The 144,179-nt window shown below is 43.3% G+C and overlaps 1 protein-coding gene across 1 annotated transcript; it reads left to right on the top strand.

The window, feature by feature from the left end:
- Positions 1-15,808: 15,808 nt before the first annotated feature.
- LOC120848735 (Down syndrome cell adhesion molecule homolog) lies at positions 15,809-114,186 on the top strand. Its single transcript, XM_042286469.1, has 17 exons — positions 15,809-15,824; positions 16,314-16,478; positions 27,449-27,613; positions 35,904-36,197; positions 48,798-49,073; positions 66,132-66,539; positions 68,031-68,189; positions 68,856-69,143; positions 77,003-77,179; positions 78,243-78,390; positions 93,787-93,935; positions 97,351-97,482; positions 97,969-98,136; positions 98,860-98,930; positions 101,102-101,339; positions 104,097-104,195; positions 113,843-114,186. Exons 1-17 carry the CDS (start codon positions 15,809-15,811, stop codon positions 114,184-114,186), a joined length of 3,297 nt encoding a protein of 1,098 aa, XP_042142403.1.
- The last annotated feature ends 29,993 nt before the right edge of the window (positions 114,187-144,179 follow it).

Here is a 144,179-nt window from a genome sequence, read left to right on the forward strand (position 1 = left end):
TTCCTCAACAGCATAGGTTGATTTGTTTTTCTTAATGTCTTGACTACTTTCGCCAAGAACATGTTTTTTTCTCTTCTGAAAATTAGAAAATAACTTTGGTGCGACCCAGACCGAAAGTGAAATGTGGATTGCTTCAAATACTTCCACCATCTTGAATTGGCGTAGCGTGATGCCAAGCGCGTCATCACCTCATCCTGCCTTGTCAGCGCAACATCGTGGCAAGCAAATTAGCTACGTGAAGGAAATATCCAGGGTTATCTGAGAACGTAAATAATTAAGATAAAGAGTTCGGAGATAAAAAAAAATGCTTTCTTTCTATTAAACCACGTAGCGTTTTACAAGAAAAAAATGATGGCAGCTTTGCAAAGCCCTATGTATCCGGAGCCGAATGGCACAAGGGGCAGCTGCATGATTGATAGAAGCTTTGCATATACGACTTTGTTAACATCAGCTAGCTCGACATAAACACAGGCAGTTCGTAGCCTTGTTCGCTCCCCAATGCCTCAGAAAATGTATATTGAATTAACAGCAACAAAAGGCTAAAATCCTGTGTCATGTGATTCAGTGGTCGAGCAAAAAACTCAAAGCTACGATGGAATGTGCGAGCAAATTCGGCCTACGTGCTAAAATAGTTTATTTATAATTTTTTTTTACTTATACTGCGGCTTTCAAATGACAGCCTTAGCAGGTCGGGTACAAAAAAAGCGCTCGTTCTTTAAAAGTTTTAAAAGACGAGGCGTATTAACAGCGCGAAAAATCTAGGATTTATTATTCTTTTAATGAATATATTATTCAGCTAAAGTCAAATATGTAAAACCTACATTATTTTTAACAGCAGTAATGTCGCAAAGAGTTGCATAACCGAACAGTTTGGTTTGCCTAAATTATTTATTAAAAGTAAACCCCGCGGGCTCAAATAAAGGCATTGCACAAATAAAAAAAAATTAAAAAAAACGCCGAAGATCTCACTAAACGAGAGAACAAAATGCAACGAGGCTGACAACGTAAATTAATGTGCATTATTCCAATTTTGTATGGTGAACTTTGCCACATGTTTGCACGCCAAGAATGTTTTAATTAACAATGTCAAAATTTTAACTTTGCACGCAGCTCGAGACCTTGCTTTTACTTTTATGACGCAACTATTCATACGCGGATGACTGAGTAATTTATTGGGAAACTCATGATGATGACGATGAACGTCTTTTGCAATCTGATTTAAATGACATTACTTTTTTTTTTGCGAGAAAAGAAATGGCGTTTGGAACTGAATTTTAACAAACGCAAACTAATGCACGCTTCACAGCAAGACGCACGCCCTTCACTATGTACACTGACCGACATTCCACTTGAATCTGTAAAGTCATACCTTTATCTAGGTGTTACTATACCACAGACTTTAAACCTGGAAACCTCATATTCATATAGTCATCGCCAACGCTAACCGTATATTAGGATACCTACAACGGAACTTTACAACGGCCCCAATTAACTCGAAACTTCTTTATAACACTCTTGTACGGTGTAAATCAGAACACGCAGCCTCCGTCTGGGATCCTAACCATGGCGTTTTACATGAAGGTTTCGAAGTAGTTCATAATATTGCCGTTTGTTCCATTCTGTCTAAATATAATCGAACAGCCATGAGTCACATCATGAATAAAGTCTAGTTTGTTGTTATCCTGTTTGTGATTGCGTAGAAAGTTTTTTGGAGAAGTGTTTGAATTTGGCCTAGTTGGAGAACATGTTTAGGGGCTAAAAGCGCTAAAAAACGAAAGTCGAGTAGAAGAGACACACACAACAGAGCGCTATTTACATCTCGGCTTTTTTTACATTTCCCGTTTCATAAACTGTATTAGTATCTGTCGTTACGAGACCATTTCTTAACATTGCCTATTTATTACTCTTCAAATGAAGGCCATCAAAATAAAGTTAGATTAACACGTTACGAAACCAACACCTTTTTTATAATTTATCCTTCATACATCAAACGAAGAGAACCATCGTCCAGTAGATATCCCAACTATACCCGATTATTTTATTTTTCGCTAATGTCTGTTTGCATATCTGTATGATGGGCAGACATGAGTCATTTGCGTTTTTTTATATGTTCGTAGCAAATGTTGCTTTTAGCTTTTGCCAATCAGAGTTATTTTATGTTTGTGCTCCTCGACGTATTTCTTTCTGTTTGCTTTACCTCTCCACAGCTTCGGCGCTTGACTGTATGCACAACAAATAAATAAATAAATAATTTTGTTTCCCGGTTAAAAGTTCCCCACACAACGTCACCAAAAACACAGAAACAATTAGGAGACAGACCGAAAAAAGAAAGCACTGACATTCGACGGCTTATCTCTTGCTATGAATGTTTTTTTTTTGTTTTTCACGTTGCTTGTTTTCCGTGATGGAAGGGCCTTTGTTACCAATCATATTGTTAGTGAAAAAAAACGATAACAATTAATTCCTTTTTTTATCTTCTTAGCACAACTTGTTTAAACGCTGAATGTCTTAAGATGTTGAACTTTAAGCGTTCACTGCGTTTTATACCCCTCTCAGACGGCGTTTTAAAAGTGATTTTCACTAAGCTATTTTATAAAATCGGCCAGTCAGCTCGCTATGTTGAGTGTGTACATGCCCTAGGGGGTGCGCTGGTTCGCCGATTTTGTAAAAGAGCTTGTTCTGCGGAACTTTCAAATGCCCGTCTGACAGGGGTATTAGAGGGTAAACCGGATAGTTGTGTTATTTCATACAATGATCGTAAATAAAATATGCAGTCTTTATTACAAAACATTACGGCTAGGAAAGATTGCAAAACAGGAGAAGACACTGGACCAAGCGCTGTAAAAGAACGGAAAGTTGGGAAATTGGAAAGTGTTGACGTTTACAATGAACAAATTTGTACAACTTTTACGTCATTAAAACTTTATTTGGTGGACTGGATGTATTAAAATAAGGAATATATATATATACTGTACTGATTTTGTTCTTCACCCCGCACAGCAAATTACCAGTGAGAGCTTTCTGTAGCCCAAGCAAGAAGCTTAAACCAGGTATTCTACTTGACGCAATAATCACAAAATGTTCAACCAGGGAGTCTGATTATTTCTTGTTATTACAATACAGTGTCAATTTGCACTGCTTTGCTCCTGAAAAAGGAAGGTACTCGTTAAGATACATACATAAGCGTACAATAACAATCAAGAGCTATATGCCTCAGCAGTAGAAAACAAGAAGCCTCCTTCCTGTTTGTCCGTGTGTCCTTTATATTGTATACCCTGAGACTGACTCCCTTACCCTAATTGGGGACATAATTAGTATAATCTTAATACCACTAATAAGAAAGTGATAGGATGAAAAATGTAAAGTTCGTACTGCCACTAGGATCATCAGACCTGTTGTATTTTCACGCTCCTACTTGTATCATGACATCATGGCTTCATATTCGGCGTACTTTGATAAGTGAATGGGGGTTTCTTTTGAGCCTCTGATATTCAACATTGAAAATGTAATCATCAGAGTCACACGTGAAACTTGCTCAAATTGAGACACAGTGTTTACACTCTTGTAACTCACATCATTTGGAGAGTTTATTCACCTGTGTTTTGGATCATCAAAACAATCTATCCTTCTTAAGTAACACCTTTCCAAGTGAAACTAAATTTCCAATCAAAGTGATGTTTAAAATCATTTAATTTATTTCGGGTATCCATAAAGCGTATACGCTTCATTCGCACGCAGTCAACACGCATATTTCGCCCATGGCATGCAACCATATGAAACCAACATGCTTCGCAGTTAGAAGTCACGCTCCGCAGTTCCGCTTTTTTGTTACTTGTCGAGACGTCGCTGTGCCAAAAGGGCTATAATATATTTGTTAATAAATCAATGCTCTCGGTGATAATCCTGGCTTCTGTTTGGTGTCCAGTGCAAAAAACACCTTCCTTCTGGTGACTTTTTAAAAGTTTCTATACTAGGCGGTTTTCGTTTTGGGATCAAGTTCCAGTTCGAAGCGCTGCCTCCACCACTCAAACCATTTCGCGACTCAATCTCAAAACCCGCAAACCTTGGAATGTGTAAAATCTCCATTATGTTGTTGAACCCACTATAATTAGTATGTGTTTCCTGGGCATGCGTCAAATCGCAATGAGCTTCTTGAAGTGTGGAGGAAATCGTACTATGTGGAGTCGTAACACAATGCGGACCTAATCTCATAGGCCGTGTTCCAAAATTTACTCATCTTACTCCAGAGTAAGGGTTTTGTGCCCATGGCGTTCTAAAACCTACCCGCGTCCAGCGTTTTTCAATCTGTGCTGTCACGGGATACGATCCGCCGGAGTAACTCGGATCCATTTGTGTAAGATTTGGAACACAGCCATAGTGTTTTAGCGGGGTTTATCTTCAAAAAATCCTCTGTTCTAGATTGCTCGTATAACTCGTTTACACATTTTTTTATTTCTTCTTGTTGCATAAAGCATACTTCTAAACCGTTGTGCGAACTTTTTGAAGCCAGTTGAGTTTCAATTCAGAAAGAAACAAATATGTTAAATATACGTAAGCATGTAATCACATTTTTTTTTAATTTTCTCGCAAGTGCCGCAAGTATGGGCTATGAATATATTTCCAGTTTTAACAAATATGTATTAAGAATTAAAAAAATATCTCTCCACTTCATAGCTTGGTGAACTTCAACCTTTACAGAAGCAAAAATATCTCTCCACTTTATTACACGGTGGACTTCAATTTTTACAGAGAAACTAGTACAAAAACGAGAGAACAATTTGTATTCACCATTCTACCAACATTCGAGAAGTGTATTAGCCTAATCAAAATATGCAAATCGTCGTTTCATCTACTTCATCGAGCAAAGAGTTTTTCTGGGACGAATGTTCATTTAAAGCACCTAAGTAGCTCTTAAGCCCCCTGCATTGGGGAGCAAGATTGACGTACTACATATTCAAAGTAAGTTACAGAATTCGGAAGCAATCAGCTTAACACCACGGCTACGATTACCCAGACAAAAAAAATGTTAAACAGAAAATTTGAGAACATTTGAAAAGGCCGCAAAGGCTTTAGCTCTGAACCTGAGCTGAGACAGGATAATCCGTATTATAGATTGCGGATAAGTTATGCAAAGAGGACACCCTGTCACATAGATCCTTCACCTAGTTTTAGTAGTTTTTACCCCAAACTATACATGGCATTTTTATTCTATGCTGTTCAACTCCGTAATGAAAGTCTGCGGAATTATTCCCCGTATGAAGGGGAGGGTACGAGTAGTGATTTATTTGAAACGTTTTTTGTTTGTTCTTTAACGGCTCTCTGTTTCCACTATGAAGCGAGGAAACAATTTCTCGGGACACTGAGGTGTAGGTTTGGAAATTGAAGATTATCGTTGGGACCCCTTATAATTAGATAATGCTTTTTCCCGCAAAACTTTCGAACTTTGTTCAAACAGAAAGAAGCCGTCTTTGCAAACTGCCACTCATAGGATGAAATTTCAATCTGCGGCAAATTAAATGCCATTCCTCAGATTCACTCGCGCAAATAAACCCGCAACCTTTTCACGATCGATTTTTTTTCTCTTAACTTTCAATTTTATTTTAAATTATCACGTTTCGAAGTCGTTCGTTCATAAAAATGAAGACTCTGAAAAAGCGAAAAAATAAAGTCGCTCAAGATAAGAAATAAACAGATTGTGGTTGGATAATACAAAAACATACAGACAATAATAAATGCGTCGCCCAAAGTATTTTATCGGGATTAAAGAGAGCGCCTCTCAAACCCACTCTGGGCTCCACAAATTTTCTATACATACTTCGTTATTCAAAGGTATGTTTAAGTCAAGTTTGTTCTGCTTGCGTTTGAATTATAAAATTTTTGATTGCAAGGATTATCTAAAATTTTCTTCTTTCTGAAGATGCCACGGCAAAAAAGATTACGTTTTACCGTCACTACTAAGCCAAGTAAAACGTTGATCACCGTAGACGGGATAAAGACATCGAGGCTGCCTAGAGAAGGAAGAACATTGTTAGTTCCCTTCATTAACGTCGATTATTTTAATAATGTTACAATCAGCGACCCTAAAACAAAGTTATTTTTAAAAAGTGGACTCGTGGGAGATTCACGGCGCTTTCAAGATCTGTGGCTTTATCATTAACAATCTATTATAATGGACGCATCGATGTCGTGTTGTGTCCAGCATGTCAGTCTATCCTTTATAGTTAAGCAATATTTTGTCTGTTTTTGTAATACACAAGTTAAGTGCTTAGATTAACGTGAGATTTTTTTCAATTTACTGCCAAATATATAATGTGAGTAAGGACTTGGACAAACCTAGGCTGGATGTTAAATACTGCGCCGCCAATGATGCTGTTTTATCAAACTTAATCGAGTTTGTGCCTCGTTTGATGAAAATGAGTACAACGCTAACGTCACAAAAACTAGGTGACACCCACATTATGCCAAATATTTATTTTTCGCATAGTGCAGTGTGTCTGTGTTAAGATTTTGTTTACCCACAAGAAGATAAAATGTTAAATAAAAAAAAACGTTTTGCCATTGTGTGAAATTAAAACCGAAAACTTGGTATAAAAAGGCGCTCCTTAATACCAATCTATGTTCAAGAGACGTTGAGTAAGCGAAGGAATTGACGCGAGTGGGTTTGCCGAGAACGTGCTTCTGGCAATCGCGTGTGAGCTTCATACCCTTTGCAAGGGTTAAAAGACATTAGGACTTATTAATGCATATGTTTCTCTTACGTGCTAAGACTTTCTCCTGCCCCCAAATTCCGGCATGAGGTCGTGGTGCATACGCTAACTGGGGGAGGTCAACTAAACGAAAAAAGAGCAGAAATGGAACCGCAGCACGCAATAAGGAGATCAAAATGATTTTTAATTTGAATGGTGTATTTAGGTAGAGCCAGTATACTATTTTACTGTTTATTTATTTATCTGACTTGTGCTTTCTGTGCAGAAATAGTTGAGGCCCTTATAATAATATTAATAATATTGGTTTATTTTCCAGTGCCACAAACAACCTAGTAATCTACTGTGTGGTGCACAAACATGGTTGAATTATTATACACATAAGACAAAATACAAATTGTCAAAGACGAACTAAAAACAAACACAAGAAAAAAAACTAGGGGTAGGTCTGATTTCGCCTGCTTAAGGCAATTGCATCCATTCGCGTAATTGTTGCATAAAATCCTGATGTGCACTAAAAATATCAAAGTTATTCTGATGTGCATTATTACAATAAATTTGAACCCTCAAAAGAGGTGACGTGGGTGATGTACAGGAGGGGTAAAACGATTATTTGTTCCTAATGATTCGGGGTGGAACATGGAAGGAAATAGACTGCAATAAGTCCGTCGACTTTACCTCACCATGTACAGCTTTGTATGAAAACATAAAATCTCGGTACTGTCGTCTCACAGTCAGTTTGTGCAATAGAAACCTGCGAAGCACTGATCCGTAGTGGCAGAAACACTCCCTTCCAATATACTTATCGTAGACAATTCTAATCATCTGATTCTGTACATTTTCAATCGGGATAGCTTGCGAAATAGTCAGTGAATTCCAAACCACAGAGCACAATTCTAACCGTGGTCTAACCAAAGACTTACACAAATGCAATAAACATGAAGGGGCAGACAATTGGCGACATAAACGTGAAATCATACCTAATACTCTTAGCGCTGCATTTACGGTTGTGACAACATGATTATTAAAGGAAAGTTCGCTGTCAAGAGAGACGCTAAAATTTCTGATAAGCGATACGGGGGGAATTGGGACGCCACCAACAGTCTACGTAAAGGAAATTCTCTCGCGCTTTCTAGATAGCCCAATATATCTAGTTTTTTTTTTGTGGGTTCAGTGACAAACAGTTTTCGGCACACCATGTAAAAGCAGAATCTACATAATCTTGAAGAATGGAACAATCAGACACTGACTCGACACTTATGAACAGCTTAACGTCATCAGCGAAAGGAAGAATTTTGGCATCCTCAACGCAAGAAACAATGTCATTTATAAACAAAAGAAATAACATGGGTCCCAGAATTGAGCCCTGCGGCACACCGGAACTCGAAATAAACTCATCGGAGTAGCTAACGGGAACACGAACCGAATTCCGGCGATGACCGAGATAGTTTGAAAATGAGGCGCAGAGGTATGGGCTGAAGCCACGTAGGGCAAGCTTGTGTAACATTAATGTGTGATTAACCCGGTCGAAGGCTTTCGACGTGTCGAAGAAAATCACGTCAAACTGACCTCTTCCGGAAACCACTGGAGCGCAGTAACTCGAAAATGAGCATAAATTTGATTCTACGGATCTACCCTTCAAAAAACCATGCTGGAATTCCGATATTTTTCTGTTTAAGTTAAAGTAAATCCGCTTATGGACTACTTTTTGGAAACCCTTCGCGCAGCCGCATAACAACGAAACAGGACGGTAATTGTTAACTAAAGTAGAATCACCGGCTTTAAGGACAGGAACTACTACCGAGTATTTTCAGAGCTCCGGAAACTTAGCCTGAGTTAGAGACAAGTTAAAAATATGCTTCAACACAGCAACAAAAAGAAAGGAGGAACCTTTAATAATAAAACTAGGTATGCCATCAATGCCGGTGGATTATTTAGGTTTAAGTTTACTTATGGCTTCTAAAATGTCGTCATCGTCAACTGGTACAAACACATACAATTTCGTAAAAAAGCACACAAAACAAGAGATCACATATAAAAAATGACCGCACCTCCACGTGGTGAATGATGTTGATTGGGGCGAAGCTCTGGTGGTGCTGATGATACTGATTTTGTTCATAGGTAGTGCTGAGGGTGCTGATTTTTTTTATTGCTCATAGGTAGTGCTTAATTCCGGGTTGCGTTTTGACTTCATTATTACTGCTTTATGATCGGTGAAATGCAGAGCCAGTGGTTCTTCTAGCGGATCAGCTTGGATCCGCTAGAAGCTGTGGGAACGCATCTCCATCGCTTAAGTCAACGGTCCATGCCAGAAAGAGAATGTGGGGTATGGAACGTGGTTATATACGCATTTGAGCATTTGACCGCAGCGCCCTCTAGTCTGGAAACGTTGAGCCAATGCATGCAAAGTTTAACGCGATTATATACGCATTTGACCGCAGCGCCCTCTTCTGTAGAGACGTTGAGCAGCTATATGCAACGTTTTATCCAGCTCTTGAGTTACTACCATATCTCAGAGCCCCCTACTCGTCCCACAGCCGTGGCCGAGTGGTTAAGGCGATGGACTAGAAATCCATTGGGGTCTCCCCGCACAGGTTCGAATCCTGTTGACTGCGCAAACATTTTTTCTTTTTATGGGAGCACGGACGCCGGACAGACGGAGGGACGGACGAACGGACAAGGCTAGACCCTAAGGAGCTTCGCCCCTGAAACAGAACTCTGGTGTTTATTAAATGTGCATTCTTAGTGCATTTTTGAAACCCCCCTGGCCCCAGAAAATCTCATCCACCGGTCTCAGTGCAGCGTTTGACCATAAATTGCTGAGAATTTGTAAAAGTGGGTAAATGTACGGATTTCTTACCCGTAGAACATGTTGGGGTCACGACAGCTCACGCATTGACGTAGAACGTGCTGTGGTGACGACAATTCTCAGCTTTGTTTTTATGTCCCATAAAATTAAAGCAGGAAACGAAATCTAGGGAAACGTATTTCGCTATGTATCGTTTTATGGAAAAGTGCATTATTTCTAAAACGCCGGCTAGCTTCCAGTGTTTTTGAAGTTTAGCCTAAGAAAACCTTAACTCGTAGATAAAAAAACAAAAACAAGAGCAGGTGGCCCTAATAACTGTTGTACATAATCCATGCGAACTTTCTCTGCTCACGCTCTCAGCCCTCAGAGCTGGTTACTCTCAGACAGTTCCAGACAACTGAGCCAAACTTCAGATTTGGACGCATAATAGACGGATTATCAGCAAAAACAAACCTAAAAGTCACTAGCGTAAAACTAATGAAAGAGGACACCTATTTATTAAAACCAAATAACTAATTAGCATAGGCTCCTCATTTACGTACGCAATATTCTTACCGCAATGGGTGATTGTCTTGTTTGTAAAAAATATTAAGCGCACGTTCGTTCCGTGATAAAGCGATAAAAAGTGTTTCTTAGCGTGTAGACGTAATTTATGATGATCACACCATGAAAAGATAGCAAATACGTTCTCCTGCAGCAGCTCCCTCAATAATCAAGCTATTTGATCTGTTTAAACAAATTACTATCATCAGCAATCTGAAGCGATTTTGAATCGTTTAAGCAACGAGAGACATCATTGGTAAAAATGTGAAACAGCATGAGTCCTAAATAGAACCCTGAGGAATGGCAGACGATAATACGGTTGATCTCGGTAACACACCGTTAACGCGAACATTGTTATTGCGCCCAGATAGGTGCAACTGAAACCACGAACGAAGCGGCAAACAAGCCCTGTATTGCGTTAGTTTCATGCACAAATACGTCGTGGCGCACAAGGTCAAAGGATTTGCTCAAGTAAAAAAAGATGGCAGAAACACTATCACTTGTCGCTGTCACTCCTACATGTATCCGACTGTGTATCTATAATGTGAGAAAACGAGGAACACTTGGTGTATAGGGGGTATTCATTGGACGCCATACTTGAGGGCAATGCTTAGAGCCGATACTAAGCTCGCAAAAATAGTCTGCTCTGACCGGCAAACTTGAGATCGCGCAATGCACGCCGGAAAAAAACTGTGGAAGCTTGCCATCATCACGTGTTTAGCAGTCGCGCACAAAGCTATGACCGCTAGTTAACACTCACTATAATACGCCTCACCTCGCCTTGCGTGCAAGCTTCCAGCTTACCTTTCTTTTAATTCAAAACTCTTACGGTTATAACTTATGAAGAACGTCCCTACAGTTGAGTGCAATTCACTTTCTCATTTCTACTCGAGTAATGTTTCGGAGTTATTCTTCCATAGCTGACCACAATATTTCTCATATTTAAATTCATATTTTTTTATAGCGGTTTGACTGAATTTCAAGCGAGCGTGTTTGCGAAAGTATATCTTCGAAATACCTGAAGGCTTTCGCTGCTGTCTAGAATGGCGAGTTATCGAATTGAATGAACGCACTGTCTGTAATCGTAAAGAAGCGAAGGAATCACCCAATTCGATTACCAAAGAGCCTATTACGAGCGTGAATGTGGGTATAATCAGTCACTGCACTAAGTAACGACCCAGTATATTTTGATGTCTTCGCAAAGAAAAGAAATTCAAGGAGAGAAAAAGGAAGAGGGGGAGAAAGAGTTCAAAAAAAAGATTCTATCATGCAAAGAAAAGAAAAAAGAAAGTTAGCCTACAAACAAAAATAAGCGAATGCATCCTCTTTGAAAGCCGAAATCTCGGATCATTTCACCGAGGAGCAACCAGACCCCATCTTTCTTTTTTTGTTCATCACTTTCTGCGTGGTGGAACGCGAATTTACCTTCTTTTATGTGAACCTGAAAGCGGTTCGAAGCTGACAGGCTCAAAGACACACCAGACACAGGATATCGACCGAGCAAATGTCAGGGGACAAAGTGGAGTGTCAGGAAAACGAAATTAGGCGCATTGGGAAAATAAAAGCCGAATAAAAAAAGGGATAAAATGTCCGACTGTTTTTGGTCCCCTTTATATGGTTTCGGAAACTAGGGACAGCACAGGCTTTAGAAAAGTGACACCGCTATTTGTCTCGGAAGAAGAGTAACAGCCGCTTTCAATGAAATGGCGCTCAGCACGAGTTGGAAGGCCCTGACACCGAGATTAAACATTTCGAGCCTTCCGCCCCATTGAACGACGAGAAACACCGAAGCGGCCAAGGCCGAAAGACAATGAAAAAAAAAAAAAGAAAAGGAAACACGAGGAATGTTGGCCGTCAGCGAGACGTCTTCCCCATATTGCACTTGTGCCGATTCGGCATCTACCTTTGTCCCAAAATGCTGAAAAATGACTTTTCGACAAGCTTTTTCTTTTTTTTTTAAGTAATGATTACGTTAATTTTAATAAAACTAAATATATAAGCGAGAAGGTCTGTGACAATCCGTAGCGTATTGTCTGATTTTATTGAAACCACACAAAAAAAAAAAAAAACAGTTTTCGCGTGTGCATCGAAATCGACATGCTCACTACAAAAGCAGTTATTGTAAATTGTTTGCATTCTGCAACAGAAGCTGAGATATCCACGGAAGGGGGCAGCGAACAATACATTTATTTAAATGTGGTTGTTTCGTCAAATTGTCTTTTTTTTATATATAATTCAAATAATTATAAACAAATCGCCAAGGTTAGGCTTATGTTTGCGCTTGTCTTTTTAAGCTCAGGCGGCTAGAAGCGAATGTATATGTAGGATTCTGAATATAATGAACACTGATTGTTCGGCCGTACAAACAAAAAGTAGAAGTCGAGTTAAAGTCATTTGCATCGGTGTAGTTTTACACTTAGTATGCAACTAAATACTGTACAAAAAAAGAAATAGATTATAACTCCTGCAAACCTAAGTCATTCGTTCAACAAGACTGAAATATAACTTAATGATTCCCCATGCAAAGTGGACACGGAGTTACACAGTTCAGGGAAGTATAGCTTTATGAGCTTAGCCATTTGTTTCTGCATTATTTTACGCTTTGAGCACGCAAAGCCCCTTGAGCTAAGAACTCTAATAACTTCTTACTTTTAAGTGCTTCTCACCCCGTATGAATGACGATAACGCTTGGCGTATGCAGCACGTGACGCATCACGAACACGTCACTGGCGTGTTTTTTTTTTTTTTTTTTTGTGGATTTTCCCAAAAAAATGACTGTCATCAAAAGTACTGGTATTATTGAACACTAAAACGATCAAATAATAAGGTAAAAACAAGTGTTCGTCAAGTACAGTAATTGTGTTGTGTTTATGTATACACATTGGGGAGGGGGTGGCAGATAGTGAGCTATAGTGGGTTTTCGGTATCATCGCTGTAGAAGAAATATTTTGCCCTCATGGTACCACCGCTGGCCTCGGACCCTTAAGCTGTATCACTCAGTACTGATACTCAACCACACGTCGGTAAGACGCTCATTCAGATCTAACTGGTCAGGGGTGAGGATTGAATTCAGAACAGGGGCGGATCCAAGGGGGGGGGGGGGGGGGCACGGGGGCGGCCGCCGCGATGCAGGGCGCCTTAGTCAAGGCGAGCGAGGGAGCTCGCGGTGAAGCGGGCGAAGGAGACGGTAGACGGCGTAGGTACTCATAGGTGTCTGCAATCCCCCCCCCCCCCCCCCCCCGCAAACAAAGTCCACCCCCCTCCCGCCTTCCCGGACTGCAGTTTGACATGGGTGGACCTCCCCCCCTCCCCCTCCGAAATAAAATTGACTACCGGCCTGCCAGGTGGTAGAAGGCTCGGTACTCAAAGACGATGGTTCAAAATAGGGTAGGTCTCGCCCTAGCAGGCACACTTGTACTCTAAACTTGGAGAACGACTCCGTCACTTCAACCAACACCGAAGTACGCGGCAGCGGTTTCAGAGCACGGCTTGGAGCCAATAAGCCGGAGCAGCGGTGCACATCTAGGGGCCGTCGGCGGAGTGTGGTTCTGCGGTGGCTAAAGCCAGAGGAGCAACCAGGGTACGGTTCGTGCTACTTTAGTGTTCCCCAAAAATATTTTCCCGCCCCCCCCCCTCCCCCCCTCCTTCCCTTTAAACGGAGTTCTGGATCCGCCCCTGACTCAGAATCCCTGTGTTCTGCATCGCGAGCTTTCACTACACGCGCCCCGTGCTGCGGTGCGCTAACGCACTCGACCACCGATCTGATGTACCATTGCCTCCTATACACTGACGAAGCCTGGCAGATCGCCCGAGAAGCGGCCGCCGAAATGGAAAAGTGGAGCGGCAGACAACGGGTGAGAGGAGAGCCACGTGACTGGCGCCCCGCTGCGGCGAGCCGCCGAAACACACTTCTCCCGAGCAAAAAAGTGTTTTTCGGGTCCTCGCCGCTGCAGAATCTGTGCGCTGACGTCCAGGTCTCCCTAGAAATGGCTTTTTGATGCTCTGTGCTACCAGATCCACGCGCTCCGAATATGCGACCGGGCACTCTATGGCTCCGTCGTCGAGCTGCCCGGCTTTCTTAGTATAGAGGAGGCTATGGCTGTACGCTGTATAAACAAAAGGTACGGTAGCAGGGTGGTAAGTTTGGCCTGATGGTGATTTTCGACCATGATGAAAAACCGTGCTCAAAGGGACAGGACAAAATGTAGGAAACAATCAACATGTTGAAAAACAGCGCGTTTTTGTCCCTGTTCCTTCCTGTTGTCCTGTCGCTTTGAGCGCCGTTTCTCAGCATGCGAAATGTTTACGAACAAAAGTGCTTTTACCGGGTTTGCGCTAATTGTTCCGCGCAGTGTACTGCAGGAGAATCATGCGGAAGTCAATGCACAAAGATTCGGCGAGAGTCTCATGAAACGACACCACGACATTTTTAGATATTTTTGTTTGTCTTTAAGAAAGAGAAGGCACGTGGCCAATTGCCTTCTGGAATAGCAGCTGAAGCCCGAAATCCAGCTTAAGTCCGTCGCCCCGTCGTGACCCACGCGGTCACGCACCACCCCTCGAGGTATCGCGTGCGACCCACTTAGTTCATGGCGTCGCACGAAACAAAGTTGTGGCGAGCCGAATCGAACGCCCGACATACTAAAGACGGGTAGTTGACTGATAGCGGACCATGTTCTGGTCTCTCTTTAGCCGTCGGCGTGGACCCATAAATAGTGTGGACACCTAGACGTCAATAACGGTTCGAGTGCGGAAGCGGGATGGTCACGCAGGCTTTCTTCTATAAGTAGGTTTTAGTGTGTGGTGTGCCAGCGATCGAAGCATAGACGACCCGACTAGACTTTTTGTATTTTGAGCCGTCCGTTTGAAACGCTTTGTTTTGAAGACATCTGACGAGACGCGTAGGAGTTTTCGCCGAGTTAAAATGGGATTGCGTTACTGGGGCTCGTTCAGTCGTTCCTGTTAACTGACGACTTAGATTGTTCTGTCGTGAATATCGGCAGATTTGAGAGCAGTGTTTGCAATCTTCTGTTTTAAAGTAAATGACGGGGGTGAAAGCGGCGGAAGTTTCGTTCATTTTTCCCGCCTTGTGCACGAACATCCAGCCTGGATAACGCTTCGGCGTCTTGGGAGCTTCGAGTGTTCGCGTGCATTTGAAGCACGAAGGAATACAGCAACCGCGAGCCGGAGATGGGGCTTCGAAGAAAGACGCCCGGTCGTTTTAGATCTCTCAGTGAGTATAATAAAACGAGACACTTATGGTAATAACAAGAAATTATCACTTCGTATCAGTTTACTTCATGAAAGTTCCTCGAAAATGTACTTTCATCATAGTCACTTAAGTATGGTATTTTTCTTGTCGATTTTATTATTTTAACTCTAAATCCAACCTTAAGATTTTGTTTGTAGTTGGTTTTGGCGCGGGATGTGGCAGGTTACAATTTTAGTAACTTTACAAATATAAACGACGCGGATAGCTTTATTAATTATTCGTGCCGAAATGTAGAGCGTTTATCAGGTTGTTACCTAAGGGGTACGTCCATACGTGCACTCCATTCGTAGTGAGCTATAGCAGGTGCCTCTCGTTGTCAAAAAAATTGGTTCCGACGATTCATTCCAAGTAGCCAATAGACCACACCGGATGTCTGGAACGCAAATGTCTAGTTTTTACATAGGCTTCCAGTTTGTTCCGACGCTTTGATCTTACACCGGTAGGCATAGTTTTGGTTTCATCATTTTGATAACGCCGAGAATGGAGCCAACACGAGGTATGGTTTACACGTTTAGGCACAAGCCAGGGTCGTTAATATTGTTGAGGCCCAAACAGTGATGCGGGTATTGACCCACCCCCAAAGAAACAGTTTTTCTTTTATTTTCAAAACACGAAGTGCAATAAAATAATATTGTCCGTACCAAAATATTGTCCGTCCGTGCATTTTCCGCTAAATTTAGCGACGAAATTTACGTCAGATGACCTAACGTCACGTAACCCATGCACCAATTCAATATCCACCCTTCATTTAGCGGGAAAGTCGACGTCACATGGTCTGACGTCACGATACTTATGAATTAATGCAGGTTCCCCGCTAAGTGTAGCGGGAATATTAATCAAAGTATAGGTTTGTAATCACAACCAGCAAGGTTTTTTTTTTTTTACAAGATTAAGCGATAGTTTTGTAAATACTGCATTCTATGCGTTATTAGACTTACATATAAAAGACGTTGCTAAATTTTTCCTTTCACTTTCTTTCTTTCAGTGGTGCTAGAGGAGTTCGAGGCACACGTGCACGACGACTACGTGCCCCGGGGCAACACGGCGCTTTTCCGCTGCCACGTTCCCAGCACGCTGAGACAGTACCTGAGCGTCACTTCGTGGACCACCGAGGACGGACTGGTCATCGGGCGCAGGGAGACGCACTTACGTAAGTCAAGCTCATTTGCTGTACTGCTTTCCGGAGACCACACGGGAAAAAACATTCTTGGCAAATTGCTAATAGCCGATTCACACGACGGACTGATCCGCGGACGGATTGATCACGTGACGACATATCCGCGGTTCGTCCGCCTCCCAAGCGCATCCACACGAGGGAGACGACGAGCAGACGCCCGTGAGGACGGACCGAACCTGTTCGTACCCCACAGTGCCGCGAAACTCCAACATCGCACAGTAGCACGGTTGTCCAAGAGAGAAATCGACGGTTGCTACCGCGATAAAGAATCGTACGCCGCTGCTACGTACAGATCGAGAACAAAACACCGGGACAGGCTTCGCGCGAAGCGCCACTAACTTTACTAACCCAAAGCATGACAGTGACACAGGCATGATCCTGCCCGAGAAAGCTTCGGCGTAGACGCGACGAACTTCTGGGCTCGCGGAGGGGCGTTTGGAGATGCCTTCACACACTCCGCGCTCGTGCACAACACTCAAGCACACCACATCCACAAGAGAGGGCTTGCTCGGTGAAATCCTGATTGGACGTGCAAGAACTATCGCGGCGTGCTAGACTAGTTTTGACGGGAGCTTCTTGACACGGACCCGGAGGAGCACCGGAACCTGCGTCGCGTCAGCCGGAAAAAGTTTCTGGAGTTTCTCTCACGCGTGGAACCAAGAATCGTACGACAAAATGAACCAACAAACGCACAAAACGCAGCGACGCCAAGGCGACGCGCCATTTTTGTTTTGAACGCACAGAAGCAAAATACCAAGAAAACCATGTACCGTTGCCAGACTAAATGCTTTCCAAGTCAGTCTGCCGCCAAACGTCCGCGAGTGAAAAAGGCGCTCGACTTTATCAGTCCGCGCCTCCGCGGAGGAGGCGCGGATCGCAGGAATCGGTGACGTGACGGTCACGTGGTACACGGTCCGCGGACGAAAATCGCGATTTGGTCCGTCGTGTGAATCGGCTATAAACAACTGTGTTGCATACGCAAAGCGCTCTTGCACCACAAACGTTTAGCGAAACTTCGAGTTTCCAAACGCCAGACGCCTACGTTAATGTTGCCCTTCATCAGATTATTTAACACGTGCCGCTAACCTGGCTGATAAACATGGCGATGTTCCAGAGCCCTCCATACTCGCGAACTCCACTCCCCCAGCGCGCACCGGTGGTCGAGCTCCTCCTCGCCTACCTCACTCCTCATCGACTACTCCTATGGTCACATGACCTCCCCGTTAACCAGCCAGCGTCGAGCGCCTCACCACTCCTCTCTCTCTCACGCGTCAACCAATCAGTGTCAAGCCTCGCGGCCACGCTTTTGTCTGGGCTTCACGAAATGCCAGACACCTAGCCAAAGAACGTTTTACGTTAAAAGTAGGGTGTGTACTTTCCGGTGTTTATTTGTGAGAAAAATCGGCGGATGTTTTTCGGTGTTTATTTATTTTCGAAACACCGGTGTATTTCGGTGGAACGTCTCACGACGAGGCTAAAATCGGTGATTATCGGTGGAAAAAAATGCGATTGATCACAGACAGAGAGTTCTAATTTTATTCACATATTTCATACACTTCTCGAGAAAGCATATATTTCTCACACTTGGTTATTATAGTGGTTGCAAGCATACTTCGAGAGGCTTGCATCCGTCATGGCAGCACGTTCCTTGCGGTTCACAACTCGCAATTTTGAAAACACACGCTCCACATTTTCGCTGGACATAGGAAATCCCAAAATGTCCAGTCAGGCTTGGGACAGTAGTGGCCAGTCAGGTAAATGAAGTTTCCAAAATAACACTGGATCAACGGTGCTAGTCACAGCATACTGGCGGTAACAAAGAAACTCTGATTCTAGGTCACTCAGCTAGCTCTCGTCTCGGAGGACCAGCCGATAGATACTTTCATAAGGCACAAATCCCTCTGGCAGCTCCAGCCTCCACGCTTATGCACGAATTAACAATGGGCAAGCGGAACCAGAACGACGATTCATCCATGAAATCTGTAGCGTAGTCATTCTGAGCTTTCCGCTTACTTCCCATCCTGGTGGCCTTCTATTCCGCGTGACGACGAAGGGAAGCAAGTCTCACGTTGAGAAAACCCGCAGACGCGGGACGGACGCGCCTTCTCAAACACGTCTACAAATTTTCTTACAGAACGGGTCTTTTATATACAGCCGAAAAACTCCCCCGCCAACAAAACCCTCTTTCTGTTTCCCCAAAAGCCCATGGAAACTAAACAGATAACAAGGAACGCATCTCAGTTCTGAAAGGTCGGTAGCCCTTTACGACACGGATGTTGGTAGTGTCTTCCAGGAACCACGGCAACCCCTGAATACATGGCTTGCACCGACATTACTTGGCCAGACACAATGGGGAAAAGGCACGTGAGAGCGTACCCTACGCTGCGTTAATTTTTCCACAAAAGGGGGCCATGGGCGACACAGTGGGGGAAAAGCGTGTGAGAGCTCAGCTTTCACTGCGTTAACTAGACGCTTTTCACCCCCAGAAAGGAGGGCGGACTGACGCCACGTGCAAGCCATGTATAGACATTGGAAGAATGCTGGATCCACGAGATAACAAGTTTGACGAACCTCTACGGAGAAAGGGTTTCGCTAGGTCGGAAACTTGCAACGACCGGTGTTTTTCGGTTTTAACCGGGGCGAAAATATCCAACCACCGGTGTTTTTCGGTTTTAACCGATTTTGTATTTTTGTCACCGACAGATGTTTATCGGTGTTTTTCGGTTAAAACCGGAAAATACACACCCTAGTTAAAAGTCACGAATATAGTGGGGTTAGAGCTTAAGGAACGCAGAGTGCAGAGAGCCCCGTTCGTCTTATTTCTCTTTCTCTTTCGTTACTTGCACTAAATACCGTCTAAACGAGACAAACTTTGTGCCGTCATAATTCTAAGCCTCGTTCACATTCCCGTAAATATGTATCTATGCAGCATGTACACTAGCACTTTGATCCCACTTTAAACAGTTCGCAAAGTTCAGTCTCTCAGCGTGTTATGCTAAAATTTTATACAAAGGGGCGGCTCGGTGGCACACGCATGGAGTTAAAGTATCAACGGATGAGCTTAACTTGTTTGAAAGAAGAAAAAAAGTGAAAAACCTGTTTTGGGCTATCTGCCGTGACATTTGCTGACGACGTCATGACCGGGCTCGACTAGTTAAATCTGCCACCGACAAGTGTCGGAAGCGTCGAGGCCCTGGCGCCGAGATTAGCAGACGATCTTCGGAAACTTTTCACTACGCCGGTGCGCGTCTCTGCTGGCGCGCTCGACGTTTCCGACATTTGTTGGTGGCAGATTTAACCACCGTTAGTAGATCAACTCAGTTATGGAACTTCCCATAGAGGATGTACATTGAAGGGGGTCCACAACCGTGTTCGATTTTTGTTTTTTTTTGCAGTGAGGTGGCGCTGGCGGCGCATTATTCCACACGTTTTTGTCTGCTACTGCTCCGCGGCTGCAACTGCTTGCGAGTTCCGACCCCACTCCTCTCAAAATTCAGCATGGTTTCCGGTTGGTTCTTGCCCTTTCGCCAGTAAAAAAATACAATTTGAGCATGATAAGCGGTAGGACTGTTCTGGCATACGCTTTGTTTTATTTCAAGATGATGCCGCATTAGCTGTACCGAAGTCGTGAATCGCTTGAAAAAAACTCGAATTCATCGGCGTCACTAGAATCCGGTGACTACAATCAAAGCGAGTTTCTGCCGTAGTTATAGATGTGCAGACTTACCAGAGTAATGCGATCACGCGACATTTGTTTAATGGCGCGAGCCGATACACGAATTCAGGTTCCCCGCGCTAAATTTAGCAGGGAAAATGATGTCCCAGATCATTATGTCACGTGACCAACACATTCAATTTAGTTTACCCACTGAATTGAGCGAGGAAATTGACACGTGACCTTCCGCGACTCCTTCAGTTATGTGCAGCTAATTGATTTATTAGACACCAACATAGCTGATTCTGTTTTCAGTTCGACGCTTAGTCTCCTGTGTTTGGCTCGACGTTACATAGGGGCTGAAGGCGTATCTTAAACGCGGTGCGTTGAACCACCACAAGGAACAACAATCGATAAATATATGGAGATGTAAAATGTCTGTCCTAAACACTGCTCCACGTTTGGTCATGAGGGTGGTGTCAACATTCACCATGACGCTCTAATCCGATCGGCTCCGATATACTGATCCCCTGCTTAGAAGGGAGCTTCCTCTCGGGGTAATAACAGATTAACCCCGAGACAACGTTTTTGGACATAACGCTGTTGTGTATAAAACTCCAAAATCCGTTTGGCGACCACAGGACTGAAGCGAAGCTTACCACAGGAGAGGAAGAGAAAGTGAAGGCCATTTATTACTGCGCCCGTGCACATCTTCTTAAAAGCTCCACTCTATGAATTTTTGTAAACAAGTAATTCAATTTTGATCACAATGCAAATGATGACACTATCGGCGATAAAAACTTCAAGAAACCTGCTATTATGATTTTCGCTGGCTTTAGACAAAACTGAGCAAGGTTTACTGAAACCAGAGTCTGTTAATTTGTGTACGTGGTTATAACTTATCTTGTTGACAATAATATTTTTTCAAGCAGCAAAACATATATATTAAAACGCACTTTGTTTTTAAAGGAGGTTATATTTCTCTGCAGTTTAATTCTTTTTTTAATAAACCTAAACTCAAAATTGGAATAAAGGGCCACGGTATGCAAGCGAGCATATATTTAAGTTTGTCTGCCAGAAGTTCGGATACCTTGTGTGGAAAACTAGCGGCGGTGCACTTGACCTACGAAATATTGTTTGCCTATTTTCGTCATTTTTATTCATTTTCTCTCCCGAGCCTTTCAACACAGATTGAGCATCACTCCTAACGGAATTTGGCGCACATTTTAAGGTGGTGCCAATTAATACCTGTTACGAGTTGCAGCCATATATACCCAGACGTTTTCGTAGTAACTGATAATGATTTTACTCCCATGAAGCCGATTTTGGAAGAAATATAGCTTTTAATATAAGATGACAATTAAAAAATGGTAACGCTATGCAAGCAAGCACTCTTTATCTACACATTTCAAAAAATGAACTAATTCTGTCAAGCGTTGAACTCTGCATGTCCATTTTTACTACCAAACCTTCGGTACGCTCGAAACCGGTCAAATCCTCGAGTCCGTATACGACCGCAGCGCCGCCGCGTACATCGGCACCTTTCTACGATTCCCGCTCGTCGGTGCCTGATCCCAATACACCTTTCTAGTATGCGCCGCCTTTTTCCATCACTTGGTGGCGGGTATGTCGACGGGTCATTTCTTGTTTCCGTACTTTATAAACTGCACTTGTTTCTTTTCTGATCTAAAATACTGAACAAAAACTACTTTTATACATTACTGAAACAGTTCGCGCCACTTATAATTTGTATTTCGACTAAATAGAAGATTTTAGCGGCTCTGACCAGTAGTAAGCCCAGGACCAAAGACTTCACATTTCGCGCGCTTTCGGCATCGTGGGTCGCCCCCATACGTGAAGGAGGTTTCCACGTCGTCCGGTTAAAATATGACGCACTGATATTTAGTTACTCTCTCCGTGCCGGCTGGCTTGCCCGAACCCCAAGAGATGCGAAAACCGCAAAAAAGATAGACGCTTAAACATTATCATCACAGGACCCCTTTAAGTAAGTCATCCGAATAATACCTAAAAATTCTGTTTCGTCCGCTGACAAGCAAATAAACATAAAATATTTAGCAAAAAATATATACATATATATATTTTTATATTTATTTTCAAAGTCATTTAGGGAAGCTCTCCTTTAAACGTCTTTAGAAGACATCAAACAGCCGTGTGAGGGAGTGAAGACACATATATGTGTTCTTCACTCCCTTCCCCGCTAAATTTAGTTGGGAAGTTGGAATCGTCTGATTTGATGTTACACTGGTGTCGTGGTGTCACCTGTTGTGATTAAGTTACGTGAAATCACGTAACGATAATTTGTACGATACATTTAACGGGCAAATTTCCGATGAATTTCCTCACCAAATTTAGTGGGGACGTTGAAGGACGTAAACCCGACGTCACTGAACGCGGTTTTCTGACGTGACGACACGGAGCTTTGTCCCGTTCTCCGGGGACACCTTGACGTCACATGACGTCAATTTTCCCGCTACATTTGGCGGGAAAATGCAAGGAGAGAAGGACAGACGGACGGACGGACAATTTTCTGGAATTGGGTGTTTCGCTAAAAGCACTCCACGCTTTAATCTCAAATTACAGTCGCGAAGAATATAAAAAGCTCGTTCGACGATGCGGTTTCAGGTATCTGTGCGGAATACGCTGGGGTCAGAGTCAGACCTACGTTGCTTTCCACGAGGGAATGAATGAACATTCGTGTTTCGCACCACGGCATAAACTGCCATAGCTAAGGGGTCGTTCGTTTTGCTGAAGACTGCTCCTAACCCCACAATGGCAACATGTAGAATCCGTGGTTTCGGCGCTTGAAATAGCGGAGTTAAGCGGAAGCCTTGCCGCGGTTCCTCAATGAGTGGGCTTGAGGGTTGCTCTCAAATCTCGTGAAAGCCGACAGCCAGCAGCGCCTTCCGGCCACTCAAGGAGAAGCGCTCGTTGCGCGCCAGCGTGGGCGGCTCAGGCCGACGTCGTGTTGACTTCATCTTCACTTTGGGTCGTTAGAGACCTGACAGGTCGATCGCGCGCGTCACGTCTCAGCTTAATAGGTCCTGGGCGTGCCGCAGTCTTTGACCGCAGTTCCAAGGACCCTTGAAGCTCTGCGAGGCCAAAAACGACTCAACACTTTTTTTTTCTTCATTACACTGCACGCAAACCTCTTTATGATACTTAGCAACCTATGTAATTTCTAAACATGCCAACACGTGCCACATTTTTTATCGATCGATCTAACCATGCCGTATCTCTTAGCAAGAAGAAATTATATATTTTAGAGTATAGGAACGTCAGCGCTTGAAAATGGAATACATTGTGATTTAAGAACTTAGTTTTAAACTGAACAAAAATTGTACTAAGATTGGGGTACTTCCGTTAGCATAAATGTCATACCGCAGTGTAACTTGATATTTCTATAAAATGGCACATAGCATTTCTACGTTGTGGATGGTCCACTTTACTCGTCCAGGCATTTAGTCCTTTATCTTCAAAGGATGTAATGAAAGATTGTCAAGGATGAAGCCGAAGGGACGATGAAAAATGAACTGAAAATAAAATTTTTTTCAGCGAACTTGTGCCAGAAACAAAAGGAAGAATAAACGGAGAGAAAGAAAGGAGCAGAAAGAAGCGAGACACCCAAAGATGTTCCAAAGTAAACATTTTGGGGGTCTTGTACGCAGTCCACCTCCGACCGTCAAGCGATAAGTCACGGAGGCCACGAACGTCGGACGTGCCCGGCAGGCACGAACCTCACACTACCAGCGACTACCTGGAGTCGGTGTATCGCTGACGTCAACCTGTTACGTTGGCCCTATTATATCGAACATTTGCGAGATTATTCGTGACATCATCAGGAATGAGCTCAAGAAGCTGCTTCCTACTGCCGAACGCCCGGCTTCGGTCTCCTTAGGCCAGGTCGTTCGAGACGAAGTGCATCAGGCCTTCCAGCCGCGGGCTCCCGTCGACGTGCCAGCCTATGACGAAACCCGACCATCAGGATGGGAGAGCAATGCCGCGTGCATGACCGAGAAGAAACGCTTCTTCGTACATCTAGAAGATTCGTGCTTACTCTTACCCCGAGTGCAAGAGTTAAAAAGTCCAGAGTGGCCTTGACTTGTCAACCTCGCCCTAGCTCAATCCAGAACTGTCTAGGTTGAATGTTCCAAAGACGGAGTGTAGGAAATAAGGAGCTTAGCGCGGTCTTGTCGATTCATTATTTCATTCACTCTCGCGCTAGCCAGCTGTTACGCCGACGTACCGTTTCTCGCTGCTGTCGCCGTCGACGTTCTCTGCTCCCTTTTCGACATTTGTTCTTCCTCTTGTTTTTAGCACATGTTCGCCGATTAAACCTTCATTTTCAGTTGTAATGCAGCGTGCATGACTGAGAAGGAACGCTTCTTTGTACATCTACAAGATTTGTGCTTATTCTTGCCCCACATCTTTAGCAGAAATGTCACGAATGAAGGCGAAAAGAAGACGAATAATGAACTGAAAAACGTTTCATCGGCGAACTAGTGCTAGAAACAAAAAGAAGAACAAACTTCGAGAAAGAAGCAGCGAGCGTCGACGGCGACAGCAGCGAGCGACATTGCGTCGTCGTGACAGCTGGTCGGCGCGAGAGTGAATGCATCAGTGAATCCGCAAGACCGTTCTCAGCTCCTTAGCTGCTACACTCGGTCTCTTGAATATTCGACCTAGAAAGTTTTGGAGCGATCTAGGGCGAGGCTGACTATGCAAAGTCATTCTGGCTTACTTATCTTTTACGCTCGGAGTAAGAATAAACACGAATCTTTTAAATCTACAAAGATATTTTCCTTCTCGGTCATGTACTAGGCAATATATAGTCAGATGTAATTAGGATCAATTCACTCTACATATTCTATTTGTTAAGGTGCACTTAACCCAATTTAGTAGATATTAATAAAAGTTGCGCACATCTGCGTTACAATTTTTTGAGTAAGATCAAGAAGCACCCTGGATTCATTGTTACAAATCTATATGTGCTAGTGACCCTCCCTCACATAGTTTAAAAAAAAATTAAACAGCTGTTTTGAGGCTTACCTAAACTTCAGTTTTAAGTCGTCTTACTGCTACTATGCGAGACTACATAAACTTGTGGAGGCCTCAAAACATTTGTCCGGTTTGCCTTTTTCTTACACAATATGGCAGAGGATCACGCATGACACTTTATTTGTGAAAATAAATAAAAGACGCCTCTTGCTCTTATTTAACGCTTAGTTTCAAATTTCTTGCCGATCGTTTCGTTACTACGGGTCGACCAGTTACTTTAATCAACAGTTTTAAGGCGGCAGAGTCTTCTTTCCCTATCCTTTACAGAAGAGGGGCGAGGAGCGATATTGAAAATGCCTACCGCTATGGAGACTAATGGTGATGAGGACCGTACAAAACGAGCAGTCAGAACACAAAAAGAAAAGTTTCAAAAGCTACTCGGCACACGTGTCCAGCTATAGTCAATGACAACTCAAGAAACGCGAGGCATCACGAGTTCCCATCTTATCATCTCTTCGTACCCTGTGAGGTTATTGTATTACTTAATATAAACGCCGAAAAAAAAATCACGAAGCGAGAAGCGTGAAGGTGTGTCGGCGACTATGCATGTTTTCATTCGAAATTTCAAATATTGAGACAATATCAGCCGCACGGTAAGAGAATTTCGTCGATATTTGTTGACTTTGTGCGTTCCATCATGCGAATTCCCTGAAGCTGACAGCGGCGTTGATGCATGCACGTCACGTCTTATAACGGAAAGAAAAAGGCTACAGCGACCGCAGCAACTCGCAATAATCTTTAAAAAAAACACACAAAAAAAAAAGAAAAAAAAAAACGAGCCAACGGAATAGTAAGACGTGTGAGAACATCCGGTGTGGGATCTCAAATCTGATTTCGATGAGCCGCGGAAGCACACGTCTGGGGAGCGGCAGCGGATCGGGCATATTTCAGATGCAGGCCCAGTGTTCGGTTGGAAATTAAATTTCCGAAGGCGGGAACTTCGGCTCGCTCTATGAAGGAGGCGCCTGAATCGGCAAATAAAAATGAAGGATGTGGACAAACACGAGGGACGAGTGCGGCCGCGGTGGAGCTTGGGAAATTGAATCGGAGTTTAAAGGGTATGCAAAACACCGAAGAGTTAGATTGACTTTTGTAGGAAGGAGACTCATTTTACGTCTTTTAGAATTCGGAAATCAAATTGCGTCGTTTTAGCCGTTTGATTGGGTTTTGATGGTTTTCGTTTTGCAATCAACCGTGAAGGAATAAAAACTGCGCCTGTTAGTCTATTCCTTCTGCGTTTTCAGTTGCGTAGATGTTGATCAATTATTGATTTATTGAACGAAGGGTTCGATGAACTAGAAAACGCGATTTCAATCTGTTTTGTGGATTTTTTAATATAGAGTACTTGTTATAATTTTTATTTATACATGCCAGCCGAAATTTTAGGATTCATTTTATGTTTTAGTTATAAACACTTGTAACTTGGTAGTTCTTCGCTTCTGCTTTTATTTTTCATAGTTATACTGAATATCAACATTTACATATGTACTCTCCTAAAACTTCTTCAAAAACTTTTTATGTTTTATTTAATTATTTTTGAACTTCTCCTTCTTACTCTTACATTCAGTTTAATTTTATAACAATGATAGAAATGCATGTGAAGAGATTCCCTGGATAACTCAAATTTTAAGAGTTTCCCAAGTTGAATCTACACTAGGGTAAAAGCGCGTGATGAAGATATATGTTTGTCATAATGAAAGTTTACTATTATCTTATATATAGGAGTACGAGACAAAAAAACTCAGGTATCTTGATTAAACTGGGTCTTTCTGATCTCGGCATGAAACGACTGAACTCGGTAATAACTACGAGAAAAATAGTCGTCTACATGGTATGGGATCAATGGAAAATTTGGTGCACCATAACAAAACATGAACATTAGAAACATATGTGATAGTTTTTATGAGGGTTATAGAACTCTAGGTATACTTTTCTTTCTAAACGCTTTTAATTCTACCGTAAGAAAACATCGTCACCTAAAGCAAATTGGAATCGGTTTATGTTCTAATCACTAGTTTGTTTTATGGGCAAAAATAACCGAGGGCCTTCGAAAATAGTCCCCAGCAAAGCACTGGGGACTATTTTCGATCACCTGGGGATTTTTTTACGTGAAACAAAAACCAGCTCGGTTACACAACGCCTCCACAAAAATAGGCCTCAGTTGGAGAAAACAAGTTTTTACATTTAATACCTCGTTTTTTCTCGTTTGCAGCCACGGAAACGAGTACCAAGTACCGCGTGACCTCGGACGGAGACCTATGCGTGTTCGGTGTGACCGGCGCCTCGGACACCAGGCACCGGTTCCGCTGCCACGTCAAGCATCGGCTCACCGGTGACGTGCGACCCAGCGTCAGCGCCGGCAGTCTCTTCATCACCGGTAAGGAAGCAACAACATACAGACGTTCTTGGCCTGCATTTTTTATTTACAAAAGTTCAAAAAAAGACGGGTGTGTGGTTTCTTAGGTTTACGCTTATCGGCTAATACTGCAGTATCCTTGTCTCCGAATAGGGAATAAGGTCCACGCCACGGCCTGCGCGAGTCAAGCTGTGAGCGACGAAAGTTTCCGTACCGGAGTCGACGCCTTTGAGATTCACCTTAGCCGGACGCTTTGAGCCTCGTCTCGAGAGACATGGGACCGAGGGGGCGACCAAGCGGGTGTCTCCACGTCAGAGCGAAGCGATAAACGGCGTCGGGGAGCCATCGTCTCGAAGGGAAGCCTCACTTCCTTCCTGATCGGGCACCGGTTTTTGGAGCAGCCTTGTCGTCGTGCCAGGGTGCTTCCTCGGAGGCCATCGACGTCTTGTCAGCGTGAAGCAGTCGGCTGGAAAACCCCCTACAGCGGAAATAGCTGCCGGGAACGAAGGACCGTTGCGCGCTGTTCAGGATAAGGGCTTCAGGTCCTGTCCGCATTCGAAGACTCTTTTTGTTTGTTTTTGTTATGTGCACTTGAAAGAGGAACAAAGAGTCCGGTGTCGGTGCGCTTTGATGTCGCTGCGAGTTCGAGGAAAATCGAATGGGAGGTACGATGACATTTCGCGTTGTAGCGGTTTGAATGCGAGCAGTTCTGTATTTTCTAGTGGTTGCAAGTTGAAAAACTGGTAAAAATAGAATTGTAAAAATCTTAAAAAAAAAAAAAAACTTTTACACTAAATTTGCCTTGAAGGTCGACCTACAAAAACGCCTGCTGTCAGAGAAAAAAAAACCCCAAAAACTTGTTCTCTGTTTTTGTTTTTCCCTTCTCTCGCAATTTTCTCTCTCTCTTCCCCGCACGAAAAAGAAGAGTCTCCTTTCTTGGATGAAAACAAAGGAGTGAGGAAACGTTTTTCTTATTCTAGCTGCTCATTCTTCTTTAAAGAAAAGCTGAAGTGTTTAGAAATATATAGAAAAAAAAACGCTCTAGCCTCGTTAACTAGCCGCAGTCCTCGCAGTGCACAACCTAGGGATCCCTGTTTCAATCCCCATCCCTGCCCGTTTCGTCCTGAATGAGCATCGTCCCTGCCTGCGGTCGTGTATCACTACGGCGAGGTGCACGTTAAAATACCCCAGTATAAGGGTTTGTACTGCACTGGCTAAACGTCTCATCTACAGCTGGGAGACAAATTGGTCTTTGAGGCACACGAAGTTCTGGGCAGTATAAACATTCGGCCATAATTTTTAGCCCCCAGTCATCCCGAACATCATATTCGTGTGGCCATTTTACGAGCGGATTAACCGGAAAAGCGCCTTGAAAGTAGTGCTGAAGCCACGGCCCTCCGAGGCAGATTTAAAGGAAAGAAAGGAAGAAGCCCGTCAGTAGATGTCACGAAAGGACCTGCTGTAGGACCCCGCCGCTGCTGACCAAAGCGGCTGGCCGCACTTGCCTTGTTAGCTGCTCCTACTGACTTTTTGGAGCCGTCGCCTCTCTGCTCTGCATAGCGCTTGCTTTTATCCGTCAACCGATCGTGCCGCTGACTCAATCGCCCACCCTGTTGATTGTTTTCTTGTTTGTTCAGGGGTTTGCGGAATTTTCGTGGCACCGAATCAACTGTCTCGGGCCATCGCACGATGCCGTAATTCCGTGCTCGAACAGCGTTCGCCGCAATTCCTCCCGTAACATACCGTCCTTTTCACTCCGACACCGAGATGTCAGAGAGGTGGGTTTGGCTATGCATATGGACAAGTTGGGCCCAACAAGTAGACGCTTTTGGTACGAAACGCGTTCCGGACGGTGCTTAGGAAAACATGTCCGTACGGGTCTGAAGAAGACTCGCCTGAACCCGACGTTCTGCTGACCTCCTTTGTCAGGAAGTTACGAAGGCAGTCCAGCGCATTAAAAGGCACACGCAAAGAGGGGACGAAACTAGGTAGTAATTATAAGTCGAACGTCCTAAAAAAAGATTTTGCGTCATTAGTTCTGTGCCATGTACTGGAAAAGCCGCGATCATATACCCACCATGCTCTGGCTTCAATTGATTACTTTGTGTTAACCTCCTGATATTAGTGTTTTCATTCTTCTTATATCACTAAAGGGTCGATATTTGCCGGGCCGATCTAGCTACCTAAGATTGTTTTTCTTTTTTAGCCTACTCCTCTAACAAGTTACTTGGGAGTGGGAGACTTATGTGGTAATAACTGCTTTGGCAATTTATCACGCGAATTCCACGGTGCAACGTGTTCTACCCTGGACTTTTTGTCTTTTTTTTGTAGCTGTTGATATTTGTTTGAGGGCGCATAAGTTTTTAAACGTAAAGACATATTTTGTTATATTTTACTTTCATATTCCCTATTTTCTTCCGGATTGCTTCTGTAAATACAAAAGTGTGTAGAGTTTTGTTTTCAATTCGTTTTTTTTTTTTAGAATCTACGCAGTGTTTTTCGTAATAGGTTTGTCCAGAGTCATACAATATTACGTGAAGATTGCCCAGTTCCCGTAATTGTCTGCAAAAGTACTCGCTTTGTGGTACCCTCATATGTCCTGGGATGGTTCTTTGTGCCTCAGAAATGCAATCGGACGGACGATAATGCACGATGGTAATGCAATGCAGCCCACTAATCTTGCGACAAGTATGTGATCGTAGAGGCCCACGAAGCTCTCACGAATTCGACTTGAAATATTGAACCATCAGACACACAATCCCCTTTTTTTTCAAGCTGTAATTTCGTGCTCCCCCCCCCCCCCCCCCCTCATTTGTGGCAAACAAATACAGCGTAGCGAAGGGTACAACTATTACAAAGATGGCCCTTCTGCTCAGGCATTAGCGAAGTCTATGTTGCTGGGGAAGCCAACGTTGAAGTTTAAACCCGCAAGGGCATCGCGGTGGCAGAAAGTCCACCCTGTCTTATCACCCATTTCATGTCAGGGGAAGCCTTCCCGTCGCCCTTGGAGGGGCATTTTAACCCACACCCAGAATTCGTTACACTATCCCTACAAACCACTTGGTCCTTGGTGAGCAATGCAGTCTGCACGGTTACGTGTCCAGCAGTTGCCAAGCACGAAGCGTGTCGAATTCCTGGCCTTTGACGACCGTTTTGGGGAGAGTGACGCGAATACGGCCTCGCGCGTCCCGTCAACAGCGCTTCGTTTATGGTCAGCCTTTCTCGTTACAATAAGTAGCAGTCAGTACGTTCCTACGCGTATGAAGACGGCTATGTTACGTGGTTATCCTTTGGAGCAAGCAGGTCCAAGGGCGGAAATGTGTACCTTGTCTCATCGAGGGCCTACGGCCCCGGACATACGGCCTTTCAGGACCCACAGAAAGGTCTCCAATAATCAAAAGCCGAACCCGATATACAGGTGCAGAAGTTTTTCAAAGATGGAAAGTCTCAGGTTTTCTTATAATGATGTGGAAGTTTTGGTCGTCCAACTACGTCCGCAGGAGACGGAGCAAGCGAGAATCGAGATGCTCCTCTCATGACGTAGTGGCGCGTCACGCGTAACTAGCCAATGGGTGCCGCTGCGGCGATCGCTTCCATGTTCTTCGCCTTTTTTTTTTTTTTTTTTTGCACGTTGAGTAATTATTTGGGGTAAAATGGTTGTGATCATTGAACTCAACAGGCACAAACAGGTTCGAATGAACCATTAAATTATTTTCATTTTCAAAATTCTCTTTAGCTTCCCTTTAGGACAACCTCAGCGGTGCGGGTGTAGTGAAGCTGTAAAGTTGAAGAAATAATAACAAAATTACGCATTTCGAAAACAGAAATAGGAAGGCAGAAAGTTTATATTCTTCCAAACCTGTTACAATAACGCGTACAAATTGTAAGCACCATTATATATGAGTAGCAACAATTTATTTACAATTAAGCACATAGTTTCTAGAAACATCTCTCACAAAATAAGAACCAGATATATGAGCCTTAAAAGTTATCACGCTATTTTTATATTGAAGTTTTGACGCAGCGGACGAAGTCAAGAACTCACAAAGGACAATGAGAATACCAGTAAAATTGTAATATTTGTTTAAAGAAATATAATATGACTTGTCAATATCACAAGCTCTAAAGCTCGTAGCATGTTATCTCTACGAAATATTCAACTATATCATATAATCATTCCAACTTCAACAAATGTAACGGCCTCAAGATTTCCAACTTTTAATTGGGATTTCTTCGAAGCTTCTGCCAGCCGTCAAGCCGGAATTATTTTAAGATAAGAACATAAATATGTTTTAACTACGCAGAATAAATACAATAGAAAAGCGATGATCGAAACCTTCCGCACAACATTCTACATTAGTCATGACAGGGATAGTATAAAAGCACATAAACGTAAGGTATATAAAAATTGGAAAGACTGGGTGAGCTATCAACTAGCTTAATGAGACAATAGGCTTAACCGAATTAGGCAGCTTAAAACAAAAAACAGAGTTATGGCAGCCAGTCAGCTCAGCTACGAGGAAACCCTTTACTATTGCTTTTTTTGCAATGCACGGTCGACTCAGTTGTTTAATTCATATGGGCCTCTGAAGATTTCCCGCATGTTCGTCTCACAGAAGAACATGCTAAGAAAAAATCAGGGATGTCTATTGGGAATTGCGATGAATAATGAAGCTCAGATACAGAATGAAAAAAAAACAAATAAATTAACATAGCAAATGTGTTCGCCTTGCATTACTATATCTATCAGAGAAAACACAGTGTGTACTTATAACTTTATTGTCGTACCTTCCTTGGAGATCACACTGATTGCATCTCCGGGTGCTCTGATGCAATGTATGCGCGAGGGTATTTTGCTGTCGTTCGTAGAATATATATCTCTTCCGCAATTAAATTATGAACTTCGCCCATGATTGTCTATGATGATTGCTACACATTTGGTGTACAGAGGTACATAGCCATGAGGCTGAGCGGATTATAAATATGTGCAAAAATTGTGGACCGTTTGGAGGAATTTTTAGTCTGATTATAAAATAGGGTCACACTTCTCGATGCTATAACAAGCAATTGGATTGTGAATACTTTGCGGAAACGTTATTACGCGTTCTAGAACAATTTATCCAGGTGTGCTCTCCATGCTTCGGACAGGCTCAAATGCCGAGACACTAAAACTAATGCTCAGTATAAGTTCTAAATCGATATCTTTGATGCTTCTTTTATTTCTGCGTTCAGTGTTCCTCCACAGCTCATTGCAATGCAAGCCCCACGAAGGAATTTTTGGCCCACAATATCGTAGTCAATAGACCCTTACCAAAAGTTCATCTAGCAACATTGGCGGTCAACATGGCTTGGTTAGGCTAGGTGGCGCAAGGTACCGCCCATTACGAAAGGTATAGCCATTAATATCGAACATCCATCCATCCATTGTTCACAAAGCGCGTGATTGGATCCGAGTGCTTGCCGAACGCCTCGTGTCCCATAGATGCTCAGTATATTTGAGCCGGCAATGGCGGACAGTCGCTGGAGTGGAATTTTGAAAAGGGTCTATTGAGCACCGCTAATCACAAACTACAAAAAACGAAATTTGTTAAGTAAGAGTCTCAATTCCCTATTTAATGATATAAAGAGATATTTCATCTGTTATAATATAAATACTTTTAGAATCTCAGCATGACGCAGCGTTCTCGGTTTCAGAATATAACTCCTTCCGGCCACTACTTCTCCAAATATGACAAAGAAAAAAAAAACGCTTGGCAATAACAAGCCATTACGCAGCCTACAGACTTTTGCTTTGAAGTCATATTTGTTAATTTGAATGGCAGCAAATTTTGACTGATGGCGCACTCTTTTGTAAGGTCCTAAAATAAATCTTTATATCATAAAAAGTCATCAAAACTTTAAGAAGGTATGGTTTGCTTTTAGCGAGGGCACGCTGACACAGATAAAATATTTAGACAAGATTAAATTTTACTGAGCCACTTTTTGGAACGCACTTAGTTAAATGTAATCAGATTACAGCCGTCGTAGACGAAAAGTGTTTTATCTGGATTTCAGTCGTCACTTATCTTCTCTGCTAACCGAGTTTGCCGAAAAACGGGCGAGAAGGTACTTTTACCTGATTAAGTTACGAGCTCACTTCGCATGAAGGAGAATTTCTAGCGCTTAAGTCAGAATCTTGTTCAACAACATCCCCCCCTTCTCCTCCAACTCGTTTTGTTTAAAAATCAGAAATAGTAGTTTTAATCAAGCGATTGTAGCGAGACGGTCGTTTTTGTTATGTTTTGTGCCGGTGTTTAAGATGAATTTTAAATCATCCTATGTAGAGTGGGCGACTAAAAAAAGTCGATAAGCTTTTTAAAGCCTCCGTTTCTTCCAATACGAACATTAACTCAGTAAATGTATAAAGAAAAAAATACCGGAATATGTTTCGTGTGTAGATTCAGAAAGCCCCCAGAGAGTATAAAGTAGGTCTTGAAGGAAGATTTGTGTTCAGTGCAGATGGCCGGCTCTCAAAATGAAGTTACAGTAGTCTGCCTGAAACTATCCTGCTAATCTACAATTCTAGCTCAATTACTTGTGCAAAATTGAGCAGGTGACATTAAATTTGTTTGTACCCACAGCATGTGGATCACGTCTAGAGAGATCTGCGTGCGTAAACCAGTGGAGGACAGATTGATCAATGTCTAGATTGCAAGAAGGTCTGCACTTTGACATATACCATTACCTCACATATGATACATGTTATAATTACGTACGACGTTACTGGCTGCCTTATATATTCCCAAAACAAACAAGTTGTTGCAGGAATATATTTAGTCACACTACTGCGAAAAAGCGCACATTTCGTTTCATGGCCAACAGAATTGTGAACATCGTATGTTCTGATTAAGAACATCGTACAAACATCGTACAAACATCGTACCAACATCGTACAAATGTCGTACATAGTGTTCTAGAGGACTCGCGAATGCTTATGCCCTTGGAACTTTTATGCTTCCTTCTTGCCCACAAAAATATTCTGAATTCTTCCTTAGCGGTATCTTACGCGGATTGAAACAAGGAAAATAAGTTTATTTGTACTTTATACTTTAGCTTAGTAACCAAATAATATGGAATTAACGATACCTATGACTCGATTTTTGGTGAGTTAACATCTCGGTGAGCACAAACTGAAGTTGCTATTCACAAAAAACCCGCTCCTCTTTCATGTAGTATTTCACAAAGACCAATATGCAGCTCTCGCTTTTGTTGGGTTGTTCCCGTGCATAAAATGGACTCTATACTGGGCGACAACTTTTCTTGGCAATGCAGTGGAAGGTACAGGCCCGCGTCCCCTCTCCCATTTTGAGTGTGCGCGGGCTCTCCTCCTCTCTCCGGCAATGGGGGAGGAGGAGAGCCCACGCACACTGAAAATGGGAGAGGGGACGCGGGCCTGTACCTTCCACTGCATTGCCAAGAAAAGTTGTCGCCGAGTATTGTCACAGACACCTCATGAAACGTGAGTCACTGGTTACTATGTGTACGTTTCTTGCTTTGTGACTCGTTTTTTACCTGGTTTTTATTGAATAGTACCGTAATATCAGTGTCTGTAGGACTCTAATAGATTACTAGGGACTCGTCACGCCGTGTGCTTCTTAAGCTGGCAGTGACCACAACATTTCACAGCATTTGTACTTCGGTGCACTCTTTTTACTTCGTGTCGCAATGTAGTCCCCGACAACTTAACAACCGCACACCGTGGCTTAGTGTGTTCACACGTTTTTCTCCGCAATGCTTTTTTTTCTTTTTTTCTTTTATTTTTTTTTAAAGAGGGGGGGGGGGTCCGGTATGGTATGATGGGCCCTCCGGTACCAACTGCGCATGTGCGAGATTTCTGCGGTGGTAGCATAAACGCAGTTCGTACCGCAGGGCCCATCGTAGCGCATCAGCTGTGCGAAAACGGTTCCCTAAGAAACTCTACCGGCTGCGAAGCCACGATACGTTACTGGGATATCGCCGCGTCCCACGTTTCCTGAGCCACACGGTCAGCCAGCTCGTATATTATACAAAGAACACTGTCGGCAGACATGATGGCAGTCTCTGGACACGTCTCAGGAATGCCCTAAACGTGTTTTCTTCACACATGGGTACGATTCCAACATGTCTGCGCAGACAGTTGATTGTACGACGAGTGTGAGAGAACCGTCATACGAGGAGGAAATACGACTCGGAAGGCGTCTGGAGACTTTTTTTTTGTATGTTGTAATAGGAATGTGGCCGCCCGCGACTCGAAGCTTTCAGTCACACGTAATCGTTAAACCATTCGTTTCAGAACCGAGCGGGAAGTCGGCGCCGAGGATCCTGAAGGCGCAGGCGAGCGTGGAAACGTCTCCGGGTGAAGACGCCGAAGTGCCGTGCCTGGCGAGAGGTCATCCTCCGCCCTCGACGCGCTGGTTCCGCCGATCGTCGCGAGGCCTGACGCCCGTCGCCTCCCGACCGGGCACCGTGCACCTGCCGGGTCTGCTGGTACTCCGTTCGGCCGTCGAGTCGGACCAGGGACGCTACACCTGCCTCGCCAACAACAGCGTCGGGGAAGACCGCATGGACACCGAACTGCTAGTCAGGCGTAAGTTGGGCCTGTCCTTTTATTAATTTGTTTCGTCTATACTTGGTTTTATCATAACTTTGAGCGCAGTCGATGTGGCCAGTTATGGGGCCCATCAAGCAGCGTCAAACGCTCCATGTCACGCGCTGTCCTTCATCTTTCTGTGCGCGCGCTCTTATGCGCTAGACTACTCAAGCGCCGTGAATTGGATAATTGAATATGGACACCCTTGAAATATATCCCAGTGAAAGATATATTATCGGCGAAAAAATAAACTGATCTTGTTTTTTTTGTGGTTGACAAGCTATATTTTTTCTTTAGGAACAAATCCAAGGTGTTACTATTAAATAACGAAACTGCTAGAAAAGGTGTCAATTTATTATTAAATTCTCAACATGTAGTAGTTATTCCAATCAACACACCCCCTTTCTTATACAGGGTGTTTTTTTTAAGCTTAACAGAATTTAAAAAAAAAAAATGAAAACTAGTATAATGCGGTTTGCGCAGGTGAGTGATGCTGCCTGGGGGACATAGTATAGGGGGATAATTGTAACGATCAGTGAAAATATTATTTGAAATTTGTTCATTAACTTTTTATTTAATGAAAATAGACAAATAGTTTCCAGTAGAAACTTGCTCAGCGTCATCGAAAACCACTAAAGCAGTAATTTTCAGACAGACTTTGGACGCGTGAGAAGCGTAGCAGTGCACTAAAGTTACCACTCGTGGAGGAGGTACAGGGCTGTAGCTAGAGTAGAGACGGAAAAATTGCGCGGGCGCCTTACCGGAACCGCTAGCCTTGTACCTGCTTTCTACTTTCTCATTCTTTCCTTTTTACTTCTTAGCGACGCGTGAGTTTTCTAGTGCATCGATTTCCTTTTGGTTTCTGTATCGTACTGAAAAATCCACTCTCTTAACATGTGATGATATTTTCCAGTAACACTCGCTTACATGACATCGCTATTATTTATTAAAACAAAAAACTTGAAGCGATGAAGTTTTGACATTATAGCAGGTACAGCCCATATATATATAAAAAACGCTCAAAGTCAAAAGTAAAAACAATAGGACACTTGAATATACAGCAGGGGCAGTCAATAAAGAAAATATATAAGCGTTGAACATAAATAACAACACTAAAAGTCCGGCCACTTCCCGAGATAAAAGGTCCTACGCCGCCATGAATACAAACAAACTCGGGTAAGAAGCTCTTTTCAGTAATTGTGCGTAAAAAAAAAGTTTCTTATAATCTCTCTGACAAAAATATTATCTTATCTTTCTTTAATATAGTAATATGCACGATTTCAAACATATTTAGGTCAATTTATATAGTTCCTGTTGCCAATCTCTCTCAGATCACTAAACATGGCGAGTAATAACCTCGGTCAAAAATATTTGCGTCTGAAAAATAAAGGTTCCCAACCAAGTAAACGTTTAGTCACTGTTACGCTATTGTTTCTATTACATTTTCCTGTTACAAACCTCGCGGCACGGTTTTAAAGTTTTTTCAACTTATCTACAAGGTACTTATGATGCGGATCCTACAAAAAACAGGCATATTTAGTGAAGGTCTTACCAAACAGCAATAGCCAGTCTCCTTCAGTTTCTGTAGAGCCCCGCATAAATTTCGAATCAGAAAATTTAAAGCCCGGCTTGTTTGTTTTGAAGTTTGATTTACATGAGCATTAAAAAAAGGGTGATTGACAAAGTAATGCGAGGAACATTTAACATCAGTGTTATTACTTAATTTCTGACCATTAATAAGTATGATTTGACAGGGTTTCGCTCACTCCCAAATATGACTTGCACGCCCTTTTCCAAATTTAAGCCCTACTCTCTAAAGTTGCACCTGTCCGATATTTCATCTAGGCTCGACTATAAAAAGCTGATTCACCAACACTGCCTACCCTGCTGTGCAAAACACAATTGTTCGCAAACAGCCCTGTGGAGGAATTGATGGTCAAAGATAGCTCACTAATAAATACAAAAATAAAAGACGTCCCCGCACCGGCCCCCGTGACACGCCAGAAGTAATATCAACAAAATTTGAGCCTGCATTATATATGAGAACACACTGCTTTCTTTCAAAAAAGGAGTTAGCAATTCAACGATATATGTTTTTATTAAGGTTAAGGGAGCTCAGTTTGTGTAGCAGCAAGGTGTGCTTAACTCCATCAAATGTTTTGCGCAAATAAAGGAAGATGACGTGCGTCTCTACTCTCCCGTCGAACGTTCAAACCAAGTAATTATAAAGCTTTATTAGCTGTGTGGAGCATCAATGGCTCCTTCTAAAACCATGTTCAGCAGATTAAATATATTTATTCGGATTGAAATGTCTCACAACGTTGGTATAATCTACATGCTATAAAATTTTGCTACATAGGCAGCTTAGTGAGATGGGGTAATGTTTCTCTACATTTTGTTTTGATCCGTCCTTATGGATTGCCGTAACACGCGACATATTCCATGACCGAGTACCCTTCGTTCTTATAATTTACAAAAATAATTTCTAAATAGCGGGAGACTACAAACGCGCACAACCGCAGAACTTTGGTTGCCAAACCATTCGGACCTGCAGCCTTTGTAACAGTAAGCTCATCTAAGCAATTCTTTATTCCTTCTACACGGATGAAGACGGGAGGCATATAATTAACAATCTTTTCATTCGGAGCTTCGTAAGACTGAGCTCTGACGCTAGAGGCACAAAGCGACTGGAAGAACGTGTTAAAACAGTTCGATATTTTGTAACTTCCTTCAATTACTTCTTTAAGATATACCATATTTGGAACTTCCATGTTCTCTTTACGTGTATTTCTGAGGTATTTTCAAAATGCTTTGCTACAAAGTCGAATGCCATTAGGAAACATATCAAAATACTCGCGCTTCGGAGAAAAAACAGCTTTCTTGTAGGTTACATTTAGTTTATCGAGCCCTGCAGCTACCGATATGGATGGGTGTTGTTTATAATTTTGATAGCCGCGTTTGCGCTTTTTTCTCACTGTTTTTACGGAAGCTGCCATCCAGGCCTTAATATTCATTGCTTTTGCACGTATTATTTTAAAGAAAAAACATATTTTTTTTTCCTTTATTTTAACAAGCGACTTCTAAAAAAAAAAACGTCCCATGTAGAGTTTATGCCGTTTTCTAGAACGAAAAGCTCGATATTCTCGAAAGATTCAGACAGTCCTTTCCTTACAGCTTCGATATTGCCATTTACATACATATACATTTTTCTTTCATTATCCTGTCATCTTAGAGGTTAAAATCACCGGCCAGAAATATCTTCACGACAGAAAAGAGAAAAACAACATTATCTAAATCCTGAATGGTCGCCACACCGGTTCTATCTTTTCTTTCTTCGTTTCTTTTTTTTGTTTTTTGCTTTGTGACAATTTATGCTTAAAACAGCACGCTTTTCGCTTTTTAGGAAGTACCCTTTCAGAGTTGACAGTTCGCGTGTCCACTACGTCTTTTTTTATTTCTTTTATCGCGATTTCGTTTTTTATCGCTAGCTACCAGTTGGCTATCAGAGCAAATAAATGACGTCAGAATGTTTCTACGTAGTCACGTACACAGAGACTTTGAGTACGGACAATCTCCTATTTCTGCACGGCAATTTTTTATCATTCCACTCGTATGTGTCACCATTTGTCCCCAAAAATTCATACATTTTTCTTTAGCGTCCAATTTATTTTTTTCGCCATTGCATTGTTTTTGGCGCGGTTTTCCTTTGCGCAATGTCTAATGAGTAATCATTTAACCCTAAAAATATTGTTCGCTTAAGTGTTATACAACTTCTAAACACGTCGCTCTTTTCAATTTAATCGTAGTATTTTATAATACCTGGCCCAGTTTTTTTTTTTTTTTTTGCTTTAAGTTTATGTTTACGTTACGTTCGACAAATTGTACATCGACGCCCAGGCGATCACGAAAAACTTTATGTATCACTTTTTTTAAAATTATTTCGTCAGACTTTATCTTTCTTGTTCCGGAATGCCAAATACAATAATGTTTTTCCTACGGCTCTTATCTCGCAGGACAACGAACTTTTCCAGCTAAGAACAGGTGACTCGATGAATAGCCTTAATGACATCCTGGAGTGGTACAACAACTCCTGCATTTGACCCTGCTTATTTGTAATGATCTGAAACTGCATTAACATGGTCTCGATGCGCTCACTTAGTTGATCGCGCTTTTCTTAATCGATACTATATCGGTGAAAATGCTCTCCTGTGCATCGATAACCTTTTGAATCGGGGCTTTTGTTCTCGTTTGGATTTCTGTGATCTCGCTTCACGACCTTAGGTAGAAACCGGCTTTGATTTTTTCTCATCAACCTTACGTCGGGCACGATAAGCTCTTGAGAATATGGCTGTTCTTGAACCAGGTATAGAGTTGTCGCCTGTGGCAGAGTTTTTTTTTTTGTTTTGTTTTTTGTCAATATCACCGCAGAATAGCAGGAAAAGTTTACGAAATTTTGACATCAAACGACACAGCGCATTGGGGCTCGTTTCAAAAACAATGCACGCTTCAAGATTTTGAAAACAATTGCACCATATCTGTGAACTCACCTGTTGGATGACAAAGAGCGGTGGCAAGTCCGATGATGTGGCCGTGGTGGTTTAGCTGAGCCCTCTGAAGGCTCGGCGTATTATCACTGTACACTTCCAAGAACAGTTACAAACACTCACTTTCTGGTCTCTTCAGTCTCACAAGAAATTTGACGTTGATTCGCGGCTTGATTTTAATATTAGCCATATCCTCTCCCTTTTTCACGGATTGTCTCGTCTCGCTCGTCCCGGCAGGTCTCGTCAGCTGACGGCTTGTCTGTTTTAAACCGGTTTGTGCTGTCTGCTTCCCAACACTTTAACGTTACTCACCTTGAATGCACTTCCAGCTGCTCGAAACATACGCCCACAACGCGTCCACTCCCGTTAATTAATAGCCCCCCCTCGTAGTGGTAGTGCACATGATCTATTTTTTTTTTATTTGAGGAACACAAGGCCTAGGTGGACGTTAGTTCATAAAGAAATTTTGTCTTATTTTTTAATTTTTTGATCCAGGTTACGTCGTATTTTCCAAGTTTAAATCCAATTCTCAGCTGTAGCGTCACATAACCATGGTTTACGCTTTCCGGCTTGCGTAAATGGTGAAACGTTTTGGTTTAATATTTTCTTAGATTTGTTGGCTTGAATTTTTGTTTTTATTATACATATATATATATAATGTTGTCACCTATTACTAGCTTACTGGAGAATTATTATATGGTAAAGAAATGCACCAGATGGAACATACACAAGTAGCTCACCAGCTTGTTCTTAAAAATTTATCCGTGCCGTTAGAAAGATTTTTATATAATCGGTGTGATTTTTTCTATGCCTTGAAAGTGAAAACCCTGTAAAACATGGTCCACGTGTCGCGTTTTTGCAGCTGATCATCATAATTATAATGACGAAAAATTAATCACCTAAAAAACTCAGTGCCAGTCGCCGTTTTGAAAAGCTACAGTTTTGGCCCCCAAGGCCCTTAATACTCAACAATTCTTAGCGAGAGGCTGACTACCACTCCGAGACATTCATAAGTTTATTTTGAAAAGCATTCTTACCAACTTTGACTCGTTTGTTGCTGTTTTTACTTGGTAAATACCGGCTGTTTGAGAAAAGAAAAAGAATCACTACAGCGATTACCTCACCTCATAAAGATGCATTGCTGTTTTCTTCGTCTCAACACAAATCTGGCGCTAGCAGTTGGGACCAGATGCCAAAGTTTCGGCGCTCCACAACTCCGTTAACGCTGTAAACGCGTCTGCGCCCCTCTTTGTCTTCTGGATAGTTTGAATGGAAACTCAGTTGGCGGAATGTCCAGAATCGGTCCCGTGAAAAACCGCCAGGCTTTTCTGTAGAAGCATCGCCACTGAACGTCGCGACGCGCTCGCCTAAATCACTTGACTACTCCATAACTCAGTAGAATATGTGTTTTTTTTTGTTTGTTTTTTTTTGTACAATCTAAGTTTTTTAGATGAGAAAAACGTATAAAGTTTTTTTTGGCTTGTTTTGGTTGGTCAAATTTCAATCGATTAATCGATTAGCAAATTGATCGCAATTAAAGCAGTAATCGATTAATCGAAAAGTTCATACATTAATCACCCAATCCTAATTAGAAATTATTAACAAAAAAATGTGGTGAACCCCCGCCCCCCTTTTCTTCTTTTCTCTTCAAACATTTGTGACAATCGCTTCTGACTTTTGATGTACACAGGAGTTATTTATCGAAGTTTGAAACAAGGATCGCCAGCGCTACAGTTGCGCAAAGACTGAGCGTACGGTAATTCGTAATTTGTCTTTTGCGGTGAAACAACAAGAAAAAAAAAAAAACAGCTTCATTTTGTTGCGTTTGTTTCTTCACTTTGTCTTCGTCGTTTGAGCTGTTTTTATTATGCATCACGTTTACCAACTTGCCTAACTCTGTACTACATGAGTGAGAAAGGTAGGCATTTTTTTTCTCCCAAACATCTAGTACTTTAGGCCTCGAAGCTAAAATCATTCCACTGATCGTTGCAGAATCCATAATAACTCAAAGGGACTTCAGAAAAAAGAAAAAAAGAAATAGTGACACAATGTAAAAAAAAGAAAGAAAAAGATATAATATTAGAAAAGTGACAAGAAAAAAATAAGTAATTAGACGACACGATGTCTAACTTTTATGATCGCGAGTTTAATTTAGGTTATGCAAAATCAATGCCTCAAACGTGTATGATCAGTATTTGCATTGTTACGGAACACCGAAGCATCCCAGGACACCTCATGTTGGGGCAGTGAACTAATGGTCGAAACAAAAATACAGGTGCGTTGAGTACCGGCTCACTTTTAGGTGCACGCCGAAAGATACCTCTCATAAAACGCCGATCCAATCGCAAATGAAACTCGAATCAAGCCCTATTTTATGACGAGGCCCAACACAATGTGGTCGTAAAAATGTGGACGTCTGCGACCAAAGCCTCACTCGGCGCAGACAAATGAGCTTTGTAGAGAACGTAATCTCAACATTCTTCCCAATAAAACGCGCAGCGCGAAGACACCTGATAAAAAAAAAAAGAGAGACAACAGGCTTAAATAGCCATCCACAGAAACAAAATACAGCGCGATCCGTAAAACTTTTCCTCGAGACTGTCCTGCTTCTAGAGCTTGTTTCAAAACACGCCAAAAATATAACAACAAAGCAGAACGTTCTTCTTTTTTCTTTTAGGAAGAGGGGAGGGGGGGGGGGGAAGGCGACTTTCTAATTATCCTTTTGGGAACCATTAATCTACGTGCCACCCACTGGAGATTTAAAACAGGCTCTGCCGTAGCGTTTGGCGCGCTTGTCACCACAAGCGAGTCGTTTGTTACGCCGACCATTTCGAACCGTTTCCGGCGTTCCGATAAATGTTATCCCGGCTATCCCGGTCCAGCTTCCAGAGACGCTTCGGTGACGGCACCGTAAAATCGAGTGACTGAAATGAGACGCGTTTTGTTTTTTTCTATATTTCACTGGATACCTGTTTCCTTTTTTCTTTTTCTTTTCTTCTTCTTAAAACGGCAATTGATTGATTCAACTCTTTTTTTTTTTTGCTTATGGATGCATGTATGCTCTGCGTACACCCTGTTTGCAGGGGGTAGGTTTGCGAAATGGCGAAGGAACGGCGCCCATGCTATGCTGGAAGTCGGGTGGCATGCTTGTTGACTATCCACGGGAAAAATTAAATAATAAAAAAGGCATTTGTCGAAAAGAAAACAACAAGAATATGAAACAGGTTTTAAGCATTAATCTTTAGATATTTTTTTGTTTATTCTCAGATTCTGACTTTTATTTTACAATGAAGAAACAGAGCAACGGCTTTCTTTCGCTTGCGCTTCGTGTTTCGCACTTTAGTCTTCAGGGTATATAATACCAACTAGCCACGGCACGTACTTTTTTACATACAATATCAAGTTTACAACCCGATGAACCTGAGAGAGGCAAGTTTATAATATACATTCCTGCTTGGTTCTATCCCGACGCGATTGAATCGCGTGACTGGAATAGGCGTATTTTATCTTCATCGCGTATACAAACACAGTTTCACAAATCAAATTAAGAAACAATACAAAGATTAAAATTAAGACACAGGAAAGGGGTGCCGACACTTTCAGGGTATGTTTCACTTTGTGCGTTTTGGCCGCAGCCTTGTGTAACTGATCGTCAGGATTTAAAGAGACGCCGGTGGAGTATTTATGCTCGCCGATGTTTTTATTTTAACATGAACTATAAGAGCCAAACTAGCCAGAACATAATTTGCGGATCGAAATTCGTTTTCGTTCAGCCCAAAAGCTGCCGGTCGAGAATTGGCCGGTTTCAGTCGTGCTAACTGTATTTTTCAAGGTCACATGGCGTTCAAACATTGTGCACAAGGTATACTCAAAATTAAGGGTCATCTATGGCACAGATTGAATATTAAGAAAAAGTATATGAACCACATTCTTGTGGCCTCCAAAAAAGCTGCAAATACGATGATAAAAAAATGTACAAATCACAGGAAGTACATATACGCCTCATTTTTATAATGACGTACCGCGGGCTGGGCCACGCGATGACAGCACACGAAAGACTAACGCTGCGACGGACGTGGGGCCGCTACTTCGGAACTGTCGTTCGTCGGATGTAGTTCCGTGACTTCCGGCCATGAGCTTCTGTGCTCGTGTTTCGGTTTCAGTATCAAGCAGTTGCGTTTTGCGGGTTTATTAAAAATATACGTGACTATGTAGCAAGCCATTCATTGTATAGTGTCCTAACATTAAATTAAAACACTAGAAAAAAACTGGGGGGGGGGGGGGTGGTGTCAGTGTCCTTTCAAGTCATCGTCTACAATATACACATCGCTGGTTTATGGACATTCAGTCGGTCTCTCACGAGATCGAAACGAAAGGCAACACAAAACTCGATGGTGATTTTGAATTATCTGTTCGAACAGATTCGTGTCTCACGGAACTTGTGTTATTGATAATTGTAAACTTCCACTATATGGTACTTCGCTCGAGACGACTTTAATGTCTTCATTGGCGCACTCTTTAAACAGTCGTATAATTTGTTTCATTGCCAAATGGCAATGTACAACTCACCTAGAATTCATTTATGCAAAAAATATTGAACAAGTGGGATAGGAAATATCAGACCTGTAACAAATGTTTTCCCCCGATCATGCGATAAACGCACGCACGCACACACACACACACACATCGCACGCACACACACGCAACGAGACGCGGGACACACAACATATCAACAATACCTAATTTTAAACTCTGCTTATAAGGAATTATCTTATCGGGAAGTTTCAAACACGTTCCCGAACCCCCGAGGCAGGGAGGAACGGTCCCGTAAATAAATAATAAAAATTTTATAAAAAAGACATTACGCGAAAAGCGGCAGCTGCACCGCAAACTAAGATGCACGCCACTGCTGAAGCCCAGAGCGGCGGTTCGGCGACGGGCGTCAAAACAACGAGGCGGTGGCGTCCTAATTAAAATCTGCCGAGCCATCTCGACGCGTTTAAGAATTAAAGAGAGCGACGACGTTAAAACGCGCGCTAAAATTTAACAAAATAAAACGCGGGGTTTTCTTTTGGGTTCGCGTAATTGCGTCGGGGCGGTGGGACGTACGGGGTCGAGTCACACAGTGCCAGCGGAAATCCTCGTAGCGACGTCGCAGTCCGCGCCTGCCCCGGAGCCACTGACGCGCTCAAGGCCGGGCGCTGGGGACTGGACGAGCGGGGCCGGACGACGCGCAAATAGGGCGAAACGAGCAAGGAAAGAGTATTTGAGCTCACGCGCGGTATGCCGCTCCCAAAGTCGGCCCTACGCCGAGGCTACACTCAGTCATGTCTCATGATAGACCAACGCCACGCGCCATCTCATTTCGCCGAGAAAGTGCGGGAGAGGAGAAGACCAGAACGCGCCAGGGACGTCAGAACTCCGCGCTCTGGTTGGAATAAATAGTGGGTAGACCTAAAGCTATAGTGCCTTTGTCTCCATTGCACTCGTCGATTGCGCTCGAGTGCGAAAGCAAACGCCGGACGCCGGCAACCCGCATTCCGAAGCGTTCGATGTGTGCAGTCGAGATAAAGGCAGCTAGCTTTAGGACCACCCCCTTATCTTTCCAACCAGAATGTGGCGTTCTGACGTAACCGCGCGTTCTCGTTCTTTCCTCTCATTCAGTTTTTCGCCCCGTAGACCTTTTTTGCCAATTTACCCACGCACTGAGGAGAAGGCTAGGAACGAAGGCAGACGCGCTGACCGTGTTCGCTTTATCTGTTTAATGTCAATGATAGCTGAAGAAGCTATCATTCGCATTGAAGGGCTGCTTCACGCAGCACTTTTTTGTTACGTTTTTCCTCCCTTACGTATAAGTCGCGGAAGCAACCGTGTCTCAAATTTCGTGTCCAGGCTATCTCCTTGAACTGGTAGCCACGCTAAATACCCTTCCGGCTCGCTTGTACTCACACCCTTCCTGTTCACTTGTAAGTAAGCTTTCTTAACGCAACGTACAAAAACGGGGCTGTGTTCTCGCTGTGCGAATCAGCCTCTGGTGGTACGTCCCGAGCACCTTACTATCGTTCCGCAGTCGGCGAGAGTCGATGAGCGTGAGCATTTTAAGCCGCGCACTGCGATCTCAAAACTTCGGGGGCTTTACAAAATTCCAAAGAAATAACAAAAACAAAAAACTAAAATAAACGATGATGAACCCGCGTTGAAAGTGCCATTTGGACGAGTTACTATTGCAGACGCCAGCGCGCGCGGCGCCTGTAACTACACTCCCAGCATGCTCCTCGCCGCTTGGGTAATCGAGCGGGAGGTCTTTTCAGCACCGTCAAGCGTATCACCTAACTATATACGTCCACTCCCGTTTCTGCGCCACTCCCGCGGACCACGTGACAGTCACAAGACCTCGCATTGGACGAGATGACTTGTAGCATCCTCAGAGATCCAGCGTGATGTTAAAGAGTGCACGGCGGATTGAACGCCAAGGCTGGGCCGCTTTCGTTGCCCGCCCTCAATTATGGTGCGCGCGGGAAAAGAGAGCTCGTTAAAAAAAAAAAAAAAAAGCGTGCCTGTCGCGTTGCTCGATGATGACGAGGGTTCGCTGCGGCCTGCACGCTAATCCGTCCAATTACGCTCCGTGCTGCGCACCTCGCGATCGTGCCAGGCCTGAAGGGGGACGAGAGACAATTGGGTCTTTTTGGACGCGCGCCGAAGAACGCGCTGCCGGCGGAATGGGGTCGCGTCGTCGCACGGGGGAATGAATGGCAGAGGGTAATCGCGCGCGCTACGCCCAAGCGTGCATTAAATATCTGAAGAAAAAAAAATAACGGGAAAGACTTAAGTTAAGAAGTAGACGCTCTGATTTTCTAGAGTCACTGAAAACTCGAGAAACACATGGCATCGCTTATCACGTTTATGCAGCCAATAGGACTGCGGCATAATCCGCCATGAATGGCCAAGAACGAATCGCGAAGCATGAAGCATAAACATGGTTGACCACGCCCTTTGTTTCTCAAGCTGACGTTGACTATATCACTCAAAAAAAATGACCGTACGTCTACTTTCCCGCACAACACCCGGAGAACCAATCACCGCAACTTATGGGGGCAGCTCAGCGAATGACGAGGCCGAAACATACGTTTAGACCAAAAAACGCAGTCTGACCTGTGACATTAAGCAATGCAAAACGTCATGCTTGCATTGCTTAATGTCACAACGCAGACTGCGTTTTTTTGGTCTAAACATATGTTTCGGCATCGTCATTCGCTGAGCTGCCTTTGTATGTTACGGGGATTGGTTCTTCGAGTGTTGTGCGGGAAAGTACACGGACGGGCTTTTTTAGAGTGTACTTAAAGAGGGAGAATATAGCGGGGTGGTGTGTTGAACGTAACATATCGAAAAGTGGATAATTTATCGAACGGGTCTGCTCAGGTGGTCGCTTAGTTTCTCTGTTTATTGTCAGCTTTGTTTTTTTTTTTTGGTCGAGCTCGTGACGAGTCCTCTCGCATATTAGAAGGTCTTTCGGCTGAGATTATAGGTCTTAATGCCGTGTCACATGTTGTCAGACCTCTAGGCGTTCTGCCTTTTCTTTGTTTAGTACTCAATGAGGAACTTGTTTTCTGAGCTGATTACCGAGACTCAGTTCAAGAGTTAGTTTGAATTTACAATTTTTTTTAATGTGTTCTAAACTGAAGTGATAGTTCCAAATTTCCTTCTACTTCTAGAATATTTGCGTTTTGTCAACTAGACTTCTAAAGAAACAGACAAAACGAGAAGAGACCAGCTGTTCATTTCAGATGCCTGTCTCATCAAGAGCCGTTTACACGTCATGCTATGATTTGAGTGTGTGTGTGTGTGGGGGGGGGGGGGGGGGGGAGGGGAGGGATAAGTTTTGGTTTTTCCCAGTCTATGTAAAAGCTAAAAACAACAACAGTGTGATGCTGAATATAAAATTACCGATCTTTGTTGAAAAAGAAAACCCACATTGCGGTCTCCTTTTTAGTTATTTTTTAATCCCGATACACTTTTTGATGAAGGTTTCTTTCTTATTTCAATTGCTCCGCAGTGAACGTAAGCGTGACGGTGTCACCCGAAGAAGCCAGAGCCGAGCTCACGAGGCCGATGACGTTCAACTGCACGGCACGCGGCTTCCGAGGCGGTGCCCTGTCCTTCTCGTGGCTGCACGACGGCTCCGTCCCTGGTGCGCCGAGGTTTCAGCTGCGGGCGGACGGACAGAGGCTACACCTGACGAGCGTCCAGCGGGAAGACGTCGGCGTCTATCAGTGCTTCGTGCGCTACGGAGACGCCACCGCCCAGGGGAGCGCCCAGCTACGGCTTCACGGTAAGCGCTTTGCCAATACTCTGGTGCCATGGACAACTTTCGCCTAATGACCTCATGAAAGTGTCACGTGGTCACCGACCGCGATCTTGGGCAGTTTCACAGTAGCGGTGGTGTACCTGGCAGATGCCTGTTCGGCTACAGGTCGCTCTCCAGGTTCGCAGCTCACGGTAGCTTCGGCAGGCAAGAGTTGGGACGGCGCGGCGTCGGCAACACTGGCGTTCGCCCGTGCTTTTCGCCGGTACTTCTACGCCCAACCGCAAGGATCGCGACGTCCAACAGCATGACTCGAGGTGTACTTTTTTTTGTGACGTCATTTGTTGTTACTCTGGGGCCACTCTCGATGCGTGGAGGAAATAGGGTGCGCAACGCGACCGGTCCGAGACGCGTTCCATGGCACCGTGCGAATACCACCGAGAAGACAAGGCCTGCGCATTGCGTCATCGTTAGTGGATCACCGAGCCGCTACAAGCGGCAGTCGCGTCCGCCTTGACGTTATCGCCTGCTAGCGCCGTGATCCTCGTGGTATTGGCTTTGGTCGATGTCAACAACGTTCCCAAAGTTAAAAAAAATGTAAATAACGAGTTCTTTTCAAAATGGGGCGTCGTACTGCTCATGCGCACTGCAACGTGCCACGCTGTTTGGGGAAGCCAACGTGGGAAGGAGAAAGGAGGGGGGAGGGGAGATTTTAATATTTATTTTGTTGTGCGTATGTTTAGACGGCAAAACGAAAACAGACAATACGGAACTGAAGAGGATGGGCGCGGTTTAGCTTCCTCTTCTTTGTCTCTGTTCTTTGCCCCCTTTTTCCTTTCTTAATCTTTGTGCTTTTTTTTTTTTTTTTGGCAAGTTGTTTTGTCTTTTGGAGGATGAACCGATTGGGGCTCACTTTGCCAGCTTGATCCCAAACTTGCTCACTTCCCTAAGTGGAGGTAACCGGGTAGTGAGCCGCAACCCGGACCATATACAACTAAGACATTATCTTTTTTTTTTTCTTTCTTCGAAAAGAAACGCCCATGTTCCCTTGCACTCTAACAAATGTCTGCACGTCTGGTTTCCCGCAAAGCTAGTTGTGGTCAAGTAGACGTGTCTAGATGGGAAAGCTAAGTATCGCCTTAGAGCATGAAAACCCTGGGACTCAAATATTGATCTCTTTAAAGCTTTTAGCAGTAGATTCCGGGTGTAGAACAGAAGCTTCATATGACGTTGGAGACGTGCTGTAGTCTCTTATTTGTTCGGGGAGTGTAGTGACATCGTTTCTTCTGCTGTCTTCCTTGCATTTAAGAAACCAAATTAGAAAAATGAACAGAAAACAAATACCGCGACAGCGAAACTATGGCCAAAGTAAACACCGTGTGGTTGATAGTATATATATGGGGAGCTCAAAGTGGGAAGGAAAAGGGGGGATATTTTAAACTATATATATAATATGAAAAAAACTGCTTCTTTGGAGGACGAAAAGTGTATAAGAGTATAAACGTAAGTCGAAGTTTCTAATGGCGTTTTATCACTTATTGGTCGTTGTTTCGGCCTTATATATATATATATATATATATATATATATATATATATATATATATATATATATGGGTGATTTCATCTCAGCTCAGGCGCAAAATTTGGGTCCAATTTTTAATTTTTTTTTTAAATACTTGTAATCGCGCAATTTTTATAATAAAAGAAGACGCAAAGGGCAAGTTCGTGGGAATTTTCGTTCTCAAGTTACGGACCTTTAAAGCGACCAAACTGGAAACTTGTTTTTCCAGCTTATCGGGGATGCCATATTTCACTCCATCCCTTTTCCTTACTTTTTACGATACATCAATGTAACTTTTTGGCAACACTCACGACATATGCTTTTTTATGCTAATTAAGCGTCTAGGTCACAACATTCTTAATGATTTTTTTTTATTTGCCAAACCGCCTCTCTGCGGCGATATTTAACGAAGTTCAGCACGCTGGGCTGTCTGACCTAATCAACATAATTTTATGATCTTTACATCACCATAAAGCTCTAATTAAGCTCTTTGATTAGTATAATTTCGATATTGTGCAATAAATATATAAAGCGCTACATGTGCCTGAAAAACGGATATTTCGAAAAACTAGCAAGTTTATAGTCGATTTTTGAAAAAAAAAAAAAACTTTTTATGTGTTTTATTTTTATTCACAGTTGGGTACTATAGCAGTCTATCTGGAACTTCCAACAGAAATTGTAATATATTGTTTGTATGGCAGCTATTAAGACTCGAATCTCGTGCTATGAGCGTTTTGAACGGGACTTCGCAAAGGCGGTCTGCTGAGCAGAATTTTGGCCTATGTTAGGTTTTCTACTTATCGTTTGCAGTTACCTCAATATCAAACCGTATTAATAATATTGGGAGTAGTGTACTTAAAAAAGTTGCTTAGAAGTCCGTATCCACAAGTGCGGGGCACCAGCGCTTACTTCTTCTCAATACGGTGGAATGCAGATTGAATTCCTATGGGGCCTTTTGCTTTCTGCTTTGAGTTTGAAATATCGAAGTTGATATGTAATTGCCATGTTTTATTATGTCAAACAGATATGCAGTGCATATACATATATATAATTTTGTATGTGACGCTTAGGAAGTGCGGTTTATTTTGTGCATGTATGAACTCTTTCGTAAAATAACGAGCATTTCGTAGCGTGTAAGGCTTCAAATGTGTTACTCATGTGTTTAAGTTCCATTTCTATTTTCAGTGATTCATGCCGAATTACTAATATATTTTCCTCTAGACTTAAGTTTGTCCGGGAGTCTAGATATTACGTATCTTCTCAGTCAATACATAGGGCCAAGCTCACACACCTTGCAAATCACGCCAATGCCCAGTAAATAAATATTGTTAGGATAAATATTGTTGCTTCACTGGCTTTTAAGCTCAGATATTGAGGTAAGTACTAACATTATATAGAAAACCTCACATAGGTCAAAATTCTGCTCAGCTGAGCATCTATGTGAAGTACCGTTAAAAACTCTGTAGCACGAGATTCCAGTCCTAATAGCGGCCATTCAAACAATATATTACAATTTTTGTTGGTGGTTCCTCACAGACTACTATATTACCTGCCTGTAAACAAAAAGTGAACGGCATGAAAGGTGTTCCTTTTTAGAAAATCGACTTCAAAATTGCAAGTCTCTCTAAATATTCGTTTTTCAGGCAATTGTTCCGCGTTACATGTTTAGCGCAAAATATACAAATTATATTTAAAAGGAAGAGCTTAATTGGAGATCTACGATGACTTAAAGATCATAAAAATATATTGATTAGGTCACACAGCACAACTTGCTGAACTTCATCAAATATTGTTGCAAAGAGGCGGTTTGACAATCAAAAAAAATATATTAAAGATATTATGACCTAGACGCGTTATTACCATAACTCGCCGTTTGCATCTTCTTTTATTAAAGGAATTTACAGGTAGTTACTGAACATTTCAAATGCGTTAAATATGAGTTAGTGTACTTTTGTGTGTCACTTGTATTACTGGGCGACAAGTGAACAAAAACCAAAATGTAAGCCTTTATAGCCGTCATATAAAAAAAAATATTACATTTCTTGCTTATTTTACTTTATAAAGCACAGCAATAGGTAGCTAGAGAAAAACAATTAGGCAAAAGAAAAGGTAGGCTTTTTAGAAAATCGACCTCCAATTCGCAAACTTTTGTAAATAGTCCTCGCTTCACAAAACAAAATACTGTCCTTTCCCTTTTACACACAACACCAAATTCGTTATCACTAAAATGAGTATATTCTAAGCTTTCTGAAACTACAAAATATATATGAGGTCACACGGAAGAGCTGGTAAACTCACAAATATCGTCCAAAAACGTCATATTGACAAATATTGACAATCAAAGAATAATTGTCATATTGACAACCAAAGAATAAGTGTGTTCACAGGTATCTATTAAAAAATAAAAGGCGCCAATTTTGAATTAGTGTATTTTTGCGAGTAAGTTGATTTACTGACAAAACAGTCAAACTAAATCAGTTTTCAAGCTCTTATAGCTGCCATACAAACAAAATTTTACATTTTCTATTTATATTACCTCATAAAGCACTGCAATAGCTAGCTAGAGAAAATAAAATCAGCAAAAAAAAAAGGTTTCTTTTCAGAAAATGGACCACCAATTTGCCAATATTACGAAATAGTCCATGCTCGAGAATACACTGCCTTTTCCCTTTTACACACAACGTTGAATTTGTTATAAATAGAAAGAGTATACTTTTAGATTACTGAAAATTCTAAATATGTTACGATATCTCAAATAGGTCACACGGAGGTGTGACCTATTTGAGATGTCAATCTTTGAAAAATATTCTCAAAGGGACACATTTCGACAATATTTAAAACAAAAGTGTAGATAAATAATCACAATCAAGTTATTGGCCATAAATCATCCCTATTCTGAGAGTGGTCCAGAAAGGTTACACTGCACTACTGATAAAGAGAAAAAAAAGTAGAAAGCAGTGAAACATGACACCCCCCACAGGCGAGAGAAAGGTCGACAGTTTGCGCCTCGGCTGCTTAAGATGTCCATAACTCGAGAACAAAAAATCGCCCGAACTTGCGGTTTGCACTCCCTGCCACCAGAAGGGTTTTCCCCAAAACATATATTTTATTGGTCAAAATTTAAAATTTGACCCCCGATCCATGCCTGAGTTGAGATGAAACCACTCATATGTGTATGACTGCACATCTGTTTGACATAAGAAAATATGACAGGTACATATGATATGCGACGTCTTTTGACATCCGGCTTTTTGAGATGTCTGTGGGGCCACGGCTTAGGTGCATTTGGTGTTTAAACCACAAAGCCGAAAGCAAAAGGCCCCAGAGCAATTCTCTAACGATCTGCATCCACCCCCCCCCCCCCCCCCCCCGTATTAAGAGGAAGTAAGCGCTGGTGCCCGCACTTGTGGATACGGACTTCTTAGTAACGTTTTTTAAATACATTACTTCAAATTTTTTTACTGTTTACGGTTGGATATTGAGGTAACTGCTAACAAAAAGTAAGAAACCTTACATAGGGCAAAAGTCTGCTCAGCAGAGCGCCTGTGCGAAGTCCCGTTCAAAACGCTCATGGCACGAGATTCGAGTCTTAGTAGCGGCCATACAAACAATATATTACAATTTCTTTTTGTAGTTCCTGATAGAATACTATATTACCTAGCTGTGAATAAAAAACGAAAAGAAATAAAAGGTGGGCTTTTTTTAGAAAATCGACTATAAACTTGCTGGTTTTTCGAAATATCCGTTTTTCATGCACATGTAGTGCATTATATGTTTACTGCACAATATTGAAAACTGTACTCAAAAAAAAGAACTTAAGTGGAGCTTTACGGTAAAGTAAAGATCATAAAGATATGTTGATTAGGTCCTACAGCACAGCTTGCTGAACTTCGTCAAATATCGTCACAGAGAGGCGGTTTGACAACTGAAAAAATACACTAAGAATGTTATGACCTAGACGCTTAATTAGCATAAAAACAGCATATGTCGAGAGTGTTCTCAAAAGGTAATATTGATGTAGCGTAAAAACTAAAGAAAGGGAATGGTGTGAAATATGGCACCCCTGATAAGCTGCAAAAGCGACAGTTTCCACCTTGGCCGCTTCAATGGTCCATAACTTGAGAACGAAAAGTAGGACGAACTTGCCGTTTGCGTCTTCTTTTACTGTAGAAATTGCCCTAATAGCATGCATTTTCTAAATTAAAAATTCGACCCAATATTTGTGCCTGAGTTGATGTGAAATCACCCACATATATAGGTATATATATGCGCTGCAACATTTTGATATAGATGGAAATTTGCACCACTGTCTTCGTTTTAAGTTCTCCAAAAGTTTGGCTTTGGATTTGACAATGTCTCATGATAACGTATTTTTCTTTAAATAATTTAATAATAGCCTAAATAAAACTGATGTTTAATGCGCTGAGAGGCCCGCACTCTCCACTCTTCTATTCGTTCCGCTATATGCTCGCTTCTGTATAATTATTTCCGTCCCCAATATTGTAGTGCCAACCGTGCGATGTATGTACCGAATAAATGAATTGTAGTCTGCTACTTTTTTGAATATATCTCTTGTTGAATTTTCAATAATAAACGTACTAGTAAAACTTCAGAAAACAATTAGGAAAATGTGATTTCTCGGAAGCTTAAGACGTTTCCATTTCTTGTTATGCAGTCGCACTGACTCTAAAAATATCACGACACATAAATCGTTTTTAATTTCTTTTTTAAGAATTAGATTCAAATAAAACCCATCTAATTAAAAAAACAACAACATGTAGCTATTGTTTTATTTTTGAAAATCCCTCTTAATCACCGCTCTCGCGATCTTCCTATTTCAGAGGCTCACTCCAAACGAAGCGTTCAGAACCGACTGAGCAGAAGATGGAATGCTCAAAACGCCTACATCAAGTCTCGAAAAGGTGAGTCTCCGTCCAATCTTGTTGCAGCCCGCGCAAAGAGAGCGAGCGAGCAACTCAAAAACTTGCTCCACCAAATCTCCCGAAAGAGGAAGGCACCCAACCCGCACAATCATTTACAAACGCAATTTTTTGCGCTCTCCTCCGGAGCAGCTCCCGAAGCGCCAAACATCGACCTGTTTACTCTAAAACCCTCTCGCCGGCCGCCTAAACCTCCTCGACTCATCGTAGCGGATTCGAGAAAAATCGCATCTATACTTCGTGTCACCCTCACTTGGCAAAGCGTGAACGCTGCGGCCCCTTCCGGCCAATGAAGACGACGGAGGCGAAGCACGTGAGAGCCCTTGCGAAAGCTCTCGGTGGGGGAGAGGGTTACCCAAGCACTTCGACACGGGAAAATGGAGAAACTCCCTTCTTACACGGACACTTGAGGAAAGGCCCGTCACTGAAGATTTGTACAAAAGCGGCATTCTTCTTTTTCGCCGCCCGTGGCTTCGACTGCGCTGCGCGCTACCAGCGAGATGAAGCCTGGTCACGTGCTTCCTCTCCTCCGACACACGGACTGGCACGCTGGGACCGTAGCCTTGGCCGTTTGCCAAGTTACTGTAAGACGGAGTACAGAAACGAAGCGCCCGCATCAAGGGTGTTTTTTAGTTGTTTTCTTTAACCACGGTCGTAGGTTTCCGGACAAGCGTCGTCGTCCCTGATTCAAAATCGAGTTTGTTTGACCTCATTAGGACTAACCGTGGATGCCTTCTCCTTTGAAAGGCCACGGTGGCTCCATGTCGTCTTCCATTACCTTTGACATGTCCCGGCGCTGCCGAGGCGCTTCGCTTTCGACCCGACCGTCTTCCCTTCCTGCCCGCTTTGGAGCTTCCTTCTCGACAGGCACCTTCCTAAGTTCTGGCGCGTTCTTATTGTCCTCCGCTTTCACGTTCCTTCTTGTTTTTGTCGGCGAGGAGCAGTATGCCCCTGCATTTCGCCCGAGCATCTCTTAAAGTGAGTAATTGATCACCCTCTTCAAACCTCCTCCCAGTGTATTTCATCACCTGACACCACGCTGCCCTGCCGTTTCCAGAATTATTGAGCGATACGTACACGGATGTTTTGGGAACTACATGCATGTCTTATTTTTATTTCCTGCCTAGCAGATATATTTTAATGGTTTACAATCTTCACCTTTCTCTTTTTTTGTCTATATATATATCTACTTATTGAAAACGCGAAGGACTACATCATGTGATTTCTTTCTGAACAAAGTGCCTATTGCTGGCGTCGCAACACCTCAAGGGACATTGACACCCCACAAATTTTGTTTTCACCTTTTGCCAGGCGATTTATTATGGTGTCGGAAGAATACCCAATTAATGTTTCACAACGGATTCACGTAAATTTTTAATAAAGCCAAAAAACGCAACTGCTGGAAACCGAAACTGAAACCCTTGCACGGAGGTCGGAGAAGTGAAGAGGAGGGAGTGAGTGGCGGAAGTCACAAAACTAAACCCAACCGTGCTCTTTTTTTTTCGCACGCAGCAGGCGAATTGCGTTGCGGGAATCGTTTGCCACGTGATTCCTTTGCAGTTATGTTTGTTCCGCTCGTTGTTCTGCGCTTCAAGGTGCGTTGTTTCGTACATTCCGGAGTTGGATATGAGATTTGAGTGCCCGTGGTGAATTCCCGTGATCGGCTCCGAAAAGAATACCCTTAAGATGTTGCGTGAAAAGCAGCCTCACATGCCCTGTCTCTAAAAAAAAAGTGGCATTGTGCGGAATAGTCTGCAGATGTTTCCGAAATATCAACAGGATCACAACCAATGGCTGGCTGCAATTCCTGTGCAACGTTTACGGGCACCTCGGAAAGCTGACGCGACCCAATTTATATTCTCTTTGCATTTTGTGGAAAGTGATTACATTGAGTTCGCAGGTGTCAAAAAGGAAATCTCTTACCATTTAGTTCAGCGACGTTTCGTCCACAATATTGGTTTTTCAGTGATAATTGTGAAAAAAGAAATGTAAATATCGCAAAATGTTTGAAAAAAACGCAGGCCCACACGGTAATCATCCCGGTTCCGCGGCGTTTGAAGCGGACGTCTTTACACTGAGCTAGAGAGGATAGACTTTCGAATGCAATAATGCAGCCGGTCAACTGTAGGTTGGAAAGTTTGCAGCCGATTTTCTTCCAGTAAAAGCACCCCCGGGTCAAAGTCGGACAGCACCACGCATTGCACAAATGCGCATCTAGTAAAAAAATTGTACGCGTGCATATTCAACTCGAAGTACCCACTTCGTGCTTGACGTTTGAGCGAGCGATGACTTCAGCCACGAGAAGGGGGCGACGGTTCGGCGACGTCTTTGTGCGAATCGGCTTGGTGGCAGGGCGTGTCGTACGTGATGAATACCAATTCTTTTGATCGGTCGAAGATTTCTCTTTCAGAGGAACACAGAATTCGCCTGTATCGCGAACGACAGTTCTTAAGTAGAGGTCGCACGCCCGTCATCCGCTGCCGTCGCCGTCCCCGCGAGTCCCAGGATACGCGAAACGACGCCATGTTGAGAATTTCGCAGGGAACGCAGAGAAGGCTTCCGGTTCTCTGTGCAACTTTTTTTTTTTTTCACTCAACCTATTTGCCACTTTTTAGAAGCCACAAAAGTGGGGGTTTCATATGTTTTCTATATTTTTGATATTGGGTGAAGGCATTCGACGACCAACGACTTTGGTTAAATTTGGTGGATATGTCTAAACCTTAGAAAACGGCCCGAGACCACAAAAAAAAAGAGTGAGCACGACTCAAACCGGCCAGTTCTTGATCGACAGTTTTCGGGCGGAAAAAAACCGAATCGCGAGTCGCAAATTCTGTTCTCGGTAGTTGGGCTCTCATATGTTACGTACAACTAACAACCTCGGCGAGCATAAGTACCCTCTCAGTGTCCCTTCAATCTTTTTACCAGCCCCGCCCTTCTCAACCCTATTTAATTCTGCTTTAGTATATCTTCTTCGTCCCTTTTTTCTGGCCTTTCCGCCGACTTACCTTACCTTCCCCTCACTTCTCCATCTCTCTACACAGCCGCCCTCTTTTAGAGCATAAAATTCGCTTTAACAGATCCCAATCATTAAGAGAACTTCGTCCGTCTGTTCGTCCAGTCATCAGTCCGTACATTTTCCTATGTAATTTAGCGGGAGAATTTGACGTAACTTGACCTATGCATCAATTATGTTTCCGCGTAAAGTTTAGTGGGGAAATGAACCTTACGGGAAGTCATGTCACGTGATTTATACACACGTTCACTTTCCCCGCTAACGTTTGCAGTGACATTGCCGTGACGTGATTTTATGTCAGAGGACATATACACAAGTTAAGTTTTCCCGCCAAATTTAGTGGAAAAAGGGACGTCACGTAACCTATTGGCGACTCCAGCGAAATCGACGCCATGTAGCGGCAACGCCGAGATGCTCAGGAGAGGAGGTTGTTTCAACTCAGAGTCTGCTATTGCTGCTTGGTTCTCGTAGGCAGCATAAAAATAAAGATCGTTTCCACTAATTCATTTTATACCTCCGCCATGTCATTCCTACGCACTGACTATAAGAAGGTTTTAACCCTTCGAAAAATTGTTTTTGCTTCCATATATAGCCTCGATTTTACGCTGCAGTCCAAGAAATGCATGGTTGTCCACGTACTGAATGACGACAATGACCTTTTTTGGTCCGCCATTTTGCCTGACCAGCGTGCCCCCTATAGTTCGCTGGAGTCGCGAATACACCACTTCAGTATCTAAAATCTTCTAATACAGAAAACTAAAACAACTGGCAGCACGTTTTTAGGTTATGGTGCTCACTAAGCAGCTCGCCTGCATAATTTAGCTTCTTACCATTTTATTTTTTCCTCTAGCGTTATAAGGGAAATTGACGAGACCAGACGACATGTGACAAATACACCGATTCACTTTCCCAGCTAAAGTTAGCGGGGTAACTGACATCGCGTGACTTAACCAGCAATCCAGTTTTCAAGTTATATTTGGTGGGGAAACAGGCGTCTCGTGTCCTAAGTACCAACCCGATCTTCTCGCTAAATCTGGCGGGAAAAGTATTGTCGATTCTTTCCCAGCCTCCCCTTACTTCATCCTCACACATCCCCGCTCTATCATGTTTGCTTCAACCCTTCTCTTCTTGTCTTTGCGACGACTGACCTGCCTTCCCCATCACTTCCCCATCTCCCTCCCCCACCTGGTCTCTTTCTTCTTTCCCTTCCCCTTCCGTCTTCCTCCAGAAAAACCTCTTCCCCCGTGTCACGCCGGGGGAAGACTCACGTCCCCGGACGCCAAACCGGAAGCCCTTCAATCCGGCCATTTCTGGCCGGACCCGAGACGCAATATCAATCTTTGGGGATAACCGGCGGCGAAGGGGGAGGGACACTGGAAGGTCCCTTTTCCTTCTCCATCCCCTCTTTCTCTCCCTCTCTCGATCGTCCCGTCTCTTCCTTTGGCCGCTCCAACTGCTCACAAAGCGGACGGGCGACCTGAAAGGCCAGCGCGCAGACTTTAGGGCTCCAGCGCTCTCGACCAGCACATTAATCACGGGCGAGCGGGCAGCGCGACACTCGCACACTTTTGGGCGATGCGGGGGGGGAAGCGAGCGAACGGTAGCCGGAGTCCTTTCGCGTGTGCGACTCTGTGTCGTCGTCGACGGCGGCTCGGCCAGCGCGTTGACGGACAACGCAACTCTTTGCTTGGCGCCCGTCCTTCCTCCTTCTTCCAGGCGCTGAGTTGTCCCCGAAGGAAGTTGTGTGGCTCGAGTGGTTCTCCCGTTCCTTAAAGGCGGCGAGCGGCGGCGGCGCCTCGTGTACTTCTCTGCGAATGCTAAAGGAGCTTTCGGATTCGAATGTTAATTCGTGCTTTCCGCTAACCGGTTAGAGAGATTTTGTCTCTGGTGTCGAGGAGCTGCCTTTGTGTAAACATTTATTTGAAACTATTGTAGTCGTTGGCAAATTCGAGGTCCCCCTGTGTACAAAATTGTTCAGCTTGTGTTCTATTACCGGACTCGGCGCGGGGCCGCTGTAGCGGGAAAAGAATTACATCAATCTATGTTTAATATGGACATCTTCGTTCCTTCCCAATCGTACATAATGTGAATAGTTCTTAATAATGAGACAAAAAATGGCCCCAAAAAAGCTTGCTTATGTAGAGGGGTGTCCATATTAATGAGGTTGATATTAGAGAGACATGGTTGTATTTACCTTAAAACAAAATGTAACAACATTAAAAAAAAAATGTTGTTTACACGTAAATTTCGACGAGGGAGATTTACCATTTCTTTAATAGCACAAAGAAATATCATTTTGTTATATAGCATAATCACACCTAAGTTGATTGAACAAACTATTTTGCACTAAGAATGTTTTTTTTTTTATTTTAGGGAGTCTAGACACAGTGATAAAAAATAAATGTCAGTTAAAAGAGCGAATTTCCTACTGGTATGAGCTCCAAAAATGAGTAGCTCTAGGGGTTTACAAAAATAGATGGCTGCAATATGCGGAATGTTTACCTAGTAGTTACGTTTAATCAGTCATTTCTTAAAAGGTATAGTTTATAAACCCCAATAAGAAAGTATGAAGGTTATCAGACGACACATGGGTAAAGTATTTTTGAGTTCAAAAATATACTTAGAAATAACTGTGATATGAACCACTGCACAAGATTTCAAGCGTTAGTGGAAACATTGCGGGTGTTGGTCCTTATTTTGCGAGGTAAATATGACGAGCACACCTCTACCGTGAAAATATATCATGCTAGCTTAGGAGAGTTATCATAGACTCATCATCGGGCAAGCGAGCTGAGAGAAAAGAAAGCGTCTATTTATTTTAGTTCTCGTCCGATCAGAGCTACCAACCTGAAAACGTGTTCGTTCTTTTGCGAATATCGCCCCTGCTTTGCATAATCTTTTCCCATCATCACCATTGTCGCTGTCATTATCGTCACATCGGGCGCTAGTCGCCCCTCATTTTCCTTGGCAGCGGCAAGTACCTCGTTATGGAAAATGGCCTGCCCAATTTTCTTTCATTCTGCCACATTGTTCACTTTGGTGCTTTGCATTGTTGGTATCTTCATACGCTTCCACTACGTTAGTATCTAAGATACAACGTGAAATATGAAACACTCAGAAGTTCGAGCAGGCGGCGAAACCTTAAACCCACGTCTCGCTCTGTTTCCTTGTCCAAGTAGCTGAAGCCCAGCATTGAAGCTCTGACATGTCCTATATTTCTTGCTTACATTTATATACAGGTCTCTCTTTGTGTAGTTATTCGTTAGTGCTTGTAGTTTGTGGGAATAGACTCTGTATTGTCTTGGCAAATACCTTTAAAAAAAAAAAAAAAACTCCCGAAGAAAAATATTAAAAAAATTATGGGGCATTTTGTTTTTACAAGAGCCTTTTAATAAATTGTTTTTGTTTTTGTTTTTCTAGTTTTTGATAAACTAACGACATTCCACGTGTTCCGTCCGACCTTCAATATGAAAATATGTGAAAACTCTAAAGGAGGCTTCGCCTCAGGAAGTGTAGTTGTGCGGCAGAGTACCCTTCACAGAGTGTACTGGGCAATCTCGGTAATGTTGCTCCGATTTGTTCTTACACCAGTTAAAGGTTTTGATATCTGACATAAAAAGGGTATTTAAAAAATAGGAGTTTTTCTTCTTTTTTGTCTGGAATGATTTTGGAAGCTATAACTTTAGCTTGTCTTGAAATATTAGTAAACCGGAATATAAAACGCCTTATTTCTGTTTCTCAAGCTCCCTCCTTAAAGGGAACCTAACAGCTCCTTGAAAAAGATAAGTTACCAGGTCAATTCTAAAGTAATCTTATCCCGTGAATCTTAATATCACGTTCGTTTTTCCCGAAGATGCAACTAAACGCGAGAAAACTCGAAAAACCTTCGACCAGTCGGTACGTTATAAAAGGACTCTCGTCCACCAAGCGCGTGTCGCTCGTGTGGGCATCGCGTGCCATTCCGAGCTTACCAGGTTGATTCCCCCGTACTAACACCAGTCGTGGCGTCTTTCTTTTATATTTATGAAAATAGCGACAGTGCGCGTGCATAGCCTTCATAGGCGCTGAAGGCGCCCGAGTGTGTATATATTCCAAAAACTCCTTTTATGGCGTAACGCTCCTGAAAGAAGGGGCTTCAGCGGTTCTTTGAAACCGATCTTCTGCAACCTCCGTGTATCAAATTAAAATATATATATAATAATAATAATAATAATTTTGATATTTGTGACCCTGGAGGCCAGATGACGGCGATTTAAGTGTTTCTACGTAAATACAAAACCGCTTCTGTTTCCCTTTAATATAAGTTCGTCTCAAAATAATTGAAGTAATGTACTTCGCCTATGCTGATCTCATTAAACCTTCTTTATCTCTGTTAGTGTCGTGATTCTTCAAAGTGTCATCAATTTCTTTACGTTTAATAAGATAGATCCACATAGAAAACAAATGTTGCCTAATAGCAACGTTGGGTTGGGCATTCGATTTCTCAAGGCAAAGCTCAAGCGGTTTTCAACTTCTTAAAACTTGACAGTCCCCGTTCATCCCCCCCCCCCCTCCCCCCGCCTTCTAAGAGAATAATGTGTGAATAGTATTATTGCATGTTGTTAGTAGTTGTAATAACAATGAAAGACGTTTACAAGTGTCTGCAATGCCGAAGTAGAGCGCAGCTTTTGAGGAGGAGGAGGGGCGGGTACGGAAGGAAGGGAAAAGCCCCTCCTCCCCATTCGTAGCCTTCCCTCCTCCTCTCCTGTTCCCCTTCCATTTAGCGGGAAATGTTTGCTGAATTTCCCGCTAAATTTAGCAGGAACGTTTTGCCGCTAAGTTTAGGGGGAAATTTTGCCGCTAAATTTAGCGGGTAATTTTTTCAGCTAAATATAGCGGGAAAATCTTGCGCTTAATTACGGGAATTTTTTTCCAATAAGTTTAGCGGGAAAATGTTTTTATAATGCAACGCGCGGTAACACCCGGTTGCATTACTCCCATAATGCAACGCGCGCGTTTACGCCGATGACGACGCCGACGCCGCTTAAGCCATAAACGGGCGCCTAAGAGCTGGGCTCTAAAATAACAGCATCACTATAGTTCTGCGCCCCGCAGTCTGCCGATTGTAAAAGAAGGCAGGCAGAAAGGAGGAGATGTAGCAAAAGTTACGGCATCGGCGTTGTCGTCAGGTGTCAGGGCCTTTCAAGTAACTCGGATATGCCAGCTCTGACGCCACGACATTTTTCACAAATAACTAGTGGCCGAACGATTCGCCACATATCCTGCGGTAATTGCTGCCCGATTAAAAAAATGTGTTTACGCTAAATCCTACACAATGTCAGAGCAATATCGAGAGTCAGGAGAGCAAAGTCTGTAGAAGCCCGATCCTGACTCAATTTTGTTTTAAAGTGTTTCATCTTTCATTTAACTTTGGGTGTTTGTAGTCATTATCAGCCGTAAAGGGACACTGACAGGGCATTTATGATCATCAAGGTTTTATTTGTACGTCACACAAGAGAGCCAAATTACTCAGAACACAATTTACGGTTTGAGATTCGTTTGATTTCCACCCGAAAACCACTCAACGAGAACTGGACGGTTTGAGTAGCGCTCACTTTCATCTCCGTGGTAACGTGTCGGGTTCTATGGTTTAGACACACACACCAAATATAATTAAAGTCGTGGGTCAATGAAGGCACACACCCAATATTAAAAATGAAAATAATAAGATACATTTTTTTCGCTCCTAAAAAAAACTGAAAACACGTTGATCGAAGAAAAAAAGTTGTACAGAGAATCGGAACCACTTTGCGCATTCTCTGCGTGATTCTCGACATGGCGTCGTATTGCGGGAGTCGTAGGCTGAACGGCTGAACGATGCGGACAAAGCGATGGCGGTGGACGACGCGCGCGGGACCTGAACTTTAGAACTGTTCTTCGCGGTACCAGCGAACCTGTCTAGCTTTGAAAGAAAAATCTTTTATAAAATAAAAAAATTAAGATTTATTTCGAAAGACACGCCCAACCACCAAGCTGATTCGCCTGAAGACGTCGTCCAGTTATCGCCCTTCTGGCCGAATACATCGCTCGTCTCACGAACACGGATCGGTAAGAGCTTGAAAAACGCGCAAACGTCAAGCACAAAGTGCCCAACTTTCGCGTTTTTTCGTGTGACGTGCGCGTTTTTCGCCTGCATCGCAGAACCAAACAACACGAAAGAAACTAAAAAAGAGAGAAAAAAAAGTGACTGGGTGTAACCACGCGAATTTCGGCAACCTCTCTCTCCACCTCCTCTACATTCCTTCCTCCTCTCCAGTACAGTTTCGGTTTCGATTTCGTGTAACTGCGTTTTTTTACTTTATTAAAAATATGCTTGACGCTGTATTCAAATATTTATTAGGGTAGTCCTCTAAGACCCTATTATATTGCCTAGCAAAATATTAAAACAAAATAAGATTCCATTAGAGCTTGGTGTTCTGACGTCACAACAACACCCGCAAAAAAAAGCAGACGAACTTCGCTCCGGATGATGTTAACGCCTTCTGCTTCCTTATTCGGTTATCGACGTACCGCCCTGCTAACGCCGCAATTTTACTGACTGCGAAAAACAGTAAAATTCACAGGATTCGCTCCGCTCTGCGTTATTCGAGCCGTGTGTTATTATTGGTATATGTCTGTATCTCGTGGGGCAACAGCGACCAAACTAAAACACTTGAATATTGCGATTACAAAAACAAATGGCAGAGACTTTTGGCTACAAAGTTATATAATGCATAAATTAAATATTTAAGGCGCGATCGTTGACATTTTTTGTGAAGAATATAAAGAACCGCGTCGGTGAGTGAGGTAGAACCTGTGTTTATATCAATTTCCCCGCTACACTTAGCAGTAAACCGACCTTGCGCATAAATCACGTGACGTCGGGTGATGTGATGTCAATTTTCTAGCTAAATTTAGTAAGAAAACTCAATCATTGTACACATCACAGGCAGGCAGGGCACTTGACTTTAAGTTTCTTGATAAAGTTAGCGAAGAAACATATTTGGTGTTTAAGTAACGTGCAGCGAATTATTTTCTCACTAAATATAGTGGGAAACTGAACTGGTCTGTCGGTCTCGAGACGTCAATTTTCCCGCTGAATTTTGGCATAAAAACTGACTTTATGCAGAGGTTATATCACGTCAGGACTCGTGATGTTAATTACCTAGACATATTTAGCGAAGAAATGCATGTCGGACGGGCGAAGGCACGAATGGGCGAATGTACGGACACTTAAAGAAAAAGTAAGTGAATAGGCGAGCTTATTGGTTTTACACATATTTGAAAAAAAAAAGAAACGGTGAAGACGGCCGAAGAAGAGGACAGACACATAACGTCTCAGTAAAGCTTAGACGTTATCCGTTTCTCCCCTCGTCCGTCGTCTCCGTCTTTTTTTTTTTTTAATTTCTGTGAATGGACAGATTTTTTAATCCCGTTAAGAATGCCCAGTATACTTTAAAACATATTTGTATTTACTAATGAAAAGTTCCCATTTACGACCGCACTTGTGAGCTGGGACACCCCGACAGACGAACCAATGCATCCGGTTCCAGAAACAGCACCCGAGCTCAAGTCCGTCTTCACCAAGAAGCTGGTGGACCTCGGCGAACGCTTTTCGCTCCGATGCGTCGCCTCGGGAAACCCTCTCCCTCGAGTCACGTGGGCCCTCGACGGCGGAGTCGTGGGCGAGAGTCACCGCGTCCACTACGGCGACTTCGTGAGCTCCGCCGGCGACGTCGTCAGCTACGTCAACGTGACGTCGTCGACCCGAGACGACGGGGGCCTGTACCGTTGCGAGGCGTCCAACGAACTTGGGAGCGCTTGGCACGACGACAGAATAGACGTTCGAGGACCTCCGCGTGTGCGGCCCATGGGCAACCTGACGGTGACGTCGGGGACAACGCTAATGTACCACTGCCCGTTCACCGGACATCCAGCACCCAAGGTGACCTGGTCACGAGGTAGGCCTACATCACTGAGTGACGGTGGGATACGTGACCACCGGCAAAAACAATGCGTGTTTCACGTATGGAGAGGGTAAAACTCCACAAAATTAACTGTAGAATTGTTGGCTTGCGTAGGATTCACGGCGTAACCAGATAAGAAAATGATTCCTGTGAGATTTGAATTAACTGAGGCTGTGCTCTGATATTTACTCCTGAATTTATCGATTAATAAATTTGAAAATACTGCAACCCCCAATCCTCAAATCGCAGTCCCTACAGGATGAGACAAAATTGACAAAGATAAAAACACACCCGTAAGGACGAATCATATTTAAAAAAACAAAAAGACAAGAATCTATGCTTATTTCTGCCAACAAACTAGACAACGTACTGTACATCTTACGCTAAAACGTACATTAAAATATATTTACATTTTATTCTTTTTTGTAATAACTAAAGCCTGAAAACGTTGTCGGCTTTTAGGAATGTCCTCAAAGATGTGTTTAGTTGAGATACTTATTTTGTCACCGGATGAGATTTAAGTGAGTGATAAATTAAAATTGAAATGAGTCTATTAAATGACATATAGAACTTGAATCGCATATGCTTTCTGCACACTCAGCGTTTTCAGTGTAAGTAAATATAGTATCTCATAGGGGCTGTCTAATTAATGGTATCTACTGAATATAAAGGTGCAGCTAAGCCTCTAATGTATCTCCCGCTTGATTTTTTTTTTTTTTTTTTTGTGAACGAATTGCAATCAAGGCTAGCATACTTTGGTATTCACCTAATTAATTTCTTAGATGCGGGTTTACACTACTGGGTGCTAGTAGTGAAAGTCGCTTTATTCAATACAATTTGTTTTCTTTCAGTAAAAGATACTTTGGCAGCCGGTGTATACATGTTTAAACGCTTCATAGTGATTACCCCATGGTAATCAATTCAGATAATTGTTTTAGTTTGAGTGTCATATATAGTGCATAAAAATTTCAGCAGGATGTATTTGTTGATCCGAGAGGCTCTCAAACAATATTACTTCGCTTGTTTTTCATTAGATCGAGAAATGCGGAGGGTCTTACTGCTTTAGCTGCAACATAAAATGCAGTTAAGCGCATGTTATGTTTTTTTATCTTACATGTTGTTTTTAATTTACCGAAAATGATGAAATGTCTCTTATTTTATATCTATTAAATTGCATTTGACGACTGGTTATATGGTATTAAATTTAAGAAAAAAAATTCTTTAAGTATGCAAAGGCAAAACAAATAAGGGAAGGGGAAAAGTTTGTCAGTTGCTGTTTTACCATTTCCCGAGCTATACGTCTCTTCAAGTATTTATGTGCGTAATGAACACATAAAAATGTTATATTTATATAAACAAGTTATTTAGTTTATAATTATGAAACATAACATTTCAAACAATGCTTTTTCAACGCGGAACTATTATAATGGTAGTAGGGCGAAATTGGCTAGGGCTTTGTTACCCTTCAAACATTCGTCTTTGTAGGAGGACGAGATCTGCCCCACAACGAACGGCAGCGTACCTTCGACAACGGGACTATTATAGTCGTCGACGTCACACGGGAAGCAGATGAAGGCGTCTACACGTGCAAGGCTACCACACCCAAGCTACAAGCTAAGGAAGACCTCCTCGTCAAGATCATCAGTGAGTGATTAAAGCACATCAAGCACAAAGTGCACACTCAAAGATCCCGCTTTAGTATCACCCGTCAACTCACTTTTGTCATAATTGGTTACATAAGGGCGGCGTCTTCTCCACCCCAGCTAAAGGGTCTGCTCCTGCTTCCTTTTGACTCGCACAGTTTTCGTTTAGACGTGTAATGGTCGTTCCTGTTAACTGTAAAAATAATTTAAACATTTCACAAGAACGTTCTCAAACACATCACCGAATTATGCAGAACATTTTAAATTCTTCGTGGAATTTATGATCCAGGTTAGTATTAATTGTATAGCCCATGGAGGGCGTGGTGAAAGATTTGAAAGTTAGTGAAATGAAAGTAGTTCAGATATAGTATTAAACGTTCGTTGATTTTTCCTTATGAATCAATGCAGGAGCGAATTCACCTTTCGATTTTTCTGGTTCATAATTAACTTTAGTCCTTGAAAGTATAAACATTTCGTAAATGTCTCTATTTTCAACCTAAAAGTACAGACATCCAGAACCCTCTCCCTCCTTCTTCCCCCGGGTAGCCTTTCATTCAGTGTAAAACTATTTAACTGAAAACACAAATGAATGAGAGCAAACCTGTTTGTTGATGTCCGCGCTGCTTAGAAATTCTCCGGACACACCTCGCTTTCACCCGTTTTGCAGAGAAGACGGTGCTGAACCCGTTCAGCTTTCCCAAGACCCTGGCCGAAGGGATGCAGGTGGTGATCACGTGCTCGGTCCGCTCGGGAGACACGCCCATCAAGATCTGGTGGCTCAAGGACGGCGTTCCCTTCAGCAAGACGCAGCTGAACATCCACGAGGCGTCCCTCGGGGACCTCGGCTCCAACCTGGTCTTCAACGAAGTGGGCCGGGCCCACAACGGGAGGTACACCTGCGTGGCGGAGAACGATGGAGGCATCACCAACCACACGGCAGAGCTGGTCGTCTTCGGTGAGGCGGGTTCCCTCTGACGTAGACTGAAGATCCGGAAAGAACACTGGGGGAAAGGAGGAGATTATAACGTGCAGGGACATCAGAGCGCGGAGCTCTGAATGGAAGGATTAGTGGGTAGTCGCAAACGTTATAATCTCCAACAAGATGGGAACGGCAGAGAAGGAGCTTCGTTTGTCCCGCCTTCAGCGCGAACTTTCTACCTTCTGCAACACTTCTCAGTCTTGTAAGCCTCGAGCTTGCACGCGCAGCCAAAGCAGGGCAGAAGGCGACGAGCGCCTCCTGGAGGCCGGGGCATCGAAAGAAACGCCCTGCGTTCTCAGCTTGTGATTGACTATGCGGAGTACAGTTGACGTCAGAATGCCGAGCTCTGATTGGCTCGGATGGAGGGATAGTGGGTAGACCTCAGTGGGTGCGTTACGTGGAGACTCCATGACTTCGACTCTAGTCACTCAGTCACTCCGTCGGACTTTCCACAAAACGGGGTTTTAGAGCACCTCCAGATGCAGTGTCGTCTTCTATGTAAAATTCCGGTTATTTTCTTTTACTTTTCCTTTTTTGGGGGAACATTGTAAGATCGACAAAGAAGAAAACAAAAGACCATAATTTGACGTTCAAGCTGCTCAAGCGTAAACTTGTGTCGTTAATGGCTGCTTATAACGAGTGGAATTGGGATTGAAGTGAATATAACTTCCCATCAAGCACGCAGGAATTCAATCTGACTATGCGTATTGCCAATAAAGGTAACGTTGTGCGTTTTATATTGCTTAGTCATTCCTTTGCGGAGAAAAACGTAAGTGAAGGAGGATCATGAAGTTGTGTACATCTAGGGCGCACCCTATCGGAATGTGGAAGCTCCGTTGTTTTCTTTAGCTAAGCGGCTTTGGAATCATTTAGTGGAACTGCCTCGGCAACAAAGAACGAACGCAATGTACGGTGAAAACGAGAACCGTTACGTCCTCAAGGTTGCGTGTGCCATGAACGCAATCAGATGAATGAAACTGAAAAACAACAACAGAAGAAACAGCTGGAGGACACCAGGAAGGGGAAGTAACAAAAAGCGTTTACAAAGGTATACGTGCATACGCGTAGCAGTTTGAACGACAATATCGGCATAAAGACGCAGAAAATTAATTTAATGCGTCACACAAGACTCCCAACAGATTTCCACTCCATCACAAGGCCGCAGGTTGATATAGATTAAATTTTCTTGCTTTTGCTATAATACATTAATCGGGAAATCCGTCAATTTATCTGATAACTTTGCTCCACGAACCAGCAGTAGCGAAATAGCTACCAAAACCAGCGCGATCCGCCCACGAGCAGTGTCCGCTTTCGATGGGACCAGGCGGAACTGCGTCACCCTTTCGGAAATAGAGCTTTCTGACTCCCCGAGCCCCAAGTCCGGGGACGGATCTACGGATTTTCACTCGAGTCACGGTCACCAAAAGTGCGTGTGGCACGTTTAGTGGAAGGTAAATCTTGAGACACGGCCTTGAAGTCATGACTCGAGTGACTCGAGTCATGACTCCGAGGCCTGTTCCAAAATTACTCGCCATTCCTCAAGGGTAAGGGTTTGGTACCTTGGCGTTCTACAACCTCATCGGGCATCCGACGTTTATAATCTGTGTTGTCACCTGACACGACACGCCGGACGGAGTAAGTCGGATCGGTTTGCATAAGATTTGGAACACAGCCTGAGTTGCTACTTAACACACCAATGCTAGCTATTTCGAGGTCTGCGCACGTTTCCGTCCTATCGGAACCAATCAGAGCTCTTCGTTCTGACGTCACCAAAACTCCAGCTCAGCAAGCAGACTTGCTCACCGCAAAGCTGTATTTGGGTCTGCTCACTGTTGAAACGCGTTCGAAAGCCGAACGCAGGCGTCTGGCGTTCGAATCCGAGAGACTTTGCGAGGAGCAGACGACGCTCTTCTTTGCTCTGAGTGGATGAAGGCTGGGGAGAGACAAAGTCTGCTAGCCTTTGCCTCGGCCCACTTATCATTTTAGTCATAGTTCGGTGGTCTGATTTCTCCCTGCCCTCTCATTTTTTTATACCTCACCGTATTTTCGGCCAGCGAAAAAAAGATTTGATAGCAACGCTACTGTTCGTCTTCAAAGAACAAATGCCAAGATTTCAAGAAATGCTGAAGTTTAATGTGGGTACTTTTTTGTGAAAGAAACTTTGTACATGCGCCCCTAGGCATCATTGGAAACACAAAAGTATAATCCTTGCAGTCATTTTTACAACAACAAATAGGCGAAACAAGATGGCAACATCACTTAATAAAGGAGCCTATTGGAAACCGTCCAGAAATAAAGAAAAAAGTCACGTAATTTTTTTTAATGCTTAAGACACACAGTTTCATTTTATATACTTTTGTGCCTTTTAACAATAAACAAAAGAGGTTAGAAAACAAGCCTTTTTGCGGTTATTTTATTGTTTCGCTGAACACCGCCAAAGTGGTAGGTTACGTATGCTTTGCCCAAGCGACACCGCCACCACCAAGCGGGTGCACTTGCGTTGTCTGCTCCTTCTAGAGTAAGTAAACGAGGGATGTCAACTGAAATGACAACGTGGAACTAGTCGTTATGGTTATGCAAAATGTGGAGCTATTGGCAAGTATCGTTGTCGCAATCTCTCACATGGTAACAAATGATTGCATCAACCTACCACATAAAAAGGCTTAAAGGTGCGCTGATGAGGTTTCTGAGATGGCATAAATATGGCGGTAATTCCGTCTGCTGTCTTTAAGCATCCTATAGATCACTAAATCATGACAATACGCGGCCGACTTTTTTTATTAAAAAAGCAACCAAAGAGTGAAACACATCGAATTCATCTCCGGCGTTAAGAGGAGGATGTTCCCAGATCAGGACGACTGTCAGCCAATAGCGAGCGAAGGATCCTCGCCTCTCCGGCCGTTGGAACCGTTGAGTGATATCTGGAATGCGCGCGGCTCGTTCCCCGTACAGCCCGAACTAGGGTTCAACCCAGTGAGCAAGCGCTCCAGAGCTGACAACCGTACACATCACATACGCAAAAACAAAACAAAAACAAAAATAACATAGTGCGTTTCTTTAGAGACGATAATTGCTGCATTATGCGTGTTCCTCCTACAAAAATAACATATTTTGCAGGCGTTTTCGAATATTTGGCTCCGTGTCTATCATGTGCGCGTTTCCGAAGTCGATCCGATGATCAAATACCTCACAATGTTCCGCGACGGAGCTACGCTCGCGATCGAAATTGCGCACATCGTTCTGGTGCTGGCGCATGCGTTCGGGAAAAGATTTAGTTTCACCGATGTAGGCGGCGGGGCACTCTGCACACGGTATCTTATAGACCACGCCTTGTTCTTTTTATTTTGGGAGGCGATCTTTCGGCCTTGGCATGAGCCGTCCTAATGTTGACACTGGCTTGTGCGCCACTTGGATTCCTTCTATTCGGAGCACGCGCGCCAGTGTCTCGCTAATCCCTTTCACATAGGGAACGCTGATGCGCGATTGTTCCCCAAACCAGACAGATTTCAGTCGAAGATGTTTACTTTCATGCAGACTTTGTAATAAAAGTGCTTGCAATCTCAACAAAATGTCGCAGTTTCATTGCTCACATGCCCGTCCTGGCAGCCGGTATAATGGTGCTCCCATCGCCTGAGATAATTCCGATCTTCAATTGCATTCTTTTAATAGTGCAATCGGTCGCGCATCGTTAGGATTTATGAATATCTAGGATGCTTACAGCTCGCATAGTGAGTTATGGCCATATTTAGGCAATTTCAGAAATCTCCTCGGGGCACTTTTAATGGAACAAAGTTATCATTGTACCCTGCTGTACCGCACCTCTCGTTTGAATAGAAAATGGAGCACATCGATGATGTCCTACTCAATTTAGTGTGATCGATCTGCGTTCCCTCTTCCTCCCGCATGGATCCGATACCGCGGAGCCGACGACGTATCGTTCGCCAGTTTGAGTACTGCGTATACGAGCGAACGCAAGCACTGTGGGTTCGCGCTAGTGTTGCGCGCTCCGCACTGCGCGTGCGCGGAGCCCGAAAAATGCGGTCTTGCATCGGTGCATCCCCACGACGCAGAGGCGCTTCGTGGAGCACGCAACGCTAAAGCAAACGCACAGCGCTCGCGTTTGTCGTTCCCGTATACAGTACTAAAACTCTATTATTTTCTGGAGGGTGGAGGAAAGGGACGCGGGCGCGAATAAGGCTTGAGGGGCGGAGGTTCCTCAACTTGCGTCACTACGTTTCTTAACTCGTCACCCAACTTCAACAAATAGCTCCCGAGTCTTACCCGCCAATCGTAGACGCTGTTTCGTAGCTATACACCAACACGCGGCGCTGACCTCACGCCGCAACGGTGGGCGCCGCCATTGGCAGGGCGCGTGTGCGGACGCTCCACTTGACGCTCATCTGGTTCCTGCGCATGCGCTGTGTCCACACTTCGTTGGGGGCTGGTTCGGAATCAGCGACGAAAGCGTATCGTCACGCCGCTCTCTCAGTCTACTTTGTGCCTTTGCCGTCGCCGGCTAAATCAATTTGGCACATGGAATGCACCGTCATATTGCTTTTTTGAGTGTATGTGGGCGTCATTGATTAGGCTGCAGACAGCGAAGATGCAAAAGAAAAGGCAAACGCCGTGACGACACACTTCTGGTACAGCTTGATTTGACTCCATCAAAGCGTCGCGTCGGCTGCACTAGAACTTGGCGGGAAGCAAAGCATAGCAGCACGTGTCTCACGGTGTCCAACCCCACCACCCTTTGTCTTTGTATGGAACGTGCAGGGGATTCTACCTCTTGATATTTGATATCTTTAATCAGTCTTCTCGTTTTGGTAACAGAAATGTAATCTCAGGTGCCCTTGAAAGTGCAGAATTTTTATTGCTTAAGATAAATAGAATTTATAGGATATGCAATGTTTATACCTAAATCGGCGTTGACATTAGGAATCGCCATATGGTTTTGCTTTTAGCTTCTGTTTAGAACGAAACACTTGTGTAACAAAAATATATTGTTTCGAGTAAATAAAAAAAAAACAGGTGCAAATGATTGTGCGTTTTCAGTGCCTCCGAAGTGGAAGATAGAGCCAAGTGACAAATCGAGCATCGTGGGGTCCAGGGTTACTTTCGACTGCCAGGCTGACGGTCACCCAGCACCGCTGATTCGTTGGAAGATCGCCTTGGGTAAGACGGCCTTAACGTACCAAATACATGCTCTTAGAAACCAACAACACAAATTTTGTTTCAGTTTTTAGATTATTGTATGGTTGCACGGACTAAATATTAGATGAAAGAACCCACCAAATTTTGGAACCTACGAATACACTTATTTTTGTGATACGTATGTACTTCGACCACCATAAATCCATTCCTTTCGATTTCATGCCTTGTGACGCATGTATGGGAAAGCTACTATTTGTTCATAATTAAGTTTCGGGCCACAAAATGTGGACGTCCATGTCCACGTTATTTTGAAAAGGGTTTGACACTCTTGTACTGAAGATTCAAATAGGCTCGCCTACGCATCTGATATAATTTTGTCTCGTTTTACAAGCTTTAGTGTGCAATATTTTTCACTCTGTATTTAGGTGCTAATGCATGCAAACGTTTGTTCAGCGAGATTTTGAACAAACTGCGTCTTTCTCAAATGCTTTCAAGAATGTAAACGTACCGCATATGAAAATCATAACATATAAATAATGAAATGAGCATTTTTGCTTAGGGTTATATCAAAATATTGGATGCAAAAATGCAAAACACTTATCAGTGCTTTAAGGAAGAACATGTTAAGAAAAGATTTGGTTCGTTTAAATCAGAAATATGTTTAAATTAGATTGTTCTGTTCTAATATATTCCGAACAACAGAAATTTATTGAGCAGAGAAATGAAGTCTTTTGTAAAAGAATAATTTTTGTAAATACCCGATACGTACAAGTAAAGAACCACAGAGGGCGGTCTTCTACACATTTAGAAATTACGCACTTTATTGGTGTGCCCCCAGATTCTAAAATTAAAATATTTGAGTGGATGACACTTGCAAGCACTTAGCAGCATATCTCTTTCCTTCGAAGAGCTTTCGGTTTTGTAGTTTTTGCACTTAACTTGTAAACTACTGACCAGAAAAATTTACAGTTTCAATGCGGCTTAAATCTAAACGTCATCGTGTAAACATAGGCGAATTATTCCGCAACTCACCGAGCGTAAAAACATCGCTCTGTGAATGTCAAAATGTTTCAATTAACTCATGTAACTAGCACCAAAAGAATCGCGTTCACATTACAATAAATAAAATATTCTCTTCTAATATCTGAATGATGGCGGCGCCACGCACGTCTGCGCTTGCGTCGTCTTAATATCTCTAAAAAGGATATAAGTTGGGAGTATTACAGATGGTGGAACTCAAAAAATAGTCAGAGTGCAGGCGAGCTGGTGTAAGTTGAACATGATTGTAAACCTGAGACTGGGGCAGAAAAGAGAACACAACAGAAGGTAGTAAAAAAGGAGGCAACGTCTCAATCGTTGCATCCTCGTTTACATCCTTTTGTTGTGTTCTCTTTTCTGCCCCAGTCTCTGGTGAAACTCGTTAGAGAAATTCAAAACCCTCTTGCAATCTGTAGGCGTTTCATTAGTGTGCATAGGACTCCCACACTGTTGCAGCGCACCTTGATTAATTGACACATATCACGCTTTGTTTGCTTCGCGGACATAGGAATTGCACTCTCGTGTGCTGTTTAATCTTGTCGAGTTCAATCAAGTCTCACGGAAGTTTAAACACGGCGTTGCTTCTATATACGTTTCATATTAGACTTTTCTTTTTCCTTTTTAAACAAAACGAAGTAGTGAAGCGGAAAATGAGATATTGGCACACCTTCAGATGGTTAGGGTACGCAACCATTTTTTTTTTTTTTTTTTTTTTTTACGTGTGGCAGTTTTGATTTGCGACATTCATAAATAAAAACAGAAATGCGGTGATTGCTAAACAAATCCGGAGCTGAATTAAAACTTAGAGTGCTGCCATTGATTCTTGGGCTTGCCTTCAGAATCGCAGTTGCACTGGTACGGCGCAATCTTTTTAAAGGATGTGCTAGTCGTGCGATTAAACGACAAAACATCAATAATATTTTGTAGTCCGAAAATTATAACAAATTGCTTGAGGGTGTTATACGCCGACTGGGATTTTATATTGAGAAATATTCGATAATTATACCAAACGATCATTTTGATTTGCATAAAGAATCAGCAACAAAGATTGCTCTGAATACACAAGCCCTTTGGCAATGCCTCATTTTAGAAGTAAAAATTAAATGCCCATAACGTCGGCGCTCTTCAAACAGTTCATCGATGTTAATAAATAAGATTTGTTTTACGGTTTATTTTTCCTTCAGGAGGTTCATAGTTAGTGCATAAAAAATACTTTTTCTTACCGCATGATTGAGTGTTAGAAACGTTAAGGTTTTGTTTTATTTCGAATTTTTTACATCAATATAAGCGTCGGATCTTAGAAATAAAATCAAAACTATGCACAAGTCACTATCACTGCTTCCTATTTTTTTATATTTTTTATTTTATTTTACCCTCCTTCGAAACACCTTTATCTCACCATGCAGTGTTTCAAACACAACAGTTTTTTTTTAGTTTGGATATGTTATTTATAATAACGATATCATCGTCGTTTCTCAGAAACAAAATCGGAACTGCGCACTAACCAGAACAATCACCGCTTTATATATTTTTGTTCATACTTTTTTTCTTCCCTGTTTCTTGTTTTTATTTTATTTTACCCTCCCTGCCTCCTGCATCACTCACTCTTTTCCCCTCTTTGTCTTCTCCTTGTCTCCACTTCTCAGGCGAGGACCCGGGCAAAACGTTCAAGTCCATAATCAGCAATTACCATATGCAGATGTTTGAGAACGGTTCGCTCATCATCAACGACGTGGAACCCAAGGACGCTGGCAAATACTTGTGCGAGGCCACCAACGGCATCGGCGTCGGACTCAGCACCGTCGTTCGCCTCTCGGTGCACGGTCAGTGGATCACTCGAATGCGGCTTTGGAGGAGATCTGCACCGCCTCTCCGAGGTTCCTCTCAGCGTGCTTGGGAAAAAGTGCTGCCGTTAAATAAAATTACAAAAAGAAAAAAAAAAGAATAATTTCAGCAACTTGCGTTGATAATATCGAAACGCAAAAAAAAAAAAAAAAGAAACGGACGAAAACGTGACAGTTACTTATCTGTGTACTTAAAGTTACTATCATACCCTCATAATGGAAGAAGGTTTGTGCAATTCTGGAATATAGAAGAAAAAAAAAAAACGTACCGTTGAACAAGAAAAAAAAAATACGATGAAATTTTATAAAGAAGGATGCTAAAATCCTCGGGTAAGTTGGCCAAACTGCTGAAAATAAAATTCAATAACTCGGGCAAAATGGTATTCGGTTACAAACGAGGATGATCCAGATCCCCGGAGCCAACCCATGAAATATTGTTAATTAAAAAAAAACAGTTGATGGTACACTTTTAGAGAAACGGAACAACAAAAGCTTCATTCGATTGCCTGATACATTGACTTATTTAGTCCACAGTACTAACAGTCAAGAAACTGGACCAATAATAATGGCGAGCCGTGAAGAAAAAAAAACTACTCGTAGTTACGTAGAACCTCAAAAATTCATGTTCTAGTTATATTCTTTTTTGATGGCTTTGTAGCTAGTTAATCCTGAGAGACAGAAGTTAGTCATATTGTGGTGAAGAAAACGTCCTTCTGGTAGTTTAACACACTGAGTGGATTGTTCCCCTCGTCCTAACTAAACAAATAAACTAAAACAGTGGTCACAGTATTTTTATTAAGTAAGAACGACGTTTCACTTTTAGGAACAGTGAAGTGAGGCTACCTTGAGTGCACAAAAGACTGAATCGTGAGCTTAATTTTTCTGATTTCCTGCTTTTCAGGTCGAATGTTATTGTATCGGCGAGGCACCGTACTTGTAGAAAATAAGGCAATACAAGTGGTTCATTTGAAAAAAGCGTTTGAGGTTCTCTAAAAGTAAAACAAATACTGGTTCCGACTTGGCTTGTTTCGCGTGTGTGCAGTGGCGGCTCATTTCAAGGTTAGTTACCAGGCCCTGCGCGTGAACAAGGGCGAGCAGGCAAGACTGGTGTGCGAAGCATTCGGAGAGAGGCCACTCGCCATGTCCTGGAAGAAGGATAACCTCATCTTGGATCACCGGTACATCTCCAGGTTCGTACGAAACTTAATTGCCGCTAGAACCATGGAAGCCCAGGGTTTCCCTGTCTAGCAAGCCGGTTGAACCTAAATGTGTGCGTTATAAACTTGTCTTTTTATCATTTTGTTTTTATGAATAAGACACGCTGATATTGCAAGTACTTTGAAATTGTTCATTAAATGTCGCTTCATAGGATTAAAAGTAATGACACTGAGACTAAGAATAAGACAGGATATACACCAACAAGCTCCAACTAATAAATATGGTTATTCTTCCTTCCTTATAATGAAGGGGTGCAAAAGACAGTGTCATTATTTATAATTATTCGCAGCTCATTTTTATCGAAGCATAAAAGATCAACTAGCCCTATCCCAAGTAACCGTGAAAAACTTTAAAACCGGTTTGTTTCCCCCCCCCCGCCCGCCCCCCCCCCCCCCCCAAAAAAAAAAAAATCAAAAAAAAATCGGGCTTTTAGTTTATTTTGTGACTGAAACAAGATTGAAATCAGCGCGTTTAAGACTACTTTTTGCACACTGTATTGTCATTACAATATTGTTATTCAGATAACGTTTTATCGGAAAAGACATGTCATGGGTTTCACGTTTTGAATAAGCAAGGTATTATTTTAGGACTATTTAGAATTACCAGTATGAGCCTCGCTTGTATTAATCATCGTTTCAAGAAACATAACATTTCTAAATATTATTTTTTAGAACGGTTACTGTGGGTGTTCTGTGAAAGACTGTCGCTGCAGAAATATCACGAGGCATCTGAAAATCTTGATGCTCTTATACTTATTTCACATGGAATTTTTGTAAAACTGCTTTATTTCACAATATTTCCACTTAACTCAGTTATTAACAGCCCATTTTGCTCCATGTTATAACCATTTTTTTTGCAAAAGTTGATTTTTTCACTGCTTTGTAAGCGATTCTTCGTAAAAACAATAGCGTCAGTGTTTACGTTTTTACCTACATCGAAGGCGAGTTATTTCGCGCACGACAATTCCTAGAGTTCTACCGCAACATTCGTGAAGTAAACAAACATTTTAATTACTCATAGTATGAATTGTAATTGTCACACATTTCCCGTTGAATGTCATTCGGCATTGGGCGCAATTATCCCACGGACGATTGATTTTCCGCATCCCCCCCCCCCCCCCCCCCCTTATTTCTCCTAAGGACAAGCGGCCTACTGTTATCTCAAATATAGCGAACTAATCGCGTCGCATCGGTACCAAAATATATCTTTCGAGAGCAGAAAGTTACTTCCGACGAAACGAATTAGGGCGGCCTACTTTCGGCCCCACTTTTTCCCCCGTCGACTCCGCTCACACACTCATCATCTCCGACCTGTAACCGGCGTACCCAGCACGACGCGGGGCCCAGTGACAGCCACATTCATCTCTCGACAAAACTTCCCAACTGTTTGAAGTAGATTCTCGCAGCGCGGCGGGATCAACATCTCTCGCGCTGCTGCGCTGACGAGATGCAAACACGCCGCGCCGCGTCGCGCGATGCCGAACGGTTCCATCGATCGGCTATTTCCGTGCGCGGATACACACGTAAAGCGGGAACCAGACTGCGGGAACCATTACGGCCGCCCGTGCCGTGTCTCTTTGCTCTGCGGTTGGGGGTTTTCAAATGGCCGGAGTTAATGCCGACTTTAATGAAGCACGCAGATCTGCGCGCGGCCGGCTAGACACGCACCGATCCAGCTGCTTTCGCACTCTCTGAGAACATGAAGCAGAGTGCGCTAAAACGCGATACATTTATGCTAATTTCATGGATTTCCCGTAGCAAGATATCTCCGTTATGAAAAAAGGGAAGAAAAAACTTAGGGACTGGGAAAACATTATTTGGATGTTATAAGAGACGAGGATATATGAAGGTATATGTTCATCGAGAAATTAAGAAACACAGTGTTGCCTGCTATGTTAATTGACACTTCTTGCTTTCGTGACCTGGGCTTGGGTGGTATTTTGGCTAATGTCAAAGTCCAGTTGGCTCAGCAGCGATAATACGATGCCCATGACTGGTCGAGCTCTGCGTTTCTTGGGCTGACTATGCTTATAGGTCAAAAGATAACTTACGTCAGAGCTCATTATATGTGCGAAGTTAAACGAACTTTCGTGAGTCGCGTGAACTGAAAGATACTAATTTGATACGTGAACTTATGTCGCGTCTTAGAAATGTTAGCTTACATTGACCTTCGAATTAGACGAGAATAGAGAAACATTCTCGTTCAAATATGAAATCGCAGTAATATTTATTTTTGATCCCAAAATAAGTGAACTTACATAGCGTGGAGCAGATAGCCAGGTGCTTGTTTGGAGGAAATTCATCAGGGATCTATGGCTACCCAAATGACCGTATCAGTATATCCTACAACCTCGCAACAATACACTTTCTCCTGAGGTTCTCCATTGGCGTCTTTTCGTTCAGTCAGAAGGAACCTTTAATGAGAAAAAAAAATGTAGGGCACCAATAAACTACTACATTGCCACGTTCAGGACAAATGCGCAGCTAATTACGTAATACCAAATTCATTATGAGTTAAATGTATGTTTATTACTGGGCTTTAAAAATGCCCTAAGAGTGCGCTAACTCCTTAGTGTATATTGTCCCGAATGACAGGAGCAGAAGTGGCGAAACTTCCGTTTCAAACTGAAAGTTTAACGGGACGAACTTGCGCCAAACAAAATTGAAAACGAGCCTCGGTACTGCAGAAAAGCGGGCGGCGATTTGGAGGCGTAACAGCGAGGGAGAGCGAGACAACCTTGACAAAGTCCCATGCAGCTCCTTACCCAGTATGAGTCGGCATATCGAAAGTTCGGCCCAGAAGGTTCGAGGGTCGAGGGTTTGGGGTGAGGATGAACAGGCACTTTCGAGAACAATAAAGTAGGACGAAATATAAAAGTTCCATTCCGAGTGAGAATAAACACGAACCTTCTATAAGTCTTGTGAAGGAACAGTGGCAAACGAACCTGGAGAAATATGTAGAAACACACACGACAGGACGCGCTGAACTAACAACTTATTTTTTAATGTTTTTTTCCGCCCCACAGAAAATGTGTCCGATATGTGCAAAGGTCGGTGCTATCGCCAAAAAGCGGTCGAAAAAGAAATGCACCAGAAAGCACGTAGTTCCGTTTGTGGCTTGTGTGTCTGCCGTGGTTTCTAAGATCCCCTTGTCGTGTGGCAATGTATACGTTGGACGGACCCACCGCTGTCTAAATGGCAGACTAAGAGAACGTTCGTATTCACTCATGATTACTGTTGGGGGGTCTACTTTTACACTGCTGGGACTGCAAATGTCTGCCTGATATGACTGAAGTCACTGTTTTGGATAAGCATAGAGACAGAGTGGCAAGGGAAATTATTGAGGCGCTCATTATCTCGGAACTTGCTGGGAGAGGCGTCAGCGAACATTCAGTGACTTTATCTGAAAAAGAAATGAAGTTCCTTCCATCAACTATGAAGGGCGTCACGTAGCAACTCATGAGGCCTATCTTGAAAAAAAAGATTATGCTGCTTGGTGTGCACGCGTGTTGTGGCTATATTGTATAATTGAGATGCTTCTTCTCTTCTCGTTTTTTGTGTATTAAAAAAAAACAGGTGTTAATCAGCGCCGTCCTGTCGTGTGTGTTTCTATACCCTTGTCCAATTTCCTTTCCGCTGTTCCTTCCATAGATGTTCACTTCAAACCAACTAGCCCAATACGTGACATTATTGCTTCTAAAAGTCTACGACAGACTGTCGCTTGCTAGGCCCCACGCGCGGCACTATCCTCCCTTTAAAAGTACATTGTTCCGATGCAACGCAAAACGAAAACAAAAACAAGTAATAAAACAAAAAAAAATGAAAGCCGTTTACAAATCCCTGTAACGCCGAATTGGAGCGCAGCTCTTGAGGAGGAGTAGGGAAGGTTACTGAGGGGGGTCACGTCACCTGCGGGTAGTCACGTGACCCCGGGGGGTCACGTGATCTCGGGGGAGCGGGGGTCACGTGACCTCGGGGGGATCACGTGACCTCGGGGGGGGGGGGGGGGGGAGTCACGTGACCTCGGGGGTCACGTGACCCCCCCCCCCCCCCCCGGTTACGCCGACGCCGGTCCGGCTGGAAACGGGCCCCTAAGAGCTGCGCTCTAAAAGCACGGTGAGATGAAATAAACATGCAGCGTCTTCCGCGCGTAGAACGGCTTCAGTTGAAAAACGACGTGGACCACTCCGGGTCGTGGCTGGCGGCGTCCTGATGGTCGTGTTCCCCGGAGAGCACCTTGTAGTTCAAGTCCCCAAGGCGGGGAAGGACCTTGTTGGGTCCGAAGTAGCATTTTCATAGTCTTTCGCTGAGGCCGCGGTGGCAAATGGGCGTCCACACCCCCACATTGTGTCCGGGCTAGAACTCCACGTCGCGACGACGAAGGTTGTACCTTCCAGTGTCGACACGCTGTTGGTCGTTTATCCGAAGGCGGGCCAGCTGGCTTACCTCTTCTTAGTCGATCGAACGTGAAGCAGGGCAGTTTGGAGTTGGCAGTAGCTCTTTAAGCTATTCCCGGACGACGTCGCCGATGATTAAGCGCAGGTTTTCAAAACCGACACCATCGACGTCAAAGTGTAGTGTTGAGGAGGGAAACAGTCGACACACCGGCGAGTCTTTGATAATGACCCGCTCTGGATGACAGCGCTCGCTCTATTTTGGTTGTCTCGGTCATAAATTCTTCAACGGTAGTCGGTGGGTTGCAAACAAGTACGCCGAAGATTTCCGCACTTCGGGCCTTTCATAAAAAAGCGCAACGTTGCTTTTTTTTTTTTTTTTTCTTTGTTGGCTTACGATTCGGCGCGTGCAGTTAGTCGTAGCACATCTGGAACGAAGCTGGTTACGCTTTGGTTTGGTGCTTGAATCCGTGTTCGAAGCAGATTATACACCCGCTGCCGCCGGTGTTGGCTCGTAAAGGTCCGCTTGAACCCGGCCACGCTGATGTCTCACGACATAAACAAAACCTCGTGATTTTCTAGCCATTGCCTCGCAGTACCCTCCAGCGAAAAGTAGAGGTTATAAAGGTACTGCTTAGCAGTTCGTCCGTTGGGGTGTGCCACGCGCTTGTACTGTTGGATCCAGTCCTTGATGTCCTCATGGATATCGACGTGGAAGAGCGTCGGTGTATGATTGTCGACGGGAATGTTAACGACGTAAGCAGCAGCGACGGGAGGTTCAGTTTGCAGGCCCCTTGCGGTCATAGCTGGTTTCGTCTTCTTTTTCTGGAGGTCCGGTAGAAATCCCAAGTCACGTTGTTTATTTTTGGTGCTGCGGCTTCCTCGGGTCTCGGTATTCTCTACGGGCGGTCTTCTTGGATCGGGGACTTGGCTTGCGCTGCGATGCCTTGGAGGGGTATGCTTCATGGGCTGCGATACCCAGCACCTCCACCAGAAGCGTCATTAATGAGAAGAGCAGAAGCAAGAGCGAGACTGAGACTGACTCGATAAGGTACCGTGCAGCTCTTTATCTGATGTGAGTCAGTATCTCGAAAATTTGGCCCAGAAGGTTCGAGTGTCGAGCGTTTGGGGTGAGAATGATCAGGCACTTTCGAGAACAAGAAAGTAGGACGAAATGATCCAAGTTCCTCGCCAAGTGAGAATAAACACGAACCTTCTGGAAGTCTGTGTCCAGGCGTTGCTTCCTCGGCCCTAAGCGTGGCAACGTAACAGTGATAAAATATCTACACCACCCGTGTATCTCGAGCATAAAACAAATTCAACTGTATTTCTTCTAAATTATTACGAACCATATTAAGCTTTCAACTCCAATTCATCTCTTGTGGACTTAAAGAAACATTGAAATTGATTTTTTTGTTTAAGGTTTTAAACTTTTTTTTTTCTCCGGTAAAAACAATTTGTGCACCATTTACGCCGTCAGGCGCAATTAGCGTGGAGGTAGCCTTGCTCTAGGCCCTGCCAGGTGCTTACAAAATTAAGCACCTTTTCTCGACTTCCATTAAGCGGAGAGATAATTGACGAGTAAAATGTTTGTTGTAAAATTGTTTCTCCGTGCAGTAATAGTATTTATATCGACAATTGTTATTATGTTTGAAGAACAAATAATGAAGATAGAATCACTATTGTTTTAGAAATATCCCGAGATTTCCTTTCCACTTTGGCTTCAAAGGATAACAGGCATGGCTGTCGGCGTTTGCGGCGTGCTGAACGAGCATAGCTGGTTGATCTCGTTTATTTTTATGGCTGAGATTCGTTCTAAGTTTACCGTGGTGTTTAGAGAAAGCTGTCCTCAACTTACCTAGTTTGCAGCAAACAAATGTCGCAAGTACGAGTCTTCAGAAGAGCTTATGCGTGTGCTCGGGTTCGTAGAAGGACTGATCTAAGCCTAGTGGCCCACGTAACTATGTTGATGAATTTGGCTTGATATGTTCTTTTGCGTGTGTTGGTGCTGAATAAAGATGTTGGTTCTCGTGAAAGCGGCCCCGCGGCTCTGTGAATTGTGCAATATTTGTGATTGCAATGATGGGTTGATACCCGAACAGATACCTACGCAGGTAAGAATTTGCGAGCCATTTGGCTGGGGGATATCGGGTGATCGGCTCGCATATCAAGTTTCTCTGTGTACCCGTCATTTCGCTGCGTAAAACAAGTAGCTCTCACGTTTTGCAGTGCACCTGGCCTATACCAAAGGCACGCGCTCACTCGCCTTGATCACGGATGCTATGCGAAAAAAATAACAGTAACACCAAAAGCTGAAATGACTGCATATTTATTTTGTTCCTTTTTTAATTCTTGATCGCTTTTTACCACATATCGAAAGAAGCTGACAGATGCTTGTATTGAACCGTGTCACGTGCATGCTTAAACGCTAGAACGCCGCTTGTATGTTCGAGTCTTCAGAGCGTTGTACCATTTTTTTAGATGGGGTGGAATAGCAGATGGACGAAGGCGAAAGCAGATAGCGACGCGGAGCGTTGATGCCCGCACCCTACAGACATCGCAGACGACGATAGACGGTGGCGAAATGGCAGACGAGGCCGGAGGTTACCGCTCGTCTGCTCGTACGACTAACCGTCGGTGTCAGACGCCAGACTAGGCGCACCGGATCTTGTGAAAGGGTGACTCTGGACTTTTTCGCGTGTTGAGCAGAGCAGCCAAGTCAATCTAGTAGCAATGGGCGGGGCCACTGCTCTGTGGGTGGGGCTCTGAGCGTGCCGCGACCTCCACCTTAATTGAGTCTAATGACGTAAATATTGAGCAAACTATTTTCATAGAAAAACTATTAAAAGCAAATGCTTGTACAATCTACGCTCTTAAATATTTTATTTTTATTTCAGTATCTTTTTAAAGGCGCACTTCGGCGATTTCTTCATGGTTACCGATTTGCCTGAAAAATTGCTGAACCTACATTCGAACATCGTTAAAATATGTCTCACAAATATTAGGTCATTATACAGTTTTTGAGAAGTCATTGAATTTACAATTTTGGTTCTCGCCGCATTTCTCATACTGAAAGTCTCTGCTAGCAAGAACGAATATATGACGCCAGCGGAAGTCAGGTGCTCACTCTCTGGACTGTAGCATTGGTACCCCGCTGATTCCAAGCAGTTTCATGGTGTCAAATAAACGCTTTGGAAGCTCGCTCCATTACCCGTGCACCTCCACCGAACAAATGCTCGACATGGTCTGTTGGTTAGACTGCTTGCTCAACTGAGAAGCGTACCTGCCACTGACGTCACGACACTGAAAAGTGCGGGTATGTTTGAATGTCTGTTTTTGCATCATTTTCATTGGCCGATTTAACAATAACCATTAGGAATTCCGCGTCATTGAATAGTATAACGGAAAGGGTAAGCGCCAGGCAGGAAAGTTATGGTCAGTTGGGGTAGCTGAAAAATCGCCACAGAACCCCTTTAAAGCTGGAATATGGTCAGCTGAACAATTACAAATTAGAAAAATCGTTAGAGGAAATACATACACACCGCTGTGTATGTATTTCCTCTAACGATTTTTCTAATTTGTAATTGTTCAGCTGACCATATTCAAGTATGTACCAACTAGCTCAAGTAAAACCTGTAGTAAACCCTTTAAAGCAATTGCCAAAAAAAAATATTATAATCGACTCCATACTTTGCTGTGTCTAAATATGCCCTTAATGCTTTGCTAAACATCGATCGCGAAAAATTGGTCACACAAATATAACGCCCACAAATCTGTCCCGATAGTCGGTTCAATTTTTTTGGCAAAATTTTAACGCGAAAGCGTTAACTGCCCCACGCAGCGAAGCCGGCGTTGTCTGCAGCAGTTGTCTGTAGCAGCGAAAAAAGGCCCCTAAATTCCCATTGGCTGCGACGCATCATGTGGCTCCATAGCAACGGCGTCATCGTTGCTAAGGGGCCAGCCGAAATGCTGGCGGCGCAGCGGGAAAGGGGGGCGGGGTAGGGGAAGGGGGGGGGGGGGGGCACTCGGGTATGCGCTGGCCTCAAGTTAGGCTTAACGTTAGGCCTAATGTTACGCTTTGAGGTCTAACGTTGTCGACCGGCACCCGCAGCTAGGACGATGATAATGATGAGAGGAAACGTGATTTGGGCACGCGCCGCGCCTAGCTTCGCACTCCCGCCGCTGACTTACCCAGCGGCGCAACAGTCACCAGCGAGCCAGGACGGTCTGCGCGCCCCACCGCCGCACTCCCTGCCGGCGCTGCGGTCGCCAAACTCGAAAACATTCCTCGCAACGCAATACCCGAAGGATTCAGTGGCATTCGACTGGATATTAATGCTTTCGCATTCACAAATGATAAGTGCTTAGGTGACCTCGGAATATTTTTTTCATAAAATATTTTAGAAAGCGACACTCAGCAGATACGTAAAGCATTGAAAAGCGAGCAGGTGTCACACAGCGTTTTTATATAATTATTTATATCTCACTGATCTATCGATCGCATGAGCAAACATGCCGACTGAAAAATGACCATGTCCGCCATTTAGGAAAATTAAGATTTCGCTTTGATATTTTGAATGAAGGAGTGATGCCCTCAAGTTTCGCCACATTTTATCTCTAATTCGGACATAGCTTCAATAAAAGAACAACTCGGACAAAAACAAACGCTGGTTCAAACCTAAATTGCAGAAGAGCGTGTTCTTTCACGGCACGACTGAAATGCACGCTCCAATATAGCCGTTGTTGCGTAAAAAATACAATGGGTAATTCCTTCCAGTCGCTGTTGCATTTGTTCCCAGTTATCACCCAGCCTGCTAAGTAGGTCTCGCAAATCGTTCCGGCTTGAAAAGCAAGTGCGACTTTGGTGTCTCAAAGCATTCTCCTATGGATATTAAAACTATTTATTTATTTTAATTTACTTACTGGAAATACAATCGAATGTGAGCCCCAAAGTTCCACTATGTAGAAGTTTAGAATGACTTCAAACATCAATTCAGCCACTTTACAAAATACTAATTCTGACTTTTCAAGACACTCGAGAAGAATGCTGTATCTCAACCAAGGTTTTTTGGTCTCATATCTCGTAAACGTCGAGTAAAAAGAGACCTACTTCTTAACTGGAATGGTTACCTCTGAATGCACCGGCGGTACAGAAAGTCAATCGTGAGGGAAGTCAGCTTCAAGTCTTCGGCGTTAGTTCAATTCTGTCCGCAAAATTAGGCATTAATTCAACCACGACAATTTTATAGCTCTGAACACTCTTTGAAAGCACCCAACAGATCTTAGTAGACAAAAAAAAAGAATTTTAAGACTGAAACACACGTGCGGAAAACTAACCGAAAAAAAAAGATCGGAATGGACAAATATGGTTTTACATTATTTTTTGTCCGAAAGCAAGCCTCAAATGGACAGTTGTGAGAGTCAAGTTGTGAATATATTTGTAATAAAAGCTGAATCGCGATTTTCGGTAAAACAATCCGCTATATCCGCTTTCAAGAGTTACATGAAACAAGTTGTGTATGTTTGATTTTCCTGCGAGTATGTGGATGAATACGAGAGACATAAAGTGCAGTGTGTTTTGAGGTCCGTTGGGTATTTCTGAGTTTTCGTAAGCTGGAGAGACAAGCTACAGATAAATTACTACCCACCGTTTCTATATGACTAAGATTCATTAAGACTTATTCAGATATAATTGCTTTTATTATATCCGTCATTCGCTTGCGTTCTTGAACTATTCATCGTCATTGGCTGTCTCCATATTCTGCCTAGAAATGACCTCACAATATATTTTTATTTATATTTATATTTTTGTTTCACCGTACGTTTGTTGATTTTTACTTTGAGCAGCACGCGGAAATGACGCCAATAATCGGTAGAGCACTCCACAGCATATGAGGAAGTCCCTTGTTAGATATCAGAACCAGGCGCGTTTTTTCAGTTACGCACCTGTCACCTAGCTGTGTTTAAAGATTTGTGTTGGTCCTTTGTCCGCCTTGTTCCCCCTTCTCCCGTGAATATTTTCGCATTTTTGTCAGTTTTTGAATTTAATTGCACCATCATCGCAGATATGATCTTCTTCGAAAATTGTGTTAGGGAAACTAAAACAATTCCTGAAACCCGCTCGCGAGATGCGAAGCAAACAACAAAAAAATGTAAACGGTTCTGGGATCAATAAAAAGAAATACACTTTGAATCAAGCAAACAAAGAGCATGATCATCCTCATAAAAAGCAGACAGACTATTTTTGGAGCAATTTTCTTTGATCATATAAATTAAGAACTTATCAGGAGAGTAATCTTATTACTTTTTGTTGTACTGATATTACTTGTAACCATCAATATCTCCCCTCCGCTTTCAATTTGCACAATTTGTTTGCACAGGTTTTCTACCAAGATATGATCGGGCCAAGTCCCCAAAGGCAGGATTGTTTTTCAAACTTGTTGGACTAAGAATATAAGTAATTTATAGTTTGCTGATCCCAATCCAACAATAAAGAGTACGAAGTACCCATTTTCAAACAAGCCGAAACATCTTTCTTTTTTAGTTTTGAAGTCACCGGGAAAGAACCCAATTCTCAATTAATCGAGTAATCTTAATGAACACTTCTTTTTAAAAGAGTAATAGTAATCTTCATGGCTTATTCCTTTTTAGTAACGCGCGCAAGTCTGGCAAAAGAACACACGCGGCAGAAGGAAGAAGCAGCTACGATTTCTGCGTGTGCGCCGCTTCTGTGCGGCTTCGTAAAACTGGAATGAGGTCTGTGTCGTTTGTTCGAGGGAAGCGCGGCTCCCTTCACCCGAGGGACGCAAAAAGTTGCAATCCGGGATCCGGCGGCGGCGGAGGCTCCGGTTCAATACGGCGGACGGTACAGAGACGCGAGCCAGCGGCACGACACGGTCCCACGAATCGACCCATTAAAGCAGAAAACTGGGTGGCTAATTAAGCGGCCAGATAGACGAACCGTTTCGGCCCGGCGCGGGCAGCTCTTCGAGTCGATTTCTGGGCTACCGATGTCCCTAGCCCCCCCCCCCCCCTCCGCCCAGATTTCGGAGCGGCAGCATCCTCCCGGTCCCTCGTGTGTAGCCGCCTAAAGTCGATTGATGTTTGCACGCCGCCGCCAACTCCCCAAGGCAGAAAACGTTCTTTTTTCTTTCTGTATGTTGCTCGTTTAGTTTTATCGACTGAGTTGGTGTTTCGGAGAACGAAGAGCAAGCAATGAACAAATTTTCGCAGAAACGTATTCTAGAGTGGAGCGTTCGTCGACATGTTTGTCGTCGTTGGTACCGACCTTCATTAAGCTGCACTTCTTGTTAGCGTAAGCAGCAAATCCACCATGGTCACTAGAAATGCGTGAAATCGGGAACCTCTTGAGGTTTATTTCATTCTCGTTTTAAAGCAGAATGTCTCATCAATATTGATATGAATCCGCTGACTGAGGTTTTCTGTGAAAGACGTGTGACTTCTGACAGTCATCAACTAACGGCACATCTACGTGAATTAACTTTGAGTGGTATCAGTGTGGTCAGTAAATACTATACATTTTACGTCTCCTCGAACCAGTCTAGTATTAAGTTTTAAGGTACGGAAAAAATAAATGTATCTGCTACATATTTACGAGAATGTTTGAAAGCTGGGAAAACTCTGCAAAATATTTTACATGGCTGACTTTAATACCGACCAATTGAGTGACCCGTCAAACGAATTACCGTTTTTGCCATTGTGTATAGAGGGCCGGGATTATGAAATTCTTAGTGGAACTAAAATTACCTTGTCACCATGGTGATATGCCATATGCTGCTTAAATAAATAAATAAATTGCCAAAAAACGCCAAAACCTTTCATAAAGTGCAAAAATATTTGCTGCCGAAATCATTTTATGGCATATGCCATATGCCTCTTCGACCGTAAAATAGTTTCTTTAAATTGTGGCAAGCCCAGCGGCGACACCAATCAAAGTTTTAAATTTCGATTCGATTTTGTATTTGCGATTTTTAATCAAGGAGGTTCTTGCCAGATTACAAAATTCTCAAGCAATATTTTGACTAAAAGGATTATCTGTTAATTAAGTGGGGCTGTAATTCTACCGGCGCTGGTTAAGGACCTTAGACTATGTAAACGCCAAAAGGTTTGTTTGAGAATATGGATTTCAGGAGTTTACAATAGACCCTTTCCGAAATTCAGTGCCATCTGGTGGTTCGTATAGGAGTTTCGCTTTTGCCCTACCAATGGCGGTAATGAACTTGTATTTCATCGGACACCGTCACTTTCGCAAGTCAAGGGCACGCGAGAAATTGTTCAATGTGAGTTCTTTCTTGACCACTTTCAGTTCGATAATGACCAAGAACTTGCAGAACAAAGGTCTAACCCACACAGATGCCTCGATAAATTTCTATCCACCAGAGGGGTTTAAAGCCGATTGTGTGCCGCCCACAAATTGACTGAATCTAAGTTAGAAATGAACGCTCACGTAGCTCTTGTGTTCCATTCCTACGTCGTGTTGTACTAACCCCCCGAATGTACAGGCGTCGCATCATCTGCTTAGGAGCATCTTGAACGTCTTCCTATATCAGTCACTAGAAGGCCGCCATTGGTAGGACACCGATGCCGTTCCACAGATGATGATAGTGATCAAAGTGGCCAGACTGAATTTCGGGAAGGGTCTATTGATACCGTGATCCGCATTTTTATACTTCATAAATAAAGCCTTAAATTTCAAGGTAATCGCAAAGGCTCTGGCGAATTCAAGTCAGGAAAATATAAACGTATGCATCTTTCGGCATTATTTACATTCTTTATGGTCCGGGCGTTAGTTAACACGGCCCAAAATAACAAAAGCATCCCTAGTTCCAAAATCGGGCTGCGCATACCACCTCGAGCCCAACAAAAGCAGGGAAGCAGACTGTAACAATAACCTCCAACAAGGTTTCAAAATAAGCTGTAAACTGTTTTCTTCACCTGGAAATTTTCACTGGCGTGGTGAAGCAAAAGTGTACGAAGTTTGATGGTAGCCCTACGGTTTTTTTATGCTCGCACATTTGCTGCGTTAATTGTAATTCAGCATTTCGTTCAGCTTATGGCGCAACAAAAATATTTTGAGTAGTTATAGGATGCAATTATATAGTTGTCGATGACTATAGCTTTAAGATGTATCGTACCACGCAATACAGAAGTCGATCGCAATATTGATGTTCAAACGACCCGACAGCGAGTTGACAATGGAGGCTTAACTCCGAGAGATTCATTATCTCAAATAGCAACTCCAAATTTTATGCGAACAAAATGTGTGTTTTGTCTTTTTTTCTTTCTGATAACAACTCATAGATAACGTAGTACTGCGGCCATAATCTCAATCCACCTAGCAAATGCCTCTTTCCTTCGTTGGCCTGACACAGACGGCTGCTCCTACTGGGCCAGTCGCGACGCAAACTACACCTTTTCCAAACTCCCACCCGTATCGCTTTCTGCCGTCGGGTCGTCGAGCGAGCTCCCCCCTTCCATTTTCTAAACACGCAACTATAATTAGCGCATCTCTCGCTACGTCGCCCCGGTAATCGGCACGAGTCAACATCGCTCGTAGCGCCTGCCGGCGCCCAGTCGAAGCCGACTCTCCCCCAAAGGGGGCGGCAGGGAGAGCGAGGGAGGCGACCGGACCGTCGTTAATTATCGGTGTGGAATACCGGAGAGCGACGTCTTTCAGGGACGCACCCTAGTCTCGCAACCAGGCTGGCAGTGCCGTCGAAGACCGCCCACGTACGCACCAATCAAGCCCGTCGTCCTCTCGCCACGTGACCTCGTTCAATTGCCGCTTCGTTTAGTGCGGAGCGTAGTCACGCGATTACGTTCTCAGAGTTGAATGGTCCGGCGAACCTGACGCACTGTTAGGAGCTTCGGGGGCGAGCGGAGTGGAGGTTGTGCGATCGCAGCCGGCGAGTTGCCGATAATCCGACGCGATTAAATACGTCCGCCACTGCTCGCCACGGGCTCTCGCGTGTACACCGCGCATTAGGGTGTGAAGGTTTGGGAAGAAGGAGGCGAGAAGAATTCCAGGTTCCGACTAATCATCGGTTGCGAGACCAGGCCGACGTTTGTGCGACGCGAAGTGCCGGAGAAAACGAATGTGTGTGTGTGTTTTGGTGGGTTCGGTAAATAGGATCTGCGCGATTGGTTTGTGGAAGGTGGGCGTTGTGTCGGCTTGAACGCCTTCGGTTAGGACTGACCGGAACTCAAGCCGTTCTGTTCGCCGGTACCTCGCAATTTCGGAATAATGGGCGAGTGTCGAGAGAATGGTGCTACGTCGAGAGGATGGTACCACCTCAGGAAGGAGATCTACTGACAGAATTATTACCCTCGGTATCTAGTTTATGAAGTGTCTCAATTTTTATCTAGAGAAAAAGATGTGATGTGTAAATACCCTCATGATTAGTTGATAGCTCACATTCCGTGCATTCAGTGGCAGTTCAATTACGTTCATTGCCGAATACACGGGGTTCTTGTCAACAAAGTGGTTTACTTAAAATTGCGCTTGGCCCGGGGCAAGAGTGAAAAAGTGAGCTTGAGTGGGCCGGCACAACAGCGATCGGCGTGGTTTGATTAAAAAATAATTACTGGTCCCGACACAGACGTCATGATAATTCCGACAATAAATAATTTCATTGATTTAATATCCCCGTTTGTCACTTAGAGTAAGCAAGCTGCGTGTGTTGGACGGTTTATTTTCTAACTTTTCTATCGCCTAATGCATTCTAACCGGGGCAAGTATTCACGTCCCTTAACAATTGTTTTTTTCAAAAGCATGAGTGTCAACTTTTTTTTTTAATAAATCTCTGTTTGTTTTGCATCATAACCAAGGAAATCCGAACGAGCAGATAAACAAAACAATAAATTAAAAGATTGTATTCTTAATCTGATATTTAGTAGTTCCTCACGTCTTCTTCCAGATCCTGTTTAACACTAAATGGCGTATGTTTTCTTGCAGCTTCACTCAAGAGGATACGCCAACGGCAGATGGCCTCACGTCTTCCCTTCGGTTCGCTGCAGCCGAGCGGAGCGACTCCGGACTGTACACCTGCCTGACCTCCAACAAGTTTGGAAAAGACGAAACGAATATCAAGCTTCTCGTTCAAGGTAGTCATCTCCGCTCACAAAAGCGCTACGGCCTGTTCAGTTTGGTGCTTCTGTTTGTTCCCCGTGTCTCAAAACATGCTATTACACCAAGAAAGAATGACTGAAGAGGGAAAACCAAAATCAAAAAGAAAAATTGGTAAATCACAAACTTTCTGCGAAAGCAAGCAAAGCGAAATGAGTACTGCATACAAATAAAGGAAGACATCGCAACGTATTCGCGGTTGTTATATCCATATCGCAGCGAAGGGAAAGAAATGTTAAGATCTGCAGCTGTTAACAAAATAACTTAATCTATTTAGCGATAACTTGTTACTTAACAACAGGCGTATTTGTGACCGTAAAAAAATATCTCGAAGGAATTATGTACTATAACGCGACTTTAGAGAGGTTATTTAGGCTTTACCCTCACGATTAGTAATCTTCGCATTTTAGCGTAATCCACGCGCTGTCGGTCGATCACACAAATGAACGCCCGTACATCGCACGCACGTAACAGTTCGCAATAAGAGGTAAGATCGAAGCTGCAAAGTGAGAGGGATACTAAACCTGAATCTGTCGATCGACCACAGGAAGGAACGCCTGTGGTCAATCGCATTGACTCCTATCCCTGATGCTGCCAAGTAAATGAGAAGGAAAACTTACGAATCAATCGATCAGAGAAATAAACGCATGTACAATGAATGTACGTAATCGACCACAATGATTGCTATGTCTGATGCTGCGAAGCGAAAGGCATAGTATACTTAAAACCATCTTAGAGGTTAGCGGTTGTAGCGACACACTGATTACACAATTTCCTTCCCAAACAACTAAACTATTCCGGGCCGCGTGTGGTAAGTAAGTGGTAAGTTGTACGGTGACGAAACTTACCTTAACAAGGGCGTAAGACAAAGTCCTCGCAGACAATGCTCGAGAAAGATGAGGGGAGCGAGGACGAGACATATGACAGGAAAGCACTTGAAGGGGCGGGTGGAAGACACGCCGCGAACATTAATGTCGGCCACACGGAGGCGAAGCAAGAGTCAAGGGCATTTGCAGTTAAGTCACGTACCAGCAGCGGCAGTCAACAGTTTTTAGTAGTTTTCGTATTGAGCGCATATATTTTTTCTTCCCGCTTGAACACGACAATAGCCGACATGTACGTCATATCTGCGCAATTTCTAAAGGTTATGGAACGCGTGTTACATAAAATGGTTAGTTAATATACAATAAAGCGCAAGAGAGACACGACGAAATAAAGAAGACAGGACCGCGCTATGTATGCCTCTTGCGCTTTCTATATTTAGTACGTTGAACCAACTAGCCCACCTTAATATTTTACTAAAATATTCATATTTCTGAATATTGGGATTTAAAAAATTACTGAGTTTAATTTATGTCATCTTTCATCACGAGGACTACGGATGTTGTAACTTAACCTTCTGTGTTCATTCAGTTACTTTGGCGATGGTTAATATCAATCACTATTTCACAATTTGCAGAAAGGCTGGGAACGACACAAACATCACTTAAGCATGCTATAAGGGCCACCGAAACGCCCAACGCATGCAACTGCCAAGGAAACATCACATCGTTGTTGTTGTTCTTTCAACCAATCCAGATAAAGTCTAATGGACTCGAACGGTCGCATTTGGCGCTGCCTGCATCGCATTGCGGTAGCCTTCGAACATGTGGCCGCCTCCTTTGAAACCGGCGCCGCCCAAGCACCCTTTCAGATCAGATTTAGAACGCCCAGTTTTCAGAGAAATCAACTAAAGACGACAGAAAGAAACGGTAACCAAGCGGCGGGCTTCTTTCGTTCCTTTTGCCCTGCACCATCTTCCGCGTCCTTCCATTCTTGTTTTTACTGCTTTTGTCACGAAAAGCAAAACCTAGACAGGAAAAACAAAAAAAGTACATCGTCTTACGCTATTTTTTGAGCAAGGAATTATTTCATGGCCCATTGCGTACCCGGCTTTCATGGCGAAACCATCGCTCAAGCAATGTTTCTTTAGGATCTGTCACTTTATTTTTTTGTTGTTGTTGTCTCCCCGAGAATTCAGAAGTTCTTCTATTGCTCCGCGTTCACTGGTGGAAGCTCTCGAGCCCCGGTGCTCATATCAAAAGCAAACAAGAATTACCCCTTCGCGATTACGCTTTTTTCCCCCTTTGTGAAGTATTATGCACAAGGTAAACATTCAACCGCGGTAAAAGCGAAGGTTGAAAAAAAAATAAAGTTATATGTTACAGAAAACAGCGTTTTGCATCAAAATATGTAGACGATATGAGTTTGAATATTGTGAGCAAAAAGATTAAATTTAGTTGGGATTATATTTTACTTTTTCTACTTTCTAGCGAGACGCGTTCGTTCTTTGTCCAGACCTGAATTACTTAGGATTAAATCCCGGAATTTCAAATCGTCTATTTCCCGATTTTCTAGATTTGCGTCGACTTGGAACGTAAATATTTAACTGTAGTTGTCAGGGTTCCATGCCTTGTTTGGTTTTGTATTCCGGTTTGAATAATATTTATTATATTCAACATGCCGCCAGCATTTAAGGTTCTAGAGAAAGGTGCGTTTGCAAGCAAGAAACAAGGAAATAGAATTGAGCTATTGGATATATTGTAACTATCGTAGAATATTTGTAGACAACGGTAATTAACACATTTATGAATTGTTGGTCATCCAGAATTATTAACCTTTGTGAGTGCCGGAAGGCGATCCCACTCTTCACTCTAAAAAAAGCCTGTGCGTCTGCTTTCCCGCACAACACTCGGAGAGTCAATCACCGCAACTTACGTAGGCAGCTCAGCGAATGACGATGGCGAAACATATGTTTAGACCAAAAAACGCAGTCTGCGCTGTGATATTAAGCAATGCGAAACGTCACGCTTGCATTGCTTAATGTCACAACCCAGACTGCGTTTTTTCATCTAAATATATGTTTCGGCATCGTCATTCGCTGAGCTGCCTCCGTAAGTTGCGGTGATTGGCTCTTTGAGTGCTGTGCGGCAAAGGAGACTCACGGGTTTTTTTAGAGTGTTTAGATGGGCGTTATTTAAACGAAATGGCTGAAAATGTATGTTATACCCGTGCCACACGGGCCATCCGAATGCCATTTTCAACGAATGACAAATGACAAATGCCAGGCTTCCATTAGGCTGCCCCGCTAATGGACAATAATATTATTATCCCTTAGTGGGGCAGCCTAATGGCAACCTGGCATGGCGAGTCCCAAGTATATAATTTCAGTGTGACCGACATTGGTACCGCTTACAACCACCTATGGCGAGATGGTTGCTATGAAACGCAAAGTGTTGTAAATCAGCACATCATACTAAAACGTGGATGTTTCAACCGGCCTTTACTCTTGAATGTAATAGAGACAAAAATGGCTGGCGATCTGTGCGTGGTTCTGTTTTCTTTTTCGAACAGAGACGCCCGATTCTCCGGATGACATCCGCGTGGTGGAAGCGTCGAGCCGCCGCATCACTCTGCGATGGAATGCGCCCTTCAATGGAAACAGCGACATCATCGGATACTTCATTCAATGGAAAGAAGTTGCTGGTAATATCAATCACTCGCTATGCTGAAACGATTATAATACGGAATGTGAGGAATAATCTTAATACGTAAAGGACGAGCGTGTTGTTAATAGTAATGAAAATGAGGAAGGGACAACAACGACAACAAGGCTATTTGGAAGTCTGTCCCTTGTCCCTTCCTCATTTTCAATCAACTTTATCATACAATTTTTATGTAATATAAAGTGGTTGGTAGCACTTATTTTTTTTTCTTTGCAGCTACTTAGTTACAAAAAAATTCTCATAAGAAAGTTTATTTCAGAAAAGACAACATACAAAAAAACAAATTAATTTTTAATTTTTTTTTTATATTGTACTGTTTTTCTTAAAGAAATGGTAACAAACTTAGCTCATCTTAATTGGGTTGTTTTGGGATGAATAGGAAGAAAGACAAAGTTGATACATCCAAATATCATGAAGATGTTCATTAGCTGAGATTTACTTGCATGTGGCCCTGGTGAAAATGCAGGTTCCTGGCAAAAGGATGCCCGGCAATTAGAAGTGAGCGCAGCAAATACTACGGCAGTACTGGACGATCTGCAGCCGATAACGTCGTACCACCTTCGTGTGCTCTCGGTGAACCAACTGGGGCGGAGCGACCCCAGTTCTATGATATCGGTCACCACAGATGAAGAAGGTGAGTTTTTAGTCAACGTAGGTCACCTAAAGTTTTGCTTTTTTTTTAAATGTTGCCTTTTTATCATGGTTTAGGCCAGACTTTCTGGCTAGATTGTGTTCCAAACCTTTATATTTTAGAATCCCGGGTGTCTGCGGGAGTGCCATTGAATGGAAGTGGGCATTATGCTGCTGCGTTTGACGATACTGGAATGGCGTAATAAAAATACGGTGACATCGCGAATATGCGTCGTTTTATAAAATCTTGAAATAGAAATTAGAATCAACGTCGTGTTCAAACCCTATTCGTTATCTGTTTTTTACTTTAAATTTTTTAGTACGTTCAAATGTAAATAGCACTGACTATGTTCGCTAGTGATTAATGACATTTGTTTTATTATGTCTGAAAAAAATGACTCAATTCATAAAATATATTAAATGAACCTTTAACAACTCAAACGTGCCTTTAAATATTATTTACTAAATATCTCGAATTACCCAATGCTTTATAAAAACATGCTTAACATACGTATAAACGAACAAAAAATGAAAAGCAAAGTTTTACATTTAGTTATGCGAATGCTATTGAGCTTTTTCTTCCGAAGGTTGGTCTCCTACTTTATAATAGGCGAATTCTAAAATTGTAGCCGAGTTTAGACGCGTATGTAAAATCTGTACGAATAGTGCATTATTATGACGACAGATATTTGAGAGGCTTCATTACTCCCGTTGCTTTTTGCTTCAGTGCCTTCCAAGCCCCCGGAGGAGCTCGTAGTGGTTCCTGTCACTTCCCAAATACTGAAGGCCTCTTGGAAAGTGAGTCAACAGAATCATAATGGTTCTAGATTTTGGTTGGAAATTCATTCATTATCCCGTTACTAAAGCCACTCTTCAGAAACGCCAAGCATAAACGATTCTAATCACGTTTCTCTCTTCGTGATCTGCGCTTCGGCGTCCTGATTGGCTGATGCCAGGATGCCATTGTAGGCAGAGCGATGACAAGATACCTGGCACTATCGCCGCCCTGAGGTTCTTAAGCTATCAGTGCATTCCTGAGTCTATGAGGATCGCAAGGTCGTCCGCTTCTCGCGCAGGAGCGGCGGTGACGTCAGAACGATGAGCTATGATTGGCTCTGATTGGAAGGATAGTGGGTAAAACCTCGGTGCTAGAGGCCTTGAGATATAGCCACTATCCTTCCAGTCAGAACAAATCAGAACTCGGCTTTGTGACGTCACCGCAACCCCTGCGCAGGAAGCAGACGAACTTGCGATCCGCATAAAGTTACTGACGGTTAAAGAAACGCAGGAACGCACGGCGTGTGCTCACTGTGTTCACACTTCTTGCTTTGCGTTTAGTTTCTCGGCGTTCTTATAGACCAATTTTGGAATTTCATTGGATGTAGGGCAGTAATAAGATGCTCGTGACATGTAACATCCTACGTATATTTGGATATAAGTGACTAAAGTTCGAAATGTACATATATATATATATATGTATATATATATATATATATATATATATATATATATATTACGAATACATTTCGTGCTAAGCAACAGTGAAAGAAAAGATGCGGTGAACATATGAATATGAAAAGAAGAGCAGTTTCACAGAGGCCTGGTCATACACTTAGGGCTCGGTCCAACATAGATTCACGCGCCATTGCCATTGAATAGTCTAGTATTTTGTTTTAAACTTTGGACGCCGTAACTTATGCCATCTGGTATTGGCTAGTATAAGCGGAAATGAATGCTCTAGAACAGAATATGACTTTTAAATAGCTTCTTAAGCCGCTTGTGAAAAGAGGAAAAAAAAATAGCTGCTCTTACTTTTTGTAAAGAGATAAACGTCTTCACGACGGCTGTTCTTTTTTTTTCGCTTTTGCAAAAACGCGCCCACAAAAGATTACATTTATGAGCAAATGCAGATGTGTACCAAAACACTGAGTTGCTGAAATATTCATCGAGGAAGAAACGTTCTTTATTTGACTTAAATAAATAATTTGCATTCACGAGAATTTTTTTTTTCTAGAGCTGCGTTTATGTTGTTTAGAATTATGTCATGTCGGTGCGTTCCTAGCGTCTGCAGCGCACAAAACACTCCAATGGCAATGTCGGTTTTTGTGCTGCGCAAAACAAAACCGAAACATTTCCCTAGAAGACTTTAACTATCAGAACCTCAACTGCACATAAAATGTTATAATATATGCGGTATGCCTGATTGTGCTGTATGGTGAAACAAAAGCAGACAAAACATTAATGGTAACCACTAAACTTAGTTTGGTCAAAAGACTCACGCATTATTTTATTAAACATCGCAGAGTTCATAGATATGTATGGTTAAAAATTAACTATTATATTCCACGTATGTCTATTTTGTCATATTGTTGCTCGCATACATTACACCCGTAAATCTTACACTTAGTAACTGATCGTCTATGGTTTCTACATCGTCCTCTTTATGTATGATGAAATTAACTTTTCGAAAGCCCTGTAACTTTAGCTTAGCACATAATGAAATTATTAAATATTTTACTCCTGCGACTAATCATATCTTAATTTGGTAGCAATGGGGATTAATCTGCTCGGATTAACTAAGATGTGATTTTTCACCTTTGGTTCAATCTGTTAATCACTGTGTTTCAATCAATGAAGCCATTGCTTCCGAACGTGATTCAGCAGTAATTCGTGAAAAAGTTGCTTTTCAATATATATTTGGTTTTGGGGTGTGTTTATGTCCGGTACTGTTTTGTTTTGATCATTATCACATGGCAGGGCGACACATCTAGTGTCTCGTTAATTCCAGTATACTATGTTTGTTTTTCACCATTGGTTAGATTTTATCCTGTCGTATTTGTTGTCCTAAAATTTATTAACCGTATTCATTGCCTTTCTCTTGCCAGGCCCCTCTATCGTGTAATACATTCCACACGAATGTCTAGAAGAGAAGTAAACTTGATCTAGAACTAAATCAATGTTCGTTTCAGCCTCCACCCAACTTCTCCGCTCACGGCCGCATCCGGGGCTATTACGTGGGCTACAAGCCCCTCGGCTCCGGAGAATCGTTTGTATACAAGACCATCGACGTGTTGGACGGCTTCGTGCCCGAGATCAGCATCGGTAACCTGAAGCGCTCTACAAAATACACGGTCATCGTGCAAGCATTCAACGGCAAAGGCGCCGGACCACCGTCGCCGGAAGTCACAGCACAGACCTTTGAACACGGTACGGTAAAGTTGCGCAAATACCTCGGTGCCAATGCAATAACGAATAAAGTATCATTCACTAAATTAATTATTTTTTTTCAGTTCTAGTCAAAAATGTTTTAAAAGCCAGGATTCATGACTACAAAGCAAATATCTCCAATAGAAAATAAAGCACAAATACTCCAAATACAAAGCAAATTCATGATTACAAAGGAAATACCAATTTCCTAGGCAGCACTGATGATGTCTCCCGCACGGGAGACAAAACGTCTTCTCATAAATTCTTGACATTGTTATATAAGCTGGAAGTATTTGCTTTGTATTCAATTTTTTCAGCGCTTGTTTTCTTTGTCAATTAAACAAACAGGGTTCCTAGAATTTATTTCAGCGTACATTTTAATGATATTGATTTCAAACAACTTGGTGTTGGAGAGAGGTTGGTCATAACCATGACCTATTGTCACCCTGACCTGCCCAGCTCGCCTTGTAGAAGGGATCGCGACCGCAGCGTTTCGTCACGTAATCACTACGCGGCGCTACGTAGAGGCCTTTTTGCTTCATAGGGCACCCGCATATCGACGAGAGAAGGCGTTATCTGGCACTGTCCTTACTAAGCTAATTTTCCGAGATCCCACCAGTGGGTGCGCGAGGTATGTGTGGCTATGGGCGCCGGCTGCCAGCAAAGTGGCTGCCATGGGGGCAATAAATGATCTGATAGCATGCCGTATTTTAATGTTCTTTTTTCGTCGAAGTGGTTGGCACTGTTATTGTTTCAACAATTTCAGCAAATTATAATGGAGACACTGCAATGTGTGCCAACTACGGAGTTGGCGCTTAGCACACAGATTCATATTTAAATCGAAAGTGCATTCCGAAGATTTCCCCCTGCAACTGGTCATATTAGTTCTTACTCTATATATTTATACTACCAGCATTTATACGTATTTTTGACAAGAACACGCACAGGAAACAACAGTCTTCCAAATATTTTATTTCGACATGTCAAATCACCTGCAACAAGTTCTATAATAGCAATAGGAAAACTTCGTGAGGTGAAGGGAACGTACCAGCCGACGACATTGCGGGAACTGTACTTTCATCATAACCTGAAATCTTCTAACAAAGAGCCATTCAAATTTGTGGTACTTAAGCTGCCCGTTTCTTGTTCGCCTTAATTCCAATCCGACTCCTAACAAACTCTACACAAAAGGTTTTCTTACGCAAAAAGAAAGAAAATAAATGAAAGACGTTTACAACCTCCTGCAACGCCGAATTAGAGCGCAGCTCTTGAGGAGGAGGAGGGGGAAACTGAGAGGAGAGTAGGCCCCCCTCTCTCCCCTTCGTCATGTGACATCCGAGAGTCACGTGACTCTCGTGACGTCACGGTTACGCCGACGGCGACGGCGACGCCGCTCAAGCTGGAAATAAGTGCCTAAGAGCTGCGCTCTAAAAAAAAGATGGAGTCCGGACAAATTTGTGAGGTGGCACAAAATGAAGTCCTATCTAAAATCTACTAGTATGCTTCCTTTCCCCCTAAAGAATGCACTGCCTCAATTCAGACGACATTGCAAACGATCGCGCTCTTCTGCTGCCACAGCTTTGCGCGGAACATGCTCCTTGAATTGCTTCGCGAAATATGATATCGCGGTAATCAACTGCAACCAGCAGCGCGAAAGGGAGGTTGTGAATCGCGTTCAGGCCACAGAACAGCGTGCAAAGAACGTCCGAAATGATGAAATAAGGCATTATAACGGCGATATTCTACCATTGAGAGCCATTTTATGGGCAACTCACAATTGCAGTAAGTCTTGATCAGAACGGCTGTACGATAGAATGCTCTTCGAACTGGTCTCAATACTCCCGTGAGAAACGATAGTGGGTCTTAATTACGAGTAATGCCGCACTTTTCAGTTACAGAGTTTGGTATTAATTAGACGGTTTGAAAGATTCCTTGGTCCACGTGAGAAATATCGTTTTTTACTGTAATTTTCTTCTTGTGGCCAAGCATGTAGAAACAATATTTTTCTTTGTTAAATTATGTCAATTAATTCATATCCTCAATGGCTAACCGAAAATAAAACGTATTGCCACAGCAGCACGCACCCTCATGCCTGTGAACTGAGAACACAAGAAAGTATTCTTCGGAAAACTCATTGCGTCATCTTTATCATAAAAAATTGGTCGGTTCATAGGTCTGACCTATTCTGCAATACTCTCCATAGAACTACGGCCGCAGCTGAAGAAATATCTACGGGCTCCTGCCGCATGAAGATGTCGGGTGGGAAAGAAGCAAATGCCCATGGCTCGATGTCTGGTAGAGGCAAATGTGCAGCCCCCCGCGTCGCCATCTCCGAGGTGCATATCCGGAATTGCGTGCGATTGCGTTCGCCGAGTAGCGCGAGAGAGAGTCGCGTGAACTGCCCTTGCCGCAGAGCACGCGAGCTAGGCCCATGTTCAGAGCGATGAGCGAAGATCGCGGAATCACGGCTGCCGGGAGCGGCGTCTATCGCCGTTTCAATCAGACAGGAACGCGTCGCGTTGAAGCGAGCAAACGAGCAAGCTAGCAGAAAAAAATAAGGACGCGCGTGCACACTGCGCTGTTCTCGGCAGTAAGTGGCGATCTGTGTGACGTCACTTAAATTACCAAGTTTTCGTGACATCGACCTTCCAACTTTGCATCCCCTTCCAAGCGCGGAGAAAGACGTAGGTCTGCGCCAAAAGACCAATGATAGCATGCGTATCTTCAATCATTCGTTCTTGTGCTCCCACTACGCAGATCCTCCACAGCCTCCAGCAGTGCACATTGTGTCAACGTCGGCCACAGCAGTCACTGTTTCCTGGGACGTTGCAAAGAAGGACACTCAGCCAATTACAGGTGAGTTGCATCGCAGAAAAATAGGTAGTTATACACTTCCAGGCTTATAGTGGTGACATGAGCAGGTCAAAGCACAGAAGACATCCGTCCGTCAAACCTGGCTCATCTTTATTACTTGTCAAGGTTTTTCTTGTTTTTTTAACTCTAATGGCGCTTAGAAAACCACGTACCTCTAGAGCAACAATCATTTCTTGAAAACATATCGGTTACACCTTTCCAGCAAACCACTTACTTTTAAGCGAACCCTAGTGGTGGCAGAATAAACTCTACTGCGGAACATTGTTCGAGCGACCAAAATATTTATTTTTTATTCTTTGATACAGAATAAAATGTATTGCTGTTTGTCGCGCTGCTTGAAGTAGAGGTCTGGGCCAGCCCGCGGGACACAAGCCGGCCCGGACCGCGGGCTAAGCTCGGGCTTCACGGCTACATTCATGAAAAGCCCGGGCCTGGAACGGGCCTTGCATTCCAGTTCACAAAGCGACACAAAGCTGGCCAGACACTTTTTTTTAGCAGCAATGTTTTTTTTGGAATTTGGTTCGGGGACGGGGTAAGGGGGGGGGGGGGGGTATTTTTTTAGTTTGTATTGTTGGTTCCTACACATTCTGAGACTCCTTCCACAATTCCAAGCAGCATGTAGTAACCGTAATAGCCTATATGCGAAGGGAGGCTTTCTTTGCGTGCTTGGCGCTTAACAGCATCTTATCACGCACGGGGAAATCGGTTTTGTGCCCGCATAAAGATCACGGGTTTAGTCCTCTATCTATAGACCTTGCAGTCATTTGTCGCTCGGTCGCACGTCACGCCAACACCCTCGTGATGGCCGACGTCCAGAAACGACCGTTTCGCCGTCAAAGAAAAAGGAGAGATGAAAACAGCGCAAGTGCTTGACGTGGATGATTTTGGCTTGACTGACCGGTCCTTCGGTGACAGATGATCATGTCACTCTAATTATATCTTTATCTGACACTTAAGTATAGACATTGATGGGCCTGCCCTGCAGAAATAATGGCACTAAAGTAAGCATACGCTTGCAAGAATGGGACAGTACCTCATCCATATCTGCCTGACATCACTTTATCGAAGAATGACATATTATGCATTTTCTCAAGGATGGACAAGCTGTACAAATTATAAACAACACGAGCGACAATACCTATTTAGTTTTTGTTTGTTTCCCGTATAATCAAAGTATCTGATGCCCCAGAAACAACTGTAGTTTTTGAACATTCCGGAGTGCTAACTTAGGAGTTATACATCATATAAATTGCAATAACGGCCTGAGATGCAAATGTAAAATCATGCGACCACTCGGGTTGATATTTCGACTGCTGATACAGTAATGTATCGTTTATATGGACCCCTCTTATATGGACACTCAGCTATATAGACACCGTTTTCGGGGAGAAACTGGGGAAATACATGCGTTTATTTCTCGTTATTGTAGAGAACTCACATTATTGACGAGTTTAGGGGGGATCGCAGATGTCCATATTACCGAGACATCACCGTACCATCAATATTCTACTGAAATACTAAAGGAAATTAGCTGTGTTTGCAACAGGAACGTTTAAACAGGTGTTGAAATTAGTTTCGCGCTCTTAGTGTCTTGCTTTCTCAACACATATGATGATACGAACCTCATAAATATTAGCTCGTGTAGCAAAAAAGCGCGAAAGTATATTATGAGAACGAGTTAAACGATGACAGGGCTTTATTTAGTCTCCTCTCTCCCGCAGCATTACGCTAACGTCATTGATCTTATATTTGATAGCGTTACGTTTGAAGTATTCGTAATATGTTTACACCTAGATTTTAGAATAGTGACTCAAAATGTATCAACGGTGCATCTGTAAAAATCGGATTCACGAATTTAGTAAGAAACATCTCAGTTAGGCTTATATCTTTCAGAAACATAAGGGTGGCCATCTCAATGTTTTACAACAGGATTGTGTCCGAGGTATACCTCCCAGTGTTTGTTAGTTCTAGGCTGTTTTTTTTTAAATTTTTATCGCCGAAAGTGTTTAAAAGCTAGGATCACAGAGGAGAGTGTGACATCACTCTACAAACAAATCGCCTGGCATATTCTGGTCATTCTTACCCCAACTTAATCCGTAGGTTTGATTAAGATCCTGTGTGCTTATTATGGCGAATGCCTTATATGTCTCATCATTCAGTCGACCTTCAAAGTCCTTGAGCGAAAACACGTCGGCGTCACGAAAGGTACCAAAACGGCTACGTGACATTTGCACATTCTAATATGAAGAGATTTGTCGCGCTTGCCCCTCGGCTGGCGTCGAACCAGCGATGTTTCGTTCAGTAGTCCTACACTGTACCCTCCACACCACATCCTTAAATCATTTGTTTGTTTTTATTGCATCGATCGGCGATTGGAATTTCGCCTTCAAGTCGTCTTAGTGATAGGATAAGAGACCCTCTGAATTTTTTTCGCACGATGCACATCTGATCCTGCTTTAATTCGTTGGATTGGTGAACACCTTGTTCACCTATGTTAATAATTAAAACTTACACTCAATAAAAAAAGAACACAATTTTAGAGCCTTTGGATGCTTTTTAATGTTAGCATTTTTTTCCCGCAAGTGCTGCGCACTTGTATATTGGTCTAATTAACATAGCAAGGTCACATCATGTTGTGTGCACCATATCAGTGTTTTCTTAAGTCCTTCTGTACAGAGTACTGTTGTTTTAACAAATGTCGTTTAAAATAATAAAAAAACAGCTAATAAAAAGAGTATTATTCCCGAGTTTCATCTGTGCGAAAAGCCTTATTCAGCAGATTCTATAATGAAAAAAAATGTAAATTTTGATTTTGTTTTATACGCTAAGCTGCGAACCTTCGTTAGCAGCGCCATCTTCCCCAAGCAAACTCACACACATGCTTGTTGTAGCACCCTCCAAAAAATGTATGACGCCAAAGCGCATATCGATCGAGTTTTTCAGTCGCAAGATCTGCTCCCCGAGGGCGCTGTCCGCTCCAGAACGTTGGTCGTTTCACTTTGACTCCCTAGATGGCGGAACCGCGCCAGCATTTGAAGGTGGCACAATTAATGCTGAAACGCGCGGAGTTTGGTTCCGGCGTTATCTTAATTCGTAAAAGACAGTTCGTTAGTCGGCGTCGAAAGAGCGCGTCTATTTTCTTGTAATTTATTAATAGACAAAATGAGAGGTGTTTTTTTTCTTTTGTCACTGGCACGCCTTCAGCTAGTACAGTGCTAAACATTTTTTATTTTTGTTGTAAAAACACTGACATAACGCAGAAGATTTACACTATAACTTTGATGCGACAAATGAAGAGGTTCTTTAAATTACAGCATCGTCACTCCAAATCAGAAGGTATGGTCCTTGCTTATGCTTAATGATTTGAATCCCTTATACAATTTGCAACACTTAAATGTTTTGCAGGTCATGCAGGGAACTGGCGGAACCAATAACTTAGCAGTTAAGACACAGAATGCTAATGTCGTTAGCCATGACTTTGTCAACTTAATAAAAAAAACAACAACTTTATGTTCAAAAATGTAAGCAACTTTAGAAACCCTATAGAATTATTTTATGCCCAATCACCTTAGATGCAGCATTGTTGCGAGCTGTAATATCGCTCAACAATATTATTTCATTATTTAATGTATATTATTAGGTCAATACAGCGTGCGACAGATATGGCGCGAAGCAGACGCATACCGAATCTGTCACCGCTTCGACTTTGCGCTCTCGCAGGCTTCGTTCTTTACTGGAAGTCCGAGAGCAGCGAGTGGAGCGAGCGGGGCGTGGACGGAGCGACGACGACGCACACGCTGGAAGAGCTCAACTGCGGAACGCGCTACCACTTCTACGTCGTCGCCTTCAACGACGTGGGCCGCAGCGAGCCCAGTTCCAGCGTCAGTGCCACCACTTCCGGAGGAGGTAGTACGCTCATTGAACAACGAGCGCGTGTGACAAAACCTTTGAACGAGTCGTTGCGAACTCGTTCCTCTTCCTGTCAAACATCTCCAGCCTTGAAGAAGCTAATGTCACCATTTTTGGGACCACCCGTAGAGAAATTGTATATAAGGCTATATCGAGAATTGGGCAAGTCAGGCTAGATATGGGGGACACTGACAGGGTATTTATGCTCACAAAGATATTTATCTGTACATGACATACGAGAGCTCAGCTACACAAAACACAATTTCCGGCTCGAAAACCATTCACTAACAACTGGCCGATTTGAGTCGCGCTTACTCTATTCTCAGTGGTCACGAGCCGTTTCTATGGTTTCTGTGCTGCTTCATAAAGTACGTTCCCCATCTCAGGGTTTACAAGATGTCGATTATTTTTCCCCTACATTTAAGTGGGCACTGAATTGGTGTTGAGTTCACCTGACGTCAATTTCCCAGCTAAATCTAGCGGGAAAGAAAATGTATGTGTAAGTGACATGACCATGTCGCAGGACGTAAATTTTTCTGTTAATTGTAGCGGATAAACTGATTTTGTGCATACGTCACGTGCCTTAAAGCCATGTACGTCATGTGACGTGACATGCCACGGCTTGACAAAACGCGGTTTCACAAAATACGGCTTCACACAATCCGGAGCAAAGAACGTTTCGCGCTAAAAATAAGTCGTGGAAGCTCGTAGTAGGCAGGCCACGGGAAAGCTTCTGCTTGACAGACGTAAAGTTGTTTTGCACAACACCAGTTTCTCTCTTCAGTACTTGTCGGGTGTCACAATGATTCCCTTTACGACATACGTTCTGCAGGACCACGCCGCATTAAGAACACTTGCGCAATTTACACAACAAATGATGCAATCTCCAGACGTCCTAGGTGAAAGTTACGTATCCTTCAGTGTGCCGCATGCGCTGATGCTGAGAAACTAGACGGCATATGGAGCAATCGCTCTCGCTGCGCTCTCATTAGTTCAGTTTCCTCTCCTCTCCATTGGGGACTTCTGATGCCCAGGCAAGTATCCGCATAATTACCACTTTGAGGCGCTAAATCCTCGCCGTTTTCGGCAAACGAACCGAGGCCAATGCCGAGACGCTGCACGCAGTTACACCGTGGATAGTGAAAACACCCTGAGAAAGGGAAAAACAAAAGACGGAAAAACACAGTCTTGGACAGAAACTAGTTACTCGTAACGCGTTACAGGTAACTAGTTACTTTTGAGTAACTTGTAAGTGTAACTCGTTACTGCGTAATCGAAACAACTTGTAACTATAACAGGGTTGCTATTTTTCGAAGTAACTGTACGTCGGTACAGTTACTTCTCAGACTTATGTTCAAAAACACTGCAAACACGACCACCAAATCGCCTCGCAACTAGTGAGAAAGTGCCAAGTGCTGATACTGGAAGGGCAGAGCGAAAACTGTTGCAGAAACCGTCGGAAACACGGTCAAAAATAAACTAAATTTTAGGTGATTATGTTTGGCTAGGCTGGTCCCGCCAACTGGGATAATGCGGGAGTTTGTGTCCGTACCCGCCGTGTATTGCACATCGCCCACAGCGCACGCAAATGTAACAAAGCGCGGCATCTCTAAAGCGTTTCTCTTTCCTTCATCCGGGGGAGGGAGCGAGTGCTTTTCGCGGAAGACAGTTTTTGATTATTGTCGCCCCAAACTCCCGCAGGCTTACGGCTCGAACTGTTTTCCGAACCTCGTCTTTTTGCCGCAAAGCATGCATTTCCTTCCCCTCTAATCTGAATCGTCCAACTCACATATCCACTCTTGCGGGGTCCCAACTTTGGCCCATTTGCTTTCCCTCTTGTTCCCCAGTGCTCTTCTTCTCGGGTCCCGTCACTTGAGAAGGAATATGCGCTCGAAACGTTTACTATAGCGAAAGAGGGGCATTGTAGACAAACAGGCAACACTAGTTTCTGTGAAAATACCGTGAGTGTTCAGGCGAGCTGGTGATAGCTAATCATGTCAGATAACACCTAAGACTCTGGTGGAGAAATCGGAAACTTTTTAGTAGAAGGAACTGACACAGAAAGGGACGACTCAAGACGTCCCTTTCTGTGTCTGTTCCTTCTACTAAATTTTTTTAATTTCTTCCACCACAGTCTGAGGTGTTATATGACATGACTTGTTTCTGGTTTTCTTGAAATTGAAAGACCGACTGTAGCTGGGACTAGGGACACTTGGCATAAGTCGATTTATAAATAATCACGTCGTGGGCTTTCCGGGTGGTCCCTTCTAGTTGGGGTGCAGAGATGGAGAAGCGCAAACGTGTCCTATCTGGTTAGAAAGTGGTGGAGACAAAATCGCAACAGCCATTTAAACTTCTACACTCAGTGGTCGTTCGTACCTTGATCTGTGCTTTGTTTTCACCACTACCGTGTTCAGCGGGTTTGACAAAGGAATGATGATGCAACATTGCTCTCCTAGTTTTCAAGAGACGCTTCGTATTCTATGAAAGATTGCGCGCTCGCAGTAGAAAACGATTCGACCGACAAGTGGATTAGAGTAGCATCAGAAAAGATCTACAAAGCTGATTGCAAGGTATGAGTTGTAATATTATTTACTTCATATTTGCATGATTTCTATTGCACCCGTCCCATTTCGCCTCACCCGAAAAATTTGAGATTGTATTTGACCAATTGTAAACTCGCACCATGATTTGATATACCCGAGATCTATACGAGTGTCATTGAAATTGTGCACACCTTTAGTGGTCGCGCTTATTTTAAAGTTCTTCGTGGATCATCAGCGGGTATCTGCTAGCTTCAAATTTTGCAATTTTGCGAAAATAAAAACGCCTGTAATTTTTCTGAAAAATAAACTATAAAGGCTTCATGTAGTGTACTTACTTCAGTACTGTCTTAAATTATGACCTTGTTCCGGGAGATATTCACGGTAAAAATTAAAATAGAAAGGACCAAACATGTTAATATTCATTATTGGGAAAATCTTAGTTTCTCAAAAAATCAGATTCAGTACCGTGACCAACACAATGGCTTATACAACATCTATGCTAATTTAAAGGCATACTAAGAAAAGTTCCTTTTCAATGCTTGCTAATATTTTTTTGTAAAGTAAAGATGAAGTAATGGTGTCACGTTAGCGAAGTAACTGTAACTGTAATAAGTTACTCTTTCGATTTTGTAACTGTAACTGTAGCAAGGTTACTTTTTTCCCCTTAGTGATTGTAACTGTAACACTGCTACATATTATCAGTAATGTGCCCATGACTGCAAACACGGAGGTCTCTGAAACCTCTGTGTTTGTCCGTCCTTATTTTGTTGTTCTCAGTCTCGAGGTGCTTTTACTATGTTCAACTACCACCAGCTCGTTTGCAACCTAAACTTCTGTTTAGTTTCACCGGCATGCTTCAATTTAGCGGAGAACTCATGTGACACTGGGAGGTCACGTGACGCCTTGGCCGCACGTGACACTGTTACGTCACGTGCCACTATGACGTCATGTGTCACTAAATTCCCGCTAAACATTGCAAACAAAAATTTCCCACAATGATGTTTTTTACAATTTAGCAGGAAATTCGTGACATCGCGTGCCGTCGAAACTGTACTTTCCTGTTAAAAATTAGCGGAATATTTGTCGACCTAGACTTAGTAGCCTACGTCGTAATTACACAAACCAACAAAATCTGTTGACCTAAAAGAAAAAAGTTACGCACGACTTTTTCTTTATTTTTTATTATTATTTTTTTTTTTTTGCTTCCGAAGAAGATTTAATGCGACCGCATTTCGGATTTTCGGCACCCATTCAATTGTCCGTCGACATTCCGTTTTTGGTCTGCCTCAGCGTTGCGCCGTTTTTTCGCCAACTCTTCCTAAATTGAGAAATTGGCGTACAACTTTACACGCCAAATTAGATTTCTCGCAAAAATATAGACGATAATAAAAATCAGTGTATAACTGTGCATACTTTAATTTATTTTTAGCGCTATATTTAGTGACAAAAGCGCTTGCTGGTAAATATGGCGGGTAAGTTGAATTAGCGTGCAATTGCGCACCAATACATATTTTTCGCCACGAGTGTGCGTTCGCTAAGAACGGACGCACACGATCTCAGGGATCGGTAGCCCAGCAAATACACTCGAATTCAAAACGATTAAGTTGACAATATTGGTGGACGTTGTCCAGTTTCTCGGGGTTTTCTGAATTAACACCGCAGTCACGCTTCTACTACATCATACACACACACATAATGACATCATGCTGCAGACATAATGATATAATTATCTGCGCACAGACCTTAAACATGATCCCGGCGTGTTTGCCTCCTTGTGCATATATATGATTGGAACTGCTGACAGGATTTTTCCTCAATGACCATTGTTACAAGATTGTGATACAAGAATGCATACAAGATTGCTATTCAAGAATGCATAAATGTGAAATAACTTTATATGCAGACGACACGAATGGTGTTGTTTTGAACCGGAAATTGTTTGGTACCCTAGAGAGAAAATGAGTCAAATATTTGGCTGGACCAACTTCCCTTAAGGTCGGATGCTAATCAGTTAGAACTAAATACGACCAAGACAAAGCATAGAAATTTAGCAGAAAATAAATCTATTAATAGCAAAATTAATATATCCTTTCAAAACTTTAAGATTAAACGCGAGGAATCATTCTAAATTTCTAGGGGTTAGTTCCCATGTAAATTTAAACTGGACTGGTCAATTAAAAAATTTCCGAAGAGAACTTTTAAGATCAATTGTTTTAATTTTTAGATTCTAAGATCTTCTCCCAAATTCATTAAAACAACAACTATATACATCTATGATTCACTCGAGCCTGTATTATTTCTATTTGTCTTGGCGACGACCACAGGAAATAATCTTAAACAATTACATCGGAAAAACGCGCGGTTCGGTTACTTTCTAATCGACCATGGTTCAATTCGACCTCCCCTAGTTTCATTAAACGTAAGATACTAAAAACATAAAACCTTTTTTGCCTACGGGTAGCTATTTTAATTCGTACTTAAATTAGGGTTCATTCTGTCATTTTTAACGGCACATATTTACCTAAGCAAACAAATCATAATTTAAGACGTCAACAATTTTCGAAACCTATAATTAGAACTAGGTCAGGTAATCAAAAACTATAATTTCAGTTAACAGACATTTCAAAGAAACATCATCGAATATATGAGTGGGCCCGAAAAATCCCCATTTATGTTTTATTTAAAAAAAATATCTCTTCGATGTTTTCAGCACATATATACCAAGTAAGTTGCGTTTCAAATGGTTTTCCTTTGTGAGAAAATTGTAATTCTTGTTTCTGTGGCGTCAGGTGGTTTTATGTTTACTTCCCGTTTTGTGCGCCACTGTCGAGTGCTGCAACTGGGGTTGGGACCTAGTCAGGGGAATTCATTCGAGTTTTGAAGCCACCTCCTTGAAAAGTTTGTCAAAAATAAAATAAACAAGCAAACAAGCAAAATACGCCTCAGGTAGTGTCTTCAAACTGTCTTTTGTATGATACAATTAGCTCCGGTCTCACTAGCTTGTTCAAATCATCTTTGTTTCAGATACGTATAATATTGCTTCATGTTGCTTTATAAATACATAACCAAGAACCACGCCTTAAACAAAATCTGCAAACTGTATTATTTTTTTTTTATTTTTTTACAATGTAGTACCAAGGTGAGTGCGGGTATAAGATTACCGGCTCTCCGCAGCTCCGCTCGCCCCGGACAAGAACGAGCTGGTGACGAGCAACTCGACGGCCGTGTCCCTGCACCTGCGCTCGTGGAAGGACGGCGGCTGCCCGATCCGCTTCTTCGCTGTCCAGTACAAGCTGCGCGGACAGCGGGAGTGGACGGCCGTGCCGGAGACCATCGACGCCTCGCTGGCCGAGTTCTACGTCGTCACGGGCCTCCAGTCGGGCTCCTGGTACCACCTCCTCGTGTCTGCGAGCAACGACGCCGGTTCCACGGAGGCCCAGTTTGTGTTCGCAACACTCACCCTGAGTGGAGGTATGCGTGACCTACAACGCAACTACTCTACCGGGGAATACGTCTAGCTCAGCGAAAATCCAACGGCCTTGGCGCCGGCAGCTTTTGCGTAGATGGAGTGGCTGGACGCGCGCCGGCTTAGGTTTTTTTTTTTCTTTAGTCGCTCAGTCGGTAAACGTTTCATAGGAGGGTAAACTCAGTGCTGCTAGGTATAAACCATCTATTCTTGATGGCGAAGGGTGAATGGGTACCTAGGGTAAGAGAAGGAGAGGCTGACAGGGCGGAAACGCGGAAGATAAGATTATCTTCAGCATTTTCACACCGCCAGCCTTGCTACTGTTACACGAGCGATAATTGTAGCGCACCCACGAGCTTCCCATGTGCTTGAAGTCGTCGTAAAATGGACTGATGTAATTCTTTTAGACGACGCTCAGCATGTTTCTAACTGAAAACATGTGTTTATTTGCTTTAATAAATGTGAATTAAGAAGAGTTGGTTAATCATTCGACTTTTGTTTAGGACTAGCCTCTAAATTATATCTGCATTTGGTTGTATGACTCATCTTTTTAGGCCACCTTAATGTACCTTTGGCGGCTTTTTGTTTTTTTAATAAATATGTTCGAATTAAAATTAAAAACCTTTTATATCTTTTTGAAAGAGACCTTCTGTCATTCCCAGAGTGTTCGCCGAACTACCTCCCTTCATTTGGCATCAAAGGGAAATCGGAGACAGCCACTACCCTGCACTTCGCACTTTAGCATGAATCGGAGTATCAATTAGCAAGAATATACAATTAAAACCATAGCGCGCGCAATGCTGTACGTTCTGGGCGCCGAGGCATGCGACGTCTTTCGGAAGGGAAGGATTATTTTAAATTAACAAACAAGGAATGCGAGTAACTCACAATACGAGTAGACGTTAACAGTTCAACGCACGCTGCCTACGTCAACCGCCTGACACCAATTTCTTATTGCGTGTTCTCTCGCCAGCCACGATACCTCCGATGACTCTTCACCCAGAGGAGAGCACCGCCTTCCCGAGGAGTGTCACCCTGGTGATTCCCATCATCTGCGCCTTCGTCGTCGCCTTTGTCATCGGGGCCGTCGTTTATATGGTGTGCAACAGGAGGACACGCGCCCATGATTACAGCGCCGCGTCCCAGGCCTCTGGTAAGCAAGCACGGTATACAGTGTCTACATCTTATGTGAATCTGCGGAAGAAAAACAAAGTAATAAAAACATCTGAAAATTGTTGGTTATTAAACTATCGTTACTCACATTGAGCCTACAAAAACAGTATTTTGGCCGGTATAGGTTATGAGAAAAAGTGAGACAACATATATCTTAATTTTAAGGATATGAAGGCTCAAAACTAGACACAGTAAAAACACAACATAGCTTAACGAGAGTCTTTAAAGCCTATCTTTTGATTATGCTTTCTTCTGTCAAGGGGCAATCTTAGGGTGGGCGCCAGCTCGCTTAGACATTAACGATGCTGCCGCATATTGTTGCGATGTAGCCAACCAGAGGATGTTTCCGGTGATGCTGCATTCACAGATAGCTTGGGCCGGCAATCTAACTTTTGGAACATTTTTCGGCTCAAGGTTGTTTAGATAGGCAGAGAAAGCGCGGGCACTGTCGAGCACTGGCACGAGCTTCTCCATTAAAATCCTATCATGGTTGTTCATAATCTAATGAAAGGCAAACGTGTGTACTATATTTGGACCATTGATACCCTGATATGAAGAAAAGGCGAATTGCAATGAATTCGATACGATACACTGGACGTCAAGTAAACAACGGTACACCTAATTCGTAACGTCGTTGCACGGATGTCAAAAATTAGATGGCATAGCAACCCAGCATGTATTGAAGAAGTATGCAGGGCCCCGATGATGCCATGTGAGTTGTCCCGTTCATCAACCCGTCCTCCAAAGAAATCTGAACTTTATTGCTAGAGACGTTCCAACGATAGTCATCGCTCACCTCATCTCTTGCAGCTTCATTGTGCTTTTCAGTAGATTTTGCAATTAACGCTGTCATCCGGGTCGTCGTCGCGAACGTACTCGGCTTTCCGCGGTGAACTTGGTTCAACGTAAATTCCCATTTTTAGAGCTCAGCTCTTAGGCGTCCGCTTCCGGCTTGAGCGGCGTCGCCGTCGCCGTCGACGTCGGCGCAACCGTGAGGTCACGTGACACCCGTGACGTCCCGGGGTCTCGTGACTTTTAGGGGGGTCACGCGACCTCAGGGGGGTTCCCTTGACCTCAAGTAGGGTCACGTGACCTCAGGGGGCCACGTGACCTCACGGAGGTCACGGGGGTGACGGTGACCCTGAGGGGAGGAGGGTTAGCAGGCAGGATGACGAGGAGGGAGGAGGTGTATACCTTCCCCTCAGTACCCTTCTATCCTCCTCCTCAAGAGCTGCGCTCTAATTCGGCGTTACAGAGAGTTCTAAACGGCTTTCATTTCTTTTTCTTCTTTTTTTAGCTTGCTGTTGTATACATTACTTTATGTAAAACTTTTTTTTTTTTTTGCTATGGGCACCTTGTATTCACTAGGAGCCGCTATCGATCACACAGTGAACAGCGCCGCGCGTGGCAACTTTTCAGTCAGCTTAAGGAGAGCTGTAGAGCTCCGCCGCCGCTCAGCTGCTCCTAAGCATGCGCCAATGTTGTAGCCGAAGCAGGCATGCCGACTTCGCAACACCCACCGGTGTACCGCTGCAGTCGAGTTCCAATTGCCGCGGTCGTTTCCCGATGAGTACGCGCGACGTCGCCACGAGAGGCGTGCGTATCGGCCACTGAGTTCGATCTATAGGGTGCCCATACTCGGTGTCAACTATTTCGTACTACATTGTCAAAGCCAGTGTAACGTCCACAGCGCTGCAGCCCCGCGTTGTGAAAATACTCGGCTCTATCTTGCGTCTCATTCGTACGCACTCTCGCAACTAGCTTTGACAGAGTTGGGGTACTGTGGAAGCTACGCTAGCCTTGGTGACGCAGCACAAAATAGTTGATGCCAAAAATAGGTCTGAAAAAAATTGTAGAAACGTTTGTTTCGGTGGGTTCGTACACGCTGATCAGTTGGGTTATTCTTTTGTCGCCAAGAGCGGTGTCGAGAAAGATTTCACGCCCTTCGCCGTCATGTGCTTTGACAGAGTTGGAGCCCTGGGGATGAGAGGTTAGCCTTGGCAATGTAGAACGAAATAGTTGACGTCGAGTATAGACCGGTGTCTGCTCTGTGCCATGGGCGCCGCCATGTTGGTTTATGCTGACGCCATTACATAGTAGGGGGGCTGCGCTCTTCTGTAAGACTGCGTTTTTTTTTTTGTTTTTTTGTTTTTTTAGAAACCTTCGCAATGATCAAAATGAAAAAAAGTCAGAAATGCATATCCACGAAGCTGGAAGAACAACACCCAAGCCAAGAGTGCTGTGGAAAGCAAAAATCTTGTTTTATGCGCAGCGCCTCTTTTTGCAAGCGATCGCGTTCGGGATTAGGGTTTTCCTTTTTTTTCCACTGAGGACTAGAATCAGACGTGTTCGACATTTTGTTATAAGTGTGTGTATGTATGTGTGAGTGTTGGGGGGTTGGGTAGAAGGAGGCAGAGGTCATCGCAATAAATTACGTTTGCGTCAGGCGGTAATCGAATCCAGATCTTCTAGGCAATTAAGCGAGTGTCCTTCCAGCGTGTCACAACACGTCACCGTGAGTTGAGGTTCCATTGGGCGGAAAAGCCCTGCGGGTTATCCGCTCTACGTCCGGCAGATAGCAACTTGACACCCTGTCACAAGCTTTTAAAACCCCGGGTTAGCGTCGGTATCCCCACTCCAGGAATTGCAATCGAGTGTACCGGGTGTCCGCGAGAAAACCGATCCTTGTTTTTTTTTGTTTTTTTGACCACAAAAACTAAAACTAGACGTTGCGGAGAACTCAAACTCGGTCAGAACGTAGCGCCATCCGTTCGAGCAAGATGCCAACTTTTCAGCACCAACCGTTATCTTATTCAAACGTTATCAGCGATTTTCGGAAAATTCAATGCAAAAATGGCGGCCGACGGTGATCTCGAATACATGGAGGTTTATGGCGTCACAAAACCGAAAACGGGCAAATAAGGGCCCCATTATCCACTCGAAAAAAAAGATTAATTTATAACTTTTGAATAAGATAACGGTTGGTGCTCAAACTTTTGCATCTTGCTCGAACAGCTGGGGCTACGTTCTAACGGATCTTGAGTTCTCCGCAATGTCTATAGTCTATGTTGGCGGTGCAAAAAACAAAGCTGGTTTTTCTCGCGGAGGCCCAATACATGACACGTGTTAAGCCAGTCACCAAACAAACCGAGGAAGAGCGCCGAGAGCGTAGACGCCACACGTTTCACGTGTAACATAATTGCCAGCACTTTGAAACGCATTTTTACTTTTCCCCTTTTTCTTTTTTTTTCATTGCACGAAAACTGCTTGTTCAATGACTGCCGATGGGGCTGAGGGCCAGTCAAGCTTTTTGTTGAAGCTTTTTTCCTTTCGCTCCACCGTTTCTTTAAATGGAAATAAAGATTATTATTATTATTTTTACCTTGGTGCCTCCGCAAACCAGCTTTCTCAATTGTGCTATAATCGAGAGATTTCTTACAAATATTTGGCTTTCTTTTACATTATATAAAACTGAACTCAGATTGGGATAGGAGCCCTTCTCGCCGCGTTCGTTGAGATGCACGTCTTAATTGACCACAGCCACTGACAATTTAAAAAAATCTCGGCGAAAAGTTTATTCTGATTACGCCCCCTGCTTTATGATTTACTCTTAGGAATTTTTATTAACTGATGCCGATATATCATTGTCTGTGGAACGATAAGAAGATGTTTGATAACAAAGGTGGCTGGAGCACCCATACGCTATCACCAAATGGCTGTATGCTAAAGCAATTGTTTGGACATCTTGCAAGTTATCTCCCTCGTTTTTTAAAAGCTACGTGCTCAGGTTTCAGGTACAGTTGCGATTCATATAAGAGTTGTAGGTTGTCCCTTGCCGCTTCCCGCCTCGGGGAATAACTCAAAGAACTGGTTCAACAACGTAATCGTTTATCCACTGTTATCGCTCGCGTCGCGACCCAAAAGCCCCTACAAATGCACCACACCGGTCTTTTATCAGTGGCAAAACGCCGCTCGCGTAGCCAATAGGTGACTGGCGTTTGGCAGCAGCCGCAAAGCATTCTGGGTATCATTCCCTGTCGGTCCGTGGCTAGCAGCCGACGCAGCAACATGACGGCTATTGAAGCCTGTGCGGGTGTTGAACCCGATCTATTCGAGTCGCCTCCCTCTGCTGCTGGGTGAGTTGTGAATTTCCAAGCGCCTGAAGTTACTTCTACGGATATTGTAAGTGGGAATCGGTACGCAGAAACATAAAAAACGGTCACAAAAGCGCGGAGCGAGTTCGGCCGGCGGCAAGCTGCACTGGTGCCGCGCTTTCCGCATCTTCGGATGAAAACTCAGGCTAGGTTAGCTATTTTGTTCTTCTTTTGAATCAGCGTTCTTCATAGCATTTCATTTATTTTCATGATTACGCTAGATCATATCACCAGCTGAAATAGGCGCCAATGTACGCCGTAAGACGCGGCTAGCTAAAATGCCCGATCGGAGCATTGGCGTGCTTTTCTGATGTCGTTTAATACCTAAGGATGTGCTGCAGAAAAAAACAACAAAAAAACAAGAGATCTTTTAGGCAAAAAAAAAGAGACAGAAAGGAACGTCTGAAACCCGGCCTCTAGCATCATGATTCGTCATTTTATGTATAGATTGAATTGCGTGGAACATATTTATTCTTAAGGGTTTTACGTTCACACAAAGCTTCGGGCCATTCCTCAGTGTTTGTTCTGTCTTACTAGATATAGACACATCACATGGATTTACCAAGAAAGGATGAATAAGCATGCACCGATTTTCATGTAGGCTGAGCAGGGCCGAACGATCGCTTTATTAGCCGTCAAGATGTAAGTGTTGCCTGCTTGTTTTTTGTTTATTTGCATTATAACAAGCTGAGGATCAGGTTTATGGGGTCGATATTCGTTGGCCAAGTTTATATTTGTGCTCTTACTCCACAGTGAAAAAGGCGACCAAGCTATAAATATTGACAGCCCATTCACAAGAATATATTCCAAAGCATTGAATTTCAAAGCTTTGAAAGATGTCCTGTTCCCGTCCTCGTCCTCTCTGTTTTATACTTTCAAGTTTCGTATCTATTAACCAACACGCTCGTTTTCAATTGTAATTCCAAAGCCATTGCTGTCGATCAAACAATCTGTCGACGTAACGACGTGCGATGAACTGATTGCCTGCGAAATCACAAGCAAACTTACGTCTCCGGGAATGCATCCCGCGTTTTCGCGGGTGCCTTGTACGTACGTCTGCGGATGCCTTGTACGTCTGCGATAACGCATCTCGCGAAGGGGTGAGCGGTGCTCACCCCTTCGCGGATTAATATAGACCTTTTCTTGGTGTCAAGAGTCTCTGTTAGAAATCGCTATTTCGCGCGGACCCCAACCTGAAGCAAGAACACGTTGTGCTGACCTGTACCAAAATGGGCCGCGCATAAACGGTCACAGGATACTTTGCTTCGTCATTCGCTTAAAGGGGTTATGACACGAAAATTAAACGGATAGATTATTCTTGAAATGGAATGCTCATAGGCTACTTAGTTAGCCTATGAGCACCAAGTTACGCAATTTTTAGAGCTCTGATAATTGCAATATTCAATTTACGAATTTTTATAATTTTCATCTGGCGACCAGGCAACAATGCTCAAGTTAGTCACACCATGGTGTCCATAAACCACGTGACCATGAACACTCTCTCATTCTAGGCGCCCCCATGATCGCCCAAGCTCCTCTCGTCGCGGTACGAACAAAACCGCTCAAACAGCTCGGTAAACTGTAGGCTATTCTCGCTCTCGCCCCCCGGCCGGTTGACCTTCCACCCTGCATGCGCCTGCGAGACATTCCCGGACGACGGTGACCACGGCGAACTCGTCGTCGCTGGAGCTCGTCGCCAGCGGGTCGCAGTCAAAATGAACAGCTTCCAACATCTCTTGATAGCAATCACTCTCATCGCTGCTGCGATCAATGTCGAACACTTCGACAAGGCGATCGTGATTGCTCTCATCGCTGCTGCGATCAATGTCGAACACTTCGACAAGGCGATCGATGCCGTAGACGTAATCGTCACGGACCGGATGCTGGAAACGTGGAAGGTAAACGAGGAAGCTAAGGCTCGATACGCCAAGAGAGCCAAGTCTGTGAGTGCGTGCAAGTAGACACCATGCTGGAGGCTGGCTACGTCATCAGCCTCCAGGTCCGCCCGGATCTGCCCCTCCGAGGGGCGCGCATATAAATCGATTTATCCTCGAAATTATCGCGCCTTTTTCAAAACAAATTTAGCGGGATTATAGGAACATAAAATGAATCCTAGCAGTATAGTTATGTAATATTTTATTTTTGGCGTGTCATAACCCCTTTAACAGCGTCGGCCCATCATTGCTTTGGTTCTTCGTTCCATGGGAACCGAAACATCGTGTGCCCTTTATGGCTTGCGTTAGAACAACGTACCGCAGAGCAGTGAACCATTTTCACCGCAATTCCAGCGCGGACACCACGCCCAGAAAGGCTCTCGTGCAGCTGGACGAACAACGACAGGCACCGGACGAACCGGAAGCGTGAAGTCACGTGACGCCTCGCTTGAAATGACCAAACTTCCGGCTCAAGCGCCCATAACCTATTGCACTTGGCCCCTTGAGGTGAAAATGACCACATACGATTTAGAATGCGGGCAACCTGGTTTAATGTCTTGGATTCCAGTGGAACCAGAGACACAAATGTTTGCACGAGAGAGTACATCGACCTTAAACGGTGCCCAACTGCCAGAAGTAGCAGAACGAATTGGGACTCTAGTATTAAAACAACTGGAGAAGGAATGCAGATATGAAAATTTTGTAAACACTTTTAAAAGAGAGTTAGTGGAGTTCAAAATAGAACAGAGAAGAAGAGGGAGAAGGCAACACGCGCCAAAAAGCTGGTGGGGTAGTGAAAGTAAGGCGGCCTCAGCAGGGCCGTTTTAATACTGGGCAGATAGCTTGGGCCGGGTTAAGGCGGCCCGCTGAGGTAGCACCAAAATGAAATACATGTCAGGAAAAAAAGGGAGAGGCATGTGCTCGAATTCACGCCGAGATGGGTAAGCTGGAGTGCAGCGGATGATGTACGTAAACCAAAATGGTAGGAATGTAGCAAAAGGTTCTTTACGCACCATGAAGTTTTGGAAAATAGTTAACCCAAAAGACACTAAGAATAGCCCTTCGTTTCCAAACGACCAGGGGGAGGCACTTAGTGATGACCAGACGGCCAATTCGTTAAATTCATACTTTTCCAGTGTATTTACACGTGAAGTATTTCCACTACCATCTTACTCTCTATCTCAGCAGGAAATATGCATGCCTCCAATCTTGTTCATCCCGGAAGGAATCCACAAGGCAATTCAAAACCTGTCTTCTAATAGCGCCCCTGGAAATGATGGTATCTCGGCCAAACTACTAAAAATGACACAGCACTCAGCATCAACAATACTCAGCGCTCTTTTTCAACAAAGTTTAAATTCTGCTGATGTACCAGCTGACTGGCGATTCGCCCGAGTTCAACCCATTTTCAAATCAGGCAACAAATCAGATCCATCACATTACAGACCTATCTCACTCACCAGTGTGCCGTGTAAGCTTATGGAACACGTTATTTATTCTAATATTGTCTCATACATGGATCAACGCAACTTTTTTTTCCCCAACCAGCACGGTTTTAGAAAGCGCCACTCATGTACTAGTCAACTGTTTGAGTTTGTCACGGATCTTCATTTTAATAATCATTCCTCACTACAAACAGACGTTATATTTATAGACTTTGCCAAAGCATTCGATACGGTCCCTTACCAACGACTACTTCTAAAACTTTCTCTCCTCCAGATTAGCCCTGTAGTAATAAAATGGATAGCTTCGTTCCTAACAAATAGACAACAGTCAGTTTCGGTGAATGGTTCTTCATCTAACTCAGTCCCAGTATCTTCAGGCGTCCCCCAAAGTAGCGTTCTCGGCCCCCTTCTTTTTCTCATTTATATCAACGATCTTCCCTCTTCGATTACCTCAACTATCCGCCTATTCGCAGATGATTGTGTTATTTATAGAAAAATCTTAGACCCGACTGACCATAACATCCTCCAAAAGGACCTTGATGCTCAGAATGGCAGATGACGGTTAACCCCAACAAATGTAAACAAATGACCGTTACTACGAATTCAAACAAATCATACAGCCAATATACATCACTCATGCAGCAACTTGAATGTGTTCCACTATACAAATACTTAGGAGTAAACATCTCTGAAACTCTCGTATGGAAACAACACATCGATAACTCAGTCACCAACTCATTTAAATCTCTAGGTTTCTTAAGGCGCACCCTACACTTGGCCCCCACTTCAACAAAACTGCTAGCATATAAAACAATCATTCTCCCTAAACTAGAATACGCAAGTATCATATGGCATCCGCATCAAAATTATCATTCTTCGAAATTAGAATCTGTCCAAAGCAAAGCAGCCCGGTTCATATCAAACGACTTTTCGCCTCAAACTAGTGTCTCAGCTTTAAAAACAAATTTGGGTCTCACTCCATTGTCTACCCGGCGCAATATTTACCGCATATGTTACTTTCATGACTTATACTACAGCAACTCGTGCTTTAAAAACACCTATTGTCATTCCGCACATTATATTTCTCCTCGAACCGATAATTCCTGTAAGGTGCAGCAATACCAGTCACACACTAATTCCTTCCTGTTTTCACCCTTAATATTATCGATTACTGAATGGAATAACTTGCCAGACGAGATGGTTACTAACACAAATCCCGTTGAATTTAAAACAATGTGCGAGCGCTTGTGGCATGAATAGTACACGTACATGCTTGTTTGTTGTTTTCATAGTCGCTTTCCGTTTCTCCATATTGAAATTGTTGTTTTATACATAGTTACGTCCAGTTCAAAATTGCAGTTGTGTACGTACGATGCGATATCCTTTTTGTAAACTGTGCTGGGCTGATTGCGATGATTTTGTTATACCAATGATTGTGTTTGGAAAATTGTGTTACTATGTTGTTACAAATGCATGTACCACCTACCCCCCTCATGTAATGCGTCCTCAAAGACGCGCTTGAGGTTAATAAATGAAATAAAATTAATGCACAGGGGATAAAAACAGAAGGATTCCATTGTTTATTGACCACACAGGAGAGGATAAGTGTAGAGGGTGAGGAGGCAAGGGAATTTATAGGACAAACAACCGAGGCCTCAATCGCAGAACTTGAACCAAACGATATTAGGCAGAGCACAAACAGCAACACGGTGCAAGACGAGAACACTAGCGAAACAACTCAGACAACCTCGGGGGAATGGGACAGAGCAGAAGTACCTGATGGAACGGCGGCATTCCCAGATGACATAGGAATGAGACTAGTCAAGAAACTAGGACACAAAAACAAAATTAAAGTTAAGAAAGTCACCTGATCAAATATAAATGTGGGGAGACGTGCTCGATGATTGGAAACTAAACAGAATGAGATTACTATATGAAGGCGAGGGCAATAAGGATAACATAAAATCCTACTGTGCAATAACAGTAACCTCGGTCCTGTACAGACTAGCAATGAAGGTAGTAAAAAAATTCACATTTGATTAGGCTTTGACAGCCGGTAGACACAAATAATCAGGTTGTTATGACATGGGATGTAGAAATAACAGAACCGGCAGAAATAAGATGACTCAGGCAGGGTTGTCTCCTATCACCTCTGCTTTTTGTGATATACCAGAGTTGAATAGAAAAAAAATGAGTAGTGTGCAATTTAGGTCTTGATGTGTGTTATATTTAGAACGGGGGAAAAGTAAACCAAGTTATACCAGGAATGTTCTGCGCAGACGACATTGCACTTTTAGCAGATAGCAGGGATAGGTTTCAGGAAATGATTGAATTCTGCGATAAAGAAGGAGACTCTCCGGGCCTGATTATTAGTAGCGAAAAGTCGGGAAAATGGTGTAAAAGAATTAGAAGGGGGAACCACTGAAAATTCAAGAGGTTTTAATAAAACACGTCGAGAAATATAAATACCTTGGGGTATGGCGGAATGAGGGAAAACAATACTTCGAAAAACAGGAAGAAAATATGCTAAACAAAGGGAAACGGGAATGCAGCAATTATAAATCATAGGGCGCTATGGAATTACAATAGATATGTAGTTGTTAGGGGAATATGGAAAAGGAGTAACGGTGCCGGGGTTGTCTTTTGTCAATGCGGTATTAAGCACAAAGAAAGAGATCCAGTCGAGCTTAAAGACTCGGCAGAGGATCGTGGGCAGACTGGCACTGGGGGCGCATGGGAATACACCAACTTAAGGACTGCAGGGACACATAGGCATCTTTCGAGTTAGAGAAGCGACCAGTAAGTTGAAATTTGAACAAACGATGGGCACAATTGAGGATACACGATAGTCAAGGAAGGTATGTAAGCATCTAAAAACAAAATTTCTGAACACTAAATGGACAAACCGAACCCAAAAACGGAAACTCTCGTACCAACGGGAAGTGCTGGAGCAGAGCAGACTACCTCTGTGAAGAAAGGAAGTAAAAGAAGCCGCGAAGAAGATGTGGAGAGAAAAAAATGAGCTTTAACTATATCCAGGGAACGAAAACAAGAAGGAAGGGAGAAGGATTAGTACGATAATTCGTGGGGGAGCTCGTTGTTATTCAAGGCTAGAACAGGAGTATTGAGGACTAGGACATATGGGACAAAAAATCAGGGAATGGATACGCGATGTGCGATATCTCAGGGAGGCGAGACAATAGGACAGTTAGTGTTGAAGTGCACAGGGCTTGTACCCGCCCTTCCGGAGGGGAGGGTGCGACAGACTTAGCAGGAGCGCTGGGGTTTGCAGATGAGAATGGAAGACTGTGTGATAAGAGCATTTTATTAGAAAAGAGGAGATTAGAAGACTGGTGGAAGTTATCTAGGAAATATTGAATGACTTATAACTAACTTACACAGCTGTAAACAGGCTGGGACAGAAGAACATTGAGACTATTTCCCGCGTGGCTAAGGGCCCAAATTCTCCACCCTTATTCTTAGTGGGCCCGGTGAAGGAGCAACGCCGACAGGGGTTCATAAGAGGAAAATTGGCGACTCTCTCACCGGGAGAAAGAGGCGGGGTTGATATTTTTAGTTTTTTGCCCTATTCCCCGAAGGTCATCTCGGTGATATCCCACACAGCCAGGTGATAGTTGCGAAACTGCTGACGGTAAGGAAATCGGCGACGGAACGAAGTCATACTTTTGGTTCCCAATGTCTAGACTAGGTTGCGCAAGCTACCGCTCGTTATGAACGGTACAGCCGTTAACATACATCTATCCATCTATTTATCCATCCATCTATCGATACATCTATCCATCCATCCATCCATACATCGCGAGGTTGCCCAGAAAGTGGATGCCTAACCTGATCGAAGGCCGGTCCACCCTGGTAGCGTAAGGGATCGTTACCTGCAGCGGCTTGAGCGCCTCGTCGTCCACCTTGACTGGCTTGGCTCGCAAAACGCACACGCTGTCAGTACAAAGCGGTCGATGGTCGCGTGTTCACTTTCATATAAATTGGAACTGTATATTCAGGCTTCATTTATGACCACTGGTGAAGACAAGTTTGCTAAGCGATACGCGCACTCGCAGTTGTTTGATCTATTTAGCATCGAGTGTATTTATGGACTCTTTTTCCCGCTCTAAATAATGTTTATGTAAGGCCACGGTGGAACATAGCGATACCTAAGAAATGACTACGGAAGCAATATCGCTGTCCAGCCGTTAGGATGCCCAACATTCGCAAGCACGCGCAGTGGGGCCTGATTATTAATACATTCATATTTGTTTCATTAAGTAATAATTTTACTTTAGTTTACAAGTTTCCAAAATTATTCGTATGCAAGGAACTTTTGCAAAAATTATATATTGCGACTTCGACTGGTGCTTTGGCAAGACGCACGACTTGCTCGCCGCCATAACGGCAGCCGAGGTGACCGGGGGCGGAGGCGTCGTGCAGTTGCGATCATTGCGTGGATTTCTCGTCGTTCTTTCTTTGTTTCAAAGGTGAGCCGGTTTATGGCGCAACCACTTGCATAGTGTTTCAAGTGTCTCTTGAGCTTCAGTTCCTTCAGCGTAAAGCTAATTCTCGTTTCCCAGAATTGGAAGCGAGCTGACGCCAGAATCTCGAGAGTGTTGTCTTGAACGATACCATCACTTCAAGAGAATGCGTGCATTACAAACTCGTTTAAAGCGTCGCGCTCGTCGTCGTAGCGCGCACTTTGCTTTACTCGCCGTTACAGTGAACTGGAGTACCCTGCTCTGCGGACACCTGTAGTACAGTTTTTTTTGTTTTTTTTTTGTTATAATTGCCCCTTTGGCCACAATATATATTTGTGCATTACTGAATTCTCTTATTCGGTTGTAACTTTTTAATTCTGTTGGGTAAATCGGTTTCGAATTTGTATAGCATATTGTGCACACTTCGCCGTCTGCTCTGCAATTTGGAACTCACGCACAGGTTTGAGCAATCTATTCCTGCCTATATTCAACCTTCTTGTTACTTATGGGTGACTAGGTGGCGCGAGATACCGCCAGATACGAACGGAAGCACTGACATCAGTTTTCCACACATCCAGATAGCAGACATCGATGAATTTGGCCATGTAGAAAACGGAAGCGCCTAAACAGGAATCCGAGAACAACTTTACAAGAGCCGCTAGATATGCGCTAACAGTCGAGTGAGCCGCTGGGACCCATGGGACAAGTCACTCTTTACTTTACACTATATTACTCTATGCAGAGAGCAAGTCGTCTGCTTCTTGTGCAGGAGTTGCTGTGACGTTAGAGCGATGTCGAGCTCTGATTGGCTTTTATTGAAAAGATACTGGGTAGACCTCAATGCTGGATGCTTTGAGGTCTAACCACTATTTATTTTTCACTCAGCCAATAAGAGCTCGGCGTTCTGACTTTATCGAAATCCCTGTGCAAAGAGCAGACGAAGTTGCGCTCCGCATTGTAAGGCGTCCGCCGTCGTCGATATCGTAACTTGATACCCCGGCATCACAAAGTAACATGACTGCATGATGCCGCGTGGTGTAATGGTGTTTTGTGACGTTGCGCAGTCGCGTGACATCATGGTGTCATATGATGCCGTTATGTCTTGTGGTATGTTTGGAGCCACGCTACATCGTCTGTTTAGAGAGTTTTGTAGCTATGCATAAGTGAGTCACTCTCCGAACGGATGGTTCCTTCACGTAAAGTGTAAGCTCCATAGAGTATAACTGCAAGATTCATAATAATACGATAGGATCCAATACGATTACGCAACTATAACTATAGTCTACATTCACACAGGACTATTTGTTTATTTTTGTGTCCTGGATGTATGGCCGTACACAAATCGAGGCCTCAGGTTTAATGGGTGTTTGTTCTGGTCTAGAGCGCGCCTGCGGCGGGGACATGAAGGGCGACTCCATCTCCATGACCTCCGTGGGGAAGAAGGTGTACGAGACCCCGAGGGGGGACCCCCTCTACTTCCCTTCGCCGTACGCCACGACGCACATCTCCGTGTACTCCGGGGACAACGACTCTCCCTCGGGGGGACCTAGGGGCCACCAAGCACCGGCCTCTGCTGGCGCCGGGCCCGGTGGCGGAACGCCCATCTCAGGACGCCCCGAACACACCTACGACGTTCCTTTCCCACCCAAGCAGGTGCGTTGAATTTACATGGCGATGGGGGCTAGAATTCGTTCTTGATGACAAAAGGCTCAAAGCTTGTCCTGTAAGCACTTTTTTTTTTTTACTTTGTCCATGTTTTTTTTTTTTGCGCGCGTTGTTTGTTTTTTTGTTAGGTGTGCTTTTTGATTGTGTTGTGTCTGACCGTTTTGTGTTTTGTTTAGCGCGTCCATAAAAATCTTTGGCTCAATCACCGAAAAAATCAGCCGAAACAGTCCTTCAGGCTTCCTTGGCATAGCGGCAAGTTTAATTTTTTTAGACCTCTAGTCGAAGTTAACAATGAAATACAAAGTCAAGTTCTATATTTTTGACTACTTGTTCAATTGGGAGATAATAAAATTTGTTTGGGACCGCAGAAGCAGAGAAGGCCATGTCGGGGTTTAGCTCATATCGTGTGCGGGGGGTACTTCCTCAAACTAGAACGACAGATAATATAGACTTTTACAGTTAATTTCCTAAACTATTTTTGTTTCCTGGAAATCTCTAAAGTATGGCTAATTATAGGACTGAATGTTTTTTAATTGTGCGCAATTTATTATTTTATCTCCAAATTCATTGCATAACTAGGGTTGATTCACGTGGACGTAGCTTTAAAACGGCAATAATGGCCGAGCATATGACCAAGCCAAGAATAGTCCGGCAGCTTGTTTAGTTCATTTCTGTAGGAGGCAGGAAACTGACCTGAAAAATAACATTTTTTTATTGCTGTCCCCAAACACGTCCTCAATTACGAAAGTCGAGATATGAAAAACCGTCGTTATTTTAAAGAATTAACGTGAGATGTCACAACAGACAGGATACTACTCTACACATCGTAAGTGCGCACAATACAACATGCAAGTTCCTCCGTCTCATAGTTCCGCCAGAACAATAGTTCTACCAAAAACGCTGCAAATAAAAAAATATATATAGTACCTTTTACAAGAAAAGAAAGGAAGCTATTAGTTACATCTACGCACAAGTATTATGAACGCGCACACCGCGTGCTTTCTAAATTGTGGCAACTTTCTGTACAAAGACAAAGTTTTTTTTTCTTTTTTTTTTTGTATCTTGCTTAAGACGTTTTAATTTTGCACACGGACTTAGAGCACAGTGCAGGTGCGACTAAACAGATGATTTCGGCTTGCGCTTCTTTGTGTGCAACTCAAACGAATTATAACTTTTGCTTTTTACCTGAATCTGGTTAGTTGGCGAAGTGCGCAATCACAAGCCTTGCTCAGGTCGATTATTTTTTTCATACAGCTTGTTATGATGTCACAGATAGCTTAGGACTATTTTACGGTTCCTTAAATTAATTATTAGCGAGAACAACAGTATTATTCATACGCGCGGTCCCTCAAAGTTTTTTGGAGTGATGGAAGAGATACGCATTACGAGAAGGAACTGCACAATACGCTCCAGCGCGACATTTCTTTGCATTGCCAATAAGTGGTTTTCAGATTATCCCCTGAAATATATGCGCGACGTCTTGACAAGAAAAAGAAGTAGCTGGCATTTTTTTTTGTTACGCGACAGGAACTAGTCTATTATAATGTCGCTAGTTTTCCAGTGCTCTTTTCAGTTGTTGTTATTGTATTTTTTTGCATGTAGTAGTTGATTTTTTTTAAAAGAGTCTCACTAACAATATTGATAGCGCTATTAAGCATTTTTGTATAGTATGGCAGTTACCACGTGCTGTTTATAATCATGCGGAGCCAATAATTTTAACAAGTCTTGTTTCATTAGGAAATATCTCTTACCGTAAAGTAACGTTGGCTTTACTGCTCGTAAATAGACTGTCTCGTACGGTTTGAATTATGCAGCCTCAAAAACCCATCTTGATTATCTTTTCTTCTTTTTTTTACACTAGTTTCAATTTAGGTTTGCTTTAAAGAGTCTTCGATATTCTTTTCTTTTTCAATTTTTTTATAAAGAACATCTAGCCATTGAATTCATGAAAACTTCTAAACAAGTTACTTCTTCAGTCATAGGGGTTTTCTATTTTATAGCTAAATTACGTTCATTACAGTGTAGAGTCGACAGACAATTTCAGTTCTGCCTCTAAAATTAAAGGTGTTGCACACATAAGCTTGTATATGATCACGAGCGCTTGTTTAAGCTTTATGCTTAGTAACAATGGTGCTCTTAATTTGCTGACGCGTACAGTTACATTATCCCACCCCATCTCAGCTAGCTTCGCCAATAACAAAAACTATCACAGGCCTGCAAACAACATTCCTTCGCTTTCGAATTATACATTGTTTACTTAGTAAAAAATAAATAGCGTGTTTCTTTATTAAATTTGTTTTTCTCTTGCTTTTATTTTCCTCCCGTACCCCTTTACCTAATTCATTTGCGAGACTTCATGAATAGTGATAGATGGGCCAGTTGGTACATGATCTCTTCTCACAAAATGCGCCGCAAGACAGGAACAAAGCAAGGGAGACAACACGAAGCGCTACTTTCAACAAAATGTTTATTGAAACACGACACACTATTTATACACCCAATCGGGTTTTTCAAGCAGGAATTCAAATTTTTTTGTTTTTTAGATGAACTGACGCGGCATTTATGCATCTGTCATCCCCCTGCGATCTAATGCTGAATGCGGAAAAGGGCACATGGGCTAAACGGGCAGCTGCGTTAACGAAGGGGCAAGAAAGCACCCGTTATCAGTAAGGAATTTCCCCTCGGGCAATTTAGGCATTTCCTGTGACAGATGTCCTTGCGCCCCAGAATTGAAAGAAAAACAAGAATTCCGGGAATGCTAAGAAGCAAAATCAGGAGAAACCTGTACGAGTCATTCAGCGTTAGATTGCAGGGGGATTACAGATGCATAACTGCCCCGACAGTTCATCTAACAGACAAGGATTTTCAATTCCTGCTTGAGAAGCCCGATGGGGTGTATAAAGAGTGTGTCTTGTTTTAATACAAATTTAGTTGCAAGTAGCGCTTCCTGTTGTCTCCCTTACTCTGTCCTTGTCTTGCGGCGCATTTTGTCTAAAAAAATCATTTGTGAGATTTTACTCATTAAAGTTTCCAATTAAATTATATCGTCCCAGCATTCGCCATCAAGGAAATTAACAACTGACATGCAAATTGTGCAGAATGTCCTACAACCAGAAAACCACATCTTCGTTGCTCGCTCCGCAAAAGACAATGTCAGTAATGCGAGCACACGTAAACACATGTATAAAAAAACACCCACAAATGCAATAATGTAGAACCAGTTCCGGTGCCGAAGGCTAACAATATGTTGCGCATAATAATTTCCCTGCCGAAACTTTAGCGCGCGGCAACTGGCGCCTACTACAACATTCCTGACACTTCAGCCACCATCAATTTCTCGCCAACCCCGTTAGCGAAGCGCGCAACCAATTGGGAACTTCGTAAACAACTCCACACTCTAAAGATAGATATATATATATATATCTTTAAAGCTGATAACAAGGCGGAGGAAAACTTTCTAGCTCAACCAATCAACTGTTGGCCCTAAACCACGTGATTGCTTCTGCCGGTGTGAACGCAGGGTGTAACGCCGACAGCTGATTGGCTGGCCATATGTGTTCCCTTACCCTTTGCTACTCTGTCACCATAAGGAAAGAAGGCGTGCGACCCCTGCGCGCTGTTGAACCCCAAAATAAAGAGGAAGAAAAAAAAACGGGAGATTTTGGAGGGATAGTGAGGGAGAGCGCGGTGACAGGGGGCAAGAGAAGACTTTTTAGCCAGCTTAATCTCACTCGCATTTAATTATATCTATGGGTTCGCGAAAGGAAAGAGGGTGTATGTAGTGGCGGCGGTGACTTTGAGAACGGGGTCGTCCCTCGTTTTATTAGGGGCCTTGAGCATCATCATCGATTGCCGGGACAAAGCAGCGACCTCGTTTGGGGCACTAATGATTCGGCACAGGTATTTCATTAGGCGAGAACAGAGCTCTGTTCTCCCGAATTTTCCAAGCTGGATTGATCAGGCAAGAGCCGAGTCTCTGCCCCTGAACACGATAAGAAGATAAAATTGAAAGGGAAGGCAGAGAGAAGACCAGGCTGCGAATTCCATTAGCGCGCGACGAACAGGCTAAAATCCTATCAGGAAAAGTAAATGCGCGAGGTTATAAACGAACAGAAAAAAAAAATTAAAATATCGTTGAAGTTATTCCACTCGCTCTTTCAGTGAGGCAGCAGGCTCTCTGAATTGCGGGGGCAAACAAACCAAGCATTAGGGTTAAAACTTCGATTTCTTTTTTTTGGACGGCGTTTATTAGTGGTTTGAAGACGACATACTGGCATATTAGTGTGAATATTTTTGGTTTGTTCCAGCTTTATTTGTAATGAGTTCGTTTTGTTTCGAGTGTCGTTCACATATGTCAAAAAATATTACGCAGGGTGCCTGACGCTGCCACGCTTTTATAAATCTTGAAACGTCTGACAAAACTTCAGTACTTGCTCCAACAAGAAATTATGGTGCCCAATTTGTAATAGCTATTTTTTTAAAAGAGGTATCAGAGAAACATAAGTTTCTGCTTGGATCCTGGCTGAGGCTTGAGGTCAACTTGTTTCGACTGTTTCGAACTTCTAACACGAAGTTCGGGAAACGGTCGACTAAAGATAAACTTTCGTGCAAATGCGTGAAAAAAAAATGAACAGACGTTACTTGGCAGTGGAAAAGTCAAAAATTTATTAGGTATGTTGTTTTCTTGTTTTCTCTTAATGAACTAACGAAAACATTAAAGGCGCTTATATTTTTCTTCTATTGCGTAAACATTGGTAATCGCTTTATAAAACATAAATTAAACAGTATTATACCTTATGTTTCCAAAACTTCGAAATTTTTGTATAGAAGTCGGGTAACACTGTCCCCAAGACAAACTTCCTCGACCTTCCTGGAACTTTGCTAAAAGATTTAATGTTCGCCGAACCAGTTGAACCTCAAGTTTCAATGTCAAACTTCAGGCTTGCTTGATAAAAGAGGTAGATTTCAAGCCCTTCCCCCCCTACCCCTTCCCGTGCAGGACACCAGACAAGTATTCTTCCCCCACCCCCTCCTTGCTGCTTCGCCACACAGACTCGAGCACCACACGGCAGTTTTTCAAATAGGATAAGACAAGAACAAAGAGCGCTTCCAATGCGCACTGTCCTGCGTACTCTCATTCTTGGACAGTGAACGCCTTCGCTCCCTTGCCATTTCTTCGACTGAACCCCCCCCCCCCCCCCCCCCCCCCCCCTTTGTGACTTGCCGTCCGGCGTCCTCCCTATCGGGTTCGGGACGACTCGGCGCGCCGCTGCAAAAAAGTTGCTGAGCCCTGGAGTACACCAATCACAAAATATCCTGCAATCCTAAGTTCATTTTGTTTGTCTGTGTGAACGATTGCTTTGATTGGTGATGGCAAAGGCATGAAGACAATGAGCACTGGGACGACGCACTTTCGTAGCTGCTCGATTGCCTGTGGTCGGTCCCAAAGTGAAACGGGGTACTGTGTACAAAGTCTCGACCGTGTGTACTTTCCCGCAGAACACCCGGAAAAAGCCAACCGCCGCAAACTACGGAGGAAGCTTTCGATCCTGGCGAGACTGATAATCATTGTTTGTCCCAAAGAAACCATCTGCGCTGTGGCGCTAAGCACGTCGAAACCTCATGCGAAGTTCCACAGCACCGATTGTTTTATTGTGTTTTTCATTCCTTAAAATTAAACATACTTGCAGTTTCCGCATTTGTCCGACCTTCCTTAGAAGATTACCGCCATTGGCTCTTTTAGATGTTTACGAGAGAACAGCCACAGTGAATTTTATTGAGCATGTACGGGAATAAATTGAGGGGGAGGAGAAGACGAGAAAATAAGGGGGAAGTTAAGATCACCGAGCTTTGATTGAACCGATTAGTGAGTAGACGCAATGCTGGTTGCCCTTGCCTCTACTCACTCTTCGAACACGTTGAACGCTGAACGCCAACGTTCGGCGTTTGAAGACGTTCGAACAGTGCCTAGAGACAAAAGAAGTTGAGCTTTTCTTCTACTTAGTAATCGTTCCAATCAGAGCTCGGTGCTCAGAATTTTTCTCCCTTAGTTTTCACCCGCATAAGTGTGTGCCTGAAGCTACTGCGCTGCGCGTGACGATTGCTGAGCCGGGACGCGGCCGAATCCGCAATCGATATTCTAGTCTGTTCTATCTGATGGATCGGGAATGCGTGTCTTTCTAGCTTTCACCATATCCCCGCAGAAGATGAATTCGATAAGTGCTCCCACGTGACTTTTTTTTCAAAAAGGTACTCTTTGCATCGTGTAATGTTTTTTTCAGTATCCCGTGCAAACATCGAGGGACTTCAACGGGGACTCGCATTACACGTCGATCTTCAGGACCAATTCAACTGCCAGTATGTGTCATTTCGCTTTATTCTCTCGGTTTTTTTTTTTTTTCATCTGTCGCTTGTTTGAAAACAAAAACCGCTTGTGAGTGGACTTCCATAAACTCTGATGTAAGTTTATTTGCCGAAATAATCGAAACCGCGAATGACGCGAGCTACTCTGTTATTGCCAAACCTCATGGCGTGTAACGTTGGGTGGTGCGCACCAGACGGCGACGTGTGCGGCGGTCAGCACACTCCTTTCCCACGTCATATTGAAACAGCCGAGTAAAAATTCCTATAACACGCAATTCTAGGGTGGAATATTTCTGCGCGTCTAGGATGAGGTACTTTATGTTTTTTTTTTTTTATGTGTCTGCCTTTTGGCTGTGATACTAAATACAAAAGAAACTTTTGAAAATCGATACACGTTCTTCGTTGTTCTCCATTGCGACAAAAACGTCAGCCAACTCTGGATCTCCGTTCTTCCCTGTGCTTGGCGGCCATTTTAGTTGACTGTATTTAGTTCCATTTCATTTTTATAACGTTTTTGTTTTTTTCAGGTTTTAACTATTAAAAGAGTGTCGCACCTGCCGTAACATGAACAATTAGCATGGGCCTATGAGGTACAATTTTAATGATGCATGATTCTTACGCTGGCATTGGTACGTAGAAGACGGAGGGTTACTAAATCAGCATTCAGCGCTTTATATGGGTAGACTCCGAAACTACGCGGAATACTCGATCTTTCATAGCATTTAAGATTGCATTACCCCAGCCGAGTCCGCATTGATTTTCCGTTTTTTTTTTTCGCACCTTATCAACGATTTTGCGTGCGGTTCATGGCTCAAATGAGAGCCCGTTTAATGTCCACCCGCACGACAGTCTACATAAAATAAGAGTTCTCTCCGTAACAATCATATCGTGCTCACAACACTCAGTGCGCTCAAACAGCGCCCCGCCGTAAGTAAACAAAGGGGCGTATTCTCCCAGTATCCCGTGCGTAAGCGCTTTTTTTTTTGTGACAAATACCTACGCCATATTAGGTCATCATAGACTCTTTTTTAATGCTCCAGCGGCCTTAGGTTTCGGGCGTGCACCGTGCTTCAGTATTTCACGAACATCTGCAAGTCAAATCGTTATTTTCACACCGTCAAGCGCTGGAACAGAGGGTGACGTCATGATGAGACACGTGACCTTATGTAACTCCGAGATATTCAAACATTAAGCCTCCCACATTTGTCACATTTTATGTCTCGAAAAAAGAAAGAAAACAGAAATTGTACTTGTAGTTGAAAGAAAGCGAATGACGCCTGTTTATAGTGTTTTTAAACATTTTATTATAATAAACAATGTGAGCTTTTTTTTTTTATTTATTGAGTTGTGTACGAATATTCTAGTTTGTTCATAACCATACCAACTTATAGTGGAACTGTAACAAACGTAAGGCTTCAGAAAGCGCAATTATTCCCGGGAATCATAAATATAATTTTTATGAATTGTTGAATTTTGAATGACAACGAAGGCAGGCAGGCAATCACATCCTTTTCGAAAAACACCGAGCCATCCTGTCAGCCTCAACTGTCAGTTATTTTAGTAAACATGTGTTGCCTTCCGCTTTTCCTTTAGCAACACCACCCGTCGCTGCATATATTGAGTCGAACTTGTCACCGCAATTCGCAGATCCCGACGGTCAATGGGAGGAACTGCTTCTGGAAACGGCATCGTACAACCCAGCCGAGACGCGCTACGACCGGCTTCCCAGGCAGCGGTTTAGCCTCTACGGACAGAAAACTGACCAGAAAACTGTGGCCAGCAACGAAAGGTGCCCTCAACCGCCTGCCTCTTTTCAGCACACCGGCGCAATCCTCTGACGTCACGGCACTGCGGTGGCGCTGCTGTTGGCATTGCGCATGCGCAAAAGCTTTGCTCCCTTCCGGATCTGGTTTCTGTGCACGCTCAGTGCCCGCACTTGTTGCGGGCAAACGCGAGCTTATTTTTGAACTGCGTGTTGGTTTATTATCCTTTTGGAAGTTCGGACTCTGGGCGCCTTCATTTTGCTGCTGGTGTGGGCAGATCGTCTGACTGTCAGGCGCTGCTGAGGCCGTGGGTACGCCACAGCAGTGCTCGACTATCGGACGATCTATCCATACCAGTAGCAAGATGGCGGCACCCAGAGGCTGTACTTGCAAGCGTCCGTACAGCGTGTAAGTTCGTCCGCTTCTTGCGCACTTCGTGCGTTTGTTTACCCGCCAAATGAGCCCACGTGCTTTTATTTACCCCGACCTCGAGCAATGACGGGACAACCTTGGCTGCCAAGTCATCGTGCGGTTCCTACGTGGTATCTATGTTATTTTTTGGTTGGCATGTTCAACCCTTTGTTCTCATGGGCAAGAGACGCAGTGTGGCGCACTTGCTTGCCGTATATAGACTGTCGTTTTTAGTTTTCTTTTTCCCACTCTTTTATCAAATGCTCTTATCTTTCAGTTTGAGAACAACATGGTTACACATGCTGTCAGTTATGTACGAATACGAGTCGCCTTATGAACATGCAATAAACATTATAAAAAAGAAGTATGTGAGTTGACTTTGCCGCAAAACACGGAGCCAGCCAATCGTGGAAACACAATAAAAAAAATTCAGGAAATGAAAAAAAAAGACTTAAAATATAATTAGACTACGCAAAAAAAAAAAGATCGCTACGTGCGCTGTGAGAATGAAAAAGTGAAACGTCATGATCATTTTCCCAGCGCATATTGAATTTGGCCGTCTCTGCATTATGTGGGAAATTGAACTCGCATACTTTCATTGTAGAGTGTAGTCACTCACTGTTTAAGAAAAGCAGAACGGCTTACATACTTCACCCCCCTTTTTTTTTTATTTGTGATTTCTTTCTTAACATTTCATAGGCGTAGCAGCTATAGTAAGCTGCTCGGAACTCGTCACGTTCTGCGCTTCTTAAACTGTCAGTGGCTATACAAGTTTTTAATTTTCTCACCACAATTCCTAATTTCCAAAAAGACGTGTCCACCTCGAACTCCTCGTTGTCCATTTCACGAAACAAACTTTGTCTCTATAAATTATTGTGTTTGTGCAGATCGATATCAGCATTAAGGGCTCGCACTCTCAGTTCAACACATGGTCTAAAAAAGATAAAAAGGCTCTAAAAAACAAAAAAAAACGAGTTAGTGTCGAATTTAACGTACTTTTTTTCCGTGAGTTTACATATCACATTTGTTTTCCCCTAAGATGTAACTAAACTCAAGAAAATACGAAAAATCTTTCGACTAGTCGTTACGTCATACACGTATCTTTCGGCCGCCAAATGCGTGTCGCTCGTGTGGGCGGTGCGTGCAATTGGCCGCCTTGCCAGGTATATTTTCCCGCATTGACACCAGCCGTGACGTCATTGTCGGGCCTGTTTGAAAATAGTGAGAGTGCGCGTGCCTAGTTTTGACAGGCGCTGAAGATGCGCAAGAGCAGAGATTACGAAAACTATTGCCATGGCGCCCGGAAGAAGGAAAGGGGAGGGGGGAGGAGGGGAAAGCGGTACTTCGCAAATAATTTACTCCAACCTCCGTGGACCAACTTGACAATCTTGATATTCGTGATACTGGGCGCCATATAAAGACGACTTAAGTGTTTTTCCTCAAATACAGAACCGCTTCAGTTCCCCTTAAAAACAGGCGCGCAGAAAAATACCGTATATACAAATACAGTCTTTAATTAGATATAGTGCATTCAGGATACATTTCAAGAGCATTCTCACACTTATATACATTTCAATAAAAAAAGGAAAAACTTTCAGCCTTTTCGCTTTGATGGAAAGGCTTCCAGCCCTTTCCATCAGACCGCAGAAACACCTCTCCGACTTCAAGTCGGCAAGCCAGAGTGGAAAGGCTGGAAAGGCTGCCGCCATCTATGAGCGACGTCGGCAACTAGACAACCGGCTCGCCGGTTGTCTAGGTGCCGCCGTCATTCATAGATGGCGGTAGCTGTCCGAAGTTTTTGTCGACATTTGTTTGCCCGCAGACACGATACTGGGGAAACTAACCCTTAACAGCTCCACTGTAGAATTGAAATACCACTCATTCATTGCACGACAATCCGGAAATGGAAGTGCATAAGGTATTCTAAACTACAGAAAGTTCCCGAGAAGGGAGAATCATACATTTCGGCGCGGGTAAATAAACTATACATGTGAAAATGATTAAAAACCTTGAAAATATGACGCTAACAATTATTTGTGTGAAAAGAACTCGTCCGCGAAAATAACAACAATAACCTCTTTCTGGCCGATAAGTGTCTTTTACTCACATAAATTCAACAAGCGTTCATAATGTCAGTTCTTGTTTTGCCGATATTTGGCTTAGAGGGACGTAGGTTCAGAAAAAAAAGCTTTTCATAATTATATTTTGATCCATGTAACGTCCTGTCTTGGAACTTTCGCATTTTACCCCAACTCAACCACTATCTCACGGGGTTAGAGCTTTCTGCGATACATAGTTTCTTTACCCGGGTCAAAAAATACGGTACTTTTTTTCTCGGAAACTCTTTGTACTATGATTATACATATGTATCGTCCAGTCTTCAAAAGTTGAATGTGTCAACATCAGTTGAGTTCCACGGTGTTTACCTTCGCCAAATTTATTTCCGGAGGAATGGCTTAACCAAACATTGAAATACCTCAAGATTCTACCATTCGTCGCTAAGGTTAAAGTTTTGCGTGTGTTTGGGGAAACATTCAGGAAATGAACTTTTAAGAGTATGAAAACGAAACTCGGAGTACTTTAACCGTGCGCATTCATTTCTCGCATTCGTCACAGGATCTCCGACGAAGAGAGCAACCAGGACGAAGCGGAGAGTCGGGGCTTCGAAGGAAACACGGCGCCGTCGGAGAACATGGAAATGTCAGAGGCGGAGTGCGACCGCGATTTCCAGATATACTCTAAAAAGGGTAAGGGTACAGTGAGCGGTGATCTGGCTGAAATTTTTTCTCTCACACACACACACACCACTAGATCCCCGGACGCTATATCTAGACAAATATTTTGCCAACTGAAAAAACACATTAGGCATAAATTACACCATTCACACAGGATGTGTTTTGTCAGCAGATTTTTATGGGGTATTGAAATGCTTGGGCTGTGACAGCCGGCTGGGCCGAAATAACGGCAACGAAGAGCGTTACGCCTATAGGGAACCATACGAGAAGACTTCAGTACCCCGGCAGGATTTGAACTCACCACCGTTAGATTAGGAGTCAACTGCTTCGACTGAGCTATCCAGGATTCTGTGACTGCCTGCAGGCAAAAGCGACTCCATTGGCGCGGTTCGCAAAGGCGCGGCTGCGCGCTTCGCGACCTTTCCTGTCAGGCTTGCGCCATCTCACCGCGTGTGTCAGAAATGGAAGCTTATCTTCGGTAGACGGTGCCGTTCAGACGCCCTTCTCTACGTCCCTGGAAGGCCTATCACACGTCCTGCGCTTATCAGTCTTTGTGAGCAGGAACCACATTGTATAATAATTTTTATTTTGCATTAACTTGTTTTGTTAGAAGGTATATCAGTAGGGCCGTCTTAAGTCGGTTGTACCTTGCGATGGACAGCAGCGGACCCCGTGAGCCGTCCCAGCCAGTCCGAGGTTGTGAGCGTGTCACGTGATTACGAGCCCCGCACGTCGCTGCGCCTCTCCCGACTGCCAGGTTACACTCACGCGGCTTTGGATTGGCTACGGTGGCTCGTGGGGTTGGCTGCACTCCTTCGTATGGTGAAACAGAGTGTATTCAAGAGGCGTTTACGTTGCCTTCTGAATCGTCGGGTTCGCTTCAAAGGGGAGTTTTAGTGTTGCGTATAGGAGCAAACGCGGGCTTTGCGCATCTGCGTTGGGTGCTCCACTCTGCGCACGTGCGTCGTCGTCGTCATGAGCCCCAATCAAAGACAGGAAGTTTGGGCTCCGCGAATGCTGTGCAATGTTGAGCATCTAACGCTTACGCAAACACGCGGTGCTTACGTTCACTCGCATACGCAATAATAAACTCGCTAATGAATCCGAGGACAATTAGCACGCTGCTCATTCAACGCAAAATATCTGCTTACCCAGTGCCTCGGGCAGCGGAGTTCATCGGTTCGTTTTAGGAAATCGTGTTCAGCGGCAAATCTGTCAACTGATGCTCAGCTGAGATTGTTTGCTCTATCGCATACAGCAATGTCCGAGATGCGATCGCGAGGACACGGATTTAGATATCAATTTGTTTGTTAAGGGCACTTGCACGGATACTGTATCCATTTAAAATATGTACTCGGGTTCACGTTTTTAATGGCTCCGCACACAAATTGTGAAACGAAGCGATGCACCACTTATAAACGGTTGCTGGAATTCGTAATGTGTTTTGTTTTGTGGCGTTGGCTTTAACAAGCAAATTATATGGTTTGCCCAAGGTGCGCTGGAGGAGCGGAAAAATGTGGTCAACCCCAAGTTTCTCGAACATCAACGCCTTGCTAAGTTTCAAAACAACAACTGTACAACAAACATCTCAATGCTTCCTGGAAATATTTTAGTTTCAGGTTATAAAATATCACCAAGCAGAAATTAAACCTTTGGACGCCTTTAGTTTTTATTCTACGGCCCTACAGTTTCTTTGCATTGAATCATCTCGGCAACATTCACAAATTCATCAATTTCTGCTTTTCTTGTCAAATGATCGTCATGTTCCCGAAGACTGTAATTGTCTGGGTTTAATACAACTTTGATCATTTAGAACTTTCATCCTTCCTAGCAAACTTTTTATACCACCGAATGTCCTGGAAAGTTGCCATGACTACGATGGGCACGTGTTCGGTTTAAGCATATGCCTCGTTTTTCATTCCAGGTCGCAACATGTCCTTGGTGCAATACGCGAAGACACGCCCCGTGCACTCGACGTCCTACGTAACCTACCACTGAGAACTCCAAATGCAGTGCGTTCGGAACGAGTGCGTAGGAAAAACAATCGCCTACGTGCCAGTGCATCTATAGTTCTGCAACCTGTGGCAACAAGGTTCACCTGGCCCTGGGCCCAGCGTGTAGTGTTTGAAAGCCCCACACGAAAAGAGTCGCGACTCGAACCGACATCATCAGGCCATTGCTGTGATATCGACGGATAAGGGACGAAGCCTCATGACATCCGACTGCCGTTAAAAATCGCTGAATTGTTTCGAGACTTACAAAGTCAGCGCAGTGGTCCATGCTTCGCAACAAAGTGGCGTGAACAAATGACGTGGCCCGAACCGCTCTCACGTCGAACACACGAGCGCCTTCGTCGCCAGCAGGATCAACAAGTTGTGCTTCCATTACAGACTCACGGGCGCATCGGAACGCGTCACTTTCGTGGTGACCGACTGTGACGCGTTGCGTTTTTAATACTGCTCTCTTACCGCCAGCACACAAATTTCGGATGCGTGATTCTTTGTAACATTAAGGGATACCTCGTCGGGGTTGAACTGAAAGCATTTTAGCTGCATCGCAGGTGTTGCTCAAGTGAAACCTCTAACCGTTTTCTCAGTTTTCATCACCGACCAATGCGACGTCTCTGTTATGTTAAAGCAAGTCGTCTGTTTCGGCTTACAGATTTAGTCATTGAAAATTTGTTCGGAGTGTGGCGTTGCTCTGGGTTTAGTGCATGCACTCGCCGTGAAACATCGGCGAACGGGCTTGCAACATACCGTCGCAGTTTGTGCGTGCAGATGTTTATCCCTGGTTATGTACAGAAGGAAAACGAACTCCCACTAAAATCCGTACACAGAAGCGTCATATGAAAGAACGGTGCCTTTCCAACTACTTCGTAGAAATTGTACTGTATGATTTCCAACTGTTATATGGAATGAAAATGTTTATAAAAGCGAGAAAGAAAAAAAGAGCAATTAAATGGTTTGTGTCCTTTGATTTCTAAAGTTCTTCTGACTGCGTCTGAACAAGTTCCTTTAACTACGTCGTGTGAAAATATTTCTTTGTTCCAACAGCGATTTTTCTTTTAAATTCATTTTGGATTTGTCTGAGCATAGACATTTTTGGAAGCTTCGGGGATACAATTTGTTTCTCCGTCAGATGGACTGCTGCGGAGGCTACAATTCACTTCATCCAACCAGCGCTCCACCCTTGCTATGTGATTTCACGTGCCGCGCGTTTCCAAAGCCGGAAGGTTACTCGACAAGCTCTAAGTTCTGCATTGATTCTGCTGATGAGTAGTATTCACTGCGGTCCATCTTGAGATTAAATTATATACAAGGACACAAGGACAGAACATACTCTACCAAACGAAATGTACTTTCGGCATTTGAGAGTTCCCAATGTTTTTGGAACTGCGCCTTATTGATAGGCTCTTCGGGGGGGGGGGGGGGGGGGGGTAGAGAAGAAAGAGGAGGCGCAGCTAAAATACAAATTTAGGATTTTTTCATAATATAATTATTCGAAGGAAACCTAACTGCGAGCTTATGCCTCCACTGGTCCTCCGAAATAAGTTAACGCAACATAATTACATACAACCCGTTCGAGAAAAAAACCCCGGAAGCTGACTTATATTGAAAAACGATTTACATGTCTAATGTAAGATAATTTACATTAAGTATCAAAAGGAGGTTTAACAGGTGACAGACAGGCTTTTTTTTAATTTGCTCTGTCTCACTCGTTTTGTATATACATATATATATATATTATGAAAAATGTTCAATTCAGGAAATAATGTATGATTAAATATTTAAGCAACGACAGTCGATAGTTCTCAAAGATAAACAAAAAAGCTCGAAGTGTTAAGCAATGCTCGAAATAGATACCCGAAAGAGCATACGGAAATACAAAGGCCCCTGCATTTTGACCAGCTACAATGCA

This window comes from Ixodes scapularis, unplaced genomic scaffold (genome assembly GCF_016920785.2).
Source record: "Ixodes scapularis isolate PalLabHiFi unplaced genomic scaffold, ASM1692078v2 PGA_scaffold7__128_contigs__length_106722199, whole genome shotgun sequence".
Lineage (NCBI taxonomy): Eukaryota > Metazoa > Arthropoda > Arachnida > Ixodida > Ixodidae > Ixodes > Ixodes scapularis.

What these genes read in the sequence shown, in the direction of transcription:
- LOC120848735 (XM_042286469.1), top strand. An exon ending in GCGCAGGGAGACGCACTTAC is followed by an intron (nt 16,479 to 27,448) that starts GTAAGTCAAGCT and finishes TCTCGTTTGCAG; the next exon opens with CCACGGAAACGAGTACCAAG. An exon ending in TACTGAAGGCCTCTTGGAAA is followed by an intron (nt 98,931 to 101,101) that starts GTGAGTCAACAG and finishes TGTTCGTTTCAG; the next exon opens with CCTCCACCCAACTTCTCCGC.